Genomic DNA, 144179 nt, shown 5'->3' with positions numbered 1-144179 from the left:
ATAATATATCTATATATACACACACACACACAACATTATTTATTTCATCGCAAATTTCCTTCTCTCTCAAAGAAAGTTATAATGGCATTCAGAGGTTTTCAGAGATCCGTCGGCACTCAGTTCGGCGCTGCTTTTCCGGTCGCCGGAGATCATATTCTTCTTCCTCGCGGTTTTCCTTATCATTCGCACGGCCGCCGCGTCCCTCACCAACACCACCACTATGTCTACCAACAGAGGGCTCTGGGCACAAATCCGCCACCGCCGCCGCCGCCGCAGTGGGGTGGTGGTGGATCTGGTTTTCCGGTGGCCGGCGAATATATCAGAACGACGGCGGCCCAACAGCTTCTTCCTCCACAAAACTACTACAGCTACTACGTTCATCAAGATTTCTCGATTAATCCTCCTCCTCCACAACAACAATTTGATTCTGTTCGTGAAGATGAAACCCTAATTCTGAATGGGACCACTGTTCATCCACGTCAGCAACGACAACAACATGCAGTTCGTAATAATAACAACAACGGTGGTGGTGGTGGTTTTGGTTTGTCGGAATCTCAGATCAAGAAGTGTGTGAAGATAATAAAGATTAATAATTCTTGTCCTAATTATTATATCGATAATCGTGGCGGCGCCACCGTGACCGTGGGCGAAGAAGAAGGAAGTGAAGTTTGTGCGATATGTTTGGATGATTTGTACTGCCCCGATCAAAGTAATAATAATCATAATATTTTTGGAGTTCTTGACTGCAAGCACGTATATCACTCGGAGTTCTTGACTGCAAGCACGTATATCACTCGGATTGCATCCGACCGTGGCTGCGCGTCAAGAACTTCTGTCCGATGTGTAAATCGGTAGCGCATTCGTTGTCGTGAAGATATGTTATAGTTTTATGTCGTGATTAATTATAGATATTGTCAATTTCTGTACATATTTCGATCCAATTCTATTTTTTTTTTCTTTTTTTATGTAAATGATCAAATTTATAAATTTTCATTCAACATCATAAGTTTTTTTTTAATCATATATACATCATAAGATAAATAAACTATTGGCTAATTTTTTTTTAAGAAAAGAAGATGAGAATTTAAAATAAACGAAAGTTACAAGAGTCAATGATAGGGTAAACCCCATCTACAAAACAAGATAAAGGAATAACATTTGGGCCAACATGCCCTTCAAAAGAACAAAACGAAGCCCATTTTCCAAGATTGTGGGTCACCTCATTTGCTGATCTAGGAATAAAGTTGAATTTTCATTTGGGCCAGAGGGCCCAAAATCTTTTAATTTCATCAATAGGAACTTGAGCAGTCCATTGGGTTGAAGGATCATCCTCGAGAATTGCTTGAATAGCATTGATGCAGTCGGACTCAAAAATGGCATTAGTGATCTTTGCAAAGTTGATAAGTTTGCAAGCGTCTAAAATTGCTAACACTTCTGCAGCGAGGGAGTCAATGCAAGCATGGGCCCTAGAAGAGGCAGAGATGATAGAGCCGTTTTCATTTCTGATAATACAGCTTGCCATGGAGATGCCATTTAGGAAGGATGCATTTGAGTTGATCTTGATCCAGCCAAGGGAAGGCTTGCACCAGATTTGAGCCGGTCTAATTCCCGCTTTGTGGGCTTTGAGAGATTGGCTTTTCCAATGCTATTTTGCACTTCTAGAAACCTTTTTGAGAAGTTCCTAAAGAGAGAGAGAAGGATTTCCATGAGCCACTTTATTTCTATTAAACCAAAGAAGATCATACAAAACAACAGTAAAAATAACAAATTCTTCCCTAGCAGCAGGAGAAGGAAAGAATTTGTTCTTTTTATCAAGAATAAATTCAAGCCACACAGAGATTGGTTCATTTCTAAAAGGATCAATACAAATGTTCCATTTAGAAATGAACCAAAGTTGTTGAACAAAAGGGCAGGATAAGAACAAGTGATTTATATCGAGTTAAATGCAAAAACCACCCCTGTGTTAATCCTAAAGACCAGAAAACCCCCTATGATAAAAAAAGTGACAAATACCCCCCCTATAATGTGTTCAAGCAAGCACACTCAACCCTTTTTGTTTTCCCCCGTTGACCACTCACGAAAAGACGAAAAAGCCCTCCAGTAAAATATTTTAAGACTGAAACAATTTTTTTGAAATTTTCAATTCAGTCCATTGTATTTTCAATTAAGCCCTCTCTCCAATTAAAAAACACACAGTAACACACAAATACACACACTTCTCTCTGTGCAAGTATACAAACCTCACCCCACCACTGCCGTCTCCGCCGCCACCTTCTTATCATCATACAAATCTCAAACCCACTCGAGATTCAATCCATATCCGTCAAAAGCTCCGCCCAATTCAAAATAAAACGGGATTTTTCGCAACCTCTAAGGTGGAGGACATTGATCCGACGAGTTTGCTCCCGAAGAAAACCGCCGGCACAAGGCCACTGTAGCCCATCCTCGATTTCTTTACCCTCTGAATCGTGTTCAATTTCGATTTTCTCACCTAATTAGGGGCTGAAATTCTGAGTTGTTGGGGGAGGAACTGAAGACGGTGGGGAAGAGTTGAAGAAGGGAGTACGGACTTACGGTCGAATTGAAGGTGGCGGCAGATTAGTGAAATAATAAATCTGAAAGTGGCGCCGATGGGCCATTTGCGAGTGAAGACGACGATTTTGAGAGGGCCAACGGTGGGATTTGCTCTTCGTCGAAGAACTCGTCGAAGTGGAGGTCGCCGGACGACAACTTGGAGAAGAGATTTAAGCGGGGGAGAAGGATGATAAAGGGAATTGCTGCAAGCAGATGGCGGCGAAGGAGGCTTGGGCAACTCTGGAGGTAGAACTTGATTTTTTAATGGCGGCGGCGGAGGAGGCTTGGGCAGGGAAGAAGAACATGATTTTTTAATTAATTAATTTATATAATATATATCTTTTCACAATTTATTTGTTTAAATTGAAAACTAAAAATACAAAAGGTTTCATAGGGGCGGTTTTGTCTTTTCATACAAAATATTGTACAAAAATCAAACAAGAGTCGCACGAATAGCGCGTGGACGACACAGCCGATCGGGAGGGGGGAAAACGACTTTGACTATTGAATACAGGGGGGTTTGGGTCACTTTTTTTATCACATGGGGTTTTCTAGTCTTTAGGATTAACACAGGGGGAGTTTTTGCATTTAACTCGATTTATATCTTCAAGAGGGGAGCAACAAAAATAGCAGCTAGAATCAGTTGAGGGAAAAAGACAATTCAATCTAGCTTTAGTAGGGATAAGATTGTGGTTAATTTTCCAAAAGAGAAGCTTATGTCTATTGTGAATTTTAGAGGACTAGAAAGAGTTCCAGGGAAAGAGCAGGGCTGAAGAGGAATTAGAGGAGAAACGAGAGGCTTGGTCAATGAGATAAGCACTCTTTGTAGAGAATTTCCACGACTTGGATGGAGACCAAAAGAGTGCATTAGGCAGGGCCACATGAGAGATCTGGATTCTCAAGATTTCCTTAACAATATTAACAGGGAAATAAGTATTAAGGAGGTTGATATTCCAAGAGCAGCTCTCTTCAACAATGAGGTTTTTAACAAGGGTAGTAAGATAAGAGAAGAGGTTAGGAGAATCAGAAGGGGGTGAAGCCAGCAAGGGTAGGAATCCAAGGATCTTTCCAAGTAAGCACAGTAGAGTTAGAGACAATAGAAAAACAAGCACCCTTCAAAATAAGATCTCTAGTCTTATGAATGTCAATCCACAGCCAAGAAGACCCTTTAATAGAGAGATTAGAGTGTACAAAGTACTTCCATATCATATATTTTGCAGCCAACAAGTTGACCTAAAGAATGTTTTTACCAATAGCCATTGACCATACCACTTTGGAAAAGAGGGCTCTATTCGTATCGGCCATTCTTCTGAATCCAAGCCCTCCCAAGGCTTTAGGTTTGCAGATTGAATCCCAACTTTTAACATGAGGGAGTTTCCATTTTCATTTTGTCCCCACAAAAAATTCCTGAAGAGCACGCCAAGAGAAGAACAAATGCTCACGGGGATAATGGTAGATGGCATTATATAGGAGGGCAGAGCATGAGCAACAGATTTGAGTAGGACGGATCTGCCTGATTGAGATAGAGTTTTTGCTCTCCAGCCACTGAGGCGGGAATTGACCTTGATCATTAAATCATTGAGAGCAAGCTTCCTAGATTTCTGGTTGCAGAAGGGCATTCCCAAGTGCTTAGATTTATGGTTGCACTCTTTGAATTAAAATATTCAGGATTTAAATCTTCATTTGCGGATTTGTATTGTTACTAAAATGGACTTGAGATTTATCAGCATTTGCATGTTGGCTTAACTAGTCAGAGAACAGGTCCAGAATATGTTTGTTTACCTTTGCATCTTCAACATTTTCCCTGCAGAAAATAACTAAATCGTCAGCAAAAAGAAAGTGAGAGATAGTGGGAGCAGTTCTTGCAATTTTAACACCTTTGAAGTGATTATTAAGCTCAGAAAAAGAGAGTAATCTAGAGAGAAGCTCAATATAAGAAACAAAAAGAAAAAGGGACAGAGGGTCTCCCTGTCTGATTCCTCTAGAGGGAATATCATTGCCAAAGGGAGCTCCATTGATAAGAAGGAGAAAGAGGATGAAGAGATGCATTCTTTGATCTAATCTGTGAACACACTAGAGAAACCAAGATTAGTGAGAATACAAAGGAGAAGACTCCATTCAAATCTATTGAAAGCTTTTGCTAAGTCCACTCTAATAGCCATAAAAGCTTTTAAACATTTTTTTCCTGTGAAGATAATGCATGATCTCCTGAGAAATAATGGTATTCTCCTGGATATTTCTATCTTTAACAAAAGCAGTTTGAATTGGGGAGATGAATTTGGGGAGATGAAACTTTAAGCTATTAGCCAAAATCTTAGAGATTGTTTTATAGGAAACATTGCAGAGGCTAATAGGTCTGAAGTGATCAACTTTAGAAGCATTTTTGCTCTTTGGGATAAGAGCAATAAAAGTGGAGTTGAGAGCTTTAAGAAGATGGCAAGTTTTGAAAAAGTGTTGGACGACTTCAATAAGAGCTTTCTTTGTAGTGTTCCAAAAATTTTTGTACAAAAGAAGGGGAAGACCATCCGGACCAGGGCTTTTATGGGAAGCAAAGAAGAGGATAACCTTTTTAATATCCTTGGGGGAAGGAATAGCATTTAAATCACCAAAATCCTCTTCAGTTTGGAATAGATTAAAAAAGTTTTCAGGAAAAGGAAAGCAAGAGGGAGGATAATCAGACTTGAAAAGGTTTAGTTAAAAGTTTACAAAACAGTTACCAATAGAAGATCTATCCACATGAGTGATATTATCCAATCCATTGATAGAAGATATTTTATTTGATCTGGCATTAATAATAGCTGTTAAATGGAAGTACGTGGAATTTGCATCTCCATCAGTAAGCCATTTATCCCTGGATTTTTGCCACCAAAATGTCTCCAATCTACTGAGCCATAAGTTAAGATCAGTTTGGAGAGCTTCATCAATAGCCGCATTAGTACAAGATATATCCTTTTTCTGAATCAGATCAATTTGAAGTTGAATATACTTGATTTTAGAGTGACAGTTCCCAAAGTGTGTATGGCTCCAAGCTTTCAGTGCTTTCTTTACATTCTTGATCTTTGTGTGGAGAACAAAAGGAGGGGAGCCTTGGACACGAGGATTCCATCCCAGGTGAACAGTATCAGGACAAGTAGGATTAGAGAGCCACATGGCCTCAAATCTTACAGGTTTATGAGGGGTGGAATGGGAAGAGGAAGTGAAAAGGCTGGGCGAGTGATCGGAAGAAATAACAGAAAGGTGTTGGATGGAAGAGTAGGGGAAGAGGGTGAGCTATTGAGAGTTTCCAACACCTCTGTATAACCTTTGTTTTATGTTTGCAAAGCCTGCTCTTTTGTTGTTCCAGGTAAGGGGATTTCCAGAGAAACCAAGATCAATCAGATGAAGGTTATTAAGCTCAGCTAAGAGACTGTGGTTGGAGGAAGAGGCAAAGGATTTACCTCCCTTTTTTTCTGATTGGTAGAAGATGGAGTTGAAGTCTCCCAACAAAAGCCAAGGGCCATCAAAGGGGAGGCAAGAGAGGAAATTGAATTCCAAAAGAAAGATTTTCCAGTGGGATGGCAGGGGCAGTAAATATCGGTGAATTGCCAAGAGAAAGAAGATGAAGGGTCAATTATGTGGGCATTTACGAGAGTGTTGTTGTGATTGGTGACCGATAAGGAAATAAAATTAGACCAAGCAAGAAGAAGACCACCAGCTATGCCAGTGGGAGGGACAGAAAACAGACGAGGGAGGGAGCAAGAAACAAGAGTTTTAGAAACGAGAGTTTTAGAAACGAGAGAAAGAGAAGAGGTTTTTACTTCACTAATAAACAAGATGTCAGGTTTGGTAGTATTCAAGAGCAACCTGAGAGCTCTCACTGCCTTAGGTTTTACCAACCCTTGGCAGTTCCAAGCAATGATTGTGATCATCATGACTCCCTTGATCCCGTAGGATCTTTTGGGATCAAATTTTTGTTAGAAGAAAGTGTGGGTTGAAATACCCAAGGAAAATGACCATCAGTGATCTCAGCAATCTGAATTGAGCTCTTGTCACATTTGTGGAGGAAAGGTCTGCCATTCTCAGTTGTGTTGATGGTGTAAATTTGTTTATTTAAAGATAGTCTTGCACCTTTCGAGATTGTGAGTTCTAAGCCAGAGGAAGGAGTTCATGGTTTAATCAGAAAGGGGGGCAATGAGAGTGATGGGTTTAGGCTTGGGGGAGATTTGGATGTGCTGTGTGTATTAGGTTTTCCCGATATTGAGAGATCCTGAATATTAGGAAGAAAAAGTTTAACACATTTTTGGTTATTATCACTGTTTGCATTGACACCATTATTAGTGATCAGGGAGATATGAGGGCGTTTTTTTTTTTTTTTTTTGTATTTTGGAGTTTAGTAATTTTCTGAGGTGGGCTTTCGCCTTCTTTTGTGTCCAGGAAAATATTAGTAAGGGTGGCCTAACTAGAAGGGTCTGGCCATCTGAAACGTGGCCCACTAAGAATAGGATTTTTTTCATTTTTTGTTGGGATAGTTTTGACGGGATAAATTTGACTTTTTTCAGAGTTTTGTACTATTTTTTTCGAGATGTGGGATGAGTCAGCCGCCATCTTTTCAGGCATTAACTCTTTTTGTATTTGAAAGACAGTTTGGTAGGGTAGGGGTTTATATATAGCTTTTGCAAAGCTGTCCAAAATAGCTCTTTTGGGGATAGGGATTGAAGGACTGGTTTTTTGGTTTGACGCCACGTGATCAAGATCCATGGAGGATCTATCTGCTACAGCTCTGCTTCTAGCATGATTTGTTTGATGTGTACCAGTATTTTGGTTCCGAAGGTTGGGGATTTTTATAGGTTTTTTTTTTCTGAAGTAAGAGCATTCTCAGCTTGTAATTTGGAGAAGAAAAGATTGAGGGTCAAGGTGCTCTCTGCTTTCAACCATGGACCGAACCTAAGCTCAGAATTCACAACTCATCCTTGTGCATGGGCGACTTACAGAACTGGAATTTATGACCTAACTTCCCACAAACATAACAGAAATCTGCAATTCTTTCATACCTGATTTCAATATGAAGATCATCTCTCCCATGGCATGGGATGGAAAGGCGGTCTAGAAGAGGTTCGCTGATGTTGATCTCCACATGAATACGAAGGGAATGTTTTCCATCTTTGGGAGGGATAGCGGAGGTCAGCTTTTATGAAACGTCCAAGGATATTCCCAAGCTTTTCAGCGTTTGGGAGATTCATGAAACTGGCTGGGAGATTTGAGAGCTGGACCCAGAATTGACCATTATTCATGTTAATCTGGGACATGGATTTATCAGGAGGCCACTATTGAAGAATCACTTGACAATCTCTAAATGTCCATGAAAGATTAATGACCTTTTGAGCATCATTTTTATCATCGAAAATAAAGAAACCAGGTTCGGCTGGAGGAGATTGGAATGGATACGGTTTTTTGGGTTCCAGACCTTTGCCATAGTGGCTTTGAACGCTGCCATGCTGTGGGATTTATTTGAGAGGATTTTGGCTAAGATAGAATATTCATTGAGATTTGGAGGGGGGGGGGGGGGGGGGGGGGGGGGGGGGGACAGATTGTTCAGGGCATTCAAGGAGGTTGGTATGGCAAGGAGATCATTAATGAGATTTGGGTTCTCCATGGAGAACATAAGTAAATACAGAGGCAAGCAATAAATGAAGAAGGGAAAAGAAGGAAGACAAAGCAAGGAAGAAAGATCAAGACCAAGAAGCACAAAGCTCAGACCCTACAAACGAGGGAGTTCCACTCAAGGAGAGAGAACAGATAAAACTTATGTTTTCATTGATCTATTTTATGTTGAGTTTTAACTATTGGCTAATTTACTATTTGTAGGGATAATCTATGATACATTTTATGTGCCGAAATTAATACAACATGTTTCTAGATTACAAATATCGATCTAATGTTTTCCCCCAAAAAATTGAAAATTTACGTAGAACCCAAAACCCTAATTTTTATTTCAACGAAATTCGTACTTTGAATATCGAATCAACGAATCATGGATATGTAAAAAATCATATAGACACCGAAATTAGCCCCACACCATTACTTATATACTGATATTTCAAAACATTTCCCAAAATTTGAAATTTGCATACATCTCAAAAACCCGAATGAACCTAATTTCGAATTCCACCAAAATTCGTACTCGGAACATATAATAAATTAAATCATGGATTAAAGACATGGAATCACGTAGGTACTCCAAATCGCCGTCCCCCTATTCCAAATCTAATTCGAATTTCCAGCCACTACGACACAAGCAAGAAACGGGTCAAGTTTTGGCCATTTAAATCGACATGCCTAAGTAATTGTAGTTCTTCTCAACTTCACGAAATCCCCGAATATTAGTAATCACACATTTCTCCTCCGGCTTAGTAGACGGACAAATTAAAATGCCATACATATGGTGGATTTATCGAGACTAATAACTTGCCCTAAGGCCAATATGCGTAGCTATCGAGGATCCACATGAGAGTGTTCAAATTACTCAAGAAGGCATAAGAAATGGGAATACGGGAACTTGGGAGAGACGAGTAAATATTAAAAATATAGGGCTATATCTATAAAAATATAGTATATAATCACATAAACATTAAAAAGATTGAAGTATGTATGACCTGCGCACATATGATTTTCGAATTCCGCTTCTTTTAAAAAAAATCATATAAAACATAAACACATGCACTATGGGGTATTCGAGTTATGAATTATTTTTCGATTGTATGCATTGGCACGTAAAAATTAATTTTTCGATGTTGATGAAAGGTTCGTGCTTCATCTGCGTGCATTTGTGTAGTGACTAGTGAGTGGTGTGAAGTACAGCTCGTGCCAATTATATTGGAGACACATTCTTTTGCAGTAACAATTTTTTCTATGTTTAAATTTTTGTGAATCTTTTGTAGCAGTTAATATCCTAAAATTATATCCTAAAACCCCTATTTTCATTGTTGGAGCATGTTTTGTATCTGATACACAATGGATTATTAGCCAAATATCACTTATAAGATAGGCTAAGGACAACCCATTTTCTTGTTTTAGTAAAAAGTATCCATAGGTAATCTTTATATTAAGACTAATTTTACCCTTGAAAGAGTTTGTATACCCAACCTACAAGATTAAACCCTCAAGAAAATGAAATTTCTTTCGCTGCTGCTGTCGTCCGGTGAACGAAAAGTGATTGAATAGTTTAAAATGAAATAATCGCAACTAAGAATTCATGGTGTCTGTATTAGAATCTCAACAATTGCGAAATCGCGCACAAGAATCTTAGATCGAGGCATGGTAAAATTCTAGTGGCCCGTGAACTGGTCTTTTTCCATGTCGTCTCGCTTATTCGTAGTATGATCTTAAATTGCTTTCTTTGATTAGTTTCTCCTATAATCCAAGAGTGATATATGTTAGTCAAATAGTATGCAAATTAATTGAAGACTGAATACTTGATACTCAACTCTCTCTTGCTCTACTAACTAAGCCACTTGTCAGGGGCCGACCATTTTCTCCACGAAGGGGCTAAAGTTGACCCGTCAAGCACGTTCAATGGAAGATGGCTATTGGACTAAATACCTAACACACAAGTGTACGTATCGCAAGCAAGTAGTAAAAGTGGACTCATGAGAGTCGGATGTCGATCCCACAGGGAATACTCAAATTACCCAATCCTAAGTACCAAATTCTAACAACTATGATTTTTATCCAGCCTATGCAAGGTTGTCAAATTTAATCAACTAAATAATTAAACTAATTATGAAAGCAGATAAACACAAGAAAGTATCAATATAAAAACGGATCTAGGATTTTATCTTTCCCCTATGCGATAATTCAACACTCAATTAATCTCAATCATGCAAGTTACGATTCCTAATTATTAACCCGAGACACGAAATTACTCATAAACCGCTGTCTCGGGTATTATAAGTCTATTATTCATAAACAGTTCACTATATGTCTATGCAAACCAATTTCGAATAAAGCATTAACTATCAAGTCTCGTAAACGGCTACCTAAGGTATTATCTGTATGTCTATGATAATACATGCAATTGACACACTCATCCGGTGAAAACTACTCGAAGGCTCTTCTATCCCTGTTCTAATTATTAAAACGATCTGTCAATCAATTCTTACAATAACACACAACAACATAAATTAGCTAGGTTCAAGCGCTAAATAAGATCAAATAGAAGAAATAATCATGGAATTTAAACTTGCATAATATTAGAAAAATAGGTTCGAATCACCACATAGGGTTCTAATAAAATCCTAGATTAAAAACTTAGCTACTCATGTTCTCTATGAAAAACATAATAAAAATATAAAAAGACATAGATTTAGAAAAGATAGATAAAAGAAGAATTATGATGAAGATTCGTCAAGTCTTCGTCTTCGATTCTCCGTTCTCTTGCTTCTCTTACTCTCCGATTGTGTAAAAAAGATCCCTAATTGTGTGCTTTAATTGGTCTTATATAGGGTGGGAAACTTGGAGAAGAAGGTAGTTTCCTTGTGCAATTAGAGGTCCTTTACTGCGCCTTTACCTGATCTCGGACGGCCGTCCAGATTTTTAGTACAAATTCCAGATGGCCGTCTCAAAAGCAGAGACCGGTTCTGTTTCTCAGACGGCCGTCCCATTTTTATGTGTAATTCTCAGACGGCTGTCCCGGGCTATATTTCCTCAAATTTTTGACTTCTTCACTTTTGGCCCATATTTTCTCTAAAATTGCAGTTTTTACCCCATACTTTTGTAATTCTTCAATTTGTACCTAAATTACAATAAATCAACATTTTAAGCACCAATTATCGTTAAAACACACCAAAAGCTCCAATTAAAAGGTACAATTAAGTGTAGAAATATACATATAACACACCCTCAAACTTGAACTTTTGCTTGTCCTCGAGCAAAATCTACTCATAAACAAAAAAACTCAACAATTACATCTCATTACATAGATTAATGATCAACTTCACATTTTCAAAACTTGTAATTATAATGAAAATTCTTACGAGTTAGCAAGCTCAAAATTCAAAAGTACTTAGTCATTTACCATTGCCAAAAACCACAAATCCAGCAATTGCTTCAAGCATCCAATATTTGTAAATTAAAGATAGAAAAAAAATTATGCTTACATGCATATGTTTGACTTCAAATACTCACCAAATTCCTCTACTTTACTAATACCGAATATTAAGCTATTGGGATCATTGAGGCTTTTTGGCTTTCAATTGTTAGGCTCTTTGGTTCGAGGTAGGAAATATGGGTATATATGGCTATGCTTCTTGAATTGAGGTGATTACGCCAAAGTTTGAAAGATAGGTGTTTGAAACAATGAATTCACCTCTAAGGAATTTTAATAAACTCGATTCAAAAGAGTTCAAAAGTCTCCACTTTTGCTCTTAAGACAATGGATCGAGCTTTCAAAAAAAAATTCGACAACTAGTCCTTTCATCTCCCTTGTAGTCTCTTCTTCTTCTCTCTATTTCTTCTTCTTCTTCCTCCTCTTCTTCTTTATATATATATATATATATATATATATATATATATATATATATATATATATATATATATATATATATATATATATATATATATATATATATATATATATATATATATATATATATATATAATATTAATTTTGCTTTTCTTTTCTTTTTCTTTGTTTTTTCTCTTTTTTTTTTTTTGTTTTTTTTTTCGAAGAGGAAGAAGAAGGACGTTATAAAATTTTCCAACCGAACTCCAAGGGGTAATTTTTCAAGAATCTCCATTTATTATACCTTATACACATTGGCTAAAAGAAAGAACACCTTTTCTCCAAGGCTCAAATCAAGGTTCTAAGGATAATTTCGATAAAAGGGTCGGCTTGAAAGGTTCAAACGGTTCAAAGAAGGCACAAATCATATCCCAAATCACTCGCTACTCAATATTTCGCATCATAAATTTCCTAAGGTGAGTTCTAAAACCGAACATAACATGATCTAACACAAATTAATTCCAAATTTAAAATGCAAAACATTCAACCAAAACAATGCACAAAATGTGATTCCTAGCAATAATTCGTTTCTAAGTTCCATTGAATCTAAAGCTAAACAAACATCTAATCCTTCTCACAACAAAACAAGCAATCTCATCATCAAGCATTGATCATCTCTCATCATCATAACTCATCGATGCATTCGACTCAAGCAAACAACTAAAGAAATGAAAATATCAAAAAAAAAAAAAAAATAACCTAAGGCATGCAAATTAAAGCAAATAAGCACAAATAAAAATATTTCCACCCCCAAACTTAAAATTTTCGCCGCCCTCAACGAAATTAAAACAAAGTTTAAGGATAGAAAACACTTGGTTTGGTCGGAATCGTAGTCATCGGGGAGTAAGAATTGATGCGGATTTCTTTTTTTTTTTTTGGAATTTGCGTTCGGACGGCCGTCCCTGAATATGCACGTATTTTCGGACGGCCGTGTCAAAAGCAGAGACTTGAATTTCAAGTCTCTGGATTTCGGACAGCCGTCTGGGCTTTTGCTTGGCTTTTCGGACGACCGTCTGGACCCTCTGACCACGTTTTCGACCCGAAAAATTAAAATTCAAATAGATTAATTAGAATGCATGCCTATGAAAATAAAAAACAAGACATAAAATTAAAGAAAAATACGAAAAACAATAAAGCTCGGGTTGCCTCCCAAGAAGCGCTAAGTTTAAAGTCTTCAGCCAGACTTTGCTTCTTTATCTTTAAGTTGAAGCGACCGAAGTCACTTAACCATCTTTACTCGCTTCCCACAAAGGCTTGTTTGGTTCTTTAGGTGGCATCATTCTCCTCGCACTTCCATCGCCGTTAACACCCTAACTCTTTCTACTATCGCTCGGAGGAGTAGAGATCGAGTTCACAAAATAAACTTGCTCCTTCCGACTCCCGTTTCCGCCATCATCTCCTGCACTCAAAGATGCTTTCCCATGGTCCAAGATCAAAACATCAAAGTTTTCATGATTTGTAAAATCCATAAGATCAATATTAAAACACTTATTATTATCACATGGATTTTTACTAGCACTAAAAATATTAAATTTGATCGTTTGATCATGAATAGTCATTGTAAGATCACCACTAGCACAATCAATTAGAGTTTTCGAGGTGGCTAAAAACGGTCTCCCTAAAATAAGAGGTATCTCCATGTCTCCATCTATATCAAGTATAACGAAATCAATAGGGAAGATAAATTTGTTCACCTTTACTAACACATTCTCTAAAATACCTTTGAGGTAAACTAAAGACCTATCGGCTAATTGAAGAGTTATAGCCGTTGGTTCAATCTCACCTAACCCAAGATTTTTATAAGGGGAATAAGGCATAATATTAATGCTAGCACCTACATCAATGAGTGATCTAAAATTTTTACCTCCTATAGTACAAGGAATAGTGAACTTACCTGGATCGCCGAGTTTTTGTGGAAGGGGCCGTGTAAGAATTGCACTGCATTGCTCTGTGAGTTGGATCATCTCGTTCCCTTGGAATTTCTTCCTCTTTGTCACGAGATCCTTGAGGAATTTCACCCACTTTGGCATCTTTTGAAGGGCTCCGATAAAATGGATATTTATGTGAATTTCCTTCAACTTGTCCAAAAATCATTGGTATTCGGCATCGAGCTTCTTCTTTAGAAACGTTAAAGGGTATGGAATTGGAGGGGCTTGTGAAATCACTGTTGATGATAGTGGTTCTTCGTTAGTTGCTTCTTTTTCCTCAATCACTCTTGGCTTCTCGATTACCGTATTACTCTTATCTTTTTGTGGGGCTTCCTACAATTGTTTCCCATTCCTTAGACTTACAGCATTGCACTGCTCGATGTTGCCCTTTCGAGGATCTTCCGTATTTGACGGCAAGGCGTTGGCTGGCCTCGTGTTTAGTTGGGTTGCAAATTGACCCATCTGTGTTTCCAAATTTCGGATGGAGGCTTGAGTTAATTTCATGGATTGAGCTAAGATACTTGCCAGATCTCCACCTTGAGATGGGGCTTGAGGTGGATTTTGGAATCCGGGAGCTGGCCGTGAATAAGTAGGAGTAGGAGGTTGACCTTGAGGTGGTGCTTGTCTTTGCCCTTGCTGATTTCCTCCCCATCCAAAGTTGGGGTGATCTCACGCAAAGGATTGATGATCTAAAGATGCCAATAGGCTATGTACCTCCAAAGTTTCAACAATTTGACGGCAAAGGCAACCCCAAGCAACATGTGGCACACTTCGTTGAGACTTGCAATGATACCGGAACATACGGAGATCACCTCGTCAAGCAATTCGTCCGATCACTCAAAGATAATGCGTTTGATTGGTACATTGATTTGGGGGCAAACTTCATTGATAGTTGGAGGCACTTAGAGGAAGAATTTCTCAACCGCTTTTACAGCACTCGAAGAACTGTCAGCATGATGGAGCTCACCAATTCCCGCCAATGGAAGAAGGAACCTGTCATTGACTACATCGATCGTTGGAGAAATTTGAGTCTTAATTGCAAGGATCGACTGCCTGAGACATCAGCTATTGAAATGTGCATCCAAGGAATGCAATGGGGACTCCGATATATCCTTCAAGGAATTCAACCTAAAAGTTTTGAAGAGTTGGCCACTCGAGCACATGATATGGAGTTGAGCATAGCTGCAAATGGATTCAACGAATATTCATTCCAAAAGTCGTACCCGTTTAATGAAGAACATGTCGAAGAAGAACAAGAAGATCATGAGGATGGGGGCAAGCCTTTTGAAGAAACAACATCCTACGCAATATGACAAGTTCAAATAAGCACTCCTTGACACGAGATTAAAATGTCTACATGTCCAAATCAAATGAAACACTCCTTGACACGAGTTTAAAAGGTCTACAAGTCAAAATCAAGCGAAGTACTCCTTGACACGAGTTTAAAAGGTCTACATGTCCGAATCAAATACTCCTTGACACGAGTTTAAAAGGTCTACATATCCAAATCAAGTGAAGCACTCCTCGACACGAGTTTAAAAGGTCTACATGTCCAAATCAAATGAAGTACTCCTTGACACGAGTTTAAAAGGTCTTTAAGTTCAAATCAAATCAAAGCTCATTGATACGAGCATAAACTGTCTATATATCCAAGTCAAGTCAAGGCTCCTTGATACGAGCATAAACTATCTACATATCCAAATCAAATCAAGGCTCCTTGATACGAGCATAAACTATCTATATATCCAAATCAAATCAATGCTCCTTGATACGAGCATAAACTATCTACATATCCAAGTCAAATCAAGGCTCATTGATACGAGCATAAACTATCTACATATCCAAATCAAGTCAAGGCTCCTTGATACGAGCGTAAACTATCTACAAATTGAAGTCAAATGCTCCTTCAGCATGAGTTTAAACTGCATATATTTCTCCTTGTCCACATGAGTATAAACTGTGCATGACATCCCTCAAAAGGATATATTTTGAACTACGTTATGACTTGATCCCTTTATAGGGTACGTAGGCAACTTAGAATCTCTCTAAGTTCAGTCATGATTTCAAAAGATGTATGTGCTTTGCTAGATCAAGCTGCAATTAAAGTTAAGCAATTATCGAGACTCATTCACTCTAAGACGCATTGTCCGTGAACAAGTCTCGAGGGGGCATTTGTAGACACATAAATTTAATATAGTTTATATTATATTAAATTGAATTCCAAGATTATAATTTATCTTGCAAAATAAGTCATGGAGATAATTATCAATTAATTATTGGCCAATAGGATTGTTTCTTCTCTTCCAAGTTATAAGAGATAAATATCAATTTAAAGAGAGCCAATCAAATCGCGCCACGTCATCAAGAAGACTTTATGTAGGACTTATTCTACCACTATAAATAGGGACCCTCCCTACACAATTCAAAACAGAACTCAAGAAGAATAAAAACCGTAGGAGAAAATTCTCTCTACCACATTCAAGTCATCTTCATCAAATTCAAGGCGTTCTTCATCAAATAGAGGGCGTTCCTCAACAAATCAAGATCGAAGGAAGATTGAAGGGTCAAATCCATCAAGAACTCCAAGATCTTCAAGTCGAAACCTGTCAAAGTTCTGTGTTCGATCCGAGATTCAAGTCGCAAGACCCTCGGAAGACATCATTTAAGTTCAAAATCAAATCCGGAGAAGATCAAGTCAACGACCCGACTCCGAAATTCAAAGTCAACATATATTGTTCTTGAGAGAAGAATCAGAGGATTAAATTAGAGTTTGTAACCCGCAATATTTTTATTTTTATTCAATAAAGTTGTCTTTGTGCAAGCTTTTCTTGTTTGTCTAAATCGCAGATAAGAATTTGTTGCTACAATAATAAAAATATAAAAAGACATAGATTTAGAAAAGATAGATACAAGAAGAATTATGATGAAGATTCGTCAAGTCTTCGTCTTCGATTCTCCGTTCTCTTGCTTCTCTTGCTCTTCGATTGTGTAAAAAAGATCCCTAATTGTGTGCTTGAATTGGTCTTATATAGCGTGGGAAACTTGGAGAAGAAGGTAGTTTCCTTGTGCAATTGGAGGTCCATTACTGCGCCTTTAAGTGATCTCGGACGGCCGTCTGGATTTTTAGTACAAATTCCAGACGGCCGTCTCAAAAGTAGAGACCGGTTCTGTTTCTCAGACGGCTATCCCAGTTTTATGTGTAATTCTCAGACGGCCGTCCCGGGCTATATTTCTTCATATTTTTTTATTTCTTCACTTTTGGCCCATATTTTCTCCAAAATTACAATTTTTACCCCATACTTTTCCAATTCTTCAATTTGTACCTAAATTGCAACAAATAAACATTTTAAGCACCAATTATCGTTAAAACACACCAAAAACTTCAATTAAAAGGTACGATTAAGTGTAGAAATATACACTTAATAATGGCCCAACTAGGATCAATTGTAGAAATCCTTAGAGGATTCTAGAAGATCTTCTAAAACCTTCCATTTAATGTAGAAATTCTTAGAGAATCTTCATTTGTATACATATATGGTAGAATATCGTAGGAGTTAATCTTAACTATTAGCAAGATCTAAGATGATCAACATCATCCGTTGAGGAAGTGGAGCTGTATAAATAGAGATAGTCTCATTCATTTGTAATCATCCCATAATTCACGCAATAAAGTATTCTTTAGCATTCTATAACACGTGTTGTTCTTTTTTAAACACTTGCACTCTTGTGCACTTTCGATTGAAGCTGACTTAGTGTATTCACGAGGGACCGAAATAGAATAATATTAATATTAATAATAGGGTTGGAATTCTCGAGTGCAAGCATATATATCACTACGATTGCATCGACGGTGGTTGCGCGTCAAGAACTTCTGTCCGATGTGTAAATCCGTAGCGTACTCGTCGTGAATCAATTAGAATTTATATTAAGATATGTTATAGTTTCATGTTGTGATCAATTATTGATAGTGTCGACCAATTACGTTCTTTATTTCATTTTATATAAATGATCAAATTTATAAAATTTTATTCCAGATCATAAGTTTTTATTTTTTGTAATCATATATATCATAAGATGAACTATTGTCCAATTTACTAATTGTAGGGATAATCTACGATACATTTTGTGTCCGAATTAATAATACATGTACAAATATCGATCTAAAGTTCTCCCCAAAAAGATTGAAAATTTACGTAAAACCCGAAACCCTAATTTTTATTTTAACCGAATTCGTACTTTGAACATCTAATTAAGCACGAATCATGGATATGTAATCATATAGACATTAAAATTAGCCCACACCATTGCTTATATACTTATATTTCACGTCTTTTCTCAAATTTGAAATTTGCATAGATCCCTAAAACCCGAATGAACCTAATTTCGAATTCCACCAAAATTCGTACTCGGAACATATAATTAAATAAATCATGGATTAGAGACATGGAATCACATAGGTACTCCAAATCGCCGGTCCCCTATTCCAAATCTAATTCGATTTTCCAGCCACTGCGACACAAGCAAGAAACGGGCCAAGTTTTTTGCCATTGAAATCGACATACCTAAGTGATTGTAGTTCTTCTCAACTTCATACCTAAGTGATTGTAGTTCTTCTCAACTTCATGAAATCCCCGGATATTAGTAATCACACATTTTGTCATCCCGCTTTGTAGACGGACAAATTAAAATGCCATATATATGGTGGATTTATCGAGACTAATAACTTGCCCTAAGGCCAATGCGTAGCTATCGAGGATCCACCTGAGAGTGTTCAAATTACTCAAGAAGGCGTAAGAAACAAATTAAACGCACACCATAAGTACATTTGAGAAGCCGCAGAATCCTCCTTTGGAAAATGAAATTCAATGATGTAATGGAACAAATATTTTTGCGGTCATTAAATATGATATACTAATAGTATCGATGAAATCGAAATTTGCAGGAAATGATTTTTTTTCATTTTTTACTGATCGAATTTGAAAAATCAATTAATTACAATGGCAAGAAAAAATAAAATGAAACTGATATTGTTGGGGCTAAATACCTAACACGCAAGTGTACGTATCGCAAACAAGTAGTAAAAGTGGACTCGTGAGAGTCGGATGTCGATCCCATAGGGAATACGCAAATTACCTAATCCTAAGTACCAAATTCTAACAATTATGATTTTTATCCAGCCTACGCGAGTTTGTCAAATTAAATCAATTAAACAATTAAACTAATTAAGAAAGCAAATAATCACGAGAAAATATCAATATAAAAACGGATCTAGGATTTTATCTTCCCCCTATGCGATAATTCTTCACCCAATTGATCTTCTATCATGCAAGTTACGATTCCCGATTATTAACCCAAGACACAAAATTACTCATAATCCGTTGTCGCGTGTATTATAAGTCTATTATTATAAACGATTCACTATATGTCTATGCAAACCTAGTATGAATAAAGCATTAAATAACAAGTCTCGTAAACGGTCTACCTAAGGTATTATCTATATGTCTACGATAATACATGCAATTAACACACTCATCCGGTGAAAACTACTCGAAGGCTCTTCTATCCCTGTTCTAATTATTAAAACGATCTGTCGATTCAATTCTAACAATAACACATAGCAACATAAATTAGCTACGTTCATGCGCTAAATAAGATCAAAATAGAAGAAATAATCGAAGAATTTAAACTTGCATAATATTAGAAAATAGGTTCGAATCACCACATAGGGTTCCAACAAAATCCTAGATTAAAAACTTAGCTACTCATGTTCTCAACGAAAAACATAATAAAAATACGAAAAATCATAAAAGCTATGAATAAAAATAAAAAGGGGAGAACTATGATGAAGATTCGTCAAGTCTTCGTCTTCGTTGCTCCGTTCTCGTGCTCCTAGATCGCGTGTAAAAAGATAGATTCCTAATTGTGTGCTATTTGGCCTTTAAATAGGGTGCAAAGATATCTTGTGTGAATCACACGTCTCGAGGAAGTTGACCAAGTGGAGATGTGGGTCTTCATGAGCCAATCCGCTGAATAAACCATTGTTTTGAAGCATCGTGAGGAGTCCCGCTCGAATTTCAAAATTGTTGGCTGCAATGGGGGCTGCTGGATGCTTGATTGAAACCCATTGAGTGTTGGAACGGTGTACTCATGCAATGCTCGTTGACGAGGTGGTGGATTAATTAGCTGACGTTGCTCTTGCTCGTTGACGATATCTCCTGCCGCATTCGGTAGGCGCCCTTGGTCATCTCCCCTACGATTATTCTCTTCTTCCATTCGCATAAAAAATACCTAAACAAAAATAATAAAAATAGAACAAGCAAATAAAATAATTAAATAAAATAAATAAAACGACTGAAGTAAGAAAAATTGCTTAAATTTAATATTAGGATAAATAGATAATTTAGCCGTAGTCCCCGGCAACGGCGCCAAAAACTTGTTGGGGCTAAATACCTAACACGCAAGTGCACGTATCGCAAACAAGTAGTAAAAGTGGACTCGTGAGAGTCGGATGTCGATCCCACAGGGAATACGTAAATTATCTAATCCTAAGTACCAAATTCTAACAACTATGATTTTTATCCAGCCTACGCAAGTTTGTCGAATTTAAATCAATTAAACAATTAAAATAATTAAGAAAACAAAGAATCACGAGAAAATATCAATATAAAATGGATCTAGGATTTTATCTTCCCCTATGCAAGAATTGCTCACCCAAAACCCCTCAATTATGAAATATATGATTCATGATTATTAACCCGAGACACTAATTTACTCATAACCCGCTGTCGCGTGTATTATGAGTCTATTATTCATAAACGATTCACTATATGTCTATGCAAACCAATTATAAATAAAGCATTAACTCACAAGTCTCGTCAATGGCTACCTAAGGTGATATCTGTATGTCTACGATACCACATGCAATTGACACACTCATCCGGTGAAAACTACTCGAAGGTTCTTCTACTTACCGTCTAATTATCAAAATAGCTCTGTCGAGTCAATCCCAATAATCACAGATAAAGCACATAAATTGATCAAGTTCATGTACTAACAATCATAACAAGCAGAAGAAATAATCATAAAATCATAATTCCATAATCTCAAGAAAACGGGTTCACCATCCCCACATAGGGTTCCAACAAAATCCTAGATTAAAAACTTAGCTACTCATAATGAAAAACATAATAAAAGTAATAAAAGTCATAGATTAAGAAAAGATAGGTGAAAGAAGAATTATGGTGAAGAGTTGTCAATTCTCCGTCTTCGATTCTCCGTTCTCTCGCTCCTCTCGCTCCAAGGTTGTGTCAAAAGTCCCCTTTGATTCCTGCTTGGTTTGGGCTTAAATAGATGTCCCAACTTGGTAGATGATTCTAGGTTTCCTTGTGTGTTTAAAAGTCCAAAATTGCCTCCAACGTGATTTGGCACGGCCGCGCGAAAATCAGTGCAATTCTCGCACGGCCGCGCGAGAATCGCCGAACCTTCTGCCCAAATTCAGCATTTGGCACGGCCGTGCCAAAAATAGGCTAATTTTGGCACGGCCGTGCGGGCCTGTTTTCAGCCAATTTCAGCATATTTTTGATTATTTCACTTTTGGCCCATATTTTCTCCAAATTTGCAGTTTTGACCTCAAACTTTTCCAATTCTTCAATTTATACCTAAAATACAATAAATCAACTTTTTAACCACCAATTATCGTTAAATCACACCAAAAACTCAAATAAAAAGATACGATAAAGTGTAAAAATATACACTTAACAGCGCACATAAAAGAAAACAAATAGTTAACCACCCCCAAACTTAAAATTCACATTGCCCTCAATGTGATTCGCCCGGAGTTTAAGGATAGAAAACACCTGTTTAAGCGTCTGGACCATCATCGGGTTGCTCACCAATCCCACCGTGCTCATGAGCATTACCATCTTCCTCGTCCTCCAATAGCTCGGGTACCGGCTCAAGAATCGGTGCGGGCAATGGTTCCGGTTCGGCGCACTCGGGAGTACCGCACGCCAAATGGCGCACAATGGCTTGGAGAATCTTCCCCGACCACCGTTGAAGGGATTCGATTGTGCTCACCTTGTGCTCCACCGTGGCAAGCCGATTTCTAGTAATGACCAACTCCCGCTCCATTCTTCTTTGAAAACGGCGGTCCGAACTTGTGCTTGGACCCTCGGGTGGAGCTAATTGTTGGCTATCGACGGGTTGCTCGCCATTGTGGATGGGTGCCTTGAATTGTCGGGCCGCAAGGTTACTCATTGGCTTCCGAATTAGTGTGATAATATCCGTCGTTTTGGTTGGGACCTTCGCCTTCTTGCATAGGCCGGTAACGAGGCAAGAGAAATAGAACCCCTTGGAGTTGTTGATCATGGAGATCCAAAAACGGTCGGATATGATTTCGCCATTATTGATCGGTGTGCCCTTTAGAATGTAATATGCAAGAGCACATCGTTCGGGGTCCACGTGAGTCCACGAGCGGGTGGGGATGAGGTTGGCGCATATGAAAGTAAGGCACGCCTTGCCTACTTGGTGGATGCATTTCCACTCCAACTCGTATGCCTCCTCGGTTGAGAATTCGGACCAAATTGGGGGCCCATCGCACAATACTTCGCCGAGTTGATCTCTTGTTACCGCGAGTTGCATTTGTTCCCAATTGAATAGCTCGTGTCGGATGTTATACAAGGAGTTGATGGCCTTGGCACTCCAATCGACCCTCTTCCCTCGAACCGTGCTCGTCTTACTATCCGAAGTTAGGAGAATACGGGTGTTGGCGTAGAACTCGCGGACCAAAGATAGGTTGATCGACTCCGTCGGTTCCAATAATGATTGCCACCCTCGTCGTAGGAATTCTTGATGCAACGGTGCAATTGCGGAAGGGTGACCTCATATGCGCGCTCCATCACAAGTTTCTTCACTTTTTGTTTTTCAAAACGAACCTTGGCGCCTTCGACACAAAAAGCATCGTCATCGGGGGTTGGAATTTGATCGGCTTTCTTGCCCTTCCCCTTGCCTTTTGAAGTGCCTTCGCCTTGTGAGGTGCCCTCCCCGTCACGTCCTCATTTCCCCATGATGTGAGAATGCCTTGTGGAAGGGATTTTAAGTGAATTGGTGTGCGAAATTTCCCCCAAACTTGACTCGGGCCAATCGTCGAACACCTTGTGGGCGGTCCTTGTTGAATGGGTTTTTAAGAAATTTGCACCTTTCTTGAATCCTCCCTGCACAAATCAACAACAAACCACCGTGTTTGAGTAGTATATGTGTGTAGTTGGTGAATTTTCGGTGAAATTTGTCAAAGAAAAGGGAAAATTTCGAAAGGGGAATGCTAGGGTTGGAACTGGGGGAGAGAGGGGATTTGAAATTGTGAAAATTGTGGTGTGTAAACCCTTTTTTAATCTGCCCGTTTTTTATTCCGCACGGCCGTGTGATTTATTACACTGTTTTTTCGGACGGCCGTGCGAAACGTAAATTCTGGGCACTAGCCTCTTTTTTTCTCGGACGGCCGTGCGAGAATTCAGTGTAAATTTCGCACGGCCGCGCCCCTTCTCAATTTTGGGCAGTAGCATCTTTTTTTCTCAGACGGCCGTGCGAGAATTCAGTGTAAATTCCGCACGGCCGCGCCCTTTCTCAAATTTGTCCAGTAGCACCTCGAGAATCTCACACGGCCGTGTGAGATTTCTGCCTTTTTTCTTACACGGCCGTGTGAATAATTGCAGAAATTGCAATTTAACCCCTGAAAAAATAAAAACTTCTTATTAGTGTGTCTGATATTTTTTTTTTAAGTAAAATAAAATAAAAACTAAAACTAACAAAATAAAAATAAAAAAATAGAATAAAATAAAAGAAAAAAAAACGAAATCTCGGGTTACCTCCCGAGAAGCGCTAAGTTTACAGTCTTCAGCCGGACTTTGTCTCCTTCTTTGTTCAAGCTAACGTGACCGAAGTCACTAGGCGATTGAATTCCTCTCCCCGATAATGCTCGTTTGATTCTTTAGATGGCCACATCCTCCTTGCACGTTCCTCATTGTTATCACCCCAACTCTTTTGACTATCTCTCGGAGGAGTTGAAATTGAGTCCGCACAATAAACTTGCTCCTTCCGACTACCGTTTCCGCCATCATCTCCTGCACTCAAAGATGCTTTCCCATGGTCCAAGATCAAAACGTCAAAATCTTCATGATTTGTGAAATCCATAAGATCAATAACAAAACAATCATTATTATCACATGGATTTTTATTAGCGCTAAAAACGTTAAATTTGATCGTTTGATCATGCACCGTCATTGTAAGATCACCACTAGCACAATCAATTAGAGTTTTCGACGTGGCTAAAAACGGCCTTCCTAAAATAAGAGGTATCTCCCTATCTTTATCTATATCAAGTATAACGAAATCCACAGGGAAAATAAATTTGTTCACTTTTACTAGCACATTCTCTAAAATACCTTTTGGGTAAACTAAAGACCTATCGGCTAATTGAAGAGTTATAGCCGTTGGTTCAATTTCACCTAACCCAAGATTTTTATAAGTGGAATAAGGCATAACATTAATGCTAGCGCCTAAATCAATGAGCGATCTAAAATTTTTACCTCCTATAGTACAAGGAATAGTGACCTTACCTGGATCGCCGAGTTTTTGTGGAAGGTGCCGTGTAAGAATTTCACTGCATTGCTCCGTGAGTTGGATCATCTCGTCCCCTTGCAATTTATTCCTCTTTGTCATGAGATCCTTGAGGAATTTCACCCACTTTGGCATCTTTTGAATGGCTTCGATAAACGGAATATTTATGTGGATTTCCTTCAGCTTGTCCAAAAATCATTGGTGCTCGGCATCGAGCTTCTTTTTTAGAAGCTTTTGAGGATATGGGATTTGAGGAGCTCTTGCAATCACTGTTGACGGTGAATCTTCTTGAGTTGTTTCTTTTGCTTCCATCACTCTTGGCTTCTCGATTACCGTGCTTCTCTTCTCTTTTCGTGGGGCTTCCTCTAATTGTCGCCCATTCCTTAAACTTACGGCATTGGACTGCTCGATGTTGCTCTTTCGAGGATCTTCCGTATTCGACGGCAGTGCTCCCGATGGCCTCGCGGTTAGCTGGGTTGCAAGTTGACCCATCTGCGTTTCCAAATTTCGGATGGATGCTTGGGTGGATGTCATAAATTGGGCCAAGATATTCGCGAGGTCTCCACCTTGAGGTGGAACTTGAGGCGGATTTTGGAATCCGGGAGCTGGTCGTGAATAATTAGGCGGTTGACCTTGAGGTGGTGCTTGCCTTTGTCCTTGCTGATTTCCTCCCCACCCAAAGTTAGGGTGATCTTTCTATCCCGGATTATACGTGTTGGAGTACGGGTTCCTCTGTTGTCGGTTGGTGTCATGCACATAATTTAGAGACTCCGTTTCTTCTACGCATTGGTCGGGAGCTTGGACTGCATGGACTTGCTGAGTTTGCAAAGCCGCTACTTGCTTTGATAGCTTCTCTAACTGGGCTGTGATTGCAGTGACCCCGTCTAACTCCAAAATTCCTCCCGTTTTAACGGCTCCGCTGTTTGACCGATCCGATGCCCACATGTATTTGTTTCTAGCGATTCGCTCCAAGAGTTCGTATGCTTCGTCGTAGGTCAAACTCATGAACATTCCTCCAGCTGCAGAGTCTAGCATGGTTCTCGAGTTGTCTTGCAATCCATCGTAAAATATTTGCAGTTGGCGCCACTCTAGAAGTCCGTGATTCGGGCACCTCCTTACTAACTGTTTGAACCGCTCCCACGTCTCGAATAATGCTTCACCGGCTTCTTGTATGAAGTTTTGAATTTCTCTCCGGATTCTCTTAGTTTTTGTTGGGGAGTTGTATGTGTTCATGAAGAGTTGTGCTAGCTAGGGCCAAGACAAGATGGAGTGCGGCGCGCGAGTTGTAACCATTCTCGAGCGGCTCCTTGTAAAGAGTGCTTGAACAGGCGGAGTTGCAGTGCTTCGGGCGACACTCCGTTCATCTTGTGCGAATCACGTGTTTCGAGAAAGTTCACTAGATGGAGATGTGGATCTTCATGAGCCAATCCGCTGAATAACCCATTGTTTTGGAGCATAGTGAGGAGTCCCGCTCGAATTTCGAAATTGTTGGCTTCAATGGGGGGCTGCTGGATGCTTGATTGAAACCCATTGAGTGTTGGAACGGTGTACTCATGCAATGCTCGTTGACGAGGTGGTGGATTAATTAGCTGGCGTTGCTCTTGCTCATTGACGATTTCCCCCACCGCATTCGGTCGGCGCCCTTGGTCGTCTTCCCTACGATTAATCTCTTCTTCCATCGTTGAGGGAGCGTTTTGAGCTAACCGTTGATTTCTCCTGGCTTGCCTAAACGTTCGCTCAATTTCGGGGTCAAGAGGTAACATGTTCGTGTCGTGTCCTCTTCGCATAAAAAGTACCTAAAACAAAATAATAAAAAATAAAATAAGCAAATAAAATAATTAAATAAAATAAATAAAATGGCTAAAGTAAGAAAAATTGCTCAAATTTAATATTAGGATAATTAAATAATTTAGCCGTAGTTCCCCGGCAACGGCGCCAAAAACTTGTTGGGGCTAAATACCTAACACGCAAGTGTACGTATCGCAAACAAGTTGTAAAAGTTGACTCGTGAGAGTCGGATGTCGATCCCACAGGGAATACGCAAATTACCTAATCCTAAGTACCAAATTCTAACAATTATGATTGTTATCCAGCCTACGCGAGTTTGTCAAATTAAATCAATTAAACAATTAAACTAATTAAGAAAGCAAATAATCACGAGAAAATATCAATATAAAAACGGATCTAGGATTTTATCTTCCCCCTATGCGATAATTCTTCATCCAATTGATCTTCTATCATGCAAGTTACGATTCCGGATTATTAACCCAAGACACAAAATTACTCATAACCCGCTGTCGCGTGTATTATAAGTCTATTATTCATAAACGATTCACTATATGTCTATGCAAACCTAGTATGAATAAAGCATTAAATAACAAGTCTCGTAAACGGTCTACCTAAGGTATTATCTATATGTCTACGATAATACATGCAATTAACACACTCATCCGGTGAAAACTACTCGAAGGCTCTTCTATCCCTGTTCTAATTATTAAAACGATCTGTCGATTCAATTCTAACAATAACACATAGCAACATAAATTAGCTACGTTCATGCGCTAAATAAGATCAAAATAGAAGAAATAATCGAAGAATTTAAACTTGCATAATATTAGAAAATAGGTTCGAATCACCACATAGGGTTCCAACAAAATCCTAGATTAAAAACTTAGCTACTCATGTTCTCAACGAAAAACATAATAAATATACGAAAAATCATAAAAGCTATGAATAAAAATAAAAAGGGTAGAACTATGATGAAGATTCGTCAAGTCTTCGTCTTCGTTGCTCCGTTCTCGTGCTCCTAGATCGCGTGTAAAAAGATAGATTCCTAATTGTATGCTATTTGGCCTTTAAATAGGGTGCAAAAATATAAGAGGGCGGTTTCCTTGTGTAATTAAACTTCCTTCACTGCGCCACTTCGTGAACCCGGACGGCCGTGCGAGAATTAGTTCTGAAATCCGGACGGCCATCTGGTCTTTAATTCTTCAGAGTTTTGATTTTTTTACTTTTGGCCCACTTTTTCTCCGAATTTGCAGTTTTTTCCCCATAAGTTGTCAATTCTTCAATTTGTACCTAAAATACAAATAATAACCATTTTAAGCACCAATTATCGTTAAAACACACCAAAAGTTCTAATTAAAAGGTACAATTAAGTGTAAAAATATACACTTAACAGATATTCAGAAATTTCGTTCTGATTCAGCAAACAACATTTCACGGTAGAAACTGTTGAAACTTGTTTAAGCGATAGAAGAATAAACTAAGGCTCTGTTTGGTTTGTGTAAAATATTACGTAAAAAGATGAAAATATTATGTGGCGGCAGATGTTGGAGTCGCGGTCCATCATTAATTGTATCCCTCATCGTTTTTCCTTAGAAACCAAACAAAATTAAAGAAAGTTATATTCCACAAAATCGATTTTCATTTATTTCTATTAGAAAACCAAACCTACTCGTAATTTTAAAATTCTTTGTATTTATTTTCCTTTTCATTTTCATTTGGCTCGTGATTTCAATATCCATGAACCAGTCAGTGCTTAACAAATTTAAGTGGTTCAAGTACATAAAAATAAATTTTAATAGCTTATATCTATAAAAATATGGTATATAAACATATAAGTTTTTATTTATATATAAATTCCTTTTATATATCATTATAGACATGTTTAAAATAAATTTTAATATAAACTATCAATTTACAATTGATAATTAAATCATGTAAATAAGTAGGGAAATAACAAAAATATTTAAAAATTTGTTACAAAATAGTCCATAAGGTGTTCAATATATGTCCTTCGAGTATTGGACACAAAAACGTGTCCAAATCACATAAACATTAAAAAGATTGAATTTTTGGTGCTACACAGCCAAAAACTCAATAGTTGAATTTTATTTCGTTTGGCCTATAAAATACAAGTGAAGAGTGCAAATAGGAAAATAAATAATATTATGAGGATGGAATTTGTCAAAAAACACATTTTAATAAAATAAAAAAAAATATATATATAACTTCAATTTATGCTAATAACCAAGACAAAAATCACATTTTTGAGCTCTCTCGTAGAAATCCGCAAGCGCCAGAAGAAGAAGTCGGCCATTTTCCACTCCTCTCTCTCTCTCTCTCTCATCTTTCTCTCTCTAGAAGCAAACAAGCAAGCAAGAAAAAGAGTACAAGGAACAAATACTCTCTCTGCGTCTTCTTAATCAATTAATCAATCAATCAGTCAATCAAAATGGATTTGGAGAGCGTGGGTGGATTAGCGATGCACGTAATCCTGTCAAAATTGAGCCCTAAAGAAGTAGCCTCCGTCGCCTGCCTCAGCAAACAATTTAGGGTTTGGGCTTCTGAAGACTCAATTTGGGCCCTATTCTGCTCCCACGATCTCAATCTTTCTTCTCCAATCGATCCTTCCGGAAATCCCGCCTCTTCTTTCCAGGTTTTTTCTTTTATTTTTATTTTTTAAATTTATTTTAAATATGTTTCTTCCTAAATTTTAATGTGAAATTAACCTGGGTTTTTTATGTAATTTTTTAATTTTAATAATTTTTCTATGATCTTTTGTTTTCATATGATGTTTTATTATGTCTATCTTTTAGTTGTGGTAATAATTTAAAAAAAAAAAATTAGGTGAAGTTAGAAGATGCTTCAATATTCCATAAGTATTGAACCCAATTAGAAATCTATACTGAAATGCCTGATGTTTCCGCTATGTTTAATCTTGCCTAATTACTACTTATCTCGATTTAAAAATGTCCAAAAAAAAAATAGTGAATATTCATAAATTTTAATTAAAATAGCATTAATTTTCAATCAGTTGAATTAATCCTTAATGTTGTAGTGAGTGCTAAGTTTAGATTATCTGTTGTAGTCGGACTTTAATTTATGTTGATGTTGTTCGCATATTCGGTAAAAGTTTTGTCTAACCAATGAGAGCTCGTCTGCAGGCAGCGTATCTAGCATGGAGAGAAGCGTTTTCCATGTATCCATGGCCGCTTGTCATGCGCGTGAACACCTGTTGGAGCAAGCTCAAGAAATGGCTGTCGGAGAATTTTCCGGAATCTTTACCCACCCTACGAAAGGGTGCTTCCGAATCCGAGATCGAGAATTTCGAAAAGTCATTGAAAGTCAAACTCCCTCTCCCCACAAGGGTCCTTTACCGATTCTGCGACGGTCAAAACCCTCAAGAAATACCTCAAGAAGATACCGGATACTTACCGTCAAGTCTGCTGGGCATTATCGGCGGCTACACGTTATACGACCACATAGTGAATGTGTTCTTGTTGCCCTTGAGACAAGTGATGCACGACACGAGGGCTGTTATGAGTCGGCTCGGGTTCGGGAGTCGGCCCAAGTATATTGTCGTGGCGGCTTCGGCTACTTTTACTTATAGTGAGAAGATGTTTTTCTTGAACTGTGGGAGCGGTCAGGTTTTTGTGGGTACGAGGAATCTTGTCTCGGATGGAGAAATGATGCCTTGTGTGCCCGGTGAGTTGATCGGGTCGAGAGGTGTTGACCAGGAGCATGACGGTATGCTTTTGTGGCTTGAAGAACATGCTCGTCGTTTGCAGGATGGTGTTGTTAAAGTACGCACGCAGGAAAAAGTTAGAAGCGTTAATCTGTTCCCGGAGAACTTGCCGCTTTGCTCCTCTACTGTAACAAACGGTGTTAAGGTAGTTAAATTGTTGTGTTTTTTAGTTCTTGAATGTAGTGTATTAGTGTTCTTCTATGGGTGGAAATTCGAATATGGTTTCTGATTTTCGTCGATTTCGATATGTTTTTTTTCCAATTTTGGAACAATATTTTCATTTAAAATTCCAATTTTTCTGATATTTTTTGGGATCGGAATTGGAATATATATATATATAGGATTCCGATTGCCGATTGGATTTTAATTTCCAAAAATTCAATTTTTTCCCCGAAAAAAATAATATCAAAATTATTATGTATTTTATATTTTAGGTTACTCAAAATTGGTATTAGTGTCTAGGGGTGAAAATTGGAACAGGATTTTTGATTTCCGTCAATTTCGATCCGTTTTTTTTCCAATTTCGGAACAATTTTTTTCTCTCCAAATTCCAATTTTCCGATTTTTTTTGGGATCGGAATTGGAATATATATGGGATTCCGATTTCCGATTGGATTTTAATTTTGAAAATTCCGATTTTTTCCCCGAAAATAACAATATCTAAATTATTATGTATTTTATATTTTAGGTTACTCAAAATTGGTATTATTCGAATTCCACTGATTCCGATCCCATAAATTACAATTTTGGAACAAGTTTTTTCATTCCAGTTTCCAATTTTTCTGATTTTTTTGGAATAGAATTGGAATTAGTTTGTCACTTCCAAAAAAATCATTTTTTTTTCCGGAAGTGCTAAATCCGATATAATCCATCCGATTTCTGCCCCTGTTAGTATATGACCTGAGCACATGTGATTTTCGAATTCCGCCTTCTATACTTCTTTTAAAAAAACCATATAAAACAGAAACACATGCACTATGGGGTATTCGAGTTATAAATTATTTTTCGAGTTCTCGGAAAATTGCTTGTTGTATGCATTGGCAAGTAAATAAAAATTAATTGGGTACTCATTAAAAATTAATTTTTCGATTTTGATGAAAGGTTCGTGCTTCAGCTGCATTTGTGCCCGAGTTCAGTAACCTTCAAAACGAAACGGAGAAGTATTTGTTTGCTTATTCCGTAAGACTGTCACTTTCTACTAATGGATGTGTAGTGAGTGGTGTGAAGTACAACTCGTGCCAATTATATTGGAGACACTGGCTTATACGCGCTAATGATGATGTCGTTGATGATGTAAACGGAGAAGCTGTCATAGGAAAGGTTTGTTTTCTTTTCCCGTTTATTTCTTATTCTTTCAGTATATGATAAATCAGTTTCTATGCTTTTTTTTTTTGGGTAAATTACGGCCACCCCTGATGTAAGGTCAAATTACGAAAAAACCCCTTATGTTTGGGTAATTACAACCACCCCTCAACTATGAGTTTTTTTTACACGTCCACCTTTATGGTGTCAAATTCAACATAATCTACTAGATTCTGTGGAATTTTCTCTAGTTTGTACTCGCTTTGTGGAAAAATGTTGTTTTTGATGTACCACAATCCATTATTTACAAGCCAAGAGACACAACTTATGATCATCTTATTTTAAAATATGGAGCTCGAACCGGTAAAACGGGTAGAAACAAGAGAATATTCCACGTAATCTAGAAGATTTCACTAAATTTGATACTGCAAGGGTGGACGTGTAAGAAAATTCATAGTTTAGGGCTGGTTGTAATCACCCAAACAGGAGGGGTTTTTTGGTAATTTGACCTTACCTCAGGCGGGTAGCCGTAATTTACCCTTTCTTTTTTTTTTTTTTTTTTTTTTTATAAACACCTCTGAAATCGTAATTATGCTATACTGTGGTTAAAAAATGAGACTTCTCGCATGTTCAAATGGAGTACAGTTTATTTTAGGGCTGTGGTTTTTTTTTTTCCCCAATTATTTGACCTTTATTTAAATTGTGTACGTGCAGTTTCCTCTTCTACGTCCAGGTAAAGACGAGTTTGTGTACGAAAGTTGTACATCTCTAATGGCTTCCCGAGGATCTATCGAAGGGTCTTTTACTTTTGTTCCCGGAAGGTAAATATAATTTTCTACATTTAAAGAAAATATAACAAATTACACTTAGAACTCGATTTAAAAGTTAGAAGTGTTAATCTTGAAATACTCAGTTAGTAGCAGTTAATATATTTTGTATATATATATATATATATATATATATATATATATATATATATATATATATATATATATATATATATATATATATATATGTATATATGTATATATATTAATTGGAGGCCTTTGTGTCTTCAGATTAGCGGATCCAAAAGGCGAACCGTTTGCAGTCGAAGTATCTCGTTTTCCCCTTCAGCTGCCCGACTATATTTTCTAGCAAAACGTGTTTTACAAAGTCAATTAAGTGCTGATGAAGTGTTTGTTTGTTTTATCAGTTATGTATTTACTGTGGTTGACATATTTTCATTGTTGAAGCATGTTTTGTATCTGATATACAATGGATTATTGGCCAAAAATCCCTTATAAAATAGGCTAAGGACAACAACCCCTTCTCTTGTTTTAGTAAAAAGAGCTCATAGGTAATCTTTATATTAAGACTAATTAATTTACCCTTAAAAGAGTTTTTCTACCCAACCTACAAGATTATAAACCCTCAAGAAAACGGAATTTCTCTTGCTGATTTTCGTCGTTGGGCGAACAAAAAGAGATTGATTAATTGAAAATCAAAAATCGCAACTAAGAATTCATGGTGTTCATATAGATAGTAATCTCAACAGCTGTGTAATTGTGCTAAAAGTCTCTTAAATCGAGGCACCGGTAAAATTTCCTGTGGCTTGTGAACTTTTTTTTTCCCTTGTTGTCTCGCTTATTCCTGTATGATCTTAAATTTGTTTCTTTGATTAGTTTCTTCTATAATCCAAGAGTGATAGTAAGATAGCATGCAAATTATTGAACACTTGATACTGGATACTCAATAGTCAATACTCTTTTGCTCTATTAACTAAGCCACTTGTTAAAAATGCCCAGTTTTTCGATGAAGTGAAGGGGCTAAAGTTGATCAATCAAGCAATTAGGCCCAATTGGAGAGATTCTTGGAGGATTTTAGAATATCTTCTAGAATCTTCCATGGAGTTAATCTTAACTATTAGCAAGATGATCACTATCATCCATTCTATTAGCAAGATGATCACCATCATCCATTGAGGAGGTGAAGTTGTATAAATAAGGGTAGTCTCGTTCATTTGTAATTATCCAAGAATTCAGTCAATAAATTAAAGTATTCTTTAGCATTCTCCATCACTTGTGCTCTTTCTTAAACACTTGCACTCTTGTACACTTTCGAGTCATGCTAGTTTAGCATATTGGCGAGGGATGAAAATTGAACAAGTATGAGGAGCGTTAATTCGTGAATATCGAAGTTTAAGTCCATAACACATTGCTATGGATGACAAATAGAAAGCATATATTCATAATTACTAGTTGAATAAAGAAATCGACGACCACTTTATAAAAAAGATGGCACTACGTAATTGATCGATTCACTTAATCTAGCTTCCTCATACCTTTTCGGGGCTCAACCATCTTTATTATTCTAGGTTTAGGGGTTATATTTATTTTGCAAATAAGCACATTCCTTTAATATTTATTATAATAAAGGAAAAATTTATGTATATGACAAAATTACCCCCAACCATTTACACTCAATTCTTAATTGTACCCTTAATTTAATCAATTTTGACCACAAAAATTCATTTTTGACTTCTTTTTTTTTTCAAAAATTACTTTTTTGCCGCAGGTTTCCGGCGTTGACTTTTCGGAATTTTTTTTCCGGTTTGTTTTTTTTCCGCCGCCGGATTCCGGCGTTAACTTTTTTTTCTTTTAGCGCCGCTCTCTGGCGTTCAATTTTTTTAGTGGTTTATTTTTTTTATGTTCGCCGCTAAACGTTGACCGTAATTGTGTTGTCATTAACGGTAGTTATACTGCCACTGTCAATAAAATAATGTAATTATACTATCACTAACAGTACCTTAACGTAATTGTACTGTCGTTGACTTTACAATTAGAGGCAACGACAATATTATTATTTATTTTTTGTTAATTTTTTTTAATTTTGTTTGATTTGTTGACAAATCAACGTAATTATATTACTGTCGTTGACAGTAAAATAACTGTAAACACAATAATATTATTGTCAATTACATCAATATAATTACTTTTTTGGGTTTTTTTGGTTTTGTTTGAGTTATTCACGGAGTAACATAATAATATTATTGTGTATTATGTAAATCTTATTGTAAACACAATAATATTATTGTGGTTGAACGATAATATTACTGTTGTTATGGTAAAATTACTGTCACTCACAGTATATAATTTTTTTGGCTTTTTATTATGTTTAATTTTGTTGAACGGTCAACATATTAATATTACTCTATTACACAATAATAATGACTTTTGTTGTGTTAATATTAATGTGCTAGAGATTAATATAGCAATATTACTGTGTTAAACTGTAGTATAATTAATTTTACTGTGTTTAACAATAATATAGTTACTATTATTGTCAACCACAGCAATAGTGATGTTTAAATGGGGCAAAAAGATGTTAAAAAAAAACAAAACACGAAAAAAATCAACGCCGAAAACCGGTAGCGGAAAAATAAGGAAGGCAAAAAAAAGGAACATATCGAAAAAGTCAATGCCGGATACGGGCAGAATAATCAGGAAGGAAAAAAAAAAGTCAACGGAGACCGGCGGTGACGGACGAAATTGTCCATAAAAATGTGTTTTTTGGTCAAAATTGATTAATTTGTGAAATTTGGGGTCAAATTGGATTAGATTAAAGTAAATCATATTAAAGTATGAAGAACTATTTTAGTCTTTTACAAACCTCTGAACCATGTGTTAACTTTTTTGTAAAAGAGTTTATTATGTGAACCTCTTTATGAGTAAGTACTCATTGATGGGCTTATTTATAAAGTGTTCTATTTTCTTTTCTTTTCTTTCTACTTTTCACCGAGAAGCTTTTCTCAAACTAGTAAATTAAAATTATGAGTGAATAATAGAAAAAAAAAAAAAAAAAAAAAAAAGAAGAAATTGAATAACTGATTAGATATAAAAAATTCCAAAAAATTGGAATGGAAATTTTGTTCATAAAAAAAACAAAAAAACAAAAAATAAAACAAATAGGATCGAATTAAAACAAAAGAATTTAGAAATTTCATTTGTTAATTAACATATAATATAGGGTAAATTGCAACCATCCCGAGATATGGTCAAATTACGAAAAAAATACCCTCTTGTTTGGATAATTACATCTACCTCTCAACTATGAATCATCTTCCCCATATAGTGTCAAATTCAATATAATCATCTAGATTCCGTGAAATATGTTCTAGTTTGTACTCTATTTTTATAAAAATACAGTTTCTGATGCACCATAATCTCGTATATACAAGTCAAAAAACACACCTTATAATCATGCTTCAAAATGTGGAGCTCGAATGGGATAAAATGGGTACAAAAGTGGTAATATTGCATATAATCAAGATGATTCCACTAAGTTTGAAACCACAATGGTGGACGGGTAAAAAATTTATAGTTGAGGAGTTATTGTAATTACCCAAACATGATGGGGCTTTTTGTAATTTTGTCATACCTATGTGATGTTATTGTTCACCGAAAATTGTTTCCAGTCTCCATCACCGACCACCGGCCCCCCAACATACAAGGGGTCGTAACGTGGGGTTTTTTCTTGCATAGAGTAAGGGTTTTTTAGTAATTTGATCTTCCCTTAGGGTTTTTTTTTTTTTTGATAATTTACTTTTGTTTTCTTTTTAGGGTAAATTTCACTTTACCCCCTCGTACTCTGCCCGAGAATCACTTTACCCCCTCGTACTCTCAATTTCATCGATTTACCCCCTTGTACTTATACAATTTCCCAATAGAGCCATATCCTTTAACTTTTGTCGATTTTGACTCTGACGTCGTTTGGTCAACTCTGTAAATTACAAATTTGCCACTGCCTATAACGCGTCGTTTATCTCAGTCAATATTGTCGTTTCTTCTTCTCCCACCACTTCCCCTTCCAAGATATCCCCAAATTGAAGCCCTAACTTAGCAAAAATCAAGAACCAAAAATTGATCGATTCCACCCAATGCAAAGAAAAAAAAATATACGAATGTGTGAAACTTTCTCTTTTCTATACTCGAGAGTTAAAATCGAAAAAAGTCAATATTTTGACTGTTGACCAAATGGCGTCAGAGTCAAAATCGAAAAAAGTTGACGAAGAGGGTTGTATTGGGAAATTGTACAAGTACAGGGGGTAAATCGATAAAATTAAGAGTACGAGGGGGTAAAGTGCTTCACGAGCAGAGTACAAGGGGGTAAAGTGGAATTTACCCTTCTTTTTATTTATGTTCAAGGCATTATAGACCTTGCACATAATTTGCTAAAAGGGCATGAACATGGATGATTTTTATAGATATTATATTTTCTTTCTTTCTTTTTGTTAGTTTTACTTGCTACTCTTTGCATTCCAATAATACAGTTAGTTGTAGGTCACCATCATAATAATAGTAAGCATAGATACATGATCACCAAATATCAGTACAAGAATATATATATAAAAAATAAATAATAAAAAAAATAAAGAAAAAACCTACCCTCCACCACAAACTCCATCACAATTATTACATGCATGTTTCTCATCCTATAATAACAACAACATTCTCCAGAGTCTAACTTGTAGTAAAAACAAGAAAACAAAAAAAAAAACATGGAGAAGAGAATAATGCAAATAAGAGATGGTGTTTTATTACAACATCCATACATTTTGGTGTTTGTATTGGTGTTGAGTTTCATGGTGATGGACCCTTTCGAGTTGAGTCCGGTTGGAGGCCTCGACTTTAGCCCCGTGGAGAATGACATTGCACCTTACAAGAGTGTGATGGAGAGTTGGCCTTGGGATAATCGGAGCCGTTTAGGGCTCGGTAATTTGGAATTTAAGGACGAGATTTTCGGGCCCGAATCGCTCGAATTCGATTCTTTGGGCCGTGGGCCCTACGCTGGGCTGGGCGATGGACGGGTCGTGAGGTGGATGGGTCAAGAATCCGGTTGGGAAACGTTCGCTCTCGTCTCGCGTAATTGGTATTGCCTTTTGTTATGTTTAGTTTTCTGTCTGTATTGTCCTTCCTTACGAATTATTGTTAGTCACAAAATTAAGGTGGTTTTTGCATGTAGCTAAAATCCCGATTAGAATCATAAAATGTTTGGATTTCGCGAATTTACTAGCCTATAATCTATAAAATCGTAGTCGATTCCGAATCCAAGTTAAGTCCTTCGAGTTTGGGACTAGAAAATTCCTATAATCTATAAACTCTACGAGTTTACTATGAATTTTAAATTTTTTACGTAGAAGTCAATTTGTTTAGCGGGTCAAACTCGATTTTTTCAACACCGACCCTATTGAACGTTTTAATTTATTCAAGTAACGTGACTAATTCCGATTGTGGAAGAATGAACCCTAGTGTAAATAATGAACAACAATGACCAAGAATTAATCCAATAACCTAACAACCACAAAAAAAATCATGTTTCATTTATGTTTTTGCATACTTTATAATGTTAGGAGATGTTTTATACATGTTGAGATATATAAAATATGGTATGCTACTATATAAATTTACAAAGATATGTAAAACCCGGCCCACTTTCAATTATAATTAAAATCCCGATTTTGACTACCTAGGTCCGAGAAGCAATGTGCACAAGGAGTGGATTCGACAACAAAGAAACAATGGAAGATGGAGTCGGAATGTGGACGACCACTCGGCCTAAGGTTCGACACAAAGAGTGGCGATCTATACATAGCGGATGCTTATTATGGCCTTATGGTAGTGGGACCCAGTGGAGGGGTGGCGACCCCCTTGGCCACACATGTCGATGGGGACCCTATCCTTTTCGCTAACGATCTCGATATTCATGAAAACGGATCCATATTCTTCACCGATACTAGCAAGAGATACAACCGAGTGTGAGTGTAATTTTTTTTTTTTGGTACATTTAAAAAAAAAAAAAAAAAAAAAAAAGTGGATGATTAATAATTGGCAATATTTAATAAAATTGCATGTAGGAACCATTTTTTCATTCTGTTGGAAGGCGAAGCGACGGGACGACTACTTAGATACGATCCTTCGACGAAAACAACGCATGTTGTCTTGGAAGGATTGGCATTTCCTAATGGAGTTCAGTTATCCAAGGATCAGTCTTTTCTTCTCTTTACAGAAACTACAAATTGCAGGTATATATGTATGTAAAATTACTCTTTTTCCCCTTTTAACCCAATAAAAAAATAAAAAATAAAAATTGTTAAGTACTTTTAATTTAATTTTATTTTTGTTTTCTGATATTTTATTTTAGTCTATTTGGTTCCACTTTTTCAGAAAGGAAAATTAACAATTTCAGTCTTCAAAAGATGAATTATGTGTATGATTTGAATTTTTAACATTAACTACTATTAAAATTAAATATTTATTTAATTTATTTTAATTTTTAAAATTTTGATCTCTATTCTCTGTCATTTTACCATAATAAAAAAATGTACGATTGTCATTTTTTTTTCTACTTCGTATTAGTTTATCTTCAATTGATACACATTCATCTGGTTCATCTTACATAGCCCACATAAATTGCATGGTCAATAACATAATTAACAGAGATTCAATGATCCTATTTTTAAATACTATTGTAATTAAATTTTACAAACATTTACTTTTTATCGTATTTTGTGTGACAATCTTTAAAAAAGACCGGTAAATATTTAGGTGAGTTTGCAAAAGCTACTAAAAATATACTATGAGCTTTTTTCTGCGGATATTTTGTTTTTAGGTGTTTGAAAAACAAGTTTTGCTTTTGCTTATCTAAAAATAAGTTGTTTTAAACTATAATTTTAAAAGCAGTCATGTACCTGTTTTTTCTATTTTAATTGTCTTTCCAGATAATTTACAAACACCCCCAACTTTCAGAAATAAGCACTTAATGTCCACTTAACTCACAATCAGTAACTTCTACTTTTGAATAAGATTTTGCAAACACCACCTTAGTCACAACTTAAAAACTTAATTAATTAGGTGGTGTTTGCAAAAGCTTATTTAAAAGCAGAAGTTAGTGATGTGAGTTAAGTTGGTTTTAAGTGTTTATTTCTAAAAGTTGGAATGTTTGCAAATATTCCGGAAAATGAACTTAAATTGAAAAAAAAAAGTTATAGATACTTTAAAAAAATAGCTTAAAACAAATTATTTTAAGAGAAGCAAAAACAAAAGTTGGGTTTGCAAACACCTAAAAACAGATTATAAGCAAAAAAAAAAAAACTCAGAATCACTTTCAAAAAGCTTTTGCAAACACCACCTTAGTGTTATTTTAGTTAAAAATGTTGGAGTCACTATACACATATTTTTCCACAGGATCATGAAGTACTTCCTCGAGGGACCAAAGAGCGGGAAAACAGAGCTAGTCGCAAACCTCCCGGGATTCCCGGACAACGTAAGAGTAAACGAGAGGGGCGAGTTCTGGGTAGCGATCGACTGCTGCAGGACCGCAGCGCAAGAGGTGTTCGTGCGGAACCCGTGGCTTAGAAGCGTGTACTTTCGACTGCCGGTGCCGATGAGGTACTTGGCGAGGTTTGCGGGGATGAGAATGTACACTATGATTGCACTACTAAATGACAAGGGAAATATTTTGGATGTACTTGATGACAAGAATGGTGACGTCATGAAATTGGTGAGTGAGGTCAGAGAGGTAAAAGGGAGGTTGTGGATTGGGACTGTTGCTCATAACCATATTGCCACTCTTCCATATGAGCCTCCTCTACTACAACAAGCCTATTGATATATATATATATATATATATATATATATATATATATATATATATATATATATATATATATATATATATATATATATATATATATATATATATATATATATATATATATTGAGAATTAATAACTTGAATTGTTTTGGGAGTTTATTTAAATTATGTTATTTTGTGGCTTGTGACAATGTCTTGATTTTCATGGTATGAGGCCTTGTTTTGTAATAATTTGGATTGTGTTAGTTGTTAATTAGTATGAGATGTTGGGTTTTTATTTTTATATAGAGGGTGTTTGGCGAAGCTTATGAGATGTTTAATAGCTTATAAGTTTTTCTATTTGGTAATTTTTTTTTAAGATCTTACTTTTTTTTTTTTAAATAAGCTGTTGGAGAGCAAATGAAATTTTTTTAATAGGGAAAATGGAAAAAAAGGCCCATCATGGGACTTAAATGCATTTTGGTCCACAAAAACAATAGTCTCTCAATTAAGCTCATCCCCATCTCTTTAGTCTAAAATACCCTCAATAATATAATTCTTATCAATTCCACCCATTATACTCTAACTTCACTAATATTACACATTGACCCCAAATTTAAACAAATATATCACATTAACCCCCAAAAATTTTTTTTGTTCAGAAAATAATTTTTTTTCTGAAATGTTTTTTTTTCGGCCAGATTCCGGCGTTGACCGCCGGAGACCGCCGGTCTCCGGCATTGGCTTTTTTTTTTTTTTTTTTTGAAACTTTTTTTTTTCCTGAAATTTTTTTCCGGCCGGTCAACCACTGTTGACCGCCGGTCTCCGGCGTTGACTTTTTTTTTTTTTGGAATTGTTTTTCTTAGAAAAAAAATATTTTAATTAATATTACTGTCTTGGCTACTAAATTACTGTCTCAGACAGTAATATTACTGTTTGGGACAGTAATATTATGAATATTATTTTTCCGAACAGTAATATTATTAATATTATTGTCTAAGACAGTTAAATTACTGTTGGAGACAGTAATTTAATATCCAAGGCAGTAATATTAATTAAAATAATTTTTTTTGAAGGAAAAAAAAAAAAAAATCAATGAACAGTTAAATTTTTGTCTCCGACAGTTAAATAACTGCCGGAGACAGTAATTTAGCAACGAATACAGTAATATTAATTAAAAATATTTTTTTAAGAATAAAAAAGTCAATTAACAGTTAAATTACTGTCTCCGACAGTTAAATAACTGCTGGAGACAGTAATTTAGCAACGAATACAGTAATATTAATTAAAATATTTTTGAAGAACAAAAAAAAACAAAAGAGTCAATTAACAGTTAAATTACTGTCTCCGACAGTTAAATAACTGCTGGAGACAATAATTTAGCAGCCAAGACAGTAATATTAATTAAAATATTTTTTTAAGAAAAAACAAAATTATAAGAAAAAAAAAATAAAAAAAAAAAAAAAAAAAAAAAAAAACCAACGCCGGAGACCCGACGGTCAACGACAGTTGACCGGCCGGAAAAAAATTTCAGGAACACAAAAAAAAAAAAAAAAAAAGTCAACGGCGGCAACCGGCGGTCTCCTGTGGTGGCGGGTCAAAATTGAAATTAGGGTTAAAATTGGTTAATTGATGAAATTGGGCTAAATTGGGGTGTAAATCATGAAATTGAAGTTAAATTGTGTTTCAATGAATTAGGGGTAATTTTGGTATATATAAAAGAATTTTCCTTATTTGCAAATAAGTTTGAATGGGCTGGATTTATTTGAAAGACAAAAAAGTTGGATGTCCCTCTTTTAATTAAGTGTCCTTGTCATGAGCCTATTTGTCATTACCTCTTTTTAATAAGAACATCTTAATTCTTATCATGTCTATAGAAAAAAGTAAGTCTTAGAAAGCGTGCTAATAATACTTCTCTCTATTGATTTTTGCACTATCTTCTTGTTGGAAGAACCCGTGGTGGACATTCGGAACCTTAAATTATATACGGAAATGACATCTTTTGCAAATAGTAGATTTTTGAACATGCTATTGAAAATGGAAAACCATACACGTTTATAACCAAAAACTTCTATAAAATTATTGTGAGCGTCAGTCAAAACTTGTGGTTTTCGTCTAGGTATTCGGTGGTTGTAGATGGCGAAAACGACTACTTTTCCCACCGAAGTGGTTAGAACATTAATGACGAAGACGGCCAACCAATCTAAGTTTCTTCTTGCCCTAATTTACAAACGGAAAAACGTAGCAGGTTTCTCAGATTTTTGTGACCGCCATTTTTCTAAATGTTTTCGAGAATGAAGACATTGTAGGATTTTTGATAAAAAGTTCGAGGGGCGGGCTCAAGATTTTGGGATAAGTTATTTTTTGGATAGATTAGAAGTGGATTTTCGATTCAGCGGAATTGCATATTTTGTACACTTTTCTGTTTTGAATGAGTATCATAGGGGCAATTTTGGGAGTATTTAACTTTAGGAAGGTCTCCCTAATATGGGATTTAAAATTAATTTTATCCCTATTTGGAAAATGAATCTTATATAATTTTGTCAACACCCAAGGCTAACCATATATATATTATACTTCATCTGTCTCATATCATATGTTGTTTTGGATTGTTGCATGTACGAGAAATCCAATAAATATGAATAGATTATACAAATGGACTATTAGTGAGAAATCCTTCTAGTATTATTTTAATAAGGATGGATTCAGCTTCTTTTCCTTTATTAGTAAGAGACCCATTCTTTTTTTATTCTCAAATTTACCCTTCTTCTATTCACTACCTATTATACACTATTTAATGCACTTTTTTTTGTATTTTAATTTTAATTTTTGTTTTTTTATTTATTCCTTATTTAAAAAAATAATATTTTAAAATAATATTTTATTAAATTTTTATTATTTTAAAAAAATATTTTTTTTACTATATTTTTTTGTCTTCAGCTAAAACAACTATTATTAAAACAACTGTTATTAAAACAATTATGATTAAAACAACTATATATCTCCAGCAACTCTCATTTATCAAAATCAACTGTTTGTTAAATAAATTATTACAATCAACTAAAAAGTAATAAAAACAACTATATTGCTGCACGAAAACAACTATATTGTTGTATGAAAACAACTATATTGCTGTACGAAAATATTTATAAATATGTAAATAACACCACACAATTTCAACAAAAACTACATCCATTATACTATTGATTGAGCACAAAATTAGCCTTCAATATAAGAATTCACCAAAAACTCAAATTAAGAAAATTAAGATTCGAGAATTGGGTTCCAAAAAAAAAATCAGAGAAGAAGAACAATAACAACGACAATGAAACAATGTTGGCGGTGGTCTCTATTGAAAGCTCAGCACAATATCAACCCTAGCGTCGCTGCATAGTCTCGATCATTCTCCCTAACGAAAATCCTAACGCCGTCATTGACGAGAGAATTCCAGGGGTGAAGACCGTCTTCTTTTCGCGTCAGTGGAGGGAGGAACACCGTTGGGAGAAGAGAGTAACGATGGAAGAGGGATGGAGGCGGTGGCGGCGCAGAGATGGAAGAGGGTTGGAGGCGGCGGTATGTAGAGAGAAAAGAGAGAGGAGAGAATAAGAGAAATAGAGAGAACGTGAAATAGGTTTGATTATTTTAGATATAATAGGGCAAATTAGATATATTAGTCATGTCAAAAATAATTATTTAATATAAGGTGGGGTTCTCACTAATAATGTAAATGAGGTTATATCCACTTAATATAAGTAAATGAATTGGGGGTTTTTACTAATTATCCCTTATACAAAACATAGCGTATAAAATACTAAAATATCTTTATCCTTAATTATTTTTCAATTAAATAAGAACAAAATCGATAAAAATGCAATTAATATTTTATTAGAACTTTAAATTTATTTTTATCAAGAGTTATCCAAACTAAGTAAATGCAAAATCTCTGAACTCCTACGCGTTTCCACGTCCCATTGCCTTTATCCAACCTCGTCTGAATTTCAATATTAAAATGCATGTTGATTCCACTTTACATCTTTAAAAGGGTTTACAATTCATAGTTCGTTTTTGTCCACCGGCAGTGGGAAATAATTTATTTAAAAAAACAAAAAAAAAAAAAAAAAAACATTTTCCAAATTCTTTCGATCTCTAAATTTTGAAACTTAAAAAAAACGTGATTTTTTTAACATCAGTTAGAGCACTACAATTATCAACCTCGATGAAATTGACATCGATTTTGAGGTTAAAAAAAAATCACGTTTTTTATCGAATTTCGACTTTTTCACTCATTTCGTGTAATGCAACACGAAACAACTTTTGTTCAAAATTATGTTGTGTTTTGTGTACATTTACACAAAATACAGTGAGAATTTCGTGGTATATAACACGAAATGCACATTGTATTTCGTGTAAATGTACAATTCCTTTTCTTTTAAATTAATTATTAATGTTTCTGTTTATACAGAAACAAGAACAAGAATCTCACGATCGTAATCAAATTTGATAGTATGAAGACATTAACTATGTGGACAAAAGACAATATAATTAGTCATAATCATCAATTTATTTTTCATTGTAAAAGTAGAGAATTTTCAGTATCAAACAAATTAATAATACACTGAAAAATCGAAAACAAGTTACAACAACAACATCATCCGGTTGCACGTCCTCGAGCTCCACGACCTCCATGAGGTACAACAACATTCATCTCCGTGTGGACTCCGTCACCTCTTCCGCAACATGGGAAGGGCCGACATCAGCATCGACATGACCAACCGACTTCCCACTTCTCCGCAGCTCTCCTATATCGCACCGACATAGTCATACACTCATGTTCCTAGTACTCAGCATCAGAAGCAGCTGTTCGCATAAGTGCCTTCAACTTGCCTGCCATATGTGGAATAAGACGTTAAACACTTTAATTTAATGTATAAATAAAATAAGTAATAAAAATAAATAAAAAATAAAAAAAATTGTACAATTTCGTGTAAATTTACACGACACATAATCTCTGTTTTATGTAAATTTACACGAAATGTGGTATATGTAAAGAACGTCTCCACTTTGTGATACTAAGCCCGAAACCAAGCGACTTTTGAATTAATGTGTCCATTTTGTGTAGATCTGCATGAAACAAAGTTTTCGTTTCGTGTACTTCTACTCAAAACGGACCCATTATTTCCAAAATTGCTTGGTTTCGTGCTTAGTAGCACAAAATAATTTTCCCATTGTAACTGATTTTTTTTTTTTTTTGAATTTGATCGATTCTCAATTAAAATTAAACTAATCGATGTAATTCGTAACTAAACAACAACATAACGTTAAATTTACGTATTAAGGTAATTTGTTATTTGAAATCGTTGCCGAAATTGCTTGTTTAATTTCCGATAGTTTGAGAGGATTCTGAATAAAATTTACAAATGACATAAAAGTGCATTGCAAATTGCGAGGTAGTAAAATACTAAAATGTCCACTATGAATAATAGCATTTCAGTATTTAAATGAAGAATATTATATATAAGTATATAGATTTAAATGCAGAATATAATATTTATATTAGCCATTTAAATGTATTAATAATTAATTGAAAAGCAAACAACAACCATACTGCTCTGTTAACGCACACAAACCAAAATTGGGTGATCGATCGCTTACATATTTGGTATGAAATTCCCCCCAAAATCAACAAAGAATTAATCCAATCTCTCTAAATCATGCTAAGGCTCATCTCTTCCTCTTCCAAATCCAAATCATCAAAAACCCTAGCATCATTTTCAATCCCAATTCACTTCCCAAATCCTCACCATCTTTCCGGCAGCTCCGCCAATTCGACAAAGATTCCACCTTTGAATCGATACTTAAATAGGTTTTCATCGCATGGGTTTGCTAGAAATCCCGCAAATTTTGCAGATTTTAATCAGAATTGGAGTGGATTGAGGAATTTCAGCAGCGAATCATCATCATCATCATCATCAGTGAGGAGAGAGACTCTGAATTATGATGTGGTGATTGTTGGTGCGGGGCCTGCTGGATTATCTGCGGCTATAAGATTGAAGCAGTTGTGCAGAGAAAACGATGTCGATTTTTCGGTCTGTGTTGTGGAGAAGGGGGCTGAAGTAGGTAATTTCAATTATTATTATTTATGTTTTTTTTTTCTTCAAGAATTTTGATGGTGATGAATGGTGTTATGTGAACTCTGAAAAGTGATTTTGGGAAGAAGAATCATGTTTAGTATTCGGGTTTCTTTTGTGGGTAGTTTGGAATTTTAGCTAAAGAATCAACTGAGGTATATTCCATTTTAAGAAGCTTGGGCAGTGTTTGAGAAACATAGATTAATTCTCATAGACATGAAAATAGACCAGCATGGTTAAGTTGAACTAACCGTGAAGTCGTTTATATTCGGAAAAAAAGAAAAGAAAAAAGAATTGCATTTGTAACGATACTCGAAACATATGAATTTATTCTGAGATGAGCAGATACAGTTGATGATTTCTCTAATGGTCCTTTTTTCTCGAGAAAATAAAAATATTTTCCGACAATTTATGCGTCCCATTTACAGATTCATTTAGGAAAATTAACAGAAAGTATCATTACCTTTTTACGGATTCTTTTTTACTGCTTCGTCTTATAGAATCATAAGCCGCAGACAAATGTATCTTCTCATATCATTTTATTCCTCAGGTGCTCATATATTATCCGGGAATGTTTTTGAGCCTCGGGCACTGAATGAACTTCTACCAAATTGGAAACAGGAGGAGGTTTGTGTTTAGTTTTTGTTCCTTTTTTTTTTTGAAATTGAAAATAATGTTGTTAAATGAAGTTTTTATAGTCCATGCAAAAACTTCAACTTAGTAAATTTATATATGCTCAGTTTTGGCTGATGAACTGAATCGAATGTAATTCGAGAATGTGAATGTTTGTTCGTGTTTTAATATCAATAACATAACATGACTGTTATTACACTATTTCCAGGCGCCCATACACGTTCCTGTTTCTTCTGACAAGTTTTGGTTGCTTTCCGAGACTCGTGCTTTCCCCTTTCCTTCTCCTTTCAATAACCATGGAAACTATGTCATAAGGTAACATCACATTTTTATGTTTTTTTCTTATAATCAAAAAAATTGGACAATCGTTTCCCTTTACCGTAACTTTATTGTTGTCTTGTAAAGAATCATCTACAATGTTTTGTTGCCTCATCTAATGGTTGGACGTGTAAGAAGATTCATAGTTGAGGGGTGTATGCAATTACCCAAACAGGAGGGTTTTTTTTTGTAATTTGACCTTACCTCAGGGGATGGCCGTAATTTACCCTTTTATAAATTTGCATTTGTTCATATAAAATTAATGTAAAATTAATTTTGCAGTTTGAGTCAGTTGGTAAGGTGGTTGGGAGCCAAGGCTGAAGAATTAGGAGTTGAAATATATCCAGGTTTTGCAGCTAGTGAGGTATTTACTGTTTTTGTGCTCGATTATGTAATCATCATGAATTTTTGCTCTCATTAGTATCAATTATTTTCAGATACTATATGATACAAGTGACAAGGTAATTGGCATTGCAACCAATGATATGGGAGTTGCTAAAGATGGCTCTAAGAAAGAAACTTTCCAGCCCGGTGTCGAACTGAAGGGCAAGTTTTACGCCTTTTACGTTCTTCATATTTAATTTTTTAAATAAAAATGAAATGATAAAACAATTTTCTGAGGAGTGGTTTGAAATGAATAACTTAATGGTTAATGCAGGGCGTGTGACTCTGTTTGCAGAAGGCTGTCGAGGATCTTTATCCGAGGTTTACAAAATCAAGAACTTTTTTTCTTTTTTTCTTTTCTTCTTTGTTATTTTTAATCCATTAATATCAAGATTTATGTGATTTATAAACAGAAAATAATCAGTAAATTTAACTTACGAGAGAAAGGCCAAGGGCAGCATCAGACGTATGCTTTAGGAATTAAAGAGGTATATTTGCAGCATCCTAAATAACCGTGTAGAAATTGTATCTTAGTTGTGTATTTTAGAACTCCGTTTGCAGTATGTAATTAAAAAGTTTGGTTATTTTATGCTTCTTTCAACACGGTCCTCGAATAGTTTTGACTAAAAGCTACGATATTCACAATTTCCTTCATATTTTTATCCATGAAAAAATTGCTCGAGTTATCCTTTTCTTTGTCAGGTTTGGGAAATCAGTGAAGAGAAGCATGACGCTGGCTCGGTGCTTCACACATTAGGTTGGCCACTCGACCCCAAGACCTACGGTGGATCTTTCATATATCATATGAAAGATAGACAGGTCTTTTTTTCATTACCCGATAATATTCCTAATCTAAATGACCATTTGGATTAAGATAGCCAAAAGGCAGCATTTAATTGAAGAAAATTACTCGATAATTCTCGTGCTGAAAGTGCCATTTAGTTACCAATGTCCAATTATTGCGACAAATGGACATTATTTTGGAAACTTTGCTTTAGGTCAGATATATTGAAACAAAAAATATCAATGACAATTTTGTATTGATTCTTGGTCTTACATTTTTTTAAGCAAATTACGGCCACCCCTGAGGTAAGGTCAAATTACGAAAAGATCCCTCGCGTCTGGGTAGTTACAACCACCCTCAACTATGAATCTTCTTCCATGTCCACTCTTGCGGTGTCAAATTTAGTGGAATCTTCTAGATTATGTGGAATAATCTTCAGTTTGTACCCGTTTTACCCCATTCGAGCTCCACAATTTGAAACAAGATTATCATAAGATGTGTCTCTTAGCTTGTAAATATCAGATTATGGTGCATCAAAAACTCTAGTTTTTGCACAAAACGAGTACAAACTAGAGAACATTGCACGGTATCTTGAAGATTCTGTTGAATTTGACACCATAAAGTTGGACGTGCAAGAAGATTCATAGTTGAGGGATGGTTGTAATTACCCAAACAAGAGGGGGGTTTTCGTAATTTTACCTTACCACAGGGGTGGCCGTAATTTACCCTTATCTTTTATATGGCGGATAACAAGCTGTTATGTGGGTTTATAATAGTTAGTGTTTTTATACGTTGTTCGTTATTTTCTCTCTCTACACAGGTGGCTATCGGACTTGTGGTAGCACTAAATTATCGCAATCCTTTCTTGAATCCCTATGAAGAGTTTCAGGTAATTTATGGTCTTACTCGTTCTTTTTTTTTTTTTACAATCCTTTTTTGCAACTTATTTCAGCAAATGCATTGAAAGTATCTTTAAAATACTATGAAAGTCGAATGCTTACACAGTTTCTTCGTATAGTAGTTAATTTTTAATTTTTTCCTTTCCCTTATCAGAAATTTAAGCATCACCCTGCCATCAGACCTTTGCTCGAAGGAGGTACGGTGCTTGAATATGGTGCTCGCACTTTAAATGAAGGCGGTTATCAGGTAAATCGAAAAACTTTTGTCTTCCTTTAATTTTGAAAGTTCAACCGGAAAAAATAAAAAATAAAAATGAAAAATTACGAAGCAAAGGCATTCCTTAATTCCAGTTTGTTAATATTTTTTTTCTGCAAATATAAATACGTGTTTAAATCTAATGGGAATGAAATATGATGTTAGTTAAATTTCAGTCAATACCTTACCCAGTTTTCCCCGGTGGAGCAATTATTGGATGTTCAGCTGGGTTCCTAAATGTACCGAAAATAAAAGGATCACATACTGCAATTAAATCAGGTATTAGTTAGTCTATAAGATTTCTTATGTTATTATTATTATTAATTTTTTTTTATTAATTGTTAATTGACATTACTGGTTAGCCTTACTAGAAAAATTAATTCAAAATCCCAAATTATAATAGACATCAATTTATTTTTAATCTTACTGTTATAATGATTTTAAGGGAAAAAAATAATAATAATGAACATTTATCCATCTTAATTCATTTTATTTAGGTAAACGAAGATAAAGATGGTATTTGCATTTCTAATTTCCCTCGGAGAATTAATTTCAGGAATGCTAGCAGCAGAATCTGCGTTCGGCACACTCCATAAAGAGTCACCGTTAGAGAATTTCTGGGACAGTTTAAAAAGTTCATGGATATGGAAAGAGCTTCACAGTGCAAGAAATTACCGTCCCGTGAGTATTATAATTGGTCGATTTTATTTATTTTTACTTTTTTTTTTGGTTTATTGGGCGATGAGGAAAAAAAATGCTTAATTATAATTTGCTTATATAGTTTTCGAACTCTCCGTAATATATATGTGTCGTATTATATTGCAGGCATTTGAGTATGGTCTCTTTCCTGGTTTGGCGCTTAGCGCTCTAGAACAGTAAGATTAATTAATAACCATTATTTTCTGAGAATAACAATTTTTCGAATAAATAACTTTTTTAAATATTGCTGATTAATGTGTGCTGCTGTTACCAGTTATGTAATGAAGGGAAGATCTCCATGGACACTGAAACACGGAAAACCCGATCACGAGGCAACTGACGTAAGAGCCTTCTGTATCCAACTTTTTTCTATAATATGATTTTCTTGCATTTAGTACTCCTGTGTTGTATCGAATTGCTAAAAAAAGTCCCCGTAATGCTTTTTTAGCTCACAACCCCTTATTGGGGGTTAGTTTCCTAAAACAAATTGCATTGTGGGGTTTTTGTGCTAATATTAATAATGCGGGGACTTTTTTAGCGATTAGAGCAAACACAAGGGTGCTTAATGCAATAAACCCATGATCTTTCGTAAAAGCCTCTGGACAATTTCGACCATGTGGTGAAATTTACAGGAAGCGAAAATGTGGAGGACAATTGATTACCCAAAGCCTGATGGTGTTATTTCTTTTGATATGCCGACTTCTTTGTACCGGTACTCTCTCTCTCTCTCTCCTATATATATATATATATATATATATATATATATATATATATATATATATATATATATATATATATATATATATATAGAACCTCGATATATTAATACTCGATAAATTAATAACCTCGCTTAAAGAATCATTTCTTCCGGTCCCGTCTCGATGAGAACGTGTTAAATTATTAATTTGATAATTTAATATTTCGCTAAATTAATAAAATTTCTCTACTCCCGGCTGTATTAATTTATAAAGGTTTAGCTATATATATATATATACATTTTTTGATTTTATTTTCGTTTAGGAGCAATACGAATCACGATCATGACCAACCAGCTCACCTTCGGTTGAAGGACCCGAAAAATCCAGAAAATGTAAACTTACCAATATATGGTGGACCAGAAACAAGATATTGCCCTGCACGGGTTTACGAGTAAGTCAACTATTCTTTCTTTACGTTAACTATTTCAGCAAGTTTCCGAATCACTGGTTTTTATTTACTGAATTACGTTACATGCAATGAAAATATGACAGATACATAGCCGATGAAAACGGCTGTCAAAAGCTGCAGATCAATGCTCAAAACTGCCTGCATTGCAAGGTAAACAAACTGCATTCCACAAAAACACACTAATTACACGTAGGGGTGGAAATTGGTACGGAATTGCCAAATTCAGCCGATTTTGGAACAATATTATTCATGCCGATCTTTTTTTGGAATGGAATCGAAATATATTAGATTCCAATTTCTAATCAGATTTTAATTTTTTAAAATTCCAATTTTTTTCCGAAAAATTCACTTATTATACTACTTTGTTTTTTTATATTATAGTTGACTGAAAATTAGAAAATCCGAATTCCGCCGAGATCTGAAATTTTTTTATTTTGAAACAAGTTTTTTCACGTCCGAAAGATATTGGTATTTTACCGAAAATGCTAATTCCGCGATCCGCTCGATTTTCCACCCGTAAATGCATGTACTGAAAAACTGACAAATAACATCATAAATAATTATCACAAAACACAAAAAACGTGTATAAAAACCCCATTAACGGCCTTGATTAGCTCTCGAATTATTGTCTACTATTTGAACAGGCATGCGATATTAAGGATCCAAAACAGAATATAAAGTGGACGGTGCCAGAAGGTGGCGGTGGACCCGGATACGCTGTCATGTAGATTATGAGTTCTTTCAATCCCTGTGCAGACATTACACACAATGTAAGGTGTTAGTAGTTGGTACAATGAATATGGTGCTGGAAAACTCGTGTCGTCTTCGATAACACTTTTTTTTTCTGAGAATATTCTGTGTCTCGTACGAATATTTATCGATGGGTTTGAGAATCAACGTAAATAAACCTACAAATTTGACTTGTTGATTAAAAGTGACCACAGCCATCAAGATCTCTGCATTACTAGTGATCGATCGACTTCGGCACTGCACTGTGAAACCCATGCTACGAAAGATGTCTCGTAATTTTCACTAAAAGGATGAAATTTCTATTTTAATCTTCGAATCCACTTTGACTTAAATCTAAATAAAAGCATTTTAATTTTCTTCATGTTTCCTACTTTATTAACAGTTAAACATATTTATGCATTGATTAAAACTCGAAATTCTTAAATATGTCATGTGCACAAATTACGGCATCACCCGAGGTAATGTTAAATTACAAAAAATGAAATCCCCTATTGTTTGTATAATTACAACCATCCCCTTCAACTATGTATTGTAGGGCTGTGCATGGATCGGTTTTAACCACCAACCAACCCATTTTCGACCCATAATTTGTGACGGGTAATCTTGAGGTCGATAATGTCAACCAAACCATGTATAGTTAGGTAGATAATGGTTTCTAATATGCTAAAAAGTTGGTTAGTCGGGTAATATCGGTCAACCAACTTTATTTATTAATTTATTATTTATTAATTTATTTAAAATATTTAATATTTTTTATTTCATATTTCTATTTTATATCACATTTATTAAATTGTCTAATATTGACCAAAATCCTAAAAGTAATAAATCTAACCTAATTATTTAATTTGAACTATTTTAATTTTAAGACTAGTCTAAATATTTGGACAATTATTATTTGCTAAACTATTTATGTTTAATTGCAATACATATGACCCGTAATGTTTTGAATTTTTTATTTGAATATTGTTGAACTAGTCATAGTTAATTTATAAAAGATATAGCATTGTCACTAATAAAATATTAAACAAAATTAAACAAATATTTAGATGGTTGACACATCAACTAAACCATCAACCGTCCCACTAAATTGGCTTTCAACCATCACCCAATCTATGTAAATTGGATCGATAACGGTTTCCAATATTGACCAAAGTTGGTTGGATGGGTTCGGTCAGTTTTATGGCTGGTTTTTAACCAACCCAACCAACTCACAGTCCTAATGTATTGTCTCACACTTCCACTCTTACGATGTCAAATTTACCTATGGTTTTTCATCCTGCCGGTAATCTGACCGAATCTAACCGAACAAAAATCTAACCGTACTTCAAGAGATGGCTGCAATTTGTCCTTATTTCATGTCATCGAAATTAAAAAGCCCAAAACAAAAGAACAAATTTTGAAGAGAAAAAACCTACCATGACCACGATTAAACCACCGGTCAACCGAACAAGCAACTCCTAACTATAACCAAAACCACCTCCCGCAATATCAATCAAGGATCAAAATCTGCTAACCCTTGACATCACCGATTTCAACGAGTGAGAGAAAGTGTACAAGAACTCAAGTAAAACAATTCTACAACTAAAAAAACATAAACAGTCAACAACAAAAGAACACCTCATACTCTAGATGTGAGTAATAATAGAACAACAAAACAGCCTTAACCAAGTTAATGAACTAAAAAAATATAAATCAATAAACCCGCCTAGTGAAACCGATAATCGATGTAGTTTTAACCTAAAAACAGACTAACCAAAAGTCAACGAGCTACAGGACCCGCACCATAAGATTTCAGTGGGGACCACCATATACACCCCTCCAACACCCAATATAACATAGACCCGTAAAGACTCATTTTTTTCTAATCCTTCGAGGATCCATCGGGAGGAGGATTTGGAGGGGCAATATTGTCTTTTTGAACAGAAGAAGCCTGCATTGACGACGATTGCGACTGGAACTGCTGTTGAAATTGCTGGTGAAGCTGATGCTGCTGCTGATGCTGCTGCTGTTGCTGCTGTTGAAACTGCCTTTGGTGATGCTGCTGCTGCTGCTGCTTTTGAGAGTGTATTTGGAGCTGCTGCAATTGTTGTGCAGTTAGCAGTGTGTGCACTGCGTGGTTGTTGCTGTTGTAATATTGCTGCTGCTGGTTTGCTGCTCCGTATTGTGCGGGATAATTCATCATTGCTCCACCGTTGTTAGTGATTGCTTGACCGGTCAACACCTTCAGATGCTGTATCTCTTCTTTCAACGCGTCGTTCAGTGCTGTCAATTTCAAATTTTAAAAAGAATATTAGTTCGTGATTGACTAAATGTTATTGCAAATTTAACTTCAATCTGCATCCTTTTTTTTTTTTTGACTATTTGTTTTGAGGCCAAATAGCAAAGTTTTGCAAGAAAACGGAAGGGATGAAATTTTCGAGGAAGGATTTTTTTTTGTATTACCGTCTTGGAGGTGCACTTGTTGTTCCATTGTTTGCAAGCGTATTTTGAGTTCACCGTTTTCAGATGTAAGACCATTTGTATCTCTCTGTTCAAGAAACGAAAATAGAAATAATTAATTAATATACGCCTCCGAGTGAGAGTGTTATATCCTAATTTCTTTTGGACAGGTAAAAAATGTAATTAATCTAAGCCACCATCCATCAAGAATCAGTAATTGGATTATAAGGGGGGAAGGAAGCAAAGGTTAATAAATCACCTGAAGTAAGGTTAACTGTGCAGACAAGGAAGTTGCTTCTGTTTGCAGGGTTTGGACTTTCCTTTCAAGCTCAGCTATATACCTCATTTTCCGTTCCTTTGACCTTGCCGCTGACTGCCTATTCGCCCAAATCCTGTAATAAGATGAACGAAGCACAAATGTAAGAGAACAAAATGACATGGGTGTTAAAGAACAAAAATAATTTAGTGAAAATTTGTTTCGTTTAGTGGAATTAACATCAGTGATTGAGGTTTACGACAGAATCGCTGACTAAAGAATTAGAAGCCAGAACATGCAACTGCTGAAGAAGAGATGTATGAACAATATGTAACAGTGATAGGTACTTCTTTCACTAGAATTTGCATAAGATTCACAACTTGGAATCCAGCAAAATCCCGATTATTCAAATATACCAATATGATGAAAGTAACACTAAGTTGTAAGGGCTGCCAAATCATTAAGGTAGCACTTAGATGGAATTGAAATCGACTACAACTACTTGAACAAATAGCTCAAATTGAGGTCAAAGAGATTTGAAACTCATCGTAGAATGAATTCATCTAAATCCCAAATTAACTCAAAATCGGTTTATTAATATGGATTTGAAATCCTTCAATTCAAATGAAGCTTAAAAGGGATCACTACGGAACAATTATTTGAACGCTTCCCCTCTTTAACACTTCCACCTTTCCAAACCGCAAAAACACAGAATCAGAAACGTCGTTCTTTTAGACTCGTTCATCTATTTAACCCCGACTCAAGACAAAGAAAAAGGCAAACATAAGAATTTTTCCTATCTGCATGACCGGACTGCTGAATCAATTACCTATATTAAAATCTCCATTACTAAATTAAATCCAATAATAATCCTAAATATATTTTTTTTAAATATATCTCATTTATTAATTTTGTAAAGGGATCTCGTGATACCGAAAGTACAGAGAAATTTAATTCATTCGTCATTTTTCTGATCTTTTCGATTTTATTGTAACGATGCATTGTGACTCTGCATGCTACAGGACCTTAATCCATATCTAATGCAATTACTCGTTGTTTTATTTCAATAATCAGCAAATAGAAGGATGCAGTTTTTCATTGTTCAAGGGAACTTCTCAAAAGTTCACTTCATGGACACATATAGACTAAGGCCTCGTTTGGTTGCCAAGATAAGATTAGCCAAGATAAAATTAAATAATCTAATGAAACCCAATTGTATTATTGGACCTTGGAAGATCCAATAAAAAAAACATGCCTAAAAGGCAAAATAAGGCATGATAGCATAACATTTGCGGGTCGACTCGGCAAGTTATTGGGGATACCAAACATCAAACATAGTCCAATTATTTAGTTAATCGTGGCTTATCTCCCCAACCAAACAAGGCCTAAAGGTATATGTTTTGCATGTGTTAAGAACATAAGTAACAATGACAACGGTGAATTACTAACAGCTGTCAATGTCTACTAAGTCCAACCGTATACACTTCCTGCCAAAATATTGGACACAAGTGCATGAATAGAGACAAAGTGTCCAAGTGTCACTAAAACAAGGTACGCACACATAACACAACTATATACTTAACCGACAACAATGAGCATCAATTCACAGCTCTTCCTATGTTTCATGCACAATACTTTTTGGCAATAGTATTGACAGCCTACATTCTAACCAATATCTTTTAAACAGCTGGCAACCATATATGCATGAAACCATATTAATATGAGCAAAAAGAATATTAGAAATTACAGAAACTCACAAAGCTAGAAATTTGAGAAACGCAAGTCTCGATATTACTTACTAGCAAAGCAAGTCAACAAACTGAGAGTCAAGAAGCCATATTCAAATTTTCGGAATCCACATAATTTGGCAAACGCCAACAAGTTGAAAGGAATGAAAAATAAATGATTATGACAGCTGTACATCAAAACGATTAATCAGCCAGGAGACACAAACTAAGTAACCCTTACTGCACTCTATCAATTTTGTTAACACGAGAAGATATAAATCATCGAAAAATATATTATATCTTACAAATGCTCTGCAAATAAATCAAGGATAAAAAACTACAGAATGCTACATAAATCAAGTTATGCGTAACATAAATTTAATAATATTTTTATCAGCATGAAAATAATACCTTTTGGCACGCTTTGGATCAATAAGAGCCAGCTCAGCAAGCTTAGCAGCAGACATGGCTTTCTTAGCATCACCGGAAGAAGGATCCTCCGAGCCAGACATGAGCATCTCCGCTTTGATAGAGGTTGACCCATCCATTGACTGGCTATGCTGATGCCTAATCCTCGGTTTTTCACTTAACCCTTGAGCAGCATTATTATCAGCCAATGATTGGTTAGCAAATGCCGATGCAAAACCGGACGAAGAGCCTGGCTCGGCTGCTAAAGAATTAGACGATTCGCCCACTTGGAATGCCGACGTGGCGGATGTGGAATTGAACTTATCCATATCGAGGTACATCGAGAGCAAATCCTCCTCTGTTTCGTCGGAGAAAGATGGCCCATCGAAACCCCCGACGACACCTAGGTCACTGTCGAAGCTGATGTCATCGGGTAGCGTGAGGATCTCCGAGTGGGCTCGTCTGTGTCCTAGATTCTTGGACGGGTTGTCGGACATTCTGCTTATATCGTGACTGAACTGCCGAGCATCGGAATGACCAAAATGCCCCTGCTCCGACGAACTGCCTCCTGGGCCTAGTGGGGGTAAATTCGGCAATCCGGATTGTTCTGGCTTGACATTGTAGCTGCTGTTCGGTGGGGAGAAACCGGAGTACCGACCTGATGGAGGAAGTGAACTTCCACTACAGTGGTGTGACTTGTCTTTTTCCATTGATTGAAAATCTCCAAACCCTAAATTCTTGAGAGCCACCTAATGCATTGCATAAACAGCTCAATCAAACCAAAAAAAATCGAAACAAAACCCTAGAACTTACGACTCCTTCAAAATTACACGAAAATTGCTTGTTTTTTTGTCTTGTAAATCTATCGATTGGGCAATTGATTAAAACTCGCCGGCACGATTTTGATTTACAAATTAACAGAATAAAAAAACAGAAAAGGAATGCTCGACGAAGATCTGATTATTCAAATGAGTTTCAAATTGGGGGAAAAATTAATTGCAAAAAAATAATTAATTGGAAAAAAAAAACATCAAATTCGGAGCTGAAGACAGAGTTATACATACACGACATGCATAAATGTAATGAAGTCACCGGAAAATTGGAGAATTGAAAGAACAATGGCAGATGGGAATAATAAAAAATTAAAAAAAAAAAAAAAAAATTAAAAATTGGGAGAGAATAAAACACGGAAAAGTGCTTACAGCTAAAGCTTTTTTGTTATTTTTCTGTCTTTCTCTCACTAGATCTCAAAATGGACGAATTGATATAGAGAGAGAGAGAGAGAGAGAGAGAGAGAGAGAGAGAGTCGAAGAGCTGCGAATGGCGGAAACAAATCAAATCTCGAAATGGTCAAGAGGCACGCACAGACACACACATACACACACACACATTAAGAAGCTTCAAAGAGACGATGAATATATATATACACACACACACACATATATACATATATATATATATATATATATATATATATATATATATATATATATATATATATATATATATATATATATATATATTGTAATAAAAGTGGGCAATAATTAAATAAGTGGAGGTGACGTGCTTGTTGGGCAGGGACTCATCCAACAAGGGAATGAAACAAACGGGCCTCAAATATTAAATTTTATTAATTTGTGTCGCATTTTAAGTAATTAATTAATTAATAAAATAATAAATTATTTGCTAAATATGAAACATTTCCTCTCTCTCTTCTTTTATTTTATTTTTTTGCAACTTTGAATATTCAATAGGGACATAAGGAAAAAAAATTAATTTACTTACTTGGATAAATAAAGCAAAAGGGGAATATTTGTTAATGCAAAAGTGTTTTTTTACACTAATTATTGAATTTTTAATTTTGAATTTCCTATTTTTGGTATGTCACTCATGAGTATTACCATTATATCGTAAATCATGATCCGATTTTCATCACTAACTAAGTTTTAGCTTTTCGATATCGGAGTTCTCCGATAGATTTGACGAGAGGCTGGAGATTGGAGGTTTGAATTCTTTTAGGTGCGCATTTTGTGATATCGTTATATGACCAACTTTTTTCAAAGAAAAAAAAATTCCAATTTTAAATTTAAAATCTATAGAAATTGTGTTGTGTTATTTTACACAAAAATTATTGAATTAAATTATAGCACTAGTGTAATTGTGTAAACATCTCAATTTAGTACTTTATCAATTGAGGCAGTTTCAATTTTTGTAATATTCATTTTTTTTAGGGATAATTTGACAAAACTCCCCAGTTACACAAGTCTCATTACAATGAGCCCAATTTTATTTTACATTTTTAAGATAAATCCAAGACAATTTTTATTAATTAATTACACTTAATTATTACCATTGTACCCTTAATTAAGAAAAAAATTATATTTAATTTATAATTAAAAAATATATATCTCTCTTGCACACACACACACACACAACACACAACACACGCACACACAGTCTCTCTCTTGCACACACACCACACGTACACAAAGTCTCTCTCTCTTGAAAACACACACAACACACGCGCGCACACACACAACTCCCATTATTATATTCACATATATCCCAAGTTTCTCCATTGTTGGGGTCGAAAAGAATAGAGATTCAAATACAAAATTAATTAAATTGAGAGATTTTCAAATGCACAAGTTTTTCCATTGTTGTGGCGTAATAACAGAGACTAAAACCCGAGGGACAGGAGCAGGGGCGAGTCCACCCAAGGGCTAGGGTGGACTCAAGCCCCCCCTCACTTCCAAAACTTTCTCTACTATATATATATATATATATATATATATATATATATATATATATATATATATATATATATATATATATATATATAAAATACTTTTTATTTTATTTTTTAACCTACCAAATTATATTATTTTTTCACTTATTTTTACTTCACTTAAGCCCATTTATTCAAAGTCGCCTCACTTCTCAAAGCCCCCTTTCACGTCTGACTTGTCCTCGTCTTCTATTTCCCAACTAAATTCTCGTTCTTTGAAAAAAAAAAAAAAAAAAACTTTGTTCTATCGCATAGTCGCACTTATGGCGGTTAAATTGCTACCCACCGGCGATCAATTAACGTTTGACGTCTTCTCTTTTATCTTACTTTTCATAATGAATATTAATTCGAAGTCCATTGTGTAATTTTTTTATAATCGACTTGATATTCATGTTTGTTAGATTTTTATAGCAATTTAGCTTTCGCGATTTGTTTTGGTATTATCTTCTGAAAATGCAGGAAAAAAAAAAATTCATATCAAATTTTCATGTTAAATTTCTTTGATAGCAAAAAAAATTTCGGGGGCTCTGCCCCCGAACCCCCGATGTGTTTAAGCCCCCCCTCACGATAATTTCTGGCCTCGCCACTGGACAGGAGCATGCAGGAATATTCAGGAAACGCAATTGGTACATAATCCGATCTTCTCACAAACGAATGGAATTCGACATGTATCGATAAGCCAAACAAACTCGTGTTTTTGTGCAACCCCTGAAAAGCTATTGATGACGAGTCCCCATTTATCAAGAAGTCAAAATTGTAATTACAAAGTGGTTTTCATTAATTACATGGTGGATTTTTGTAATGGAATTCGTTAATTATACAGTGGTTTTCGTTAATTACAGAGTGGTTTTCATTAATTATTAAGTGATTTTTGTTAATTGATAAGTTTTTAGTGAATTTTTGTAATGGAATTTGTTAATTACATAATAATTTTCGTTAATTACATAGTGGTTTTCATTAATTATAGAGTGGATTAGGTTAATATTAATGTGGATTAGTAATTTTTACTTTAATTTCATAGTGGTTTACGAAAAAATTAGTGGTTTTCGATATGTATGTAGTGAATTTCAATTTTTTTTTTTAAATATAAACCATTTAAAAAAGTGAAATAAAAAAAACGAATTTTTTTTTTTAAATTGATATAAAAAAACTATTTAAAAAATTAAAAAAAAAAACTTCAACAGAAATGGCGTAGGGGAGATAATTGGGGGATTGTGTGGGGAGAAAATTGGGGATGTGCATATCTACCAAAATAATGAATTTTTTAATATAATATAATATGGTAATTTTTAGTAATATTAAATAGGGGTATTTTGGATAATTCCAAGCAATTGGATTTATATCAAATATCAATTAAAAAAAAATGGATTTATCAAGAAGTCAAAATTGAATGAGGGGTGTTTGTCAAATAGCCCCTTTTTTTTATAAGAAGAATTTTGTGATGTGTTAATTTCATTCATGTATGGTAAATAGGCTCATGACAACATGGTATTAAGGGTTTGTTTTGCACATTTATTGTGTATCTAATCCTCAAGTTTGGGTTTTTATTCGTCCGAGTTTCGGCTTCATTTGCATATATTATGGTTGTTTTCTTTCATTTTTAGATAAAGATAAACTATTTTTACCGATTTAAAACGATTTAGAAGTGAAGCCAATAATCAAGCCAAAAAGTTGTCAAATAGACTAAGGAGATCGCTATCTCATTATCGAGGGTTATAATTGCAAGCAAAAATTACTGTCACAATCATTTTCCTAACATAAGTAAGTAAATTTAAATTGTCTTTTTTTTTTTCCTTCCGACAACATTTTTCTTCGATAAAATCATAAGTGAAGTTACTGAAATCTCCATGGACGATGATCATATTTGATGATGCTATAAATAGATCACCTTAAGTAGTTGATGTAAAAGGAGCTGGGAGAGCAAAGTGGATCACTGCTCACGTGCTAGATAGTCATGAGATACCTACGAACAGAGAATACGAGAAACTAGGCCGGGGTTGATCCGGCGGAAACCCCTCTGACGCTCAAGTCAGACGTGCGAATAGTAGAAATAGTTGAGAGGATACGAATTGTCGAATTGTCTAGATAATAGGGCGTACCTTTAATAAATGAATTAAATCGTTATCTATATACCTTGCCGATTGGGTCGATGTTAATTTGTTGAGCTCAAACCTTATTTGAAGGTGATTGGGCTTTCGTAATAGTATTTTTCTAAATCAGGCTCGTGGCACAATACATAGAGAAATAGTAAGCTAATTTGATTGGCCCAATTAGGATATTGATTCATATGTAAACTTACGTAATTTAAGTTACGCACTAGAAAAACAACACATTCGAATCACAGACTCAGGTTCTTACCCTATAGACTCGAGTTCTTACCCTATAGATCCGAGTTTTGTAGCCATGCACATCTGTATTTCATAGCACATGTTTTATTTTTTATTTAATATTTTAAACAAATTATATGCAAAAAAACTCATAATCTATTTTTAAAAAATTTTGCAAACACTACATCAATATCAAATAAATATTTGATAGCTCATCTGATATTTTTTATTAAAGTTTCTCTAACTATCCCTTTATAATACTTTTAAGTGTTATAATCTATGCTGCACGGACACATCTATAAGGTGAAGAGCATCTATATCTGACACGACACCTAGATACTCGGACACACCTGGACATGGCTCGGACATCCGTGTCGGATCGTGTCGTAATTTCACTAAAATTAGGACACCCATGTCGGGCAGTGTCCGCAATTTTAAAAAAGTTGGGACACGACTCTTGTATTTTAAGAGAAAACCATGATAAAAAAAAATACGCATTTTTTTTCTCTGTAACACATATTTCCTCTGTCTTCTTTAAAAGTCCACCCAAAAGTCCAAAACTCTAGCCACAACGGCGACCAAGAACACGAGCAGCAAGGGCGAGCGGTTCTCTTATGCAATTTGGCGACTTATAAATATATTTTTACAATTTATAAATGTACCCATATACTTTTATAATTTATAAATATACCCATATACTTTTTATATTTACGCGTATCCCCACGTGTTCGTATCCGCGTATCGCCGTGTCCGCGTATCCGTGTTCGTGCAACATAGGTTGTCATTTATTATATCGTTAAATGTGCATATACATTTATAGTTCTAGTAACTTTGAATAAAAAATAAAACTCTTATGGTTAACGTTCGTTATAATTAAATTTAGCAAAATAATTTTCGACGAAATTTACGGTTTTGGAATCACGATAGTCATTACTTTACTACAATCATTTTTTTAATTGAGAAATAAATACTTGTTTAATTTTTTTTCTTTTTTCTTTTGTTTTTTGTTTAATTTGACTTTGCTACAGTAGAACCTCGATAAATAAATAACCCCGATTAAATATTAATTTCTTCCGGTCTTGATTCGGTAAAAATATTCTAAATTAAGTTCAATAATTTATTAGTTCACTAAATTAATAGAATTTTATTAGTTCCGATGATATTAATTTACAGAGGTTTAATCGTATTGTCTCGGTCACAAAAAAAAAAAAAAATTAAATAATGGGCTGGGCTGGGCCAAGAACACTCTGTAAGCCCATTATAATAAATCATATGCCTACAGATGACTCATTGCAAAATCGTTCTTCCTCCAGGGTTTAACAACCGAACTTCCAAATTCTGTAACATCCAAAAAAATTCTTGCCTGCAATTTCTTCATTTACCTCACCGGATCGGTACTATGTCCGCCGCAGCTCCGTCATTCAGTGGCAATCTGAAGGCAAGTGCTCCTCCTCTCCTTAATTTCATCTGGGTCTTCCATTTTGTGTTTTACTTATCGATTGCACACTACGTGTTTGTGAAAATGCCTGAACGAAAAATTCGAGTTGCGAATGGAAATGATTGTGATTTCTTGCCCTGATCGGAAATTGCCATGTTCAAAGCGATGAAATGCTTTCATTTGAATTTCTGGAACAAGGGTTTGATGTGTACTATTTTTATTTTTTCTTTTTTTTCCCCAGCTATTAAGGCATGATATTGAAGCGTTACTGTTAATTTATCGATTCTATTACTCTTCGATTTTTTCCATCAGACATTCAGCATCCACATTTTATTGTTGTTAATTTGTTTTAAATAGCAGAAGTAGTTGCTTTTAGTTCTTTTCATCTCGTAAAGAAGCCAATTTTTTTTAAGGAATATATGATTTAGATATTTATAGTTCCTACTAACCAGTGTACGATCAATAATCTTTCAGAAAGCACTTGCTGGAATACGACGTATCGATTTGGAAGGTCTAAGATGGAGGCTTTTTGATGCAAAAGGCCAGGTTTGGATTCACACACACACACACACACACACACACACACACACACACACACACACACACACACACACACACTTAGTTATGAGGAATGTATGCGTTATGGAATTTTGTTTTCGACGATGTAGGTATTAGGGAGGCTAGCATCGCAGATATCAACTGTTGTTCAAGGCAAAGACAAGCCTACATATACACCTCACTGGGAGGAAGGTGATATGTGCATTGTTATTAATGCAAAAGACGTATGTGTCACCGGGAGGAAAATGACCGACAAATTTTACCGTTGGCATACAGGGCAAGTCCCAGTTTTATAATATATGTATATATATTAAATATATTTTTTGCTTTTAATGGTGATATATTTGTGATGGTATTGAATCGTGTCTTGCTTTCTGGTTCTTGGTGCTTTTCGACATAAACAATAATGAAGGTTTTATGTGACTTTTTTGACCCTATAGGTACATTGGCCACCTCAAGGAAAGGAGCTTGAAAGACCAGATGGCTAAAGATCCGACTGAAGTTATTCGCAAAGCTGTCCTAAGGATGCTTCCCAGAAACAAATTACGTGATGTGAGTTTTATGATGTTTGATACATTTTTTTTTATTATTATAATGTGACCGTGAAATCTTTCCTTTGTAGCAGTTTGTTAATCGGTTCTGTGTAGCTATTATGTTTCAATTATTCTCTTCGAGCCGAGGTGTATGGACTACTTTAAAATTAATTTGATATCTTGGAGAATCGTTGAACTATTTAATGATGCTGCAAATCGTACCAGTGTAGTCTAATTTCCTTGAAATTGTTGGTTACTTAGTTTAATCATAAAAGGAATTAATATTTCCTTCGCAATTTATTCCACACATGCCAGAAGATGTCTAATTTGAGAGATACATTATTGTTGGTAGTGATTATAATTCAGACATTACTAATTCAAAAACCCGAGTCAGATCTCAATAAATTGAAATAGCATGTATGAGTACTAACTTCTGGCTCTGAATAGAGAAGTTTCTGTTATGTTAACTAGGATGATAAAACACCCTAGTTAGCGTTGACTTTCATTGTTTGGTTATCTATTTCGGTTGACTTATATCGGGACTTCTTGCCGTTGTTTGTTCAGGATAGAGACCTGAAACTGAGAATATTTGCTGGGGGAGAGCATCCTTTTGGCGACAGGCCTGTCGAACCTTATGTAATGCCTGAAAGACAAGTGCGTGAAATGAGGCCCCGTGCAAGACGAGCTATGATTCGTGCTCAAAAGAAAGCCGAACAACAAGAACTCGGTAATAATTCAAATATTAAAAAAGGCAAAAAGAGAGAAGTGGTCGATGAAGAAGAAGAAGTTAGTGCTGCGTAAGACTTATATTTGTTTTTTGCATGTTATTTACTAAGAACAGTGTCTCCATCTGGATATGCTATTTTTCCTGTAATAGATGTTTGCTTGTTTTTAACGTTGGATAATTTCGGATTCAGAAAGTGACTTGATTGCTGGATTTTGTCGAGTGTGTTACAAATTGACTTTTATTTCGAAATTTCGGTACTACATTTGTATCTGTTTGCGTGGTGGTGGCTTCATTATTAATAAAGGACTACTTTGAATGAAAATGAAAACGAAACCGTGTTTTTCGATAATTGTTTCCCCGAAAATTTTGATACTCTTTTGGGTTTCTGATCTTTCCGGCAGTTTATTATAATTGATGCCGAAATCCTTGTACCAAAGCTTTGATTCTGAAATCGTAATATCATGGCGTTGCTCTCTCTCTCTCTCTCTCTAGAGATCATTGTTTCACATCAAAATTATCTTGATAGTCTCCAAACCACATCCTTATAGCCCGGGGTTTAAAAGATCGAGTTCATCCAAACACGTGATTCTACAAATTTATTTCAATTCTTATCGAATATTAAAAATTATGTTTAAGTTTGGTTCGATTGGTTCCGGGTTGAGCTTGAACAAGTATAATCGAGCCGAACACAAATTGAGCTTGTGTGATTTGATTTTTTTTTTAGATACTTTATTGATTTTATTCTTATCGACTTTTAGTAATTGATTTCAAAATTATGCAATTCTATAATAAATAAACTTTTTTTTTTTTTTGCAAACTTAAGCAAAACGCAAATGGGTCTATTTTTTCGAAAATGATGAAAACAAAATATCAAACCTTGTTGTTTCTTCCCCTACCCCATTCTTCGAAAATGAGTTTGTTTCTTTTTTTTTCATTTTGCTTTATTCTTCTTCTGCGCCATTGTTTCTTTGTTCTTATTGGTTTAGGAGTATTTTTTTTAGTAGTTATGTAGTTATTAAGGATATTATTTTCTTGCGTTTCGTTTCCTTCTCATTTGTTGTTTGAATTTTTTTTTTTTGAAAGTTTGTCACTGGCAAGGAAGAACGTGTAATCCAAATGACGCATTGGGAGTTGAAGAATAAAGTATGTAAAATCAAAATAAAATAAAAGGTTAAATACAAAAACGCCCGTGTACTATAAACTTTGTATCATATACTCCCATGTACTACACATAAATATAAAAACCCCCCTCGCACTACATTTTTTCCAAAATATGACGAAAATGACCCTACTCAATATATATTGAGCCATTTTCCACTATATATTTTACCATTTTCAGTCAATGTTACGTGGGAAATTTTGGTATTTATATCTTTTTTCTCCAAAACATGTAATTGCTTAGATTTTTTTAATTTTTTGAATAAAACCTTTTATTTTTGTCATTTTGAGCTTCTTCATTTTTTTTTCTTAAATGTCTTCCGGTAGTTCAAACATCCTAGGATTACAAACATCTTTACAATCCTATGATTATTGAGAATTTGAACTACCGGAAGACATTTAAGAAAAAAATGAAGAAATTCAAATGACAAAAATAAAATGTTTTATTCAGAAAAAAAAAAACCCTAAGTAATTAAACGTGTTGGAGAAAAAAATAAAAAATCAAAATTTCCCAAGTAAAATTGATCGAAATATTAAAAAATATAGTGGAAAATAGCTCAAACAAACTTTTATATTTATAGGCTTAGCAGGGGTATTTTCATCAGGTTTTGGAAAATATATAACAATAAGAGGTTTTTGTATTTATGTGTAGTACAAGGGGTATATGATACAAAATCCATAATATAGGGGTGTTTTTATATTTAATCCTAAAATAATACATACTGATCTACATGTTAAACTCTGAAATGGAGACTGATGCGCTTTTGGAAAATGTATAAAAAGATATTTTGTGAAAGATGATCTTTTATTTTACGAAAATAGGCGCAAACATACTCGTGGTTCGAGAATTTCTAACTTAGATATATTTTTGACCAAATAATTTAGGGAAAATAGCACTTCACCCCTCGAAAAATTAAGTTTTAGCACTAAACCCCCTACAAACATAAAAAAGAGAAAGTCCCCCCTTGAAAATATAAAATCCATTGCAATTTGCCCCAACAGTAGATTTGTTGACAAAATGAGATTTTTAAGAAGGGCAAATTTGTCATTTATTAGGAAATTTGAATCCATAGGGAGACGATGAAACCGAAGGTACTACTGTATTGTAACCTTTTTCTTCAGCCGTTGATTTAAGATGAAAAAATATTTGTAAGGTAATTCAAGAAACACAATGCCTGATCATATCTTCTTCTTTGAATGTGTCTCCATTAACCCTCGGCATTAAAACTGTTGAAGGAGTGATTCTTTCATTATTCGGAAAGATCATATTCTCTTGTAACCAGCAAATAACACAAAATTGATTTTTTTTATTTAGACATGTTTTCGAGGGTGAAAGAAGTCATACAAAGGAGTGTAGATTACTCGGTAAATTTGATCTCACATGAATTGCCCCAGAAATTCCCCGCGAATTTGCGGTCGCTAAATCTTCTGGCGCGGGGGCATGGTGGCGCCATGGTTCGCCGGAATGGCATCGGAACGGGAACGGTGCTCTCCGTTCCGGAATCCGTAACCAGAACGGTGTTTTCACCATGACTCATCGGAACGCCGAGAAATCGGTGGGATGGGCAAGATGGAGCCACGGAACAGCCCCCACACGGGAAAAAAAGAATTAAAAAAAAAACAAATTTGACTAAAAAAAATAAGGGAAAAAAAAACATAAAAGAAAAAAAAAGAAGAAATAATATGATGATGGTGGCCACGAAAGAAAATGGACATTTCCTTGAATCACAGATCTTTGGCCTCACTCTTCAATTATATCTTACATAATCCCAACTCGATATTCTACTTGGTATTAATATTGCTTGTATTTTCATAATGATATGCATAATTGGGCCAACCCAATGGGCCTACAAATTACTTACCTACTAGGCCACGAGCCCAATATCGAAGACCACTATCACCGAGGCCCAATCACCTTCAAGTAAGGTTTGGGCCCGACAATCTCAACTAAGCTATAAATAAAGGTTTGAATTCATTCCTTAAGGTACGTCCTATTAACTGAGCAATACTATAATATGTATTCTCTGGACTATTTCTATGATCAGCACGTCTGACTTGAGCGTCGGAGGGGTTTCCGCCGGATCAACCCCCGGCTTAGTTCATGTGTTCTATGATCGCAGGTACCTCAGGATCATCAAATTGTCAAGCTACTGATTTGCTTTGCTCTCCCAGTCCGTTTTCTACACCACCCTAGGTGAGCTACATATTAGCATCATCATTTTGGCGCCGTCTGTGGGAACGATGCAAACCAGATCACGTAGCCAACAAGATCCTCCTGAGGCGTCTGCTCGGAGAGAAAATGACACAGCTATTGACCTCCCACCTCGTGGAGGCTCTGGCTTGCCACCTCCTCCACGTCCCATGGATCCGTCTCGCGAGGTTTAGGTGATCCCCCCTCGGGACCCACCACTCGCCGATCCACCACTCCCTGCTCCTCGAATGGTTTAAATAACCGAGGATGCGCTTCAACGCATGATAGCAGAAGCTTCAACTCGCGCTGCCACAGAGGCCGTGACCCAATATATCGCCACGATGGGAGCAAATGCTCCCAACGCGATACCAGCACCTGCTCCACATGTGGAGCCACCTATGGCACCACCGCCATCGACTCCCTGGGGGCTTACATCTGCCCCCAAAATATTTCGCTCGCCAAGGGTTATCGACTCCCTGGGGGCTTACATCTGCCCCCAAAATATTTCGCTCGCAAAGGGTTATCGACTCCCTGGGGGCTTACATCGCCCCCAAAATATTTCGTTCGCCAAGGGTTATCGACTCCCTGGGGGCTTACATCTGCCCCCAAAATATTTCGCTCGCCAAGGGTTATCGACTCCCTGGGGGCTTACATCTGCCCCCAAAATATTTTGTTCGCCAAGGGTTATCGACTCCCTGGGGGTTCACAGTGCCCCCAAAACATTTCATTCGCCATGGGTCATCGACTCTCTGGGGGTCTACTTCCGCCCCCCTCGAACGGTTCAGATAACCGAAGAGGACCTTCAGCATATGATCGCCGAACCTTCAACAAGATCAACTTCTACTTGCTCCTCTAACGGTTCAGATAACCGATAAGGACCTTCAGCGTATAATCGCGGAAGCTTCAATTTGTGCTACCACTGAAGCAGTGGCACCATACATCGTCATAGCAGGAGCCAACGCTCCTCCTCGTGAGGCCCCACTGGGTCCTCAACATGATCAATTTCTACTTACTTCTCGAACGATTCAGATAACCGAAGAAAACCTTCAGCGTATGATCACGGAAGATTCAACTCGTGCTGCCATTGAATCAGTGGCACCATATATCGCCAAGGTTGGGCATCTCACCCCAGTGGTTCGTGATCGCCTCATCCTAAATGGGGGGCTATCCCATCCTAAAGTTGGGCATCCACTTACCTTTCAACCCCAAGGGGTTTCACATCCCATCAAGTGCTTCACGTCCCTACTTCAAAAACAGAAAAAAGGGTCTGACGCGCACGCGCGAACCAATGGCACAACCGTGCGCATCCACCTCAGACCATAGGTCTCGAGCGTCTCATCCTACAGTGGGCAGTTATCCCCATCCTAAGGTTGGACATCACCCTTACCTTTCAACCCTAAGTGGGTTCACATCACATCTCAAGAAACGAGTATAATCTCCCTACTAAAAAAATAGAACATCCCCAAGGGGGTGCACATCCCATCTCAAGGAACGAGGATAATCTCCCTACTCAAAAAAATAGAACATCTCCAAAGGGGTGAATATCAACCAAATATAGAAAAAAAAAAGAAGAGAAGAAGAAAGAAAAAGAAAAAAATAAGAAGATGAAAAAAGAGAAGAAGAAAGAAGAAGAAAAAAGAAGAAGATGAAAAAAGAAGAAGATGAAAAAAGAGAAGAAGAAAGAAGAAGAAAAAAGAAGATGAAAAAATAGAAGAAGAAAGAAAGAAGAAAGAAGAAAGAAGAAGAAAAAAAAAAAAAAAAAAAAAAAAAGGGAGATGCAGCCGAGTCGCGCGCGCGCGGCTCCACAAAAAAAAAAAGGCAGGAGGAAGCGCGCGTGCACAGCACGCGCGCGTCAGCAAAAAAGAAAAAAAAAAAAAAAAAGGGAGGAGGAGGCACGCGTGCACCGCACGCGCGCGTCAGCGAAACAGAAAAAAAAAAAAAAAAAAATGTTAGAGCGCGCACATGCACGCGGGCGCGCTTTCCAAGCGCCCTTGGACCGCGCGCTCCTATCGCGTGCAACTTTGCCTACTTTTTACCAAATTGCGCGTAGATTTTGACTCGCTTCACCAAATCGCACGAGAATTTCAACGCGCTTCACCAAATTGCGCGAGCTCTCCAACGCTTCTTGCCAATTCACGCACACTCTCAACGGATAAATAAAAAATATTATGTCTCCACGCCACGCCAACGATTAAAGAAACACTACAACACCGATCTACTCTCGACACGATCCGGTACCCTTTTCGACGTGGCTCCCACATCGTCTCGAGAGTGGGGGGCTTGCGATACAACTCCCACGAGGAGCCAACTCGCTCAGTACTACCACCCGCAGCGAGACAACTACCACGAGGAGCCAACTCCCTCGGGTCTCATACCCACAGCGGGACAACTCCCACTAGGAGACCACTCGCTCCGTCCTACAACCCGCAGCGAGACAACTCCCACGAGGAGCCAACTCCCTCGGGTCTACGAAACCATAGCGAGATAACTCCCACGAGGAGACCACTCGCTCCGTCCTATAACCCGTTGCGAGGTAACTCCCACGAGGAGCCAACTCCCTCGGGTCTCATAACCACAGCGAGATAACTCCCACGAGGAGACCACTCGCTCCGTCCCACAATTCGCAGCGAGATAACTCCCACGAGGAGCCAACTCGCTCGGTACTACAACCCGTAGCGAGACAACTTCCACGATGAGCCAACTCGCTCGGTACTACAACCAGCAGCGAGACAACTCCCACGAGGAGCAAACTCGCTCTGTCCTACATCCCGCAGTGAGACAACTCCCACGAGGAGACAACTCGCTCGGACCTACAACCCCTTGCGAGGAAAATCCCACGAGGAGACCACTCGCTCCGTCCTACAACCCGCAGCGAGACAACTCCCACGAGGTGCCAACTCGCTCGGTACTACGAACCCTCAGCGAGATAACTCCCACGAGGAGCCAACTCGCTCGACACTACAAATCCGTTGCAAGGCAACTCCCACGAGGAGCCAACTCGCTCGACACTACAAATCCGTTGCAAGGCAACTCCCACGTGCAGCCACCTCGCTCGATAATAAGACTCGCTGCGAGACAACTCCCACGAGGAGAGAAATCGCTCAGAGCGACATCAATCCGCACACTCGTCAGTCGCGCGTCATCCAATGATTCTACAACTTCGCTGCGAGACAACTCCCATGAGGAGACAACTCGCCTGAAATTCACTATATAATCGCAAGCTCAAGTTAGCACGATTACAACCCTAGAAACACTTAGAAATATTATGGGAATCTATATAGCCTGGCCAGCTTGATTACTCAAATTTATCTATTTGTTTTCGATGGGTCCTTCATTAAAACGTGGCCACGGTCCAAATATACTTACGACCCACGAGGTCTAACAAAGGGCACAATCCCCATATAAAAATCTTGAGAGCCTGATCCCCTCCTCAAGTACATCACGCACAAGGCTATATGTAAACACATACAAGCAACGCGTCACAACATTGACAATGTCGATAAATAACAACTCCCACGAGGAGAATACTCGCTTTGTGCTACTACATTATCGCGAGACAACTCCCACGAGGAGATAACTCGATCAACTCTATTACCCCGCGACGAGACAACTCCCACGAGGAGATAACTTGATCCGAGCTATTACATCGTCGCGGGACAACACTGACGACTCAAGTAACTTACATCGCGACAACTTGGTTGCGCTACGCGCCAACGCGCCTTCACGCCCCTCCGACACACGCTCCGATGCGTTTTCGCACACCATTAGGCCATACGCCAACGATCGACTTCTACAAATTTTACTCTCGACACGATCTGATACCCATTTCAACATGGCCCCCACATCGAATCGAGAGTGGGGGGCTTAATGATATGCATAATTGGGCCAACCCAATGGGCCTACAAATTACTTACCTACTAGGCCACGAGCCCAATATCGAAGACCACTATCACCGAGGCCCAATCACCTTCAAGTAAGGTTTGGGCCCGACAATCTCAACTAAGCTATAAATAAATGTTTGAATTCATTCCTTAAGGTACGTCCTATTAACTGAGCAATACTATAATATGTATTCTCTGGACTATTTCTATGATCAGCACGTCTGACTTGAGCGTCGGAGGGGTTTCCGCCGGATCAACCCCCGGCTTAGTTCATGTGTTCTATGATCGCAGGTACCTCAGGATCATCAAGTTGCCAAGCTACTGATTTGCTTTGCTCTCCCAGTCCGTTTTCTACACCACCCTAGGTGAGCTACATATTAGCATCATCACATAATATTCTTTGTAATATTTATTTTTGAAATTGTAATAATATTTTGCATATTATTGAATTGTAATATTGTTATTAAAAACATATTTGAGATATATTGTATTTAAAAAAAAATATAATTAAAATGTGTTCGTTCCGGCAGCGACGCAGCCGCGACGTTGCAACGAAACTGAAAAGGCAGTGTCCGCGACAATGCACTTTCCGTTCCGGCGAACTATGAGTGTCGCCGTCGGTTGTACGCCAATATGCAGAGAAAAATCCATTAGAAGGAAAGTGACGATGGATTCAAATTTCCTAATAAATGACAAATTTGCCCTTCTTAAAAATCTCATTTTGTCAACGAATTAACTATTGGGGCAAAATGCAATGGATTTTATATTTTCAAGGGGGGACTTTCTCCTTTTTATGTTTGTAGGGGGTTTAGTGCTAAAAATTAATTTTTCTTGGGGGGGAAGTGTTATTTGCCCAATAATTTATGTTCACTAGATATTTAAGATCAAATATGATAGTAGAGTGTAACTGAAAAGGGCAAATGTGACAACACATAAAAAAAAATCTATACTGATACCCACCAACCATACAGTTTTTTTAAACAATCCAACAGTTCAGATTGAATAGAATCTCTCTAGCTTTCAACCCTGCAATCAAGATAAAAAAAAAAAACAAGATATAGGACACTTTCAATAAATAATAGGGTAATAAATTATCAAAATTCCTTGAGCTAAAATCTAATTATAAAAAAATCCATCAAATATTTGAAGATTGTCTTTGAAGATCTTAAGAATTCGGCAGCCCCTTGCGGATGCCGACGTCGACGGATGGTGAGCAGCGACGGCATTTGTAGATTTTTTTGGTGAATTATCTGGCAAATTTTTCAGTGATATTTCGACAATTTTCAGATTATTTTTTTTATATTCTTAATAAAAGAAATTCATTCCATATTTTTCCCCAATTTTTGGAACGAAATTATATTAATTTTTCACTTTGGATAAAAAAAATGAAAATTTTCGAATGTGATAATTCCTCTTATAAATTTTATGTTACCGCTATAAGATTCTACTGACTAAATAGTAGGGCCTAATAACATTTTCGGTTGACATGATTCATACTTCTTCAAACTCCGCTACCCAGATTCGATCCCACCATTAAATGCTACTATTCTAATCCTACGAATCGAACACTCTACTAACTGAATAATTAATTAATTAGTAAATAATTATTTCAATCTCATCTAATCCAAACTTACTAATATAGGTAACCGAACGAGCCCTTACACTTGAACTAATTTACATTTTTTGAGAAATATTCCATTAAATAAAATAAAAAATAAAAATCCGTCAACAATCAAATCATAAGGGGGCAATGTAAGACGACAACAAATTTCAGGGAGTTTTATGTAATTACAAATACGCAAGGAGCTTTGTTTTGTAAATTAACATTAGTTTTATGGGTGTTTTGCTAATTCACGCCTAAAATAATAATAATGAGTTATTAGTACAAATCCCCTGTGTAATTCATAATTGCCGAAAAAAATCATCCGTTCAACTCGTAGGGGCCTTATTAACTTTAACTAATTTTTATGGGGATATGTTTGCAAATATTTTTAACATGAGGACTTTTTCAGCAATTAAAAATTACACAGGGTGATTCTTGCAAAACAAAAAAGCCCCTAATAATAATAAATGAGTACAGTTGGGGTGGGTGAGCCCCTCAAATTGATGGCTGCGCTGCACAAAGTCACGCAATCTCTCTCTCTCCTCTTTCTCTCTCTAAAATTAAAATAATACAAAAATAATTGACAGCCACAAAAAAAAAAGGGTGCTTTCAGCACAGCCACAAATGGAGATTTTGCTGCTTCTTCTCAACCAACTACTTGCTTTTGATACGCGCATAAAACCCAAACCCTTATCTCCCCCCATAAACGAGCGCCTCTAAATCGTCCACCAAACCCTCAAAAAAAGATTCCCTTCTTTCTTTATTTCTTCTTCTTTCTCACTCATCACTCCATAAAAATAAATTAATTATATTTTTTCTCTCTCCAATCTCCAATTTTCAAATCGACTGTTCCTGCGGATAATTAGCGGTTGCGATTTGAATAATTAGTTGTGTGTGTATTGAGATGAAGATACAGTGCGATGTGTGCGAGAAGGCGCCGGCGACGGTGATTTGCTGCGCGGATGAGGCGGCGCTGTGCGCCAAGTGTGACGTGGAGGTTCACGCCGCTAATAAACTTGCCAGCAAACATCAGAGGCTGCTTCTCGAATGTTTATCTAACAAGCTTCCTTCCTGTGATATTTGCCAAGTATGTCAATCCCTTTTTTTTTTTTTTTTTTTTTTTCTCATTATTTATTTGCCATGAAATGGAGATCTGAACAACCCGAAACCGGAAACCCGAAACCCGATGTTATTCGAATAATATAAAAATATCACTGATTAATCAAACCACCTTGCTCTGTTCTGTTTTTGTTTTTGAATCATTAGAAATTCGATAAATTAATAATTTTATTTAAATAATAATTTATCCCCATCCTGACTCGATAAAAATGTATTAAAATATTATTTCGATAATTTAATAATTCGCTAAATTAATAGATTTTTGCTAGTGCGGTCTGAATTATTTTATAGAGGTTTTATAAACTTAGATGTTATTGGAATAATATAAAATATCATTGATTAATTGGACCACCTTGTTTTGTTCTATTTTTAAATAAAGTAGAACTTCGATAAATTAATCCTCGATAAACTAATAACCTTGTTTAAATAGTAATTTCTCCTGGTCCTGACTAGATGATAACGTATTAAATTATTAGTTCAATAACTTAATATTTCGCCAAATTAATTGAATTTTGCTAGTCCCGACTTGTTTAAATAATAATTTATTCCGGTCCCGACTTGATGAAAACTTATTAATTATTAGTTCGATAATTTAATATTTTCCTAAATTAATAGAATTTTGTTAGTCCCGACTCGTTTAAATAATAATTTCTCCCAGCCCCGACTCGATGAAACATATTAAATTATTAGTTCGGTAATATTTCGCTAAATTAATAATTTTTTTCTAGTCCCGACTCGATTAAATATTAATTTCATCCGGTCCCGACTCAACCGTATCCATTATGAAGCATATTTAATAAAGCATACCTTTTTCCTTTGAGACGGTAGATCATATCAGTTACTGCAGAGCCTTCTTTGAATATTACTTAATTATCTTTTATTAAAAAAAAGTTACTTAATTATCTTTTATTGCATAATTTTTTTCATATTGCAACAAATCAAGAACCACTTGTAAAGCTTCTTTAATTTGTCAATCTATTTACTCGAACTCAAACAAGAATCGATCGGCACTCTCGGGTTAAAGAGAAAGAAACTGTGTATTAATAATTTCTCGAAACACACTCAAGTACCGAGTACTAATCTATATGTATTGTCTTTCTTGTGAAAATCGTGTAGGAGAAAACGGCATTTATATTCTGCGTTGAGGACAGAGCAATGTTTTGCAAAGATTGTGACGATGCAATTCATTCGGCAAATAGCCGCGCTGCTAACCACCAGCGATTCTTAGCTACTGGAATTAAAGTAGCTTTGAATAGCAGTTGTAATAAAGAAGCTTCTAAAAGTCAACTGGACCCGAAGCCGCCAAAGTCAAACGTACAACAACAACAACAACAACAACAGATTGGTCTGAAAACAACGCCGCACAATGTTTCTGCTGTCTCGTCGCCATCTTGGGCTGTTGACGATTTGCTTCAATTTTCGTATGACTCTTCAGACAAGGTAACATATTTTTAAATTAATTATATTTGTGACGAAAAATCTTATATTAATTTTCAATATATAATGACTTGGCCTTGAAATTTGAATGAAATTTCCGAAAGTCCACCTATTCTTTTTTCGTTTTTTTGTTCTAGGTTTTTCTATTTTTTCAACGTTCTTTTTTAATTGGGTCGAGATTTTTTCTTTTTCTCAAGAAAGTTCATGAATTTCGATGGGATTACGACAATCCCTTAATCTGATTGGTTTATTACGTTTCGACTTTATAAAATTATGGGTTTAATATTTTTTTTTCTTACAACATTTTTTGATTTGGATCAGAAATATTTTCGTACTTTCGAGATTTTTTTGCCCGAAAAATACAAATTTTAATGGGATCATTCCGATTTCGGATTTCTCCGTCGAAGCTTCGACCTTATGAATTTAATATTATGACAACAGTTGCAACATGATACTTACTACGTTATGGGCATACAGTAGAACCTCGATAAATTAATGCTCAATAAATTAATAACCTTGATTAAATAATAGTTTCTCTCGGTCCCGATTCGGTGAAAACGTCTTTAAATTATTAACTCGATAATTTAATAGAATTTCCCTAGTCCTGTCTGTATTAATTTATAGAGGTTTCACTGTAGTATTTTGAAAAATCTATCGTGATTATTAGGTCAGCATACTTTACATAATATTGATTATTTAAATTTGATTTAATCGTGTGCAGAAGGAGCAGCTCGATTTTAACGAGCTGGAGTGGCTAACGGAGATGAATCTGTTCGGCGAACAAGTTCCACAAGAGGCTTTAGACGCGGCAGAAGTACCGCAGCTACCGATGTCTCAATCCAATACCATGAACTCTTATTACAGAGCGCCAAAATACTATTCCCCGAACAAGAAACCTAGGATCGAAGACGACGACGAAGAGTTCTTCACGGTTCCCGATCTTGGTTGATTCTTCTTGATAATCGGATTTATTATTATTATTGCTGTGTATTATATAACTTTTGCACTTACAACTAAGGCTTAATGTAATAGTGAATTGGCTTAGTGAATGTTTTGGCATGCAAAAATGAGAATGATGGCATGCATGTAATAATAGCTGAATGGTATCTTTTGTTGTATTATGAAAATTTATTACCTAGTGATATTCTGTCACACATGCTTTTGTTGAAGTTGATTTTTTATGTTAGTATTTATTATTATTTTTTTCAATTAACTTGTTATGTTTTATCAATATATAGTATAAAATTGTAAATCATGTATCTATAAATTGTGACATTGATAATTTATTTTAATTCTAATTTTATTAAATATTAAAATATTTAGTTTTATATTATTTTGTCTATATGTATTCTTGATTCAACTAGTTTTTTCAAGTTACCAATTTTTTTTACTATTGTAACATATATCCAATACAAATGACTTGTGCTAATCTTTTGATAGCTATATCCAATCCAAATGACTTGTGCTAATCTTTTGATAGATGATAAAGCCTTGTGGTTTTTTTTAATAAATATCAAGGTTCTAAATATCGGTTATCGGGTCCGAGGCGGTTTGGGACCGCCACACGATAAATCGGTGCGACGGTGATTAATCAGTGATATATCAGAAATAAATCGGTTTTTTGATTTAGTGTAATATATTTCTAAATATTAACTATAAGTACTTTAACGTATAAAACAAAATTGAACTTGATTCGCTCCTCATCGTTTTTATATTCTAATCACATAACAAACATTTAGCATTAATAGTGAGATAGAGAATGCTGGATTGTTTTGTATTTTTGTTTTTCTAGGCCAGATTTTTCTTACGGGATCGCTGAATTTGGGTTTGATTGAAAGAGATAATGAGTTGGAATTGAAAAAAGAAATAATAATAAACACCCTATTTTCCTTCTAATAAAAAATAAATAAATAAAATTAGAAAAAAATATTTTTTCGATATGTCGCTCGAAGTTTGACCCGATATATCGATTTGACCCGCCACAGACCGCCTCACAGTCAAAAAACCAATTTTCAAAATTGACACACAAATATCGTAAAGGCTTACCGCCACCAATATGGCGGCCGATATATCGGCCGCCACAACCAATACTTAGAACACTGATAAATATATGCCCCCACCAATGTAAATGAATTACAGAAGCTTTTGGCTTTCTATAAATTTCCACTTCTCGCAAAGCAATATCACTCATTTATGCTTGTTAATAATATACGTATTTATATTTTTATGATTAATAGGATTATTTTATAACACGTAAGCACGACGTTTGCTTGATAAGAATTTGCTATTTTTTTTTTCTATTTTATATTACGGAAATTTAGATCCTTAATACTATTGTCAAAAAGATAAACGAGAATGATGAGCGAATACTTTGGTATTTTATACGCTACTCTTTTTTCAAAGGATATGATGGATTTGTGTGCATACATTTATAATTCATATATTTGCTGAATTGTTGTTGAAATATATATGTGCAAGCTTGTGTGCGAATACTTCGGTATTTTATACGCTATCATTTTTCAAAGGATATGATGGTTTTGTGTATATACATATATAATTAATATATTTGCTGAATTGCCGTTGAAATTTATGTTGGGATTTTTAATAAAAATAACATTTTATTAAATATTTTTTTTGACCAATTTATGAGATCATTTAGAGCAATATTTTGAAACCTCCAAAGACTTTATTTTGTCACATAAAACCTCAATATTTTCTTTTAATTCTATATTAAATAGAGGTTTTATGGTGGTCATGTTTTATACTATAAAAAGGGGGACTTTGTGGTTTTGCAACGTAGTAGAGTGAAGCGAAAAAGAAACACTTTTCTTCTATACTATATACATATATTTAGAGCTCTTGTTGTGTGTCGGGTGTAAGCTTCTACTTCACTCGAACGTGCAATTTCGGTGAAGTTACAGCGGAGAGATAGGCTGGGCTGTTGTATCCCATAGGCAACACGATCGGAACCTTTTTGCACCTCATTAGAGAAGGGGTCGTGAAATTCGTCTTAAGAGAGCGACCTAGTCCGCGCCTCACCTTGCCTATCTCCACTATTATCGTGGTTTTTATTGCAGCAACTTGTTACCTATAAAATTAGAGAATAAATGGAGTCCAAGCCTCATCCACAAGTTTTATGATCAATCGTCAAATTGCAGCCGTGGTTCCAACAATATATTTGCAAGCTTGTGCTATAAGCAAATGCTAATTCTAACAGATTTGTGGGTCGACTTAGAGGCCAAGATATTAACTTCGAACATGATGCTCATCGAGTAAAAGACATAATAATCTCAGTTGAAGGTCGATATAGAGACTATGAGATTAACTCCGAGCCTGATGCTCGTGGAGTTAGATAAATAATAGTCTCCGTTTAAAGTCGATTTAGAGACTATCGTATTAACTTCGGCATAGTACTCGTAGAGTTTAACAGAGACCGTATAGTGGTCATAAATATAACTCCGAGCTAAAAAACTTGTTGAGTCATGCCGTTGGAATTCCCATCAAGTAAATCAAATATAGCTTCGAGCCTAAGCTCGCTGAAACAAGAAAGTCGATTTAGAGGCTAAATTGATAATGTAACTCCGAGTCTAAATCGTTGAAACAAGAAAATTGATTTAGAGGCTAAATCCCGAATATAACTCCGAGCTGAAGCTCGTTGAGTCAAGACGTAATAATATTCGTCAAAAAATGATTTAAAGGCTAAGGCCGTAAAAAAAAAAAAAATATCCCAGCGTGAAGCTCGTTGAGTTAATACGAGGTAATATCCGTCAAAAGCCAATTTAAAGGAAAAAGATCGGAATATAACTCCAGCCTAAAGCTCGAAGACGTAGTAAGACCCACCAAGAGCCAATTTAGAGGCTATTAACAGTAAGCCCAAACTCAAGCGGTTTTGGGGTTATTTTGCACCCACTGTACATATATCTCTCTCTCGAAATGTGTGATTCCCGTGATTGATGTATTTTGAGTGTATCCACGTATAGTTTCTCTTGGATGCCGGATGGTGTGATTCCCAATATCAAGTCATTTTGAGTATGTTGGCATCAAAATTGAAATTAAATTTACGAATTAATGACCTAGATAAATTGGTTATTAATTCAGATCTCGATTAAAAGGCCACAAAAAATTTGGGCTTGTATCAATTTTTTTAGATTAAGTTACAAATTAATAACCCAAATAAATCGGATACTAATTTGGATCTCAAATCATAGCCCGTGGGCTTTATGTGGAAGTTCACACTATATTTGTACTTCACAAATGTGTTATGTGAGTTAACCCAAAATAAACACTAGATCCTTACTTATTCGGGTTAGTCATTCGGCCTTATAAAAGCTAGCTCACATGAATTTGCAAGTGTCCAAGTCCACCGGCCAAATTTCAAGTCGAGAAACCCTAAATCGAGCCTATAAAAGGAGGTATCAAACACATACAAATGGGAGGGGACAAGGACATCAAGCATCAAGCTAGGCGTACATCAAGCACTCAAAAGCTCTCAAGTCTCGAGCTCTTGCCCCGACGAAGAACAACAACCGCGGAGGTTCTACCTCTTCATCAAGGCGCCATATCCACAAAGACCTAGAAATCCCCAAATGGATTTCTAGATATCCATATCTACTTCCGCAAATCAAGGAATGAATCACGCTTTCAATTCAAGAACAAGTTTCGGCCCTTGGATTAAATCTAGGAGATGAATAAGAGGAATCAACAAAGATTGTAACCATTTCGTTTTGATTAAATATATTTATTTGTTCCTATTTTTTCTTGTCTTGTAATTTATTTTGCAGACATTTAAATTTGAGGTTAACAGAGTATACTCCCATGTACATATCTCCAATCTCCATTAGAGGATAGATTCCTAAGGTCGAGTTGAATTTTGATCACGCGTACATGATGAACATGACAAATATGATATTACATACGCGTGCATAATAAAATACATTCAAGTGCGATATTGTGCAAGGTACAAAATTAAAAAATAATGTCACATCCCGTTGAGATAATAGATGGCCCCGAAAGTGCAATATGAAATTATAAAATTTTTATTTCCATGGACGTATCTTTTTGAAAGATTGCCTCTTTTCTCAGCTACATTTTTCACTTTTTACAAAGGATAACGCGGTTTGTTAAATAAGCTTATTATTTTCTGATTAGTGCGTATTAAAAAATCAGGATACCTTGTGATTGGCACAATGAAAAGAAAAAATTGCCAGTATATATAAAATATAATGGCTTCTAAAACCTCCACCAGTTAGCACAAGTCTTTGTTGGCTGCTGGCATTAAATTTGTCAAGTTTGTGGAAAAAACAGAGAAATTGGACTACACTTTTTTTTAGGATAAATTATACCCGCACCCTTGAGGTATGCTTATCGATAATTATACTCATCCCCGAAACATAGTTAGAAACTATAATGGGATAATGTGCATTGGATACATTATTCCGATAGAGTTCTAACGGACTATTACTTTTAGATAATGGTAGAGACAACATAGAGTTAGGGGGTAACATAGTTCCCCCAACATTTCTTAAGTCACCCATAGCTTTTTATTGTCTCCACCACTTCTTGAAACTAGTAGTATATTAGAATTCTATCGAAATAACATATCAAATGCATTATCCCATTAGAGCTTCTAACAATGTTTTAGGAGTGTGATATGTAATTATCGATATCTCAGGGACCTTAAAGTTATTTAAACATATATGTGGATGTAATTTACCTTCTTTTTTTTTTCTTTTTTTTTTTACATCAACACTTTGGAAAAATAAAACCAAGAGTGAAGACTATGAAATAATCAAGTAAAGAGAACGGGTAAAATTTCTGAGGCTATCATTAAAAAGAAAAGAGAGAGATTCTTTTGTCTGCCACTTAATTAATTTATCTATTTGCGAAGGTCATTTGTTGCACTCAATTATCTCATTCTCAAGTCTCACTAAAATATTCTAACTTTTTATTATTAATTCTTACTTCTTTATTATTTTTAGGGTAAATTACACCTATACCCTTGAGTTATGCTGAAATAAATTTAAGGTTCTTGTAGTATTGATAATTACAACCACTCCCCGAAACATTGTTAGAAACTCTAATGGCCGAATAATGCATTTGATACGTTATTCCGATAAAAATTCTAACGAACTATTAGTTTCAGGAAGTGGTGGAGACAACATAGAGCTAGGGGTGATTTAAAAAATGTTGGAGGAGCCATGTCACCCCCTAGTTCGATGTTGTTTCTATCACTTCCTGAAACTAATAGTCCGTTAGAAATCTATCGGAATCACGTATCTAATGCATTATCCCGTTACAATTTCTAATGATGTTTCAGGGGTGAGTGTAATTATCGATACCACAGGGACCTCAATGTTATTTTAGCAAACCTCAGGGGTGTGGGTGCAATTTACCCGTTAATTTATCTATTTGCGAAGGTCATTTGTTGCACTCAATTAGATTCTCACTAAAAATATTCTGACTTTTTATTATTAATTCTTAATTCTTTATAATTTTTAGGGTAAATTACACCTGCACCCTGAAATATGCTGAACTAACTTTAAGGTCTATGTGGTATTGATAATTATAATCACCCCCTGAAATATTGTTAGAAACTCTAATGGGATAATGCATTTGATACGTTATTCCGATAAAATTATAACGAACTATTAGTTTCAGGAAGTGGTGGAGACAACCTAGAGCTAGGGGTGATTTAAGAAATGTTGGGGGAGCCATGTTACCCCCTAACTCGATGTTGTCTCCACCACTTCCTGAAACTAATAGTCCGTTAGAAATCTATCTGAATCACATATCTAATGCATTATTCCGTTACAGTTTTAACGATGTTTCAGGGGAGTGATTGTAATTACCGATACTATAGAGACCTTAAAACTATTTTAACATACCTCAGGGGTGTAGGTATAATTTACCCTACTTTCTTTTTTATGTGTTTTCCCTTTATAAATTTCAACCGAAACTATATACAAATCATAAACTCAAGACTTTTGTCTTTGCATTCAAGAATTGGATAACTCTCTTCTCTATACAGATATCACCATTGTATTTTACAGCCATGGAGAAAACTTGCTATTACATTCTTGCATGTACATCAGTCCTACTCCAAATATCGTGTTCTTGCGTAGCCGTAAAAAAATCAACCACCCCCGCCGTAGATCAATTCTCTCTCTTCGTTCTTAAATCACACGTCAATTTGGACCCTTATGGTATTATTACAAGCAACTGGACCAATTCGAGCTCTATCTGTAGCTGGATTGGCGTCACCTGCGATTTGCGCAACCATCGAGTGACTGCATTGAATATTTCCCACATGAGTCTCTCGGGCACAATTCCACCACAAATAGAAAACCTCTCCTTCCTTGTTTCACTCGATCTTAGTTTCAACCTTTTCAGTGGTGTTATTCCTCAACAATTGTCTCTTCTACACAGATTGAAGTTTATCTCCTTACAAAATAATAGCTTTACCGGTTTCATCCCGAGTTCCCTCTCTAATCTGACAAATCTACGAGTTGTTGATTTTTCTTTGAATTCTCTTCAAGGAAATATTCCACATGTGTTAGGGAGGCTTCACAATCTGCACACTTTAAACATGGACTACAATCATCTCTCCGGTCATATACCGTCATCCGTATTTAACCTGTCGGCCTTGAAAGTTATATCTTTCCGAGGAAACGAATTGACTGGCAGCATTCCAAGTGACTTGTGTAGTAAACTTCCACTTCTTCAAGAAATTGACCTATATTTCAACAAGTTGAGTGGCGAACTTCCGTTAAATCTATCCGAATGTTCACAACTTCGATTGGTATCACTGTCCGACAACTTATTTAGTGGGAAGATACCTAGAGAGATTGTCAAGCTAAAATTTCTTCGGATATTACATCTCGCGAACAACAATTTAAATGGTACGATACCTCACATTCTTGTTGAACAAGGTTGATATAGTTTTACATTTCTTGTTTAAATACAATGTCATTATAATTGACATTGATTTTCTCTTTCTTCTTTAATTTCAAGCTCCATCACAATTTCATTCAAGAAAGTTGGAAACCTCTTATCATGATGATTATATATTTTTGTAAGAGCTTTTGGTTTGTTGGTGTTCCATAGGTGTTATCCCGTTCGAGATTGGGAATCTTCAGAACCTGACTGAATTTGCCATTGATCAAAACCAGATTAGTGGTACAATTCCCCTCAGTATCTTCAATATTTCTTCTCTCCAGCTTTTACGACTATATCACAATCATCTGTACGGAAACCTTCCAAAAGATATCGGGAATCTTACAAAACTCAACGAATTGGATATCTCAGTCAACAATTTATCAGGTAAGACTTGTGTTAGAATTATTTCGTGCAAATATTGTAATTTGTGTCAAAATAATTCTAGAATCAGTTTTAGTTACTGTTTTGTTAAGTGTTGCAACGGTTGATAAAACAGTAATTAAAACGACACAAATTTTTATGTGGTTCGGATAGAAACGTATCCTAATCCATGGGGACCTGCAAACGAAATTTACTAACTTCATTTTTACGAATACAATAATAGGACTTATTCAAAATGCAAAGACTTCTCTTTGTTGACGTCGTTTTTGTGTACTACTCGAAATTATAATTGGTTCTCCATTCTGCACAGTTGAACTCCCTTTAACGCTGAAACCTCAGTCGGCGGATCGACCTCTTCCCGAGAGTCTTCTAAGCTCTCCTGAAGAACCGATCTTCTTTTCTAAGCAAAGTTTGAATCTTGATTTTTCTTATGAAAAACTCTCTTTGAGAGAGCAGCAAAAGTAAGACTAGAAAAAATAATTTATGTTAGAGATTCTTAATCACGTAGGAGATATATTAAGATATGGAAGATTTTATTTTTTCCTTATAAACCAACTACTCTCATATAAAACAAATTACCAATAAATAACATTTAATACAATAAAATAATAAGTTCCCTTCTTGGATTCACCCGCCCAAACATGTGTAATATACTCCCTCGGTCCTAATTTAAATGTCGTTTTGAGTTGTTTTGCACATATTAAGAAAATCAATAAATGTGCTTAGATTATAGTAAAAAAAAATTGATACAATAACTAAAATATCCTCGACGTTAATTGATTCTCAACTAATTAAATAGGAGTGATTAAGGGTAAAATTGAAAACAATGCAATTAATGCTTCATTGAAAATCTAAAATAACAAATAATTTGGAAAAAAAGTTTCTCTAAAAAGACATATAATATGAGACAGAGGGAGTATGCGTTAAAAAATTCCCCCCTTCTCTCAAGTCTCCTAATGAGATAAATATTGAATTTTTATTTTATATTATCCCCACATGAAATTAGAATTCAAATAGGATTCTAGCAACTTTCAATATTATTACTTTCTTTATAGTTGCAATGTTTAATTTTTAATTTTTTTTTATCTTGACAGGTGGTTTACCGCGAGAAATTGGCAAAATTTACCAACTGAAAATATTACAATTATACTCCAATTTCTTCACTGGTTTTATTCCATTAGTGCTCTTTAACATGTCAAATCTTATAGATATTGATCTTTCAGAAAATAGTCTGTCAGGCAGTCTTCCAACTAATTTAGGTCACGGATTATCTGTTCTTGAGACATTTTATCTCCATACAAACTACCTCACTGGAACAATACCCGATTCCATCACTAATTGTTCTAAACTCAGAATTCTCCAACTCGCTTTAAACCAGTTCACTGGTTTTGTACCTCATTTGCTAGGTAACCTAAGACATCTTGAATATATAACCCTAGCCGTCAACAATCTAAGGACCGAATCAACTTCTTCGGAATTGAGCTTCATAACTTCCTTGACAAATTGCAGATCATTAAGAGTGCTCGCAATTGGTGATAATCCTTTAGGTGGCATCCTTCCAGCTTCCATTGGGAATTTGTCTACCTCGCTGCAATATTTATATGTCTACAATTGTAACATTAATGGGGTCATTCCTGCAGAAGTCGGTAATTTAAGCAGCCTTGTGAAACTTTCTTTACACATGAACGGGTTGTCTGGTAACATTCCACTTACTATCAACTATTTGCAGAAGCTTCAAGGATTATATTTATATAACAATAATATGAGAGGTTCCATTCCAGAGGGTCTTTGTGATTTACACAGCTTGGTTGATTTATATTTAAGCCAAAATAATTTTTTCGGTCCAATACCCGAATGTTTAGGAAATATCACATCTTTAAGAGATCTGTCTCTAGAATCTAACATGCTGACTTCAAGCATACCATCAAGTATATGGCGCCTCACGGATTTGATGTATTTAGACTTCTCGTCAAATTCTTTGATTGGATTTCTACCTCCAGAAATTGGTAATTTATTGAAAACAATTCTAATCAATCTATCAATGAACCAGCTTTCGGAGTCTATTCCAAGCACAATTGAAAATTTAATATCTTTGAATGCTCTGTCTTTGGCACATAATCTACTGAAAGGTTCTATTCCCGATTCCGTGGGGAGGATGATCAGTTTGATAAGTATAGACTTGTCTTACAATAGCCTCTCCGGCTCAATCCCAAAGTCTTTTGAAAAACTTCAATACCTGGACTACCTTAATGTCTCTTTTAATGCTCTAAGAGGAGAAATTCCCACTGGGGGTCCTTTCGTAAACTTCACTATCGAGTCTTTTAAAGGGAATGATGCATTATGTGGAATTCCAAGGTTCAATGTACCACTTTGCAACAATAATGTTTCCAAACACATGCCAAGGATGAAAAATGTGCGCTTAGCTTTATTTATTGTTAGTGGGGTTGTTTTATTGATCTCGCTTCTCTCTTTGGCCTTCATTTTCGTAAGATACAAAAGAAAAAATCAGGCAATCAATGGAATTGACGGGTTGGTTCCCACTGTACCAGAAAGAATTTCGTATTACGAACTCCTACAAGCAACTGAACACTTCAGTGAGACGAATTTAATAGGCATGGGGAGTTTTGGTTCTGTGTACAAAGCCGTTCGAAGAGATGGGAAGATTTTCGCTGTCAAGGTCTTCAATTCGCTGTCGGAAGCTGCTTGTATAAGCTTCGGAGTCGAATGTGAAGTATTGCGCAACATTCGTCACAGAAATCTTACCAACGTCATTAGCAGTTGCTCAAACGAGGATTTCAAGGCACTGGTACTTCAATACATGCCAAATGGGAACCTCGACAAATGGCTATATTCCCACAACTATTGCTTGGATCTCATGCAAAGATTGAACATAATGATCGATGTTGCATGTGCGTTAGAATATCTTCACCATGGCTATTCGATTCTCATTGTTCATTGCGATTTGAAGCCAAGCAATGTATTGTTAGACGAAGAGATGGTTGCCCACGTGAGTGATTTCGGGATAGCAAAATTGTTGGGCGAAGGTGAGAGCACTATGCACACCAACACCCTAGCAACAATGGGTTACATTGCACCAGGTTAGTTAATATTCTCACTTCAACCCATGTCATTTTTATATATTATCAATTGGATTTCACTTTTGATCATTTACTGCATTATACAATATTATTGTTGTTTACAGAGTATGGTTTGGAAGGGCTAGTTTCGACAAGGTGTGATGTTTATAGCTATGGAGTGATGGTGATGGAAACTTTTACGAGAAAAAAACCGAGTGATGATATGTTTGATGGAGATTTAACCTTAAAGAATTGGGTTCAAAGCTCACTTAATAACGAGTCATCAATTGAGGTTATAGATGCCAATTTATTGAATACAGAAAACGAACAAGGCTTTGAAAAAAACGTGCAATGTGTGTCTTCAGTACTAGATTTGGCTTTGAAGTGTTGTGCGGAATCTTCTGGTGATAGAATAGACATAAAAGAAGTTCTAACAGAGCTGCAAAAAATCAAAGGTCGATTTTCCCGTAGTGATTAGGCCTGAAACAGAAGATTATGCCCAAGTACTATATATATATATATATATATATATATATATATATATATATATATATATATATATATATATATATATTAATTTGAATAAGTTTTTTTGTAATGTGAATCAGTTATAGTATGATGGAAACTCTTCCGGTGTTTAGTTTTGTACTTAGATTTTGGAAATATACTTTTGCCTTATTGAATTCAGGTTCGTGTTCTCTAATAAAAAGAGACTAATCCTTTACCCAAACCAGACAAAACTAAATCAAGTTTCTGAAATTTGAGGCAAATTCAGAGAAGTTTCTTCATTATTCAGGATTTGAGCTAGGTTCCAACTAATATGCAGGACATATAATCAAATCAAAATAAACACGGAGAAAAATTATCATCAACCCAAAAGTATATACTATTCATTGTAACTCACCTTGTCGTCGAGCTTTCCATCTGAGTCGTTGATTATACTAGACCTTTCCAACTTGGAAATCGACAGAAGGAAAATTCAAACAAGGACAAAACTAGAGATGCCAGCAAAGTATAACCATTACGTTACAATATATGTTAGAGAAACATATCTGAGTTTGTGGTCAACAGAACAATCCTCATTAAAGCATTTCCACAAACAAGTGGAACTCGTAAGGAATTGTAAGTCGTAATTTTTTTTCTTTAAAATGTTATCAATATTAATATATTAAATAATTTACACATATTTATGAGACATTGATTTGTACTAAGTAAGAAATATATAGCATTGAAAAATCTACAACTAAACAACAAATGTTCTATGATTTACATGCTAAAATTTAAAATCTAATAGTAAATGGACTTTCAAAATTTTAACACAATAAAAGCAAAATATTTAGTATTAAAAGTCAAAAGAGCGTGATTTATCATTCTTTTATTTGTAATACTCATTAATATAAATATTTATTATTATTTTATAGAATGAATAAAGAATAAAAAATAAAGATCGAATATAAATTCACGAGCGATGTCAATTGATGGCAATCGACACATCAGAGTAAATCAAATTAAATATTGAGCAAAAAAAAAAAGGATCACAATAAAACTGTCTTGAATCTATCTCCAACTTTAAAATATAATTATATTTATAAAGTATAATAAAAATATTAGCAATTTTATTTAATACTGTTGAGAAGTGAGTCCACAAATGAATTTCGTGATGTGGGCCCAAACTTTTAATTCTAGCAGCCCAAATCAAGGAATTTGGCCCAAGCAACTTAAGCCCACTATCCAAGTCTAATCTGATCTTGATCGTCCGTCTTGTATGATTGATCTTGGACGTTCATTTGCTCTCCCTTACTCTCCTCCCTCTCAACACTAACAGCTCATTCAGCTGTGTGCTTCTCTCTCTTTTTGTCTCCTTCTCTCTCTAGTACCTTCGTCATCCTTGTCTCTTTCACAGAATTAGCATGGAAAATAGGTTAAGCATAACACATAAGATTTTGCATTCTAACAAATTTAAACATAACTTGATCACCTTTCATAATCCTTTGGCAAACATGTCCCAATTACCATGCAAACCACTATCCTCTAACACAATAAAAGACAATAAGTTACTACTCAAATTAGGAACATGCCTAACATTTTTTAAGTAGAAGTTCAAAACCAAATTCAAACTTAAGGCAAATAGTTCCAATTTAAATTACATTTATACCACTGCTATCAACAATGGACACATTACCATTTTTCAATTTCATATAGGATGAGAATAAGAGCCTTTTAGGGGTCATATGCTCTGTGCATGTAGAATCAAAGATCCAATCATAGAGAGATAAAATAACTTAATTCACATAATCACCAATCATGAACACATCACCAAGATTATCAGTTACAACATTAGGTTGTGCTTTCCATAGTTGTAATATTTTGTGCTTTTAACTTTGTTCTTACTCCTCACATTGCTCTTTTTAGGTTTTTTAAAAGAGTGATTTTGGTTATTATTACTTGAAGAAGCCTTGTTTTGAAACTTGTTTTTAGGCTTTCCTTTCCTTGTTTTCAAAGCGTCAGCTTTAACATCTCAATGTTCTTTCTGAGCTACAGTTAACTGATTTTCGTGAGATAGAAGAATTGCCTGATTGGTTATTCGGGAACAATAACTTTTCTTCGATAGAGACAATAACACTAGTCGAATGCAACAAGTTGCGATATCTGCAGTCTCGGGAAGCCATGCTACGTCTCACCAACTTAACGAAGTTAGTCATCCTCAATTGTCCGATGTGATGTAAATATAAAAGGTGGAGATGGCTATAAATGTAAGTATACTAATTATTGGATTTACCATTTTCTTTTCTTTGATATCTCCTGTATAAATTGAGTTGTATTCTTTATCCCAAATAGATGTTATCCAAACATGAAAGCTTTCAACTGCAGTTCATTAATATTATTCTTTATTTAGTCTATACCTACTATAAAAGTATGAATAATTGGTAATGGTTTCTTCCCTTTTTTGTGTGTCCAATATTACCCTTCGCCCAATAACTTATTTGGTGGATAATATGGTAAATATACATTACAATAACAATAACAAACTAAAAAAAAACGCCACTTCTATGATATAATATTAAATAATAATAATTATTTTACTTGTCCACTATCATTTTAATGATAATTATATTTTGTGTTAAAACAAGTAATTAGTTAATACATATTAATTAGAATAATTATTACTATGAAATAATATTAAATAATTATACTTATTTTACTTGCCCACTACACTTTTAATGATGATTATTTTTTGCCGGTTACAATCAAGTAATTTGTTAATACATATTAATTAGGATAATTATTAATGCAATATTAATTGAACTATTAGGATTCTTGAATGGAAAAGGGGCATCCAATTCCACCGGAATGTTAAACTTAATTAGAGTATTAGACAAGTCAATTATACAACAAAGCCCATGCAATTCCCCTCAATAATTTGCATAAAGGTTACATTCATGACACACGTTTTGATTAAACTAAAAAAAAAACAAAAAAACAGACCCTTCAATATATCATGTAATTCCAAATATATATAATGTGTGTGTATATATATAATGTATGAATATTATGAGATAGTAAATAATCGTATGATGTTTATTAGGAGACTCATCAAAGAGGCAACAAAATGAAGAAAATAAGGTTATTTAAATTCTTCCATCTTTGTTCTTGCAATAGCCTCTACAATGTTTAATTCCCCATGAAGATACTTTATCTTGTTTAAAGTGTAAATTTAATAACTATTAATCCAATTTATCATTCTTTATTCCTTAATTTTTTCTTTATGTTTGTCTGTAGATCTCGAATACAAATTCGATGAAACCTTCTATTTGACTCATAATGGGTGGATGAATAGTGCATCCTTAATATTTTCATTTTTTTTTTTACAATTACATCACTTCTAATTCTAATTGCATTATTTATTTTGATTCTCCGATAGCCGCCTCAGATCATAATATGGAATTGGTTCACCATCAAAGAGTACATGATCGTTATTTTTTATAATCTATTATTATCTATTATTACACTATTAGAATTAACTAAATTACCTTATTCGAAAAACCTTTATTTATGATACAATTTTCAAATCTACAATAATAATTATATTTTAGTATGTTATTTTCAATTTGTATTAGTACAAAGTTCGTATTTTAGTGTATCAGTTTTAATGCCTCGATGTGTTCATTTATTGGAATATAAAATTTAAATACAATTTTTGGCTTCAATCTGCTGGTTATTCGACATGGAGTGCTAAAATTGAAGATTATGTTCACCCGATCATTTATTTTCAACGACATTATTTTGCATGAGATGATCCCGACTCATTGATCTATATAGTGGTTTCCTGGAGGAATTCCAGACTGCATGCTTATTTATAGTATACATTTCAAAGTCTGACACGCACTTTGGATAGGAATAAATTTATTTTGGATTCGAGGTTAGCCATTTGGACTTCAAACGACCGTTCTCCAAATATGGAAAAGTTGAACGTGTTCACGTGAAATCTGGTAATAGATGATTTCATTTTTCATTCCGGTTTTTTTATGTATTACTTGAACTGTAGTTGTTGGATTATATTTAATTTTTTTTTCTTAAAATTGAGGATGGTTCTTAAGTTTCTTCTATGTTACACTTGATTAATCTTAAATATCCATAACTATTAACAAACAACAATATTATACAATTTATGCCAAATTTGTAATTACGAGGAGTGATATTCTTTTTACAGTTGTGGAGGGATACCCAATGTATTAGTTACACATTACTTACATTTTCATGATACATGTGGGCAATGAATTTTCAATGAAGAAAATATTGAAATAAAAATCAAAATAGATTGTTGAATCACTCCATTATTTTATAATGATTATTAAACCAAATGAAAAATAATTTCGATCAAAGACCACAATATTGTTAAATAAAATGAAATTCCCTTTTTTACGATACGTTTAATCGTCAATGAGAAATTGTATCTGAGGGCTTGCGAAGTTCGAGGTTCACTAAATCTCGAGTCCAGATTCAGTGAATTTTTTCTCAAACTCATCAACACCTCGCCTGCAATTTCAACCTGTATCTACAGCCCCAACTCTCCGATGTGAAACCCTTAATATCCCACCAATGTCTCCCATCAAAGCCGCAACTCCGATCAACAAATTTATTGAAACACAATAATACAATACATAACCAGAAATGTCCCCAAATTCTTGCACCATTCTGCCACAACATTGTGCTTTTTGATTGTTTGTCAATTTCAATGGTGGTATTTGTGAAGTTTCAATAAAAGGGTGACATTGAATAAATAAAATTTTATTGTTTAATATTCTTAATTTATTTAATGTTAATAGTCATGTATTGTGTAATATTCTTCATTTATTCAGTGTTAGCAGTCATGTTTTAGTTTTTGAATTAAATTTTTTTTATCCCATAATATTAATTTGAATAAAACAGGTTAAAAACGTTTTGCACCCGTGATTTATAGCCTATGTAACCCTTAACCCTCCCTTTTTTTTTTGGCCAAACTCCTTTTATTACATTAAATACTAATGAAAGTATAAGGGGGTCTGGTTAAAAACATCGTGGGCCTAACACAAGGAAAACACTACCCCTAAGAGATCAGGAATAAAAACGGACCAAAAAAAAAAAAAACCCTGCTACAATATTACACAAAAGCCCCAAAAGTGGGTAAGAAAATAAATAACTAAAAGAATATGCCTATGTTGATTATTGTAACTCAAATATAAAAAAGGCTCCATATGGGGTTGGAAATGCCAATATCTGAAATATCTCACCACGACCTTAAATTATTCAAGTTTTGCGCTCTTCTCCTACGTTGAGATTGATCCATATTCATCTAGAGTTTCTGCGACTGCATTCCAATCCTTATGGTCGCAAGTCCTATATCACAAAAACATCACATCGATATGCAATCAATACTGACCTAAGAAGGTCGTTTGCCGAAAATAATTAATGAAGGTGATAGTGATTATGCGCCCATGCCGCAAGGGGATCGGCAACCGATTTTTTTTGTCTCTACACACGTGAGCACTTGAAAGCTGTTGCATAAGATTAACACATTGATTATTTTGCATCAAGTATTTTACATCTTAAGTTTTAAAAAATAATAATAAATGAAATAATTGAAAAATAATTCACATAATTTATCAAAAATATCAATTGAAAAGTCAATGCAGTATTTGAAATTGTAAAAGTGTATATTTTTTGGGATAATAAATAGCATAACCATACAATAATTATTGGATCATATAGAATTTAAAATAACTAATATTAAATTATTGAAAAAACATTGTTAATAATATATATTATATAATAATGAATGAAAATATATTTTCAGAAATTAATGAATTAAAATAAATAAAAATACTTAAGTTTGTTCAATAACTTACTTCTTAGTGTTTTTAAAATTTTATTTGTTACAAAAACAATTAGATGTTATGTTATTGCATTTGTACCTAACGCAAGATAACATTTTTAAATATTAAGATATGATATTTTGTTAATATATATTTTAATAATATAATATAATTATTCTTTTTAGTTATTCTATCCAATAAAAGATACATTGTGAAGCTATTAAAATTTGATATACAAATTAAATGTTGTTTTTTTTATCAATAAATTAAATGATGATTGAGGGGTAAGTGTTACAATTAATACTTTAGATGGTAAGTGTTACATATGGTATAATTTAGAGGTAAAAGATATGGTACAATTTAATATGGTATAATGACTATAAAAAATAGCGGGATTTTTTTAGTTTTTAATACTACAGGGGAGTGAATGCGACCTTTTTGATACTACAGGGGTGCAAACTCTATTTTACCCATTTTCTTAAAATTAAGGATGATTTTTACTGTCTTCTATGCTACACTTGATTAATCTTAATTTCCCATACCGATTGACAAACAACAACATTATACAATTTATGCCAAATTTGTAATTATGAGGACTATTTTTGTTTTAAGTTATGGAGGGATATCCAATGTATTAGTTATACATTACTTACATTTTCACGATACATGTGGGCAATGAACTTTCAATGAAATCTAACGCCCATTTAGAAAACAAGACTATTCACAACATTACAATATTATGAATAAAACTATTTTTCTTTGTTTTAGCTAATATTGCTCAACAACTTTACAGATAATCCCCTTCTTTATCTTGTTTGTGTAACAAATTTGCATCTCGCTCACACCATTCTTAAGAATGCCAAATAACATGGCGTCAAGATATTATATATTTATTACGACACGTGCAACGCACGTGCACTTTTCTAGTACTTATAAAAGGAGGAATTTTATGGTGGTTTCTTCCATTTTTTGAAGAGGCAAAAATACCCTTTGGCAAGTTCAAACCTTTAAGGACAATTGAGTAATATACACTACACTGATTGTTAATTATTATACATTAATATTAACTTATGACATTAAATAATTATATTATTAACTATTGCCAAATATAGTATGGACAAGATTAAATTAACAAGGTCAATTTATGCACGTACAATAGAATTAACGAAAAAAATAATACCAACATAACAGTTTAAAATTATTTTTAATTATCTTATCTTAACATATATCGCTATCTAAAATGTAATTAAAAAAGACTCTTCATTTAATTAGTTAGTATCAAATTTCTTCAGTTGAAGAATTTTTATCACTCTCCGAATTTTGAATATCTATGTTTACTAATAAAAAAATAGTTTATAAAATTCATAATTTTATCTATGCCAATCAGTAATTACTTTAATATGTAAGATTAGAAGTACGTGTACTATAAATAAATAAATAATTAGTTTAATTTATTTATAAAAATAAATTTTAATTTCTCATTGAATAAATTTTCTATAATTCAGGAATACTCAATATTGATAAGGAAAAACTGTCTGATTCCTAATGATTGTTCAACTAATTCCTAATGTATTTATTAATATTTAATTAATAGCAATTTTATTGAGCTGGGAATTTGTATAGTCTCAAGTCTTTAATCTACATTCATTATTCATTATACCCCAAACAATTTTTGTTTAAATAAAACGGCATTAAAGATAAATAACATATGTTTTTGTAATCTATTTCATGCTCTAGACATACGAAAAATAAGGTTACGCCATGATCCACCACGGCACCACCACCACCTACGACTATAAAAATGTGGAGAATCAGACAGGAACCATTGGTGGCTACATAGCATCTTACATCGATTTTTCAAGAGATAGCTCTTCGCATTTGCGGTTTCAATGCCGGCAATGCCGATATGCACGGTGACGGGAATGAATTTAGTAATTATCAGACAAACTACGAAAAAACCCCTGATGTAAGTGAAATTACAAAAATCCCTCATATTTGCGTGATTACGAAAACCGCCTGAGGTATGTTGTCGTCTTACACAGTCTCCCTACGATGTTACTTTTAACGATTTTTTTTTATTCCATGGAACATTCATCTGAAAAGGTCATTTTCGCTATTGTTGGGTAATTGTAAGCATATTAATTACTTAGGGGGCACAATGTAATATATTTAAAAAAAAACCGTAGTTACTTTTAATTTTAAAACTATAATGTGTTTCTTGAGTTTATAATTATTAAAAATAGAAAATATATGTAAAAGAATTAAAGATATCTTGTACCATTAAAAGTTTTTATTCGTTTTGTATTTGTTTTGTTTATAATTTTATAATTATTTGTATAATAAAATCATTTCACATATTTTGGAAAGATATTCCTGTATTTCTTATTTTAGGTTAAACATATTTTGATTATTTTTTAATAAATTTCTAATAATATTTCAATTTAAAACAAATAAAATTTAAAAAGTATGCATTAAATATAAATAAATTATAAAGAAAAAAATTATTTTATTCGTCAGTAGTAACACCATAGGGGGCCTGTGTAAGAAGGCAACATACCTGACATTACCTCGAAGGGTTTCTCGTAATTTATCATTTATTGTTTTTCAAATAACAGAAGGGTCGAACGGACAATGTACATTTTCTGTGAATTTAAACAGTCAAACGCTGGTCAGAAGAGGATTTTTGTAACTACACAAACATGAGGAGGTTTTTTTTTTAATTAGGCTTTATCTCATGGGGGTTTTCATAATTTGCCCTAATTATTATAAAGAATACATGTAAAACTTATATATTAATTATTTGTTATTTTACCTTTTTATGTTGGCTTCTATTTGTTATATATTCATTTCTTAGGTGACTGATTTGACTTCAAATTTTCTAGACCACGTAAGTATTTGTTGACTACAACAAATATAATAACACCTCAGGCTAGACTCAAATTGTAAATTTGAAGGCAAGTTCTCGAGATTTCAATACTTCCAGTTTTAATTGATAAATTTGATAAGTTTTCGTTATATTGTTTCTTCAATAATTGAAGATTTTTTTGATTAATTTTGGAAGGTTTAGTTCCAGTTTGTACCCTCGAGATGTAGCATTTTGGCACTTTGCATCGATAAAAAAATAATATCACATTCACCCCAACATAAGTTTTAAGGTCAATGAAGATAATTTCATGTTTTAGTAGCATTTATAAATGAAAATTTTCTTTTATGTGATAAATATAATTCAAAAATAGAATTATGACGAATAAATTACAAATTTATTGGATATGTACCACTTTTTCAGAATTGGTAAAAAAAAATGATGATTTTTTTGTATGAAAATGGTACTTTGTATGTAAATTGGTGAAAAATAGTTAAAGGATAAAAATTTAAAAAAAAATAATACTTTGTATACATAAAATAAATATTTGTGTATGGGTGTAGTAACCGATGGTATTTTGATCTTTGCAATAGTATATATTTTTGTGGTGGAAAGTGTCAAGTTAAATTGTTTAGTTCTCCCCACCATTCAACCATTTTCTCACTAAGTTACTTGAAAATTTCCGCAAATTATATATATATTTTTTTACTAAAGATCAACCAAACAAATAATTTGCTTAGAGAATTTATCTAAAACAATTGGGGTGCAATGTGAATGATTAGTTACCTTTTGAGAGTGCAAAGTGTTGAATGCTATATTTTGAGTGCCAAGTGGAATAATTAAGTCATTTCGGAAACAGAAAAAATGAAATGAAGTTGTAAAATCTTCACAATATTTCAATTATTTTGGTGACATGTTTAGGGTTTAGGGTTTAGGGTTAACATATACCTCACTACAAATATTGTTAGTTTACTCATTTTCTTGAGTTACAATTTCAATTTTGTCTTTTTGGGTTATGAATATGATCACATGTGGTGATAATAGATGTTTCCTTGTGTTACATTATATTACAAAAAGAATTTGAATAAAGTTTGTATAAAAATTAATCACGTCACTGAAAAACATTACTGCAATGATATTGATGACCCACAAAAAAAAATATTATTTCACTCACTCGAAATTTAACTTGAAAAAAAAATGAAAAGGAAAAAAAGGTTCAGGGAAATGGATCAATAAAATCCATGTTCTTGTAAACTTTTGAGAATTTTTCTTGCTTACTATGTGAATCAGAAGTCTTCTTGACCTATAAATCAGAAAAATCAGTGTAGTTGACTATGTTTCTATTCCATGTCCACATTGTTCCGGTGGAGCAGTTGAACAACTAACTTTGTTTCATATCTTTAAAAAAAATTCAACTCAGTCCCCAAATTGTAAGGTTATTATTAAAATAAGGAGATATATTCATAGCTTACACTTTCAACCCTCAATTGCGATTTTCTTCATCGTTTCACCATTCCGCAATTTTCCAGGGATTTTTAGGTATTGTTGCAAAATTATTGTGATGTAATTTTTGGAGTTCGCTTCAAGATTTGAAAACAAAAATTAAGATACAGAAAATAAAAAATAATTAATGGAATCATGAATACAAATATAAATAGAAACTATATGAGTCTAAACATTTTATAAGATAATATTAAAAGTTAAACTATAAATACCTTAGCTTTTTAGGAGTCAGTAAATTCTATTTTCAAAAAGAAAAATAATGACAATAATAATCTTTATATCCAAGAAAATATGATAGTGTTCCAAGAAGAAGTAGCAAGAAAAAACTAATACATATAAAAAGAAATGGTTAAATAACATTTTCCAATGATGATCGATGTGAAAAAAAAAAAGCAAGATGAAAGAAAAAAAGAATATTAAATCGAATATTGAACACAAATATAAGTAGAAATTATGAATCTATAACATATTGTAAGTTTGACTAATGAATAATATCAATATACTCCAAATAACTTTGATATTTTAATTTGTAGCATTATTTTGATCGAATAATATGCCCAAAAAAACCCCGATTAAATTGACACAAGACGTGCAACGCACGTCCACCTTCCTAGTTATTAAAAACTCTCAAATATTTTAATTGCATCTTACACCCTGGTAATAACATAGATTGGTGACTTGCACCCCAAAATTCTAAATTTGGCAAAGCGCACCCTCAAATTATTTATCTCTTGACAACTTGCACTCCGTGTGTATTTCTTGCGAGATTTTCATTTGAATAATGGCAGAATTGTCTTAAAAATATAATATTTACTCTTCATTAGGGATGGCCATGGGGCGGGTTTTGCATTCCCCGCACCCGCCCCGTTAAGAAACCCGTTCACCCGCACCCGCCCCGCCCCGCAACGGGTATAAATTTTACCAACCCGCACCCGCCCCGTAGAAAACCCGCGGGTACCCGCCCCGCCAAAAAACCCGTAAAACTGAAGAAAAAAATTAAAAAAAAAAAGTTTAATAAATTGATAACCCTAATAAAAACAATAATTATAATTCTAAATCCAGATTAATATATATATATATATATATATATATATATATATATATATATATATATATATATATATATATATATATATATATATATGCGGGGTGGGTATGGGGCGGGTCTACGGGGCGGGTATATACAAACCCGCACCCGCCCCGAACCCGTTTTCGGGGGAAAAATTAGAACCCGTACCCGCCCCATTTATTTGCGGGGCGGGTACCCGCGGGTCGGGTAAAAATTGCCATCCCTACTCTTCATCTAGGGTATATTAAAGCTTCTATTCTAATTTCATTTACTACCACTTGCAGCAAAGTCCTTTTTTTTAATTATAAGAAAGTTCAGAAAAATATATTTTTATCGATACCACATATATTATAGTAAATTACGCCCACCTCCCTAAGATAAGGTGAAATTACAAAAAAAAAAAAAAAAAAAAAAAAAAAACTTCTTATTTGGGTTATTACAACTACCCCTCAACTATGAATATTCTTACATGTGCACCCTTATGGTGTTAAATTTAGGGGAATTTTCTAGAGTATGTGGAATATTCTTTAGTTTGTACCCGTTTTTACCCATTTTAGCTCCATAATTTGAAACAAGATCATCGTAAAACGTGTCTCTTGACTTGTAAATAACATATTGTTGTGTATCAGAAACTGTCTTTTTACACAAACGAGTACAAACTAGTTTCGATCTCAGTAGTAGAGGTCTTCAACTGAATATACGAACGAGCCACATCTAACATTATATCCACTTCTTTCTTATACTGCAAAGTTCCATCAATTTTTTTATTATTATTATTATTAAGAAATAGAATTTTTTGAAGGGGTAATGGCAAATAGGCCCATGACAAGGGCACTTAATTAAAATAGGGACATCCAACTTTTTTGTCTTTCAAATAAATCCACCCCATTCAAACTTATTTGCAAATAAGGAAAATCCCTTTATATATACCAAAATTACCCCCAATTCATTTGAAACCCAATTTAACTCCAATTTCATGATTTACACCCCAATTTAGCCCAATTTCATCAATTAACCAATTTTAACCCAAATTTCAATTTTGACCCCAATTTTAACCCTAATTCGTACCAATTCCACCCATTATGCTCTAACTTCTTTAATATTACACATTGACCCCGGATTTTAACAAATATATCACATTAACCCCCAAAACTTTTTTTTTCAGAAAATAATTTTTTTTCTGAAATATTTTTTTTCCGGCCAGATTCCGGCGTTGACCGCCGGAGACCGCCGGTCTCCGGCGTTGACTTTTTTTTTTTTTTTTTTTTTTTTTTGAATTTTGTTTTCCTGAAATTTTTTTCCGGTCGGTCAACGGCCGTTGACCGCCGGGTTTCCGGCGTTGACTTTTTTTTTTTTTTTTTTTTTTTCTTAAAAAAAATATTTTAATTAATTTTACTGTCTTGGCTGTTAAATTACTGTCTCCGGCAGCTATTTAACTGTCGGAGACAGTAATTTAACTGTTAATCGACTGTTTTTTTTTTTTTTTTTTTCTTCAAAAATATTTTAATTAATATTACTGTATTCGTTGCTAAATTACTGTCTCCAGCAGTTATTTAACTGTCGGAGACAGTAATTTAACTGTTAATTGACTTTTTTATTCTTAAAAAAAATATTTTTAATTAATATTACTGTATTCGTTGCTAAATTACTGTCTCCAGCAGTTATTTAACTGTCGGAGACAGTAATTTAACTGTTAATTGACTTTTTTATTCTTAAAAAAAATATTTTTAATTAATATTACTGTATTCGTTGCTAAATTACTGTCTCCAGCAGTTATTTAACTGTCGGAGACAGTAACTTAACTGTTAATTGACTTTTTTTTTTTTTTAATTTTTTTCCTTAAAAAATTTTTTATTTAAATTAATATTACTGTCTTGGATGTTAAATTACTGTCTCCAACAGTAATTTAACTGTCTTAGATAATAATATTAATAATATTACTGTTCGGAAAAATAATATTCATAATATTACTGTCTCAAACAGTAATATTACTGTCTGAGACAGTAATTTAGTAGTCAAGACAGTAATATTAATTAAAATATTTTTTTTCTAAGAAAAAACAATTCAAAAAAAAAAAAAAAAAAAAAAAAAAAAAAAAAAGTCAACGCCGGAGACCGGCGGTCAACGGTGGTTGACCGGCCGGAAAAAAAAAGCAGGAAAAAAAATTTCAAAAAAAAAAAAAAAAAAAAAAGTCAACGGCGGTCAACGCCGGAATCTGGCCGGAAAAAAAACAGTTCAGAAAAAAAATTATTTTCTGAAAAAAAAAACTTTTGGTGGTTAATGTGATATATTTGTTAAAATCCGGGGTCAATGTGTAATATTAAGGAAGTTAGAGCATAATGGGTGGAATTGTTAAGAATTATATTATTGAGGGTATTTTAGACTAAAGACATGGGGATGGGCTTAATTGAGAGACTGTTTTTTTTGTGGACTAAAATGCATTTAAGTCCCATGTGATGGGCTTTTTTGCCATTTGCCCTTTTTTGAATGTTTATTTTTTCACCAATTCGAATACTTCTGTAACGCAGATATTTTGAACTTCATAGGAATGTGTTGAAACATCCTCGTACTAAAATTGTTTTCTTGTTTTTGTCACTGGTGGAAGCATCTTTATTTCTAAATCAACCAACAAACAAGTAACAATATAATATGCATAATACTGAATGCAAAAGAAAAGAACACTAAAAAAAACAAAATTTGAGAAACGCAAACAATATATATGCTATAATAATATTTCAAGATGTGATTAAGACTAGTGTTTCGTTGCTGTTATTGAGTTTCTTAGTCACCAATTTGCTGATTCAGTAAGATCATAATTGGTAGGGAAAATTACAGCAATCCCTGAGATAAGGTTAAATTACGAAAAAACCCTTCTAGTTTGCATAGTTACTGTCACCCCTCAACTGTGTTGTCTTACGAAAAAACCCCTCCAGTTGGTAAATTAAGGGGTGTTCAATAGGTAAAATGGTACCGAAATTTTGGTAAGCCAAAATTTCATACCGTTTATCATATGGTCGGTAAATAATCGAATTACCAAAATTTTATATAAATTATTTAAGAATTTGATTTTTTAATTTTTTAATTTTAGTTTAAATACTAACATTTTATATAAAACTGTATATAAAATAATGAAAAACTGAATATCGAACCGGATTACTGGTCCGGTAATCGACATGTACTGTTGAGTGTACATTTTACGCTCAATACGTTCACTTTACGTGGATCTTTTGTTTAGATTTAATTATATTTGTGCTTTAATTGATTGATTTTGTGTTTTATAGGTGAAAAACGAGAATTTGGTAACCATGAAGGAAAAAAGATCAAAAAGAAAGGAAAAAGTTGCAAATAAGGAAATAAATCAAATTAGAAGAAAGAATATCGCCACAACTTTGGCAGTGTCCACCATTTCGGGCATATCTCTTTCATATGAACTCCGAATCAGCTGATTTTGGCGGCATTGTAAAGCTAATTTCAAGGGCTACAATTCTTATTTACACAACATTCCAAACTTCGGACTCCAACATGGCACAAATCGACGAACAAATCCTGATGGGGGAAAGTGGCGGAAATTTATTCCTATTAGGTTTCCACTACTTCCTTATTAAGAAAAGCCTATAAAAGCAACACATCTCTACACCATAAGCACGAAATTTTAGACCACAAAAAGCGAAGAACGAAGATAAACGAAGACTCAAGCATAGTTTTTCTTATTTATTTTATTTATTCTATTTTGTTCATCATAAGAATAACGAGTAGCTAAGTTTTTAATCTAGGACTTTATTCGAACCCTATGTGGTGATTTGAACCCATTTTTCTAATATTATGCAAGTTTAATTCCATGATTATTTCTTCTATTTGATCTTATTTAGCGCCTGAACGTAGCTAATTTATGTCGCTAGTGTTATTATTAGAATTGAATCGACAGATCGTTTTAATAATTAGAACAATGATAGGAGAGTCTTCGAGTACTTTTCACCGGATGAGTGTGTCAACTGCATGTATTATCGTAGACATACAGATAATACCTTAGGTAGCCGTTTACGAGACTTGTTATTTAATGCTTTATTCATAATTGGTTTGCATAGACATATAGTGAATCGTTTATGAATAATAGACTCATAATACACGCGACAGGGGGGTATGAGTAATTTAGTGTCTCGGGTTAATAATCGGGAATCGCAACTTGCATGATAGAGGTTTAATTGGGTGATGAATTATCGCATAGGGGGAAGATAAAATCCTAGATCCGTTTTTATATTGATGTTTTCTCGTGTTTATTTGCTTTTATAATTAGATTAATTATTTAGTTGATTAAATTTGACAACCTTGCGTAGGCTGGATAAAAATCATAATTGTTAGAATTTGGTACTTAGGATTAGATAATTTGAGTATTCCCTGTGGGATCGACATCCGACTCTCACGAGTCCACTTTTACTACTTGTTTGCGATACGTGCACTTGCGTGTTAGGTATTTAGCACCCAACAAGTTTTTGGCGCCGTTGCCGAGGTATACGGCTAAATTATCTATTTATTCTAATATCAAATTTGAGCAATTTTTTTTACTTCAGCCATTTAATTTTAATTTTTTTTTTTTTAAATTTTTTTTTTTTGTTTTTGTTACATGCCTGGTTACAATCTTCGGGCACCTCAAACGGGATATGAATGGCTTCCATCTGACGAATACCTCCAAAACACCTGTGATATGCCTCCGTTTTGTTCAGCATGTGGTGGAAATCATTATTCCAATCAATGTTGGGGATCACCAAAAGCGACAAATTTCGTCGAAATTACCAACGGAGGTTATTGGAACACTTACACCAACACATACGAGCAAAGCTTTCAAGACCAAGATTTGAACGAGTTTCAACATAGAGAGCCACAATTTTCTGATTTTCAAAATTATTATCCCTCGCAGCAACAAACCACTGATGAACAACTTGATTTGGTATCCCTCATTGCCGAATTCATGAAGTCCACTCAAGCATCATTTCGAAACATGGAGATACAACTGGAAGAGATGACGCTCAAATTAAAATCTGAGTCTCTTGAAAATATTCCAGACGAAATCGGCAATGGTTATATCGAAGAAAATTCGGGTGAAGCCTGCGGTGAGAAAAATCTTCCATGTCCAGAAAATAGTGTCGATATGAGAGAAATAGAAATTACGAAGACACTTGAGGATGATGAATCTGAGAATGCAATCGAGCTAAACTCCAAAGATGTCTCGGAACAAGAGAATAAGGAGATGGATGTGGTTAGTGCAAATATTCAAATTGAGGATCTTATTGTTGTTCATGACGTGGCTTTGAAGGCATTAATAGAGGTTGACAAGAAGGCGAATGTGTTTGAAGTGGAGGTTATACACAGACTTGAGGTTTTTGTGTACCGATTTGAGGGAGCGGGTGATGAAGATCCCATCGTGGCTTCGTACCGATTGATTACAACGAAAAAAGACTACAAGTTAAGGTGGACCGTGACATATTGCAGTGCTATCCATGCCTTGGTTGCAATTGAAGTGATAATGATCATGGATGGATGCGCAATCTACAAGGCTTTGGATTGGACATAACGATTTCAAGAAGCAAAGTCCGGCTGAAGACTTAAAATTTAGCGCTTCTCGGGAGGCAACCCGAGCATTTATCGTTTTTTTTTCTCATATTTTTCGTATTTTTAGTTGTTTTTTTTATTTTCTTAGAATATATATAAGCGTGCAATCTAATAATTTAATCATGTTTGAATTTTTAGGTCGAAAAACGGACACAAAGTGTCCATACGGCCGTCCGAAAATCAAGGCAAAACCCCAGACGGCCGTCCGGAGAAGTTACGACGAATTGTGAACCTACTGCTTGCGGGACGGCCATCCCAAAAACAGTGCAAAACGTGGGACGGCCGTCCGGAACACCCCTGAAAAAAAAAAAAAAATTCGAAAAAAAAAGGTGTTTGCTTGAAAGAGGAAGAGATGGAGGGGTGCAACACGTGGAGACGTTTCGACTAATCAAGGTGTATTCTATCCTTAAACTTCGTTTTAATTACATTGAGAACGTAACAATGTAAATTTTAAGTTTGGGGGTGGAAAAACACTTTTTATGTGCTTTATAGGCTTTAGATTGCATGCTTTAGGATTTTATTTCTTTATAGTCGTTTTCGTTTATTTATTATTTTCTTTAAAAAAAAAAAATTGCTTGAGTCGAACGCATCGATGAGTTATGATGATGAGAGATGATCAATGTTTGATGATGAAATTGCTTGTTTTTGTTGTGATAAGGATTAGATGTTTGTTTAGCTTTCGATTCAACGGAACTTAGAAACAAATTATTTCTAGGAATCACACTTTGTGCATTGCTTTGGTTGAATGTTTTGTATTTTAAATTTGGACTTAATTTGTGTTAGATCATGCTATGTTCGGGTTTAGAACTCACCTTAGGAAATTTATGATACGAAGTATTGAGTAGTGAGTGATTTGGGATATGATTTGGGCCTTGTTTGAACCGTTTGAGCCTTTCAAGCCGACTTGTTTATCGTAATTATCCTTAAAACCTTGATTTGACCCTCGGAGAAAAGGTGTTCTTTCTTTTAGCCAAAGTGTATAAGGTAGAAAAGATGGAGATTCTCGAAAATTACCCCTTGGAGTTCGGTTGAAATTTTTTTATAAGATCCTTCTTCTTCCCCGAAAAAAAAAAAAAGAGAGAGAAGAAGAAGAGACTAGAAGGGAGAAGTAAGGACTAGTTGTTGAATTGTTTTGAAAGCTCGATCCATTGTCTTAAGAGCAAAAGTGGAGACTTTTGAACTCTTAAGAATTGAGTTTATTAAAGTCCTTAGAGGTGAATTCATTGTTTCAAACGCTTATATTTCAAATTTCGGCGTAATCACCTCAATTCAAGAAGAATAGCCACATATACCCATATTTCCTACCTCGAACCAAAGAGCCTAACAATTGAAAGCCAAAAAGCCCCAATGATCCCAATAGCTTAATGTTCGATATTAGTAGAGTAGAATAATTTGGTGAGTATTTGGAGTCAAACATATGCATGTAAGCATAATTTTTTTCTATCTTTAATTTACAAATATTGGATGCTTGAAGCAATTGCATGAATTGTGGTTTTTTGTTATGGTAAGTGACTAAGTGCTTTGAATTTTGAGCTTGCGAATGCCTAAGAATTTTCATTATAATTACAAGTTCTGAAAACATGAAGTTGGTCATTAATCTATGTGATGAGATGCGGCAGTTGAGTTATTTTCTTGCTATTAGATTTTGCTTGAGGGCAAGCAAAAGTTCAAGTTTGGGGGTGAGTGTAGATTTTACGCTCAATACGTTCACTTTACGTGGATCTTTTGTTTAGATTTAATTATATTTGTGCTTTAATTGATTGATTTTGTGTTTTATAGGTCAAAAATGAGAATTTGGTGTCCATGAAGGAAAAAAGATCAAAAAGAAAGGAAAAAGTTGCAAATAAGAAAATAAATCAAATTAGAAGAAAGAATCTCGCCACAACTTTGGAAGTGTCCACCATTTCGGGCATATCTCTTTCATACGAACTCCGAATCAGCTGATTTTGGCGGCATTGAAAAGCTAATTTCAAGGGCTACAATTCTTATTTACACAACATTCCAAAATTCGGACTCCAACATGGCACAAATCGACGAACAAATCCTGATGGGAGAAAGTGGCGGAAATTTATTCCTATTAGGTTTCCACTACTTCCTTATTAAGAAAAGCCTATAAAAGCAACATGTCTCTACACCATAAGCACGAAATTTTAGACCACAAAAAGCGAAGAACGAAGATCAACGAAGACTCAAGCATAGTTTTTCTTATTTATTTTATTTATTCTATTTTGTTCATCATAAGAATTACGAGTAGCTAAGTTTTTAATCTAGGATTTTATTCGAACCCTATGTGGTGATTTGAACCCATTTTTCTAATATTATGCAAGTTTAATTCTATGATTATTTCTTCTATTTGATCTTATTTAGCCCATGAACGTAGCTAATTTATGTCGCTATGTGTTATTATTAGAATTGAATCGACAGATCGTTTTAATAATTAGAACAATGATAGGAGAGTCTTCGAGTACTTTTCACCGGATGAGTGTGTCAACTGCATGTATTATCGTAGACATACAGATAATACCTTAGGTAGCCGTTTACGAGACTTGTTATTTAATGCTTTATTCATAATTGGTTTGCATAGACATATAGTGAATCGTTTATGAATAATAGACTCATAATACACGCGACAGGGGGTTATGAGTAATTTAGTGTCTCGGGTTAACAATCGGGAATCGCAACTTGCATGATAGAGGTTTAATTGGGTGATGAATTATCGCATAGGGGGAACATAATAGATCCGTTTTTATATTGATGTTTTCTCGTGTTTATTTGCTTTTATAATTAGATTAATTATTTAGTTGATTAAATTTGACAACCTTGCGTAGGCGGGATAAAAATCATAATTGTTAGAATTTGGTACTTAGGATTTGATAATTTGAGTATTCCCTGTGGGATCGACATCCGACTCTCACGAGTCCACTTTTACTACTTGTTTGCGATACGTGCACTTGCGTGTTAGGTATTTAGCCCAACATATACCGAATTTTCGTTTGATTCGGTACGGTCGGTTTATCGACCGGATGAACACCCCGATGTAAATTTGACCACATGAGGGTGGACGTGTAAGGCAATACATAGTTGGCGGTGGTTGTAATTACGCAAATTAGTAACCGTAATTTGCCCTAATTAGTATATAGATAAGTACTCTTTCCATCCAATCATGGTACCAACTTAACTTTTAGACAATTTAAATATTTTTTAAACTCTAATGATTTTTTTTTAAATTACTTTAATTTGTATTTTAAGCCTTTTTCTTTTTCTTTTTCTTCTTTGATAAATAAGACTAGTGCGAGTTAAAGTGACAAGTAGCCATAAGATAAAATGGAAAATATAATGGAAGGGAATCAAATACTAGTCTTTATTACCTCTAGTGGTCTATAATTAAAGAAAAGGTATCAGCATGTGTTACTTTTGAAGCTAACCATGGTTAACTTTTTAGATTCGTGATATATCAACATCAATTTGCTTTATTATTTCATAGTCAAAATTTAGTATTTTAAAGCATAGCCAAAATCTACAATTCAGCTCATTTACTTTGTCCCATTAATTAATTATTATGAGTTTATAGACCTATATATGTTATATGAAACTGTTAATAAAAATCCTTATAATGCATTTTCTTTAGGGGGTTTTTGCTATATTATTATGAGTTTATTGCATTCCATATAGACTTAGGGTGTTTTTTGCTAATAAAATAACATATGGGGTTCTCTTAACAAATTAGTGAAAATATAAGGTGCTGAATGCAATAACACAAAAAATAATGTCTGTTGAGTAAAAGAAGCACGAATTATGTTGATGGGAATCAGCATATAGCTTTACTTTTGGATTGAACCATGGTTTGAAAACAAGAAAAGAATCTGATTTCCAAAACTTCCCAGAAGTTGTTACCATTTCCAATTTCCTCAACAACATCTCTCTCTCTCTCTCTCTAGATCTCTCTCTCTCTCTCTCTCTCTCTCTCTCTCAACAAAACAACAATGGCGGCTGAAGCTGCGGTAGGAGCTGCAGTTCAAGTTTTACTTCAAAATCTGATCACACTTTCGGAGGAGCAAATAAGCCTCGTTCGAGATTTCAAGAAAGACCTGAAAAAACTAAAAGATTCTCTCTCTATGATTCAAGATCTCTTGGACGATGCGGAGAAGAAGCAAATCACCGAAAAAGCCGTCAAACGCTGGTTGAAGAAGCTCGAAGGTGTCGCCTTCGACGCCGATAACGTCTTGGATGAGCTCAACTATCAAAATCTCTCCAAGAAAATCCAGACGCAATACAAAATGAAGAAAACGGCGCGTATACGATGCTTCATCCTCCCGCAATGCGTTCCCGATGCACGTCGTCTAAAAATGGCACGTAAAATCAAGGATATCAATCAAAACTTGGAAGAGATCAACCTGGAGGCAACCAAATATGGCCTTCAAAAGTCAATTGCAGGTGCACATGCTCCGCTTACTGGATCATCTGCAGGCCGGGAAACCGACTCGTTCGGTATCGATCCGATTTTTCTTGGAAGAGAAAATGACGTGTCTGCAATTGTGAAGACGATGACTACTCTTCCAAATGGTCAAGTACTCTCTATCCTCCCTATTGTCGGGATGGGTGGACTCGGAAAGTCAACGGTAGCTAGACAAGTATTTGATCATGAAGAGATAAGGGCACACTTCGATAAGCATTTGTGGGTGCATGTTTCTGAAAAATTCGATGCCGTGATTCTTCTCAACAAGATTCATACTTTGTTAACAGAAACAAATGTCGAACTCGGAGCCAAACAAGCTCTTCTGGAGAAGATTCAGAAGCATTTGGGAGGTAAAAAATATCTACTTGTCCTAGACGATGTTTGGAATGAAAATCAGGAAATATGGGATGATTTTATTAATCCCTTGAGAGGGATTAGTTCTGGGACAGGAAATGGCATCATTGTTACTACGAGAAGTGAAATTGTTTCTTCCGTTGTGCGAACACTTCCTGTGCATCGACTAAAAAACTTGCCGGAAGTTGAGTGTTGGTCCATAATCAGAGCAAAAGCCTTTAGAGAAGATAATAATATTCCATCACAACTGGAGACAGTTGGGGTATCTATCGCAAAAAGATGTCAGGGTTTGCCATTGGCGGCAAAAGTGGTGGGGGCATTGTTGCGTGATAAGAATATCGATGAGTGGATTTCAATTGAAAAGAATTGGCTCTCCAAGTCCGGAAGTGAAAATAATGTCTCAAATATATTGAAGTTGAGTTATGATCATTTATCGTCGCCATCACTCAAAAAGTGTTTTGCGTACTGTTCAATTTTTCCTAAAGGATATAACTTGGACAAGGAAAGGTTGGTTGAGCTTTGGATGGCAGAGGGATTTCTTGGAGGAAATGACGATATGGAGATTGTCGGCAACAAATTCTTTAGTCTTCTCCTACAGAACTCATTGTTACAAGCTGTGAAGAAAGGTGATTACAACAACACAACATATTATAACATGCATGATCTTGTTCATGATCTAGCATCATCTGTTTAAAATTCAAAGACAAATAATGTTTGGGACGAGGGGTACCAAGTTCGGTATATCACCCTACAATCTACCGATGTTGAAACAGGTCGTATCCTAAAAGAACAAGCAAGATATCTTCGTACATTATATTTCCATGGTAATGTACGTGATATCATGTTGTCGGATTTCAAATGCCTGCATGCTCTAATTATCGTGAGAGATGGTGTTGAAAGCAATGATGATCAAGAGTTGCCAAGTTCATTCGGCGAGCTGATACATTTGAGATGTCTTGACATTTCAGGCATAAGGATTAAATGTTTGCCAGATTCGATTGGTGAACTCTATCACTTGCAGACATTTAGAGCAAGCTATGTTTTGGAGAAGATGCCAAACACAACGAAACACTTGACGAGCTTGAGACATCTCCACATTCCTCAAATAGAATTACCTCCGGAGATAGGAAGATTAATTTCTCTTCGAACACTACCATACTTTGTAGTGGGCGACGAAAAGGGTTGTGGAATTGGTGAGCTTGGAAGCTTGAAGAATCTTCGGGGGGAACTAGATAATTATAATCTTGAAAAGGTGCATAGCAAAGAAGAGGCCGAGAGTGCAAATTTATCACAAAAGCAAGACATTGTCCAATTAATGCTTCGTTGGAGTACTGAAAATAGAGAAGGTGAAAATTGTGACGAGAGTGTGTTGGAAGGTCTCCAACCCCATCCAAATCTAAGAATTTTAAGGATTGGTGGATTCAGCGGAAAACGTTTTCCGTCATGGTTTTCGAATTTGTCTGGGCTTAATAATTTGACGATGATAATGATTGCAAGGTGCAAAGAATGTGAACAAGTCCCGACGTTAGGGCACTTGCCGAATCTCAAGTCTATTCTTTTAAGGGGTCTAGACAATGTGCAAACCATAGGTTCGTTATTCTACGGAATCGATGACAATTGTAGTAGCACATCAAGCAACAGAGTTTCCAAGACGGTGTTTCCTGCGCTTGTAAGGCTCGAGTTGCAGGGAATGCCAAAACTGACGGAATGGTTAGAAGCGGAATTGCCAAGTGCAGTAGACAATCAAGAATTGGTGGCATTTCCTCGCCTCGAATACTTGGAGGTCCATGGTTGCGAGCAATTGATGAGTGTTCCAAGTCACTTCCCATGTCTTAAAGAATTGAATATTATTGCCTTAGATAGCGAATTACCTTTCACAAGTATATGTGGGATCAAATTGAACTCGCTTACAGAGCTCCAAATTTATTCAATTGATGGATTGACGTGTCTCCCGGATTGGTTATTGAGCAACAATCAAAATCTTAGGAAGTTGGCGATATCGTATTGTAACAACTTAACGCATCTAGTTCCGCGCTTGGAAGGTGCGGGAGTTTCTCTTAGGGATTTGTTTATATATAATTGTCCGAAACTCAGAGAATTACCGGATGATCTACACAGCCTCAATGCTCTCGAGAAGTTGAATATAACTGGTTGCCCGAATCTGGAAACAATACCTTATCCGCATGAAATGATGGAGTCATCCCTCGAGAGTTTGACACTGAAGGGATTGACGAATTTAAGGAATATGGAAATGGTGATTGGGTGGTATTGCTCGAATAAAATGCCTCGCCTGTCGACACTAATTCTTGATGTTCCGATGATGAATATGATCACCACTAATTCATCTTCCTTGTCGGAGATTACAGCTGGTTCTTCTTCTTCCGGTCATGACAGTAGTTTGCGGTATTTAAGCATCGATAGTACAAGATGCGATGAGTACTCAAATTCATTCGTTGACGCCATTTTGAAAGCATCGACCAAATCTCTTAATATCTTGTCGTTGGCAGGGAATAATTGTGACGACCAAAGTAGTGGTTATCTACCGGATCAGATTCAACATCTCACTGCTCTTTCTAAGCTATTCTTACACGATTTAGGAAATATACAAGAATTTCCTGAATGGTTTGGGAACAACAACAGCTTTTCGTCGTCTCTGCAGCTATTACATATAAACAACTGCAAGAAGTTGCGACATTTGCCATCCAAGGAAGCAATGCTACACCTCACCAAATTAAGTTACTTAGCTGTCGGTCGTTGTCCACTATTAAATTTAAAGAAAATACGAGAAATAAGTGATGATGATGATTCAGAGTGGCCCAAAATTTCTCATATCCCCGAAGTCTATGAGGATGGGAATCAAATACCAACTCATGCTCAGTAAATGTAAGCATACTTATTACTGTTTTATTATATTGTATTTACATATATTTCGGAACAAATTATGTATGTCAGCAGATTATATATTGTTTTCTTTTTCTTTTTGGTTATCACATCTCAAAATCTGCGAATTTAACTTCAATAGGTCGCCGAAGGCATACAGCACAAATAAAGTCGAGACAGAGCAGCAGCGAAAACCATCTTTTTTTGTTGAACTTAAGAGTTTAATTTACTTTGATATATACTGTAAGTATGTCACAATTTAGTTATTAGCTCGAAATATTTTACTTTTGCCTTGTTGAATTTGTGTGGTCATTGTTATGAAATAAAAACTTGCAAGCTTATGCGTTATGCGACTTTTTTCATTTGGTTAGGTGGATTTCAAATCCACAATAATCCCTCAATAATAGTTCGAAATTATAATTGAAGGATTTGGAATCTATTTTAACATGAAATTCATACAAATGAGCCGGCTCGTGAGCTCACGAACAACTAATAACAAGCTCGAGCTCGAAAAACTCGAGTTCGAATTCGAGCCTTTTTCGAGCCGGCTCATCGAGCTCACGAGCGGCTCAGCTAGTTTACCACCCCTAATGTTCCATTTAATTAATTCTTACCAAAAATTGGTTATTATGATTCACATATAGTAAACTACTTATTAATTAATAATTACTAGCCAGTATTACCTAATTTTACATCATATGTAGCTATATAGTATAATTTTATTTGAATTCTTGTTGGATCAATCCTTTTTTTTAGGTTTGATAACCATTCATTTGGGTCTTAGATTTTATCAGTATAAATTGACAGAGAGAGATTGGAACAAAAATTGAAATCTCAAAAGGGCTACAACTCTGCCGTTGAGTGACATTTTATAGAAAGCTATTCAGGGGGGGGGGGGGGGGGGGGGGGGGGGGGGGGGGGGGGGGGGGGGGGGGGGGGGGTGTCAGAGAGAATGTGAAATTCGATGACACGACGAAGGAAAAAAAAGTAGCATAAATCCACAGTATGTCCGAAGGCAAAGTAGCCATAATAATATCATTCCCATCTTCTCATTAAATCCCTCGTTTTGACTATTTAGCAAACTCGACATGAACCAACTTTTACGGAGTTTAGACCTTCCTGCATTGATGGATTGGAAAGAGGAACGATATTAGCAAAGCTTGCGTATTCATTCCAATAATCAATTAGTAAGAAATATCAGCCGCTCTTTTATTGGTGAACAGGAGCTAGCAAATAAAAAAACCCGAGATAATTTCAGATCGCAAAACACGAATAAAAAACAACAGAGAATAAATAAATCAAGACTTGGGTCGAGAAAGTAAATTTTTTTCAGAAACTATTTGGGTATTATTTGACACAAGTAATTGGAAGACGTAAAAATGGAAGAAACCACTAACTACATTCGTCCTTTTACAAGAAGTATAGATATAGATATAGATATAGGTATAGATAACCTTACTGTAGAGACAAGTAATAGCAGCCTTCTTCACAAGTACGGTGGTGTTGACTCGACATATAACTCAGTCTCGTCCCCTTCATCATCCTCCTCGTCTGCATCTACCCAATTGCTTCGATGGCGTTGTGATAAAACATGTTCTTTAGTAATGCCTACACCATCTATACGAGTATGAAAACGATAGTTTTACTCAGCATTTCCAACAAATAAGTAAGCTTTTAAGAATAATCGACATACCTTGCGTCTGTCCTCGAACATCTGTTTCCATGACATGGCAGCTAAATTCATTCGGTCAAGAAACATCAACACCAATTATTTCAGAAACTGCATCCTATTTTCTACTTCCACTCAAATTTACATAAAATATATATAATATATATATAGGGCAAATTAGGGCCACCCCTCTGAGTTAAGGTCAAATTACGAAAACCCCCGTCCTGTTTGGGTAATTACAGCCACCCCCCTCAACTATGTATTATCTTACGAAAAACCCCTCCTGGGGTAAATTTAGGGATGTTAATTCGGTAAAAAACCGAACCGAAATTTCGGTACGCCAACATTTCACAGTGTTTACCAAACCGAATATACGATTTGGTTCGGTAAATAACCGAATTACGTAAATTTTATTGAAAATATTTAAAAGGAGGGGGTTGGCTGTAATTACACAAACAAGAGGGATTTTTTCGTAATTTGACTTTACCTCGGGGGTGGCCGTAATTTGCCATATATATATATATATATGTAAGGATACTCCATCTGACGAGCAGGCATTTCGTCACCAGTATTATCTAAAGAAATGTTCATGGCATCAATCCTCTGAATTGTAGTCCCCTGGTCATTGGTATTTTGATTTCTTTCCCTGATGACTCGTCTATCAGCAGAAGTAGAATCTCTTACAGCGCTTCCTGCATGTGGATCGGTTCATGACACACACACACACACACACACACACACACATATATATATATATATATATATATGTATGTATATTTACAGTTTTAACATTATACACAATAAATGGTGTTCTCACCTGAGAGTTCAGACCAAATTCTGGTGTGATCCGATGGATTCTCACAAGTATTTCCTTTTGTACCCTGCTGTTCCGGGGCCCGGTTATTGGCCACTGTTGGATGAGGTTGAGAAGAATTTCCACCGTTATTGAGTTGCGACACGAGCATGGTGGCAAGTACAAGGGAAGCATCAAAGTTTGAAGTCGAACCGTCGTCGTCTAACCCGAATTTCGGTGCCATCAGTATTGGCCTGACTTCTCCAATTGTCAGATTGTATTTAACAACAACGGGATTAAAGTGAACAATTATTTTCTAAGTCGAGTTGAGCAGCAGATAAGCATTAAATAACGTGATTTTCGACTATTATATTTTAGCTGTCTTCCGTTATTGAAAAAAAGAGGGTCAGCTTCACAAATAAAGTAAACGAATAAAAGGGCTTATCGAATATATTGAGCACTGGAAAAAAAAACGACTCTTACTCTCCAGCTTTATCAAGATACAAGTGTACATCAACTTCACATCCCTCACAGTATGCAAGAAATGCCTGGAACAAGAGAAAATTCAAAGAAAATAAGTGCTGTAGACTATGGAAATAATCAATTACGAAAATTACTTATCAAAAATTCTAAATTAGTAGTCAATTATAGAAGGGCAAATTACTGCCACCCCCCTGAGTTAAGGTCAAATTACGAAAACTCCCCTCTTGTTTGGGCAATTACAACCACCCCCTCAACTATGTATTATCTTATGAAAAAACCCCTCCAGAGGTAAATTTCGGTACGCCAAACATTTCATACCGTTTACCGAACTGAATATACGATTTGCTTTGATAAATAACCGAATTACATAAATTTTATGTAAAAATATTTAAAAGGAGGGGATGGCTGTAATTACCCAAACAAGAGGGTTTTTTTTTCGTAATTTGGCCATACCTCAAGGGGGGTGATCGTAATTTGCCCATTATAGAATGTTCAAGTTATAATGTGTATAAAAAGTTTGTAAGTTGATGAAAATCTGCTCGTATGTAAATCGGTATATAGTTGCATCACCTTCAGCTCCTTAACTCCAAATGTTACGTCAACGGGATCACCAGAGTGAGTATACTGGACAAACTCTTCGGTAGGATCTATCCAGAGCTGAGTGTGTAGCGACGAATCATTTTCTGCAAAATTAAGATATATTTCTGAATAATAAACTTTTTTTTAAGATTATTTTAGGGGAAAATAAATCATGGTTACCTTTGGTGGGATCTAAGTAACTTCTAAGTTCAACGGCTTTTCCGCCAACCTCGTCAGCAGCATCGAGAGGCAATGCAGGCAGTTGGGTTGCAATGATTGTAATCTCTTGAAGGGTTGATTGAAAATTAGACAGTAATCTGTTGAGATCACGAGGCCTTACAACAAAGCTGCTCGGAAGCTTTCTTCTATCAAGCGATAGATGTTGTATATCGGGTTCGACGTTGCACGTTATCCAATACGATTTTCTCATACCTGTAAAACTTACAAGAATAAAAAGCAATAAAAGATTCATTCACAAGTTGTAATACAATCCAAGTTTTTCATTAAAATTTATAAAAAACTTCACAAACTTATATTCAAATGCATTCAACCATCGTTCGGTTCGGTTTCGGTTGGACTATCACTAACTATTATCACAGAATAAATAACGGACACCAATTGCTGTTGTGTAACTAAGATTAGGAATGTTTGTGGCAGATACATTTATCAACTTTGACCATACAAATTGATATAATTCTCTTGAATGGGCAGCTGCGCAACTTACAAAAAAACGAGCGACGGAGGTTAAAATTAGACAATGGAACATTCATCAAATGTCTTACAGTGAGGTATAAGAAAATTTAAACCCAATAAAAAAAATTCTAATCACCGATCAGGTGAATACAATTTACTCGGTTTAAATGTTTTTATGCCTCGCCATAAACATTTAATAAATGTTTCATTGTCTAATTCTAACCTCCGTAGCTCGTTTTTTGCAAGTTGCTCGGCTGCCCCAACTACGAGAATTATATCAAATTTATCTTCATAAAAGTCGTTCGTTCATCCAATTAAAAACAAATCAGGCTAATATGAAGCTAAAAGGATTTCATTTCATACCATTGAAGCATTCCAAAGTCCACTGCACCTTCGACGAATCAGAATCGGGCAGCACAACGTTCAAATGATCGATACTAGCAATCGGAGTTCTCAGAACCGAACATATTGCCTGCGTAAAACATCATATCAGAAAGTAGTATCGTATCTACACCGAGGGGAAAAAGAAAACGTTATACCTTCAAAAGCACGCTGCATTGGACCAGGGCACCAGATACCGAATATACATCGAAGAAATCGGGCTTGAATGTTATGGATTGATAGGCCGATCTTGATGAATTAAGAGTATGAAGAGAGAGCTGCCATCAATTAAAAAAAAATTACAAAAATGAACAAGAAAGATACAACGATTATCGTCAACTCCAACAACTCAAAACACGATTATTATCATACTACTGAATAAATGAATATATCAAGACCTCATAGATTCTTTATGCTTCAGCCACAGATAACCCAATAAGCAACGAATTCAAAAAAAAAAAATTAAAAAAAGGGTAAATTACGAAAACCCCCCTGAACTTAGGCTAAATAACGAAAAACACCCCCACCTATCCGTAATAACCAAAATCCCTCCTCTGATTAATTGTTGATTGATTTTTTTAGTAGAAAATGTGTACGGTCTATTATATAGGTGAGAAATAAAAGAAAATATCTGAAATTGCGTAAAGTCTATTCCCAGGAACCAAAAAATCCGTGAAAAGTCACACTGTAAGGAGGGGGGGTTTGGTAATCACGAATATGTTGGGGTGTTTTTCGTTATTTAGCCTACGTTCGGGGGGTTCGTAGTTTACCCAAAAAAAAAGGAAATTCAGATTATCAAGCGTCCCAAAAATCATCCTGATTTTATTGATGGGTCTCACAGATTAGGGCAAATTGTATAGAAATTCATGACAAAAACCAGTGCAAAATTTGATTTCAAAATCCTAACACTTAAAATTTCATTGCCACCAAAATCTACTGTGAACCACAAGATGTTAGAACCCTAATTAGCCATGATTAATTGAATTAAAAAGAAATCAGAGATAATTAATTGAATTGAATTAAACGCAACAATAATTGAACCTGAGAAGGAGAAGACTGAAAAACGAGTTCGTTGCCGATGCGGGCGAGGCAGGTGATGGAGCGAGATAGGGTTTTCAGTGAACTCCCACTTATACTAAACTCCATTTTTCGTCTTCAAATTAATGGTATATTTATGGCGGGAAGAGGGTTTTTTTTTTTTTTTTCTTTTTTTTTTTTATGATGCGCTTGGGGTATGGAATAGTAGTTTGATTCCTCTGTTCTAGGTTGAAGTTAAGGAAGATGAATGGGGAAATTACAGTTTTCACCCCTCAAGTTTTCACCGATTTCACATTTGGTCCCTTAGGTTCATAAAACACATTTGGTTCCTCGTGTTCCAATAATTTAACACTTAGTTCATTGTCATCAATTTACCGTTAGTTAAGGCAGTGATGGGCACACGCTTGATTCCGTTAGTTTTAACGGAAATGACTAAAAGTATTGAATTTTTGAAACATAAGAGACTACATGTGAAATTAATACAAACTTGAGGAGGGATCAAAATTGTATTTGTCAGGAATATGAATAGTATATATAATTAATTGCTTTGGGTTTAATTTGGGGTAATTGACATTTTGCACCCTCCAATTATGCTCATTTGGCACTTTGAGCTCTTAAATTAAAAATATGGTAGATAGCACCCCTCAAATTAAGATTTGCTTGGCACATTGCAACCGAAGACACTTTTCGGCTCAAATTTGTGTCCGAAAAAATGATTTTAGCATAATTAAATGGGCAAAATGGTCAATTACTCTTAATCACATCCGTGAACGAGGAATAATATACATATTTTCTGTAGTTAAAAAGGTTGGTAATGAATTTATTCACAAATTTACCATTTCAGTTCCCCCAAAATCTTTTTATTGTACTACTTTTGGATTTTGGGGTGCACTATGCTAAATAAATCTTAATTTGAGGATGCAATTTGTCATATTTTCAATTTAAGGGTGTAAAGTGCCAAATGAATATAATTGCAGGGTGCAAAATGCCAATCACACTTTAATTTGTAAGACAGTATTTTTTTTTCTTAAATGTAATAAACATGAAATAAATCAAATAAGTAATTATTATTTGAAAATATGTTACCTGTTTTTAATTGTATACCTACTTAAAACATAAGAGGGCTTTAATATTTCTAATTTTATGAAAACTAAATTTTACCATAATTTCATTTTTATATGAGTTCATAGTTATATCATATATGATTCCAAGTTAATAAATTATTTAGGGCTTGTTTGGTTACTGCTATAAGGTGCTACTGATTAAATAGTAGATGCTAATAACATGTCCGGTTGGTAAGATTCACAATTTTTCGGACCCGCTATTAAAATCAAAGCCCGCTATTAAATGCTACTATTTCATTAAATTAGTAGCACCCCTGAGATTAATTTAATAGGAGGTGAACGGAAAAATACAATTTTATTCTTAAAATTATATTTTATTATTGTAAACAAGTGGTTTTAAAGACAATTCATATATAATAACTGTTTTCAACAAATTTAATAGAAAATCCAATCTAAGAAATCGAACATGCTACTAACTAAATAATTAATTAGTTAGTAGGGAGTTAATCCAATCTCATGTAATCCAATCTAATCCAATATAGGTAACCGAACGAGCCCTTATAGCAAACTTTCATGGATATTATTATTAATAAATTACACCTTATTCATCACATTGCATTATCCAAACCATCCTCCTTACAATGCACGTGCTATGGATTCCGGCCAATTTTGGACAAAAATGGAACAAATCGCTACCGGTGCTACAAATAATAGAGATTAAGTATGTCCGTGCAACTTTTTTCTATTCAGTGGGTAAAGTGCAAAAATATCCGAAGTTTAGGAAATTTAATGATGTTTACCTATATATGATATAACTATGAACTCATATAAAAAATGAAATTATGGTAACATTTAGTTTTCATAAAATTAAAAATATTAAAGCCCTCTTATGTTTTAAGTAGGTATACAATTAAATTAATAACATGTAACATAAATTCAAATAATATTGGGGCTCTTTGATATAACCCCCAATACTTATTTCAATAGGGAGATGCTCAAACTATTTTGCAGCATTTGAGAAAAGGTTCATTCCTAATTTCAGCCACCCATTTTTCCAATTATGTCACTTCCACCTCATCAAACAGTATCACCAATTATGTCCTGCCACCTCATCAGCCGTTTTTTTATTCTTTATTTTTTATTTTTATTTTTATTATTTTTTTTTAAAATTTTTCTATTTTTTTTTTCATTTTTTAACTTTTTTTTTCTTTCTATCAAGTGTATTAATCGACTATGTGATATAAGCAAGGTTCTAAAAAGCGGTAATCGGTGCGGCGGTGATTAATCAGTGATAAATCGGAAATAAATCAGTTTTTAAAATTTAATATAATATATTTCTAGATATTATTTATAAATACTCCAAACATATATAAAAAAGATATTTAAACATAGTTATATCTCCATCATGTATATATTCTAATAACATAATAAAATTTTAATAATTATAAGATCATAATACATAATATCCTTATAAAATATAAAAAAAAGGCGAATTTTTTGAATTTACATTTGTTCTTGACCATTCCTAGCATACATCATTAGTTATTTAACAATAACAATTAACTTAAACAAAATAAGGCATAAACTCATATTTTCTTTTATTAAAATCCAACTTTTATATTGAATTATAAAGAATAAAAAAAATTAAAAAATAAAAAAAAACCGATTTTTTACCGATTTTTGGCCGATTTTTGCCACCGAGTTTGACCCGCCTTAAATGTTTGACCGCCTAAAACCGCCTCACAGGCAAAAAACCGATTTTCAAACCTTTACACTAAAATCGTAAAGGTTTTGGACCGCCTCCGCCTCGGAGACCGATTAATCGGCCGCCTCGGCCGATTTTTAGAACACTGGATATAAACATAGTCGATTAAGAAAATGACTACTATAAAAAAAAAAAAAAAAAAAAAAAACACAACTATATTTAGATAACAAATAATATACATAAATTGTAATTTATTTATTCAAATACGAGTCCAAAAACGAATTAAAAAAATGAAATCATGTAACCTTAATCGACTACCAAAACAGTCGATTAACACTTTAATCAACTACTAGAGCATAGTCGATTAATTTAATCGACTACCGGAAAAATACATAGTCGATTAAGGATCCAGCCTCCGCAAATTTCTCTACCCGCACCGTCCTCCGCCTAATCTACCAAAAAACCATAGATATGCTCCTCGTCGTCACCACGCCGCCGCCACACCACACCATCACCACCACACTTCTATATTCTGACGGTTTGTAATGACAAATAAAGTAAATTACAACCCGCACTACCAGCCTAAACAAAACCACCACCATCAAATCCACCAAACCTAAGCCACCCAAACCCAACTTTTTTCATGACCACCGTCATATCCAAAAAGAGGCAGCAAAATCAAATTAAAAATCCATAACCTGCGGCGACGAAGAAGAAATCTTCGTAAATTAAAATCGAGAAACTGTGGTTAACCCTAACCGTGAACGCATTATACATCTCAACCTTCGATCTAATCTTGTAAAGAGGGAGAGAGAAGAGAGGGAAGAAGTTAAGAGTGAGAAAAGAAGCAGATCGAGAAAAAAAAAAGAAAAAAAAACGATGGAGAAGGGAGAGAAGAGAGCATAGTGAATGTAGATTGAGAAAAGGAAAAGGAAAAAATAATATTAAAAGAGAAGATGCCAAAATTGAGGTTTAGGAGTAAGGATATAATTAGTAGTTACCTTTATTAATTATCCAAGCTAACAATAAAATGGGTTTTCTCTAATTATTTTTTGGAGGAGATTTTTCTTAACTACATTTCCTAGATGAGGGGGTCCTGCTAATTTTGCCAATTGTATTTAGTTATTTGATTTATTTCATGTTTATTACATTTAAGGATTAAAAAAAATACTTTTGTCTAACAAATTAAACCCAAAAGCAATTAATTATGTGAAAATACAGTTTTCATCCCTTAAGTTTGCATCGATTCAACATTTGGCCTTTTTATGTTCACAAAAAAACACTTTTGATCTCTCATGTTCCAATAATTTTAACGGTTAGTCCGTTAGTTAAGGCATTGATGGGCATACGTTTGATTCCGTTAGTTTTAACTAACGGGAGATTGACGCAAAATGACTAAAAGTATTAAATTATTGAAACATAAGGGACCAAATGTGTTTTTTATGAACCTGGAGACCAAATGTGAAATCGGTGCAAACTTGAGGGGTGAAAACTTTAATTTCCCCAATTAATTATATATATATATGGGTTAATCTAAAAAATGCCCACGACAAGTGCACTTAATTACTCAAAAAAAAAGGTACTTAATAAAAAGAGGGACATCCAACTGTTTTGTCTTTCAAATAAATCCAGCTCATTCATACTTATTTGCAAATAAGGAAAATCATTTTATATATACCAAAATTACCCAATCAAATAACTAAATATTATTTGAATTTATGTTACATGTTATAAATTGTATACCTACTTAAATAATACGAGGGCTTTAATATTTCTAATTTTATGAAAACTAAATGTTACCATAATTTCATTTTTATATGAGTTCATAGTTATATCATATATCATATTTAATTACAGTATTTTATATCATATATATATCATATATATTAGGGGACCCAGGATTAGAAAGTAGAGGGGGCGGACTAAAATTTCAGGGTTCGGGGCAGCGGCCCGAAAAAAATTTTAGGTTCACAATATTGCACTTAATGAGATTCGTGGCACCGTCTCATATTATTTTTAGAGACATTGATATAAAAAATCAAAGATCGATAAGTAAATATTCATAAATTTTATTTAAAATAGTACAAGTTTTAACAATTTTATTTTATATTTTTATAATGAATATGATATATATATCTATAATTTATATAAAATTATGGAGAATAAACAAAAAAATTAAGGGTTAAGACACATATTTATAAAACCTTTGGGGGGCCAAAAGTAATATTCAAAAAATATAATGTCAAAATAGCTGAAAAAGAAAAAAAAAATTCTTGGGGGGTCAACTCCCCCCACCCCAGTAGTATATATATCATATATATCATAGTTATATCATATATCATATGCGACATAGTAAACGTATCGCAAACATCAAATTTTATTTTAAATTAAAAAAATATATTTTTATTAAAAAATAAAAAAAGTAATGCTAAATGAAGCTCAAAATTGTTAAATGTAGCCGAAAATTGATAAATGCAATCCACATGATTACTAATGCAGTAGAAATTATGTAAATGAGGGGTAATTTTGGAAAAAAAAATACCAAGGTATCACAAAGGATCAATTTCGTGGTGGATCTAGTGCTATTTAATAGTGTTTTGAGAGATCTATTGCTAAAGGCTGTTATTTTAACTAGGGCTGGGACTGGGTTGGGTCGGTCGATTACCAGCCTAAAAACCGACCCATTCGTCAAACCATTTTTGCTCAAATTTGAAAACCGTTGTCGACCCAACCTTTGTGGGTCGGTTGATGGTTGACAACCGAATATTTGGTTCCGGAATGGGTCGGTTGATGGTTTATACCCACAAGCTAGTTCACTTAAAAAAATCAAAATTTGGAGTAAAAATACCCACATTCTGCGTAATGCCACGATGGAATCATCATTTATTATTTCAAAATAATTAATAACACTTTAATGAAAAATATAATCAGGAAATTCAAAGTAATTTCAAATATGCACAACAGTTTTAGTGGAGTTTTGTGGGCTTTTTGTTTAAACTTCAGCATAAAGAAACTCGTGGAAGATTTAGGTCAATTTTTTTTCGTTTGTTGATTGTTTTTAAAATTTAAAATACTAATTATTTTGATAATTTCATAACCACTTAAGAAAACACGGCCTTTATTTTATATTTTTAATAAAATTTTAATAATATAGTTGGATAACCGATAATTATCGGTCAACCAACTTGTGATAATATTAGAAACCACCAACCGACCCATTATAGATGGGTTGGTTGAAATTTTCGACCCGATCCAATGGGTCGGTTAAAAATTGATTATCCGCCTAAAAAAATGGTCGGTAATGGGTCGGTTGGTGGATAAAAACCAACCCAGTCCCAGCCCTAATTTTAACAGATATATAGTTGCACAAGAAATGCACCCAATTCAAATGCACCTACTTTATATTTTTAACTTTTCAATAAAAAATAAAACTTCTCTTGTGTTCAATTTTTCATAAGGATTATAAGAAAATAAAATTTATGCATTACCACATCTCTCACACGAGCATTTGCAATTATTAAATTGCGTTCGTCGTGCGATAGATCTCCCACCGCAACCATGTGACCGCATGTAAGACAGCACGCACCGCTAAGAGACTCTCTCAGTTTCAAGTTCTCTTCTCGAAGCTTCTCATTTTCAGCTCGAAGGTGGGAGTTTTCTTGGTGTCCATATGTCGCCAACAAATATTAAACAAAATTACTTAAACAAAAAAAAATCGATTATAAAAAAAATTAAAACAAAATCATGTACAACAAACCTTCATTTGAGTCCTCTTGTTTTGGAACCAAAATTTAACTTGCAATGGCTCCATGGAACCAAAAAATAATATAAACAACTGTTAGTAAAAGGAAAAAAATTACAACTTCAAATAAATATAGACAATTCAATTTAATGAAAAAACTATTTAGGCTTCCAATCGTCGAATTTGGTGGATAGTGTGTTTGTGGTAGGTTCTTCTGTTCTGCTGCTGAGTTTCATTGTGTTCGCCAATAAAGTTGTTCGAATTCATACTGAAATATTAACGAAGAAGACCAAAAAGGAGACCAAAAGATTCTTGAAATGTTGTAAATATAGAGAAACCGAGACGACTGTGGGCAAATTTATTGAGAATTTCGATTAGAGATTGTGCAATTACATTAATGTTATCTTCTTGTTATTGAAATTTGGGAAGAAAAAAATGAATATAAAAGGGTGATTAATTAGTAGTATTTCATGATTTTATAGGACAATATATAAGAGAATCATTGCTAAATAATATGTATTAAATTTTAAATTTAACCTACACATGCATGTACGCAAATTACGAATTGGCAAAACCGGAATTAAGATTTACTCTACAACGGCTCGTTGTAATAATGCGCTTACCAAACAAAAAGAAAACGACAAAATATTGCAACGATACATTTGCCTCTATAATGCAAGAACAATCATTGCAGACGAAAGATTAATATAATTAATAAATGGTACGTCGCATATTAGATTTATACGATATATGTGATGAATCAGCGGGAAAGATTTCAATATATTTGAGTCGAATAAACTCCGAATAGATTTACATAAATCACACGAGCCAAAATATTGTGTTCACCGCACAATTTTTTTTTTCCTCGAAGTAATTACATTAATTATTATCATTAAGTTTGTTGTGAACAAAAATCTTTTCTTTGTTCCCTTACTATTTAGCCATTCATTTATTTGATATTTGCCCTTAAAAAATATCATCAAAAGAGTTAATTTATAGAAATAATTACACAAAAAGAGTATATATTATGGCAACTTCAGTGCCTTTTTTGAACAAACTATTATAGTAGTGCATGAATCTGTGCATTGAAAGTGCAAGTATTATGTCATGCGCTGCATATTCACATAAAGTTTATAGTGTTCATTTATTTTTTGTGTTGGGTACCTAAAACAAACATAAACTTATATTGACAAAATAGGGTGAGAAAGCTACAGTGGACTCTACTCCAAAAATGGAGAAGTCTAATTTTTTTTTTTTCTCACTGCTCAGTTTTCAGTGTCAGAGTTCTCGATCTAATACCATCGGAGGTGGCACCAACAAACAGCATAAAGCTCACTTCAAAGCCAACAACCTTGGAGCAGACTCAAATCACCTAGGTTTGGTCAACCCTCCCAGAAATCTCAAACACACAGAGGATATATGAACTCTCAACACTCATGTTTCCCTCACTCAAGGTATTTTCTCACATAATTACAAAGAACATATAGAATACGAAAAAAGACAGTTGGAAGAGATTCAAACTGAGTTGATTTCTTACCCCTCTCACAAAGGGTTTACCATATAGATGGAAAAACAATCTGGTCTCTAATGTGGAGAACAACAAAGGAACGCCAATCATCATAGTCAAATGGGTGTGTCGCAAAAAAAATGCCAAAAACATTCAATGCGTTGGTACGACCAGAGGAGAGAGAGAGAGAAGAGAAAGACTAAAATTAGGGTTTCTGGAAGAGGCAGGGGTTCAAACCCTGAAATGAAGGGCTAGGATCAAACAGATAGAATCAACGGTCTAGATCAAGGTTCTGGAAAATTCTATAAGGGTTTAATTTGATCGAGAGTGGACCTTAAATGAGTTGGGCTTTATGTTGTAGGACCGCCTCAGATAAAAAAAGGTTAAATGGGTAGAATTAAATATAATTAATTTTGGCCACAAAACTAACATTTTGCAACATATATAATCAAATTAGATTCATATAATTATTGAGGTTAAGTTTCAAAACATTTTTTCAAACTAGATTATATATAATTTGAGGTTAAGTTAGATTATATATAATTTGAGGTTAAGTTTGTACGCACTCATACATATTTTGCAACTTCTGTGCATTTTTTAATTCAACTATTTAGTACGTATATAGTGCATGAGCTCATGCATGCAAAGTGCAAGTTTGTATCAGGTGTACGTAAAAATACTTTATATATGTTTAGTTTGCATTATATTCGTCAAATGAATTATTATATAATTAATGAGCTGTAAAAATAATTATTTTTAGCCCAGGAGGCATGCCTGATTCTACATGATCCTAGGGTACAAGTTTATACTATGTTATACCGGGTGAAATATACTGGGTAGATCTTTACCATTTATATACACACACCCATATTGGTATGTGTAGATCAACGGTAAAGAATCACCCAGTGTAACCTTCTTCACCGAGTATAGCATAGAAATAACCCTAGGGTACGGCTCTGATAATAATTTTTCGAATTGATTACCTATTATCATATCAACAGCTACTACAACATAAGTGACATGTATATAAAACTCAACAAACCTTACAAAGATCAAGTATGAAATCAAAAGACATCAAAATGAAAGATTTAAGAAGGTATGCATTTATGTGTTTTATAGCTATACTATTGTTTTTGGAGAAAAAAAATTGCGCAGACTTGTCGACATTTACATGGTTGAAATTGGCAGCTAAAAATCGACACTAAGATGTCGATTTTTGGCACCAAACTTGACATAATCAACATGTCGATTTGTTTGCCAAAAAATTGACACTAAGGCGTCGATTTACAACATATAATTTCGACATCTTGATGTCGATTATAAACAATTTTAATTTTATTTTTTTCCTCTCATTTTTAGATGTCGAAAATAAGTCGCCCAAATCGACATGTGTCGGATTACTACAACAAAAATCGACCCGCAAATGTCGAGTCCTCCCCTTAAAAAACGACATTTGCAGGTCGAATGCACGGTTTTGATACGAATTCACCCTCCAAACAACAATTCTTCAACATAATTTCAAACAATTTATCAAAAAAAAAAAAAAACATAATTTCAAACAAATATGTGCTAATGGATGCTTCTTAGAGGGTGTTTGGCTAAGTCTACAAAATGTTAAAAGAAACTTATAAGCTCTTCCAAAGTGTTTGGTAAATTTAAAAAAAAAATCTTAATTTTTTTTAAATAAATTGTTGGAGAGCAAAATAAGGTCTTTTAAAAAAAAATACATTTACCCCACCTTTTTATTTAAAATCTTATATTGAGTAAAAATAGGAAATAAGCTCATTATCCAAACATTCTAAAAATTAATTCTAAAAATAAGATGTAACATCTTATCAACTCTTAAAACATCTTATCAGAAGTAAGAACTTATCAGTTGTTTAAAATAAGTTTAGCCAAACACTCTCTTAATATCATTTTCACAACACTTCAATGATTAGCAGACAACTGGTGGATGCTCATGGCAGCGGTGGTACTGGCTTGGGCGGCAAGTTTGCGGCAGCAGATTGGTTTGGGCGACGGGGAAGGCGAAGGGTTTAGGGGGAGTTTATTTTTTTACTTTTTTTTTTTAGCAAAATACTTGATCTATTATTTGGTCTTGCATGAATAAACAAAAGGCAATTTTACTATATGGCACATTTGTCATTTTATCTTAATAAAATAGAATTTTTTTTTGTTTTCTTTAAATTTGGTTTTACACTTATTGAAACTAGTATTGCGACTAGCCGCGACCTTAAAAAAATCATAAAAAAGGTTGCAACCCGTTGCGATCAGATAAATCATCACTTTTACTTCTTTCTTTTGAGGGATATTAGAGTAATTGTCAATCTATTATTTTGTATTCGTTAAAACTAATACTGATATACCTAATTGGACCGACTCAATGGGCCCCAAGTTATATAATAATTGGGCCCAGTGCACGAAAGCACAATTGGGCCCGTTACACGAAAGCCCAAACACCTTCAAAATAAGGCTTGGGCCAACAAAGTAAACCCAACCCAATCAACGACATACAAATAGAGGTTTTTATTCATTTGTTAAGGTACGTTCTATTATTCACAAGTATTTTAGAGTGCATATTCTCTCTACTATCTCCACGATCCGTACATCTGACTTGAGCGTCAAAGGGGTTTCCGCCGGATCAACCCACGGCTTAATTCACGTGTGTTCATTTCGCAGGGACCTCAGGATCATTAAATTGGCAAGCTACTGATCCGCTTTGCTCTCCTAGCTCGTTTACCACACTACCCCAGGTGATCTAAGTAATTAGCATCATCAAATACCATAGGGCATGTGTAGACGGCAACATACCTGAGGGATATTTTCGTAATTAAACCTTACCTCAGAGTATTTCTCATAATTTACCATTTATTGTTTTTCAAACAACAGAAGGACAAAACGGACAAAACACATTTTTCGTGAATTTAAACGGTCCGACACTAGTCAGAGGGGGGTTTTCATAATTACGCAAAAATTGAGGGGAATTTTTGCAATTATGCTTTACCTCAAGGGGTTATTATAATTGGCTTGAAGGTAGAGACAAGTTAGACGAAGGGGGCCTAAAATTGAATTGAATTCCATTCAAACCCCCCCCCCCCCCCCCCCCCCCCCCCACCAAATAGAACGCCATTACGAAATTTTCAATCAACACACACACAATTTCCAGTTCAAGAAACCTTTTTTCTTGAATTTATCACTACTTTTGAGTAATGGGTTCTCGCCAGTTCTTCACCATATAGAAAATCTTCACACACACTTTTGTGGGATTTGTTAAAAAGGTTTGAAAATGGAGGCAGCGAAATTGGAATTGGAAGAAACGCTAATGGTTTTTGAGGCATCTCTTTCTCACATCAAATGGAGGCTCAAACCTTCTTCCAAATCTCGTCTTCAAACTGGTTATTCATTCCTCTCTCTCTCTCTCTCTCTCTCTCTCTCTCTCTCTCTCTCTCTCTCTTGTTCATTTCGCTGTTACATTTGGGAATTGGGTAAATTACGAAAACCCCCTGAACTTAGGCTAAATAGTGAAAAACACCCCATCGTAATTACCAAAAACCGCCTGAGGTTTGTTTCCGACTTACGCCATCCCTTTGTTGCGTGACTTTTCATGGATTGTTTTGATTCTAGGGAATATGACTTTACACAATTTATGATATTTTCTTTTATTTTTCACCTATTCAACAGATGGTACGATAGGTTGTACACATTTTCTTTAAAAAAACTCGATAACAGTTTTGATCCGCGGGGGATTTTGGTTATTACGGATAGGTGGGGTGTTTTTCGTTATTTAGCCTAAGTTCAGGGGTTTTTCCGTAATTTACCCATTGGGAATTAAATGACTGGGTTTTGTTATTCTGTGGCCATTTGAGCGCACCCTTCTCTCTCCCTCTCTCCCTATTTTTTTTTTTGTTTATTTCTTTGTTACATTTGGGAATTGGATAAATTACGAAAACTCCCCTGAACTTAGGCTAAATATCGAAAACAACCCACCTATTAGTAATTACCAAAAATCCCCTGAGGTTTGAGGTTTGTTTCCGTCTTACATCAATCCCCTTATAATGCGACTTTTCACGGATTTTTTTGATTCCATGGAATAGACTTTACACAATTAGATTTTTTTTTATTTCTCACCTATTTAACAGAAGGTATAATTATCGACAGTACACATTTTCTGTTAAAAAACTTGACTAACAGTTAATGAGATGGGGATTTTGGTTATTACGGATAACTAGGGGTGTTTATCGTTATTTAGCCTAAGTTCATGGGGTTTTTTCGTAATTTACACTTTGGGAATTAAATGACTGGGTTTTGTTATTATGTGGCCATTTGAGTGCACTCTTCTTTGGTTTGATGGATATTTTCACTAGTTTTAACAATAGTTTTTTTTAATTAAAAAAAAAAAAATTCTTCTACATTTGTTGGTAATTGAATTTGTGCAGTTGTGGTGTTCAATTATTGATGCAGATATATTGGCATTGTGCTCAAGTATGAGACCTTGTATCATGGTTGATTATGGCGGGAAAATGCCCGAATTAGGGCACCGTCTTTGTGCATTTCTCACTCATTGCAAAAAGGTTCTCTTTGATCCATTTTTTTTCTTTCGATTCTCTACTTTCTTGATTAGAATTTCTTGCCGTATATTTCGGTGTTTTGTGGTTCTTTCTTTAACTTAATAGTTTCTTGAAAACCCGGTCCTTGTAAAATTCAAGCATCCACGGAAGAATAAACAAATAACCGAGATAATCAAGAATCGAGCGTATTGCCTAAATAAACGCTAAATGACACGTGCGTAATGGTGGTTTGTAAAGCTGCTTTCTGATTTTATGTTTTATAAATTTTAGCTAGTAATACCTTTGTTGGACTAGTCCGATCGATATTGGTAAATTATATCTATGCAGATACGTGGATACAAGTAAAACTTATAAAAACTCGTCTATCCAATCAGTGTGACTCGTAAAAGGGAGAATTATTTCGATCCTTTAGCACTTAATATAGACCTAGTCTAATTATTTACGTAATGGTGTTTTATACATTGTCTCGATTAATTAGGTTGCTGGTTCTAACTCTAATTTTGCAAGTCCGTACTTTATCCTACTTGTATCTGTACTTGAACAACTTTCAAATGCTTAAATCCCGTTTCGTAAATATTTTTTTTTCCTTTTTCATACGATTGTATGTACTCGAAATATTTTGATTGTACCGAAGCATTCATTAAATTCTACTGGGAAATTCAAATATTTGGATCTATTCTTATTGCATGAATAGAAAAGTCTGTCTATTTTTCGAATTTTATTTATTTAATAATCCACATGGCATGCAATTATACCGGCTAAATTACATTAGAAGCAAGACACTTTTATTCCAATATGAAACGAGAAAACGAAAACATATTATTTAAATTGCTTATTTGTCGTTTTTGTTGAATATATGAATTTCAGAGATTATTAAGTAATTATTGCTAATTAATCATCTCTTAGGTGTCCTCGATTTTCGAGCTTTTACATGTGATGGTCATAGATGAAATGATCTATTTAATTAATGCCCGAACACTTGCGGACTTTGTCAAATCAAGTTTGACTATGGAGACGACGATGCTCTTTGTTGACCTTGAAAACGACCCGCCAAAGGTTTTCACGAAACTATAATATTTTCCCAATATTGTTTTTTTTTAATTCCATGTAATAATAACCGAATTATATATATTATGATATTTCAGCTGATGACGCGAGCGGAGAAAAGCCATGCAACGACGCAGCTTCTCTCAGCTCAGAACTTGTTTTCCTCTGTTTTTCATGCAGACGGAATTATCAGCGATCACTTGCTACGACACGATAGTGGGCCCCACTCTGCCGGAGATGCTGAATCGTTAGTGGATCTAAGTTGCTGCCTTAAGGAATGTGAGGTCACAATCCCATCACTTAACGGGTAAAACTCTTACTTTCGTCTAAATTAATTTGCAATATTTTGTGAGATGCATTAGTGGATCGTCGAGCTTTAATTATCACTTCTCAGTTCTCACCAATGATTTCATGAGCTCTATTTTTTTACTATCGGCATCGTTGATTTACAAACAGTGCAACTTCAAACCCCCTATTGAAAAAAAAAAGAAAAAGCAAAAAAAACTATACAGTTAAACCTCTGTAAATTAATACAATCGGGACGAACAAAATTCTATTAATTTAGCGAAATATTAAATTATGGAACTAATAATTTAGTACGTTTTTATCGAGTCGGGCGGGAATAAATTATTATTTAAGAGAGGTTATCAATTTGTGGAGTATTAATTTTATCGAGGTTCTACTGTATTTTTTTAATTTAATCAAAGGAATTTAAATTATATCTGATGTTATAAATAAGTAGAGTTTGAATTAAGCCAGTTACAGTAGAACCTCGATAAATTAATACTCGATAAATTAATTACCTCGCTTAAATAATAGTTTTTTCTGGTCCCGAATCGGTAAAAAACCTAATTTTTAGTTGGATAATTTAATATTTCGATAAATTAATAGAATTTTGCTAGTCCCGACTATATTAATTTATAGAGGTTTAACTGTATTTGTATTCGAAAAAATAACATATATATGTATATATTTCTCTCAATCTATTATTATCTATATTTTTAAATTGATTAGAGCAGTGCAGTTTATTTGTTATTTCTAATTTGAAATTTTAGTTTTTGATGCAAAGCATAACGTTTTCGGGGCTGAATTTACACGTTGTCATTTTATCCATGAAAAAAGACGTCATTCGATATTAAGAATCTACAAACTAACTCAAAATTTTAGCTTTCGAATTAATTTGTTTGTTATTACAGGTGGCTTCTTGGTTACCCGGTGATTTATTTGTTCGGGAAGGACTACATCGAGCGTGCTGTGTGTAATCTCTCAACCAAGTCTCTTCACATTTATCAATTTTTTGTCGACAGGTGTGTTTCACTAATTAGACGAACGAAGTAGGTTTTTCCGTAATATGATGGCCCTTGTTTTTGTATCTTCCCGGAAAACTGATGACTCGTCTCTTTTGGAAATCGTTTCATAGGGTTGATAAATCCAGCAAAGGACATCAAAAGGAAGAACTAATGAGGTAGGCTTTTTCCGTTTTGCATGCGCTCGCATTTTTTCTGTATTTTTATTTGTTTCGTGAAATCTGAACTCAATTATTTTGTCGAATGTTAGTTATGAAATATCAACTGCAACACCAACTAGAATTATACACATCATTATATTCTCTTTTAAGGGTAAATTCCACTTTCCCCTCGTACTTTGGCTCAGTATCACTTTACCCCCTTCTACTCTTGATTGCATCGATTTGCCCCATGTACTTGAAAAATTGTCCTCGCTGCTAGTTGTCAGACATTTGACCTTAACACCGTTTGATCTAAAGCTCTGAAATTACAAAAACACCACCTCTCTTAGTTTAAATAATTATTAAAAAAACAATAAAAAAATTAAAAAACAAAAAATAAAATAATAAAAAATTCAAGATACAAGAAAACATAGTCCATGTCTCCACGACGCTAACCACAATTTATTTTTTTAATAATTATTTAAACTGGGAGGGTTGGTTTTTTTGTAATTTTCAGACTTAGATCAAACAGTGTTAAGGTCTGAAAACTAACGGAAAACTAACGGCGAGGGCCACATTGAGACAATTTTTCAAGTACAAGGGCCAAATCGATGCAATCCAGACTAGAATGGGGTAAAGTGACGTCGAGTCAAAGTACAGGGGGAAAGTGGAATATACGTTTCTTCTAATAATACCTGGTTCATTTGATCTTAAATCTTAAATCTGAGCGAAATTTGAAAATTTTATTATGTATTTAATTGTTTTTTGTGAATATATTTTATCTTCTTGCGAACAGTTTTACGGTGCCTTATGATTTGAGCATGGAGGGAAGCAGCGAAGCATGGGCGAAGTCGTTTTTCGCTGAGATGCAGGTAAAGTGGGATAAGTGCAAGCACATTTGGGGATCTTTGCATATGGAAGTTAATGCTTGTTACCCGCAAGCAATTGCTTTGTGATAATTTAACGACTTTTTTTCGGTTTTGATGATAGAGATGCAAGCAATTGCATTGTGATAATTTAACGACTTTTTTTCGGTTTTGACGATAGAGATGCGCCGCCCCTTTTTTGTTCTCTTATGTTTTTTCTCCATCGTTGTTGTGTTTGTTTCTTAGAGTTTTGTATTTCGTTCGAAGGAACCGATATCTAAAGTATCGTCAACTTGATTGGGATTTTTTTTTTTTGTCCAATTTGAGGAGTAGAGAAGTGCAATAGTTTTTTGTTTGTTTCAACCCCTGAAATTTGGATTCTATACTAAAAAGGGTTGGTTTGTTACATGTAGTCCGAAATTATTTTTATTTTCGGCCTAAATCATACTTTCCAATTAGGTCTCGATTGGTTACTATTATTACTTTCTATTGGCTAAATAGTACAGTAGAACCTCGATAAATTAATGACCTCACTTAAATAATATTTTCTTCCGGTCCCGAATTGGTTAAAATGTATTAAATTACTAGAATTTTGCTAGTCCCCACTGTATTAATTTATAGAGGTTTAACTGTAGTTTCTATTAAGACGTCCGTCGGACAAGATTAATACACCTAGTTAGGTTCTATCGAGTTTTTTTTTCCAAAACTTTTGTGTCATGGAAGTTTCGTTTTATTAAGTGTTCGGGAAACTTTTTAGCTCATAAGTTAGATTCTTTGGTTGATCTATTTTGTAATGAGAGGATTCCCTTCCGCCACAGTTGGCATTCATTGCCGAATGAAATCGATTTTATTTATAAAAAAAAAAAGTTTCTACTAAAACGGCCATCCGTTTAGTCCTATTAGGTTCTATTAAGAGGTTTGTCTCACAAGATTCGTACTCTCAAACTCGATACAAAAATTAATACCCGGAATTAAATGTTGTTATTTCATTAAATTAGTGTTACACCTCCTCTTCTTCATATTAATATATCCCTAAAGTCGTATCTTAATTTTGTTAAGTAGTTATATAGAAAAATCACATATAATACTAGAATTTAACAGATTTGATACAAAATTTAATCCAACGAACCTAATATAACTAAATAATTAGTTAGTTAGCTTAGAGGATGATACAATATCATTTAATCTAGGGTAAATTACAAACACCCCCCTGAGGTATGGTCAAATTACACAAATACCCCTCTTGTTTGGATAATTGCAACCACCCCTCAACTCCTCAAATTTAGTGGAATCTTCGAGATTATATGGAATATTATCACTTTTGTACCCGTTTTATCCCATTCAAACTCTACATTATGAAGCAAGATGATCATAATATCTGATTTTTAACTTGTATATATTAGTTTGTGGTGCATCGGAAACTGTATTTTTACACAAAACGAATACAAACTAGAGCACATTTCACGGAATCTAGATGATTATGTTGAATTTGGCACCATAAGGGTGGAGGTGTAAGAAAAAATCATAGTTGAGGGGTAGATGTAATTATCCAAAAAATGGGGGGTTTTTGTAATTTGACCATACATCAGGGGTGTTTGTAATTTACCCTTTAATCTAAATTAATCCGATATATAGGTAATCCACAATTTCAAAAGAATAATTGGTTCTTGTTTTTGAGTATTGATGTGATTGATTAGATTTAGTAGAGTAGAATTGCGTATGAAATTGTTTCATCTTTTTAGGATTTAAGATTATATTGTCATTGTTTGTGAAAAGTTGACAAGACCAATCAAATTGAATAGAATTATATATATAGTTCATGTCATATTAGTATGAAATGTTTTTTGTGTGATTTTTATGATTATATTATCCCAAGTATCTAATCTATTATACGAGGAAACAAATTAATAGTTGATTGTATGATTAGCATGGGATCTCAATCCATAAATCGAGAAATGGTCCAAATTGAAAAAAAGAAAAAGAAATTATGGATATAAAAAAAAAGATATTATGAATTAAAACCTAATATCATATGCGTGGTTACAAAAAAGACTATAGCACAACCTCGATTAAATAATAATTTTTGTATGTTTCGTGAAATGACTCAACATGGTTACAAATTATGGATATAAAAAAAAAGATATTTTGGTTCGAATGAGTACACTATTCTCAACATGGTTACATGAACGTACACAAGTTCGTCTTTTATTTTCTTTTGAGCAATAATTTTTTACATCGTTTGACACGAAATAATATTATTAAGAAGACGTCTAGAACATTTTGTGTGTAAAATATTTCAATATCACTACAAAATAAAAGAAAATACACTTGAAAATAAGGTGGAAAGTAGAAACATATTTGTAAACTCAATAATTTAATATTTTTGCAGAATTCCAAATATGAATTTCTAGATAAATATAGTTCAAGTATTTATCTGTGCGAAAACGAAAATGTCTATAGATTGAAAGAAAGTACATTACAATAATAATGCAAACATGTAATTTTTTAAACCGAAATTTTGTAATTTCTTTATTTTTCCAGAATTTAAAAAATGCATTTCCATAAAATTACGACTGAGAGCTTAGACAAATAAATCCGTCGTACATCTAATTATAACATCTATACTTTAGTATAAATTGTATTATGGATGCTTCAATTTTATCATATATTTTCTAAACAAATAAAATCATCAAGGTAAGAAATTTAAAGTTGGTTTTTACATGTATTAATTAATTTATGTTTTTCTTAAACAAATTCATGCATTTATAGAGCAATGCATTTCAATTATAATTTTCTTTTGTTTTGGAATGCTATCCCGTGCAACGCACGGGAATGGTTACTAGTGGATATAAAAAAAAAGATATTATGAATTAAAACCTAATATCATATGCGTGGTTACAAAAAAGACTATAGCACAACCTCGATTAAATAATAATTTTTGTATGTTTCGACTCGGTGAAATTGTATTAGATTATTAGTTCGATAATTTAATATTTCGCTAAATTAATAAAATTTTGCTAGTTCGAACTGTATCAATCATATAAACATTCTCAACCAAACGCCTACAAGAACAATATAATCATCTGAAGAAAAAAATGGAATACAACGCGCTAAATTTTTATTCCGTAATCACAATTAAAGTGAAAATTGTTTCAGCGTTACAAGTACTTGTAAAATCAAGATAGTAAAAACCCTAAATTCTAGAACAACTTGCAAAGCGAAAACTTGTTTTTGTTTTATAAAAAACTCGACTAAAAAACTCGAGATACGAAAAAAAAAAAGAGGAGAAAATTCAAACAAGAGTTTTTATTCCCTCTATTTGGGTCCATTAAGAACAGAAAGAACCTCAGAATGGGTTGGAAGAGCTGGAATTGCACCCTTCTTAGTTGTTGTTATTGCTCCACATGCACATGAATATTTCAACACTTCCTTCAATTTTGCCTCGTCCTGCACATTTAAATTAATCAATTAATTAGTTATAAAGAAAAATTAAAAATGGGTTGTCGATTTTTTTTTTTTTTTTATATTATTAGCAATTCTCCCGGTGCAATGCACGGGGTAGCATTGCAAAAATGAAAAAAAAAAATTAAATGTATAATAGTTAAATTGTATTAGATAAAATTACGCATTATTAAAATAATTAATTGTGAAATTTTAATTACTAAAACTAACATCAATATTTCTACAAATAAATCATACAAATCTCAATAAAAAACATATACTAAACAAAGGCATAAATCAATCAAATCATCGGTGTGTGTAAGAGAGAAATTTAAAAAACAAATTTCAAAACATACAAAAAAGAATTTCTTAGTCAAGTAGGATTTTGCTAGCTGATTTGCTATGAAAGTTATTAGAGAAAAATAAATAAAAAATAGGAGATGATAAAATAATAATAATAATAATAATAATAATAATAATAATAATAATAATAATTAAATTATAAAAAATTACAAATATGCCGTTAAGAGTGTTTTAGGGTGCCTAAACAAAATGCATAAATGAATCAAATCATCGGTGTATGTAAGAGAGAAATTTAGAAAAAAAATTCAAACTTACAAAACAAGGAAAAATTATCTTAGTCAGGTAGGATTTTGCGAGCTGATTTGCTATAAAAGTTATCGCAGAAAAAAATTGAAAAATAGAAGATGAAAAAAATATAATAATAATAATAATTAAATTTTAAAATATAACAAATATGTTATTAGAAATTTTTTAGGGATGCTACAGCGTTTTTTACTTTTATATATAAATATTATTAATTTTTTTAAAATAAAATAAAATATTAAACCTGGATAATGGCATGATCATCAACAATCTTTCCAAGAAGGGCACCCACAAAAGAATCACCAGCTCCAGTTGTATCTACTGCTTTCACATGATATGCATCCACCGATCCACGGAATTGCTTCATTTCATTCCACACAATATATTAATTATTCTTTTATTTTTTATTTATTTTAAAGAAAAAAAGAATTCATAAATATGTCACACCAACAAAGCATATATATTTATTTATTCCAATCAATCAATCATGTCATGTCACATCATTTATTTCTAATTTTCTCTCTTTGAAAATTCCTCTAACAAAATTCCTTTAAAGTTTTAAGATATTAGGCATAAAGTCACATGAATCACACCTTCCAAGAAGTGGATGCGATAACAAATACTAGGGGTAAAATTGTAATTGAACTTTTGAATTCCGCCGAATTCAAATATAATTTAAATATATATTTTTAATGATTTTGTCTCCCAATACTTTAATTATTCACCATAGTAGACCTAGGATGAGTAGAATATAATCAAAGGGTTGTTTCAAGAAACCACACCTACCCATGGTATTTTATTTAGGGTATATTACAACGGACACGACGTATGGTTAAATTACGAAAAACTCCCTCATGTTTAAATAATTGTAACTACTCATTAACTATAAATCTTCTTATACATCCACTTTTGCAATGTCAAATTTAGTGAAATTTTGTATATTATATAAAATATTCTCAATTTTGTACCTGTTTTATCCCATTTGAGCTCCACATTTTGAAGCAAGATGATTAAGATGTGTTTATGTCATATTGTTGTGCATCAGAAACTGCATTTTTGAACAAAACACGTACAAACTAGAGAACATTCCAATGAATCAAGAAGATTATGTTGAATTTGACACGAGGATGGACGTGTAAGAAGATAGTTGAGGGAGAGATATAATTATCCAAACATGAGGAATTTTTTCATAATTTGACCATACCTCAGCGAGTTGGTTGTAATTTACCCTTATTATTATCAAGAATTAAAAAAAAGAGAAAAAAAAAAACATGCATAACATACCTTAGTGTAATATCTGCAACCCTTTTCTCCAAGTGTGACCAAAAGCAGCTTCAAGTTATCATGCCACAAAGACATTGCAGATTCATCGTCGATCTTATTGCTTCCGGTGAGGAATTCGAGTTCGACATCGCTAACTTTAATCACATCCGCTTTATTCCAAATGCTCATTATTTGCTCTTTAGCATATTCCGCCGAAGGCCAAAGGGGCAGCCTTAGGTTCGGGTCGTACGAGAGCAATGCACCCGCACTCTTTGCCACCTCCATTGCTTTTATATGCGCCGATCTGCATGGCTCCACTATCAAGCTTATCGATCCGTAATGGAACACTTTCGCCTATATGTATATACATACAACTCAATCAATATTATTACATAAAAAATAATGAAGATGTAATCAAAATTAGACTAGTATTATAACTTTATTTGTTCCCAAAAAATCATAAAGAAGAATGAACGCAAACATTTGTTTGAAAACATACTGCACTCGGATATTGTACCTTAAAAAACATATTGTAAAATGGGAGCTATGGATTCAAAATTTATCGTAAAATGAAACCGTCCCTTCCTAACAAAATTAAATAAAATTGCTGTCGTGGATTTGAAAAGCCTAAGATTTTGATCGGATTGACGAAGTCGAAATGAATAGATGTCACAAGAGTCCAAAAATGGAGAATTCGAGACGACTCTAAACAGGGAGAAATTTAAAAACCACCACAATCGGTAAAAAAACAACTAAAAACGAGAGCTATTTCTTCGAAATTCCTCGTCTTAATTACTCAATCGAAATAAGCTCGATAAATTTGTTTTATCAGACTCAAAATCCCTTCATTAATTAAATCATCCCATCAAATACACATTAAATGAAATTTGAACAGATAACCATAATAAAGAAATACTCCATCCGTTTCAAAATAAAGTTCAAAAAAAAATTGTCCTACCTCCTAAAGTGCACTTAATATGAAAAATAAAAAATAAATTATGACGACACTTAAAAAGAAACTGAGAGAGTAATTTCACTTGATTAATTAATCAGGACCTCAATTAAAAGATCTTAAATAATCTAGTGTGGTAGAGGATATAATAATGGGAAGAATATCAAATTAAATCCCCCCAACATTTTGCAAGGATAAAATTGTAGCGCCATTTTCTTTCGGTGCTAAAAACAAAAACAAAAAATAAATTTTTGAGGTAGATTCGATTCTTACGCCACATACAGATAGATTCCAATTTAGTCAAAAATTAAATAAATGGAGCCCATCTCCCACGAATACCGACACCATATTTATGAGTGGCACAGAAATTTATGTTAGAGAGATAATCTTAACATGTAGTGTTCTACACTCGTTTAAATATATTTCGATAAATTAATAATTCGTTAAATTAATAAATTTGGGTGGTTTTAGACGTATTAGTTTTTGGGGGAAATTATGACTATCCTTTAAAATATGGTTAATTACGAAAAAAATTCCTCACCATTTCTTTTGAATATTTTTACATAAAATTTATGTAATTTGATTATTTATCGAACCAAATCGTATATATAGTTCGGTAAACTATAATATGTTGGTGTACCCAAATTTCGGTTCGATTTTACCAAATTAATACATCTATTTTTACCTCTGAAGGGATTTTTTCGTAAAATAATACATAGTTGAGGAGTTGAGGAGTGACTATAATTACCCAAACAGAAAGGGTTCTCCTAATTTGACCATAATTCAGGGATGAACTTAATTTGGTGTTAGTTGTTTATAGATGTTTATGTTTTCATGAGACTCTCCTTGAAATTTAATATCCTAGTATTAAGAAAATGTATGGATTTTAAAAAGATTTACTAAAAAACAAAAAAAAAGGTAGAAATTAAACAATAAACAAGAAATCAGATCATGCAGAATAATGTAATATAATTTCGAAATCTGGATAAATTTAACTACAGTCAACGAATTATTAAAAGCAGAAAAGAGCACACAGTTTAGTGGCCAAATAGAAAATTTTTCATTTACAATAAAAAAGAATAAAATATTGATTTTGGTGGGCCCCAGTCCTTGCTGGATGCGATGTGGATAAATCATAAAATTTCACTAAATTAACGAATCTCACGCTAAATTAACTTAATTTAATCAAAAATCAAAAATACTAAATCCAGTCAAAATAAGACACCCGAGAAAAATGCAAATGCGCGTGAGATTCACTCATCAGCAGAACAACCAAAAATTTGTGCGCGCGCGCGTGTGTATGTGTATATATATATATATTATATATACATATATAGATACAACTTACAGATTTAATGAGATCGAGATTCAACTCATCGGGAGTGAGCAGCATGTCAGCGCTGGGGTTCCTGTAGAACATAAACTCACGCTCTCCGTCGGCGCGTAGGGTCACGAACGCCAGGGCGGTGCGTGCGCCCTTGTCGAATCTCACGCCGTCGGCGGAGACGCCGTTCTCCTTCAGGATTCCGGCGAGCATGTGCCCGAACTCGTCGTCACCGAGCTTCCCGAGAAAAGCGGCCTTCCCGCCGAGCCTGGCGACGGCGATGGCCACGTTCGCCGGAGCGCCGCCGGGTGCCTTCAGAAACCCCGGCGCCTCCGCCAGCGACACGCCGGAGACCGTCGGCACGAAATCGATCAGCATCTCGCCGAAACTCACGATCAGGCCGTTGGATTTCGCCATTGATGACGTGGAATAAGTAAATACGTACAACTGTGTGTATGCACGGGTATTTTGCGCAGATAGAGATGAGTAGCGCAAATGAAGAAGGGTGAGTTATTTATATAGAGCGGTGAGTCGGGTCGGGTCGGGATCCGGGTCCGGGTCGTTGGTGTGGGTGGGTAAGTAGAGAATTAGAGTGGGGCAAAATGAATTTATTTAATTATTCAACACATGGATTAACTTAATTAATTTATTTAATTATTGGTTGTCATTATTTGGGTGGCGATAATGACGGAAGAACAACTCAAGATTTAGAAAAAAAAATAAAGGAACAATTGAATTTAATTAATTTGTCGCGTGATTGATTACTTTTTCAATTGGTCTTGTGTTGCACGTAAAGAGTGGACGCTCCACAACAAACAATTTGATTTCAATGTACTGTCCTTTTAACATAAATCAAACCAGCCTCCTTTAGTAGTTAAGATAAAATTAAGTAGGGGCTCTTTGACATAACCTCCATTACTTTCTTTAAAGGCGATAGACCCAAAATATTTTAGACCATTTAAGAAAAACCCATGTTCCAATTTCAGTCATTATGTTTCCAGCTTTACCCGCCCGCCACCTTATCACTGGGTCACGCGTTCCGCGCTTTTTTTTTTTTTTTTTTTTTTTTTTTTTTTGTTTTTAATCGACTATGAAGCATAGTCGATTCGTCTTAAATCGACTGTGCTTCATAGTCGATTAAAGAAATTCTTTATTTTTTAGTTTTTTTTTTGTTCTTTAATTTTTTTTTATGTCAGGTTTTTTAATTGACTATAATAAAGCATAGTTGATCAAAAGTCTGCTACTGAAAAATAACAAATCAAAACTGCAAAAAAATACAAAATTAACTATATTTTACAAAAAAACAAAAATATAAGAACATTATAATTGATTTATACAATTGGAATCAATAAAAATTTAACTATTAAAAATAACAAATCACAATTACAAAAAAAATGCAAAATCAACTACATTTAAAAAAATATATACAAACATTGTAATTGATTTATACATTGGAATCAATAAACAAAAAATCCAAAAAAAAAAAAAAAATTAACAACTAGAGTCGGTTAACCTTAATCGACTACTGAACATAGTCGATTAAGCCTTAATCGACTATTGAACATAGTCGATTAAACCATGTAGTCGATTAAGGGCCCTGCCTGCGCGAATTTTTTTTTCTGCGCCGTCTTCCGCCACAATCCACCAAAAAACCCTAGATCTGTTTTTCATCGTCACCACATCGTCGCCACACCACATCATCACCACCCCACTTCCATATTCTAACTGTTTTTACACCAACAAACCCTAATTGCTTATGGGCCTTGATTTACTCCCATCAGTATCCAACTCTTCTTCGAAATCAATCCCTAACAATGACGTGTGCG

General features: G+C 34.5%; 13 protein-coding genes across 19 annotated transcripts; 9 read left to right on the top strand and 4 right to left on the bottom strand.

Annotated features, from left to right (window-relative positions):
• Positions 1-3314: 3314 nt before the first annotated feature.
• LOC148769709 (uncharacterized) lies at positions 3315-5724 on the bottom strand. The gene is made up of 5 exons (XM_088820302.1): positions 5292-5724; positions 4751-5189; positions 4357-4636; positions 3825-4202; positions 3315-3638 (listed from the first exon to the last, which is right to left on the bottom strand). The coding sequence occupies exons 1-5, from the start codon at positions 5722-5724 to the stop codon at positions 3315-3317; spliced, it is 1854 nt and encodes a 617-aa protein (XP_088676428.1).
• Positions 5725-28574: 22850 nt separating this feature from the next.
• Positions 28575-32791, top strand: SKIP16 (SKP1/ASK-interacting protein 16). Its single transcript, XM_088820965.1, has 5 exons — positions 28575-29095; positions 29604-30329; positions 31286-31504; positions 32201-32307; positions 32545-32791. Exons 1-5 carry the CDS (start codon positions 28892-28894, stop codon positions 32621-32623), a joined length of 1335 nt encoding a protein of 444 aa, XP_088677091.1. The 5' UTR covers positions 28575-28891; the 3' UTR covers positions 32624-32791.
• Positions 32792-36915: 4124 nt separating this feature from the next.
• On the top strand, positions 36916-40159 carry LAP3 (Calcium-dependent phosphotriesterase superfamily protein). The gene is made up of 4 exons (XM_012977702.2): positions 36916-37396; positions 37998-38282; positions 38382-38549; positions 39712-40159. The coding sequence occupies exons 1-4, from the start codon at positions 37026-37028 to the stop codon at positions 40133-40135; spliced, it is 1248 nt and encodes a 415-aa protein (XP_012833156.2). The 5' UTR covers positions 36916-37025; the 3' UTR covers positions 40136-40159.
• Positions 40160-45640: 5481 nt separating this feature from the next.
• Positions 45641-52290, top strand: ETFQO (electron-transfer flavoprotein:ubiquinone oxidoreductase). Its single transcript, XM_012977703.2, has 18 exons — positions 45641-46216; positions 46778-46854; positions 47069-47175; positions 47461-47542; positions 47616-47724; positions 47837-47883; positions 47976-48050; positions 48265-48381; positions 49167-49235; positions 49400-49492; positions 49678-49780; positions 50058-50182; positions 50327-50376; positions 50475-50541; positions 50833-50912; positions 51221-51349; positions 51451-51517; positions 52012-52290. The coding sequence occupies exons 1-18, from the start codon at positions 45811-45813 to the stop codon at positions 52093-52095; spliced, it is 1887 nt and encodes a 628-aa protein (XP_012833157.2). The 5' UTR covers positions 45641-45810; the 3' UTR covers positions 52096-52290.
• A 1387-nt stretch (positions 52291-53677) lies between these two features.
• LOC105954035 (putative transcription factor PosF21) lies at positions 53678-58538 on the bottom strand. Of its 3 annotated transcripts, XM_088820964.1 has the most exons (6): positions 58150-58399; positions 56951-57696; positions 54816-54948; positions 54560-54644; positions 54171-54379; positions 53830-54125 (listed from the first exon to the last, which is right to left on the bottom strand). In XM_088820964.1, the coding sequence occupies exons 2-6, from the start codon at positions 57655-57657 to the stop codon at positions 53979-53981; spliced, it is 1281 nt and encodes a 426-aa protein (XP_088677090.1). In that variant the 5' UTR covers positions 57658-57696; positions 58150-58399; the 3' UTR covers positions 53830-53978. The 3 variants fall into 3 exon arrangements, with proteins under 3 accessions (XP_012833158.2, XP_088677089.1, XP_088677090.1); XM_012977704.2 differs by having other exon boundaries at positions 53678-54379; positions 58150-58538; XM_088820963.1 differs by lacking the exon at positions 58150-58399 and adding an exon at positions 58012-58133 and having other exon boundaries at positions 53678-54379.
• A 4800-nt stretch (positions 58539-63338) lies between these two features.
• On the top strand, positions 63339-65575 carry LOC105954036 (Ribosomal protein L13 family protein). Its single transcript, XM_012977705.2, has 5 exons — positions 63339-63500; positions 63975-64046; positions 64169-64335; positions 64499-64610; positions 65156-65575. Exons 1-5 carry the CDS (start codon positions 63345-63347, stop codon positions 65390-65392), a joined length of 744 nt encoding a protein of 247 aa, XP_012833159.2. The 5' UTR covers positions 63339-63344; the 3' UTR covers positions 65393-65575.
• A 9106-nt stretch (positions 65576-74681) lies between these two features.
• On the top strand, positions 74682-77861 carry LOC105958033 (B-box zinc finger protein 25). The gene is made up of 3 exons (XM_012982032.2): positions 74682-75238; positions 76387-76710; positions 77429-77861. Exons 1-3 carry the CDS (start codon positions 75056-75058, stop codon positions 77654-77656), a joined length of 735 nt encoding a protein of 244 aa, XP_012837486.1. The 5' UTR covers positions 74682-75055; the 3' UTR covers positions 77657-77861.
• Positions 77862-83681: 5820 nt separating this feature from the next.
• Positions 83682-88601, top strand: LOC105958019 (uncharacterized). The gene is made up of 4 exons (XM_088820961.1): positions 83682-84605; positions 84811-85026; positions 86118-88121; positions 88226-88601. The coding sequence occupies exons 1-4, from the start codon at positions 83759-83761 to the stop codon at positions 88576-88578; spliced, it is 3420 nt and encodes a 1139-aa protein (XP_088677087.1). The 5' UTR covers positions 83682-83758; the 3' UTR covers positions 88579-88601.
• Positions 88602-109478: 20877 nt separating this feature from the next.
• On the top strand, positions 109479-113074 carry LOC105958020 (putative disease resistance protein RGA3). The gene has a single exon (XM_088820962.1). It carries the CDS (start codon positions 109479-109481, stop codon positions 110997-110999), a length of 1521 nt encoding a protein of 506 aa, XP_088677088.1. The 3' UTR covers positions 111000-113074.
• On the top strand, positions 111147-113533 carry LOC105958034 (putative disease resistance protein At3g14460). The gene is made up of 2 exons (XM_012982033.2): positions 111147-113188; positions 113328-113533. The coding sequence occupies exon 1, from the start codon at positions 111147-111149 to the stop codon at positions 113184-113186; it is 2040 nt and encodes a 679-aa protein (XP_012837487.1). The 3' UTR covers positions 113187-113188; positions 113328-113533.
• On the bottom strand, positions 113521-119027 carry LOC105958035 (uncharacterized). 4 transcript variants are annotated; one of them, XR_016032254.1, is made up of 11 exons: positions 118825-119027; positions 117942-118061; positions 117766-117874; positions 116890-117141; positions 116701-116813; positions 116131-116195; positions 115672-115901; positions 115393-115546; positions 114879-114919; positions 114544-114802; positions 113521-113581 (listed from the first exon to the last, which is right to left on the bottom strand). XR_016032254.1 is itself a non-coding variant. In XM_012982035.2 (11 exons), exons 1-10 carry the CDS (start codon positions 118927-118929, stop codon positions 114672-114674), a joined length of 1320 nt encoding a protein of 439 aa, XP_012837489.1. In that variant the 5' UTR covers positions 118930-119027; the 3' UTR covers positions 114012-114304; positions 114640-114671. The 4 variants fall into 4 exon arrangements, 3 of the variants coding, with proteins under 3 accessions (XP_012837489.1, XP_012837488.1, XP_012837490.1); XM_012982035.2 differs by lacking the exon at positions 113521-113581 and adding an exon at positions 114012-114304 and having other exon boundaries at positions 114640-114802; XM_012982034.2 differs by lacking the exon at positions 113521-113581 and adding an exon at positions 114012-114304 and having other exon boundaries at positions 114645-114802.
• Positions 119028-129885: 10858 nt separating this feature from the next.
• Positions 129886-135130, top strand: LOC105958036 (uncharacterized). The gene is made up of 7 exons (XM_012982037.2): positions 129886-130234; positions 131301-131410; positions 132314-132463; positions 132553-132761; positions 133651-133761; positions 133875-133919; positions 134698-135130. Exons 1-7 carry the CDS (start codon positions 130126-130128, stop codon positions 134855-134857), a joined length of 894 nt encoding a protein of 297 aa, XP_012837491.1. The 5' UTR covers positions 129886-130125; the 3' UTR covers positions 134858-135130.
• Positions 135131-137863: 2733 nt separating this feature from the next.
• LOC105958039 (fructokinase-2) lies at positions 137864-143086 on the bottom strand. Of its 2 annotated transcripts, XM_088820960.1 has the most exons (5): positions 142708-142852; positions 142378-142536; positions 140099-140431; positions 139059-139175; positions 137864-138214 (listed from the first exon to the last, which is right to left on the bottom strand). In XM_088820960.1, the coding sequence occupies exons 1-5, from the start codon at positions 142768-142770 to the stop codon at positions 138083-138085; spliced, it is 804 nt and encodes a 267-aa protein (XP_088677086.1). In that variant the 5' UTR covers positions 142771-142852; the 3' UTR covers positions 137864-138082. The 2 variants fall into 2 exon arrangements, with proteins under 2 accessions (XP_088677086.1, XP_012837494.1); XM_012982040.2 differs by having other exon boundaries at positions 142378-143086.
• Positions 143087-144179: the final 1093 nt, after the last annotated feature.

Source organism: Erythranthe guttata, chromosome 7 (assembly GCF_056151865.1).
Source record: "Erythranthe guttata isolate IM_541 chromosome 7, IM_541, whole genome shotgun sequence".
NCBI lineage: Eukaryota > Viridiplantae > Streptophyta > Magnoliopsida > Lamiales > Phrymaceae > Erythranthe > Erythranthe guttata.
Note: the sequence above shows the minus strand (reverse complement) of the source record. Positions and strands in the feature narration are given on the sequence as shown.

Excerpts from the sequence above, each read along its gene's own strand:
- LOC148769709 (XM_088820302.1), bottom strand. The coding sequence starts at position 5,724 with ATGTGGCTCTCTAATCCTACTTGTCCTGATACTGTTCACCTGGGATGG. Across the intron at positions 5,190-5,291 it reads TGTGGATAGATCTTCTATTG|AGGATTTTGGTGATTTAAAT; the intron begins GTAACTGTTTTG and ends TCCAAACTGAAG. Across the intron at positions 4,637-4,750 it reads TATCTTCACAGGAAAAAAAT|ATTAGATCAAAGAATGCATC; the intron begins GTTTAAAAGCTT and ends GTGTGTTCACAG.
- SKIP16 (XM_088820965.1), top strand. The coding sequence starts at position 28,892 with ATGGATTTGGAGAGCGTGGGTGGATTAGCGATGCACGTAATCCTGTCA. Across the intron at positions 29,096-29,603 it reads ATCCCGCCTCTTCTTTCCAG|GCAGCGTATCTAGCATGGAG; the intron begins GTTTTTTCTTTT and ends GCTCGTCTGCAG. Across the intron at positions 31,505-32,200 it reads GAGAAGCTGTCATAGGAAAG|TTTCCTCTTCTACGTCCAGG; the intron begins GTTTGTTTTCTT and ends GTGTACGTGCAG.
- LAP3 (XM_012977702.2), top strand. The coding sequence starts at position 37,026 with ATGGAGAAGAGAATAATGCAAATAAGAGATGGTGTTTTATTACAACAT. Across the intron at positions 37,397-37,997 it reads GCTCTCGTCTCGCGTAATTG|GTCCGAGAAGCAATGTGCAC; the intron begins GTATTGCCTTTT and ends TTGACTACCTAG. Across the intron at positions 38,550-39,711 it reads ACAGAAACTACAAATTGCAG|GATCATGAAGTACTTCCTCG; the intron begins GTATATATGTAT and ends ATTTTTCCACAG.
- ETFQO (XM_012977703.2), top strand. The coding sequence starts at position 45,811 with ATGCTAAGGCTCATCTCTTCCTCTTCCAAATCCAAATCATCAAAAACC. Across the intron at positions 49,493-49,677 it reads TAAATGAAGGCGGTTATCAG|TCAATACCTTACCCAGTTTT; the intron begins GTAAATCGAAAA and ends GTTAAATTTCAG. Across the intron at positions 50,377-50,474 it reads GCGCTTAGCGCTCTAGAACA|TTATGTAATGAAGGGAAGAT; the intron begins GTAAGATTAATT and ends TGCTGTTACCAG.
- LOC105954035 (XM_012977704.2), bottom strand. The coding sequence starts at position 57,657 with ATGGAAAAAGACAAGTCACACCACTGTAGTGGAAGTTCACTTCCTCCA. Across the intron at positions 54,645-54,815 it reads CACAGTTAACCTTACTTCAG|AGAGATACAAATGGTCTTAC; the intron begins GTGATTTATTAA and ends TTTCTTGAACAG. Across the intron at positions 54,380-54,559 it reads ACAAGTGCACCTCCAAGACG|CACTGAACGACGCGTTGAAA; the intron begins GTAATACAAAAA and ends TGAAATTGACAG.
- LOC105954036 (XM_012977705.2), top strand. The coding sequence starts at position 63,345 with ATGACTCATTGCAAAATCGTTCTTCCTCCAGGGTTTAACAACCGAACT. Across the intron at positions 64,047-64,168 it reads TTTTTGATGCAAAAGGCCAG|GTATTAGGGAGGCTAGCATC; the intron begins GTTTGGATTCAC and ends TCGACGATGTAG. Across the intron at positions 64,611-65,155 it reads CCAGAAACAAATTACGTGAT|GATAGAGACCTGAAACTGAG; the intron begins GTGAGTTTTATG and ends TTGTTTGTTCAG.
- LOC105958033 (XM_012982032.2), top strand. The coding sequence starts at position 75,056 with ATGAAGATACAGTGCGATGTGTGCGAGAAGGCGCCGGCGACGGTGATT. Across the intron at positions 75,239-76,386 it reads CTTCCTGTGATATTTGCCAA|GAGAAAACGGCATTTATATT; the intron begins GTATGTCAATCC and ends AAAATCGTGTAG. Across the intron at positions 76,711-77,428 it reads CGTATGACTCTTCAGACAAG|AAGGAGCAGCTCGATTTTAA; the intron begins GTAACATATTTT and ends AATCGTGTGCAG.
- LOC105958019 (XM_088820961.1), top strand. The coding sequence starts at position 83,759 with ATGGAGAAAACTTGCTATTACATTCTTGCATGTACATCAGTCCTACTC. Across the intron at positions 84,606-84,810 it reads CGCGAACAACAATTTAAATG|GTGTTATCCCGTTCGAGATT; the intron begins GTACGATACCTC and ends GGTGTTCCATAG. Across the intron at positions 85,027-86,117 it reads CTCAGTCAACAATTTATCAG|GTGGTTTACCGCGAGAAATT; the intron begins GTAAGACTTGTG and ends TTATCTTGACAG.
- LOC105958020 (XM_088820962.1), top strand. The coding sequence starts at position 109,479 with ATGGCGGCTGAAGCTGCGGTAGGAGCTGCAGTTCAAGTTTTACTTCAA.
- LOC105958034 (XM_012982033.2), top strand. The coding sequence starts at position 111,147 with ATGTTGTCGGATTTCAAATGCCTGCATGCTCTAATTATCGTGAGAGAT.
- LOC105958035 (XM_012982035.2), bottom strand. The coding sequence starts at position 118,929 with ATGGAGTTTAGTATAAGTGGGAGTTCACTGAAAACCCTATCTCGCTCC. Across the intron at positions 116,196-116,700 it reads TTGGAGTTAAGGAGCTGAAG|GCATTTCTTGCATACTGTGA; the intron begins GTGATGCAACTA and ends CTCTTGTTCCAG. Across the intron at positions 114,920-115,392 it reads ATGCCTGCTCGTCAGATGGA|CTGCCATGTCATGGAAACAG; the intron begins GTATCCTTACAT and ends GAATGAATTTAG.
- LOC105958036 (XM_012982037.2), top strand. The coding sequence starts at position 130,126 with ATGGAGGCAGCGAAATTGGAATTGGAAGAAACGCTAATGGTTTTTGAG. Across the intron at positions 130,235-131,300 it reads CAAATCTCGTCTTCAAACTG|ATATATTGGCATTGTGCTCA; the intron begins GTTATTCATTCC and ends TTATTGATGCAG. Across the intron at positions 132,464-132,552 it reads TTGAAAACGACCCGCCAAAG|CTGATGACGCGAGCGGAGAA; the intron begins GTTTTCACGAAA and ends ATGATATTTCAG.
- LOC105958039 (XM_012982040.2), bottom strand. The coding sequence starts at position 142,770 with ATGGCGAAATCCAACGGCCTGATCGTGAGTTTCGGCGAGATGCTGATC. Across the intron at positions 139,176-140,098 it reads GTTGCAGATATTACACTAAG|CAATTCCGTGGATCGGTGGA; the intron begins GTATGTTATGCA and ends AATGAAATGAAG. Across the intron at positions 138,215-139,058 it reads ATGATCATGCCATTATCCAG|GACGAGGCAAAATTGAAGGA; the intron begins GTTTAATATTTT and ends TTAAATGTGCAG.